Source organism: Crotalus tigris, unplaced genomic scaffold, assembly GCF_016545835.1.
Source record: "Crotalus tigris isolate CLP2741 ecotype Arizona unplaced genomic scaffold, ASM1654583v1 scf7180000017666.27876245, whole genome shotgun sequence".
Classification (NCBI taxonomy): Eukaryota; Metazoa; Chordata; class Lepidosauria; order Squamata; family Viperidae; genus Crotalus; species Crotalus tigris.
In genome coordinates, this window is record NW_024096551.1 from 4,059,820 (window position 1) to 4,197,436 (window position 137,617).

General features: G+C 41.3%; 1 protein-coding gene across 1 annotated transcript; it reads left to right on the top strand.

The window, feature by feature from the left end:
- Positions 1-25,605: 25,605 nt before the first annotated feature.
- On the top strand, positions 25,606-96,831 carry ZNRF2 (zinc and ring finger 2). The gene is made up of 5 exons (XM_039336257.1): positions 25,606-27,603; positions 76,716-76,811; positions 86,876-86,981; positions 88,509-88,590; positions 92,009-96,831. Exons 1-4 carry the CDS (start codon positions 27,135-27,137, stop codon positions 88,564-88,566), a joined length of 729 nt encoding a protein of 242 aa, XP_039192191.1. The 5' UTR covers positions 25,606-27,134; the 3' UTR covers positions 88,567-88,590; positions 92,009-96,831.
- The last annotated feature ends 40,786 nt before the right edge of the window (positions 96,832-137,617 follow it).

Consider the following 137,617-nt stretch of genomic DNA (forward strand, 5'->3'; position numbering starts at 1 on the left):
TCATTGTGGTGGTGGTGCTGCACTGCAAATCTCACAGCCATTAGGGCATGGTCTGACTATGACAGGGGATGACAGATTCCCTCAGCCACTGCTCTGACAAGAAAATCATATCGGGAGTATGACCATTATTCTGAGTCAAGCCTTGGATGATCTGGGATAGGCCCATGACGGCCACTGTGATCATTAACTCCTATGCTGCCTCTGAGGCTAAGTCCAGGGAAGGTAGCTTGAAGTCTCCCAGGACCATAAGCTTTGAAATGGCCTCTAGCAGCTCAGGCAGGAAGGTTGCTACACAGTAGGGAGGCTGGTACAGTGGCAACACTCCCAACTGAACCTACAAGCTCAGGTTTAGGAACAGGTTTCACATCCGGAAACTTATGGAGCAAGGCCCCTGAAGGCCAAAAGAGATTTCTGGATGACAATTGCTATGCCCCCTCCCCTATCCTGAGGCCTTGGCTGGTGCCAGACCTTAAATCTGGCTGGACACATTTCTGAGAGGGGAACTTCCCTCTGGTGTCAGCCTGCTCTTGGTGATGCATCTCAAGTCACCTTGTTCCTTCCCAATAAGATCACAAATAAGGGAATCCTATTGTTGACTGACCTAACATTCATCAGTAGCAGCCAAAGGCTTGGGTCTCCAAGGGTCCACTGTCCAAAGTTTGGGCTCAGAAGGCCGGAACACACTCTTTTCCTGTAATGGCCTGCCTTTTGGCTCCCATCTCCCATTAATCTTCCTTTACTTGTAATTATGAATTGCAGGCAAGTTTTGGATAGATTTTTGGATTCAGTCTCCATAATACTTACTATGGAGTCCAAAGAACTTGATTAATATCCAATAAGAATTGAGCATATGCCTTAAATATATGTTTAAATTCTTTGAAGTGGAGTGGATACATAGGAATCCTCTGGCAAGCAATGAGTGGCAAGCAACAGGCTTGTCTGGTGTTTGGAAATTTGGCTTAGTGCACCCTGTGAGCAATTATGGCTTTTGTAATAAACCATGGTTAAGCAAACTATACTTTATTGCAAGGTACCTAAAGGAAGAACATATGCAATGTAAAAATGACATTTAGAGGAATGCTTTGGAAATATTTCCACATACCAGTAATCTTGTCCCTTGAAAAGGCAACTAGCAGGACATCAGATTTTCAAAGAATGCTGCTTGTAAAGTACAAAACAATTACTCTCTCTGCAGTGTGTATTGGACATAATTGGCATACAAAACAATATAATTCTATGAAACAAAAGTTATTTAGTGGAACAAATACATTAAAGCAAAGTTATGAGGCTGTCTGCATGTCATGCTAAACATGTGGCAGGATTTTTGAATTACTATACTTCTAGATCTCAAATATCTTCAGATAAAGGCCTTTCTCTGTTAGTGCAGGAATTAGTTCTATAGAATGGTAATTGTGGCCTAATTGATGCAATCATTAAATGAAACATGTGTCCACATCAGACCTGTGGCATCACTCCCACCACAATCATTAATCAAATTACCCATGCTTCATTAAGTGAAGCATCACCTGACTGCAATTTGGGTGATATTACTGCCAGATTCTGTTGACTTCACTTATTGGAAGCCAGCTATGAAGTGGCCAGATAATAAGGTGACCAACTTTTTTACAACAAAAAGGAGGACACGAATAAATTGAAGAAAAAAATATCGTAAATAAAAGAAACATTGTATTTATTGCAACAATAATACAGAATACACTATAATATGATAAATGCATAATAAAAACCATTTGTAACAATAACATTTTATATTGTAATTATGCTTACATGCCTATTAATTATTTAAATGAGTACTTTTCCATTGAATGAATATTTTTTGTCAATGTATCATCTTCTAACAATATATTGGAAATATCTGAACAAGAAATATCCTTCATATTGAATTTTACGGCGAGTGCTGCAGCTAGAGTATCAACATTCAATCTCGATTTCTCACTTGTCCAAAAATCTACACGGCTGGATTGCGCGGGGGTGGGCGGCGGAGGCAGGTGTTGTGAGCCAGGTGCTCCAGGACAGCCATGTAGGTGCGCAGGGTGAGGTGGTGGCAGCGCAGGTCAGCACTGTGTAGACCAGCAGCTGGCGCAGCCCATGGAAGGTCAACTGCCCACCACGCCCCCGCCCATAGCCGCCCCGCCAGAACCGCTGCCCTGCCGTGGAGAGCCGGCCCCACGGCTCGCAAAGCACCAGCCGAGCCAGCTCTGGCCCTGCAGCTGCCCCCAGCACCACCGCCCACCCTGCGCATCCCCGTAGAGCCGGCCACGCAGCTTGCAAAGGCAAAGCACCAGCCGTGCCGGCTTCGGCCCTGCAGCCACCCCTCAAGCTGTTCCCCAGCACCACCGCTCACCCTGCGCATCTCCATAGAGCTGGCCCCGCGGCTTGCAAAGGCAAAGCACCAGCCCTGCTGGCTCCGGCCCTGCAGCTGCTCCCCAGCACCACCGCCTGCCCTACGCATCCCCGTAGAGCCGGCCCCACGGCTTGCAAAGGCAAAGCACCAGCCGCACCGGCTCCGGCCCTGCAGCCGCCCACTCCAGCTGTCCCCCAGCACTACCACCCACCCTGCACATCCCCGTACAACCGGCCCCGCAGCTCGCAAAGGCAAAGCACCAGCTGCCCCGGCTCTGGCCCTGCAGCTGCCCTCCCAGCCGCCCCCTAGTACCACTGCCCACCCTGCGCATCCCCGTAGAGCCGGCCCTGCAGCTCGCAAAGCACCAGCCGTGCTGGCTCCGGCCCTGCAGTCACTCCCCAGCCGCCCCCCAGCACCACTGCCTACCCTGTGCATCCCTGTGTAGAACCGAACAGGAAAGATCAAGAGAAACTTACCGCTCCATTCTCCTCCAGCTATATGCAGAACTAAGTAGGAGATGGTGTAGTTGGGTAGCAGTGAGGGGTGCAAAGTTCCTGCAACTTGCACGTGCAAAGTTTGCCGCCTGGATGTTTGGCGCACTCAGCAGCAATTCCTATTGGCTTTTGAAAGCCAATGGGGGAGTAGCACAGCTCAGGCAAAAGTTGAAAAAAAAAATCAAAAAATGGTTCCAGAACGCCTTCTGAGCATTCTATGAGGAAAAGAAAGCCCTGTAGATAAGTCTTCAAATATAGAAAAAGAGGACATTTAGGAGGACATTTTTGAGGGAGGACAGAACTCACAAAAGGAGGACTGTCCTCCCAAAAGGAGGACGGTATATAGAAAAGGAGGACATTTAGAAGGACACTTTTTGAGGGAGGACAGAACTCAAAAAAGGAGGACTGTCCTCCCAAAAGGAGGACGGTTGGTCACCTTACAAATAACAATCATGTTACCATGGGACCCCATGATGGCCATGAACATTGCAAAGCTCCTGAATTACAATAGCATGACTCCAAGTATGCCTTGATGGTTGTAAGTGTAAGGGCTCGTTGTAAAGTTACATTTTCAGTGCCATCACAACTTTGAACAGTTGCTAAACAAGATGCTAGGCAGTACATTTCTTACCAGTTCAGTATTATTCTAGCTTTCATTCTTTCTGCTTTGGATGCTATAGGATAGCCTCGTTTTTTTATCTTTATATATGTTTAGCTGGATGAGGTTTGTATGGTTTTGACTTGGTGTGTAATATAAAGCATCTTATGCCAAAACAGCAAACCCTAAATCTTCTTAGCTTTAGGAAAGCTGTTAAGATCTAGCTATTCCTTCAGGCATTTGGGACTGGTCAAGTCGTCTTATTATGGGCGTGGTCAACATTTTACATTTTGTATTTATCTCCTGTATTATCTGTTTATAATATATTCTTTTTGTTTTTTCTTCTTTTTTAGTTTGATTATACTGTATACTACCCAGAGTCACACTGTTTAGTTGGGTACTCGATAAATCTTAAAAATGAATGAATGAATGAATGAATGAACGAACGAATGAATGAACAAACGAATGAACAAATATCTATACACAATTACAATGTGTGATCCCATGTCATTAGAGATTTCTAGAGACAAAATGGATGGAAGCTAAAAATAGTATGTGGCCTCTATCTGCATCTCAAAAATTTAAGTCCCATTGACTTCAGAGACTTTAATTGTGACTAAATCTGGTTCCAACTTGTTCAAAATAAGCAATCTGTTCAAACGATACCCTTAACATGGTGCCAGTTCACTAAATACCAGCAATCATTTTTTAAACAGTTTTTCAGACAGTGACATGTATAAGCCTGCTTGGATTTCAAAGACCTATTTTTATGGGGAAATTATGTTGTATTGTCATAGAAACAGCTATGAAATGATCCAAGAATGTGTAATAAATGTTATACAAAGAAGGCCTGGATGTTAATGTATTCATAGTAAAATTCTGTTCATTTGTGTCCTGCCTAACAGTTGCCTCCAGATTTCTCGTGCTATTTGGCTCCTTAACAGCTGGAATCTGTTCAATACACAGGATTTGAGATTTTAAACAATCGGCTTAAAGGACACTCTGCAGCATCACTTGATGGGTCTTGACATCTGTAACAACTGGTGGATGCACAGGCTGCATTGCTACTAAACTGAGCAACAGTTATAAGCAACACAACCAAGGGGACTCTGCGCTGCATGAAAGATTTAATTTCAAAATGACCTTGTGCAAATTCAAAGACATTAAACCCAGACTGTAGTTCTTTTGTTAGCAATGATGAATTAAGCATTTTGTTTTATGAGCATTGTTACAAGCAGCTTGGATACTAGTGGTATTGTTAATGCTGAAAATCAAGCTATGAGAGTAAAACCATAAAACCAGATGGTTATATTATTATTATTACTACTACAATTAATAGTAATAGTGGTAGTTATAGGTAAATAGAAATATTTTTGCATGCAGATGTTTTCAAATATTTCACAATGTACAATCTGGAAGGAGGCCCTTCATCTTATGGAACTGTAGGGGCCATACTTTTTTGTGTAGAGGTATAAAGGCCAGTATCCTACCCAGAATTATCAACATAGTAACAAAAATAAGGCATAAACAAGTAGCATATTGTTTAGAAATGAAATATATAAGGGCTAAGCTAGTTTTTCAGTCTTGGCAAATACGTATGGACGTCAGCTCCCAGAATTCCTCAGCCAGCATGAGTTGGAATCCCCACATCTTCAAATTGCCAAGATTGAAGAATGCTGGGTTAAACAAAATTTTGTTAAGCAACTTTAATGTCCATCTTTCTATGACGTTGCTCTCCCCCCACCCTGTCAGGATGGCTAATGAGAGCTTATTAATACTCTTAGTGCAGTGGAACAATATCTATGCCCCCTTCCCCTCAATAGCAACTCCAGCATCTTCTGGAATAATCAGGATCAACATTTCTAGATTTTTTTTATTTTAAATGATAAAATGTGTACATTAAATCTTGAAAGATGGAAGGTATCTGTCCTCTCCCCACAATTATATTTGGGGGAACTGTAGGGGCAACCCATAAACTCTCTTCAAATCTATCTCAACCCATCCTGAAAATGTTGGCTCTGTCCATTCTGGTAACATCACCAGCCATATTTTTATAATTCTCAGGAGCCAAATATTAAGAAAGAACAAAGCAGCTCCATGCAGCAAAGAAGAGTTGCACAATAGACAGGTAGACAATTTTTTCAAAGACAGTATGATTGGTTGAATGTCTGATTTTGAACTTTCACTGGTTTTCATGTATTCTATTGCATGATCAAATTCTCTACAATATTCAGATTGAAGCTATCCAGTGCAAGAGCCAATTGGTATCATGGTTCTGGTGCTGTCCTAGAAACTGAGAGACTGAGTTTGAATCCTTTAGCCATGATTGATTTTGGGTCTCTCTCTCTCTTGGATATCAATATTTATTGGATAACAATCCAATAAAAATAAAATATTGTTGAAAAATTAAACGCACAAGGGGCAAAGAACAATATGGATCCTACATTTGATCTTGTCTTGATCTTTTTGCAAGACAATTGATGCATTATATTTCTACTTATGGTTTCATAAAATATTGGAAAAAGAGAAAGTTGGTATGTAATATGTTACATATATTGTGGATATAAATTTAATTTGTTTTTGCTTCTCTACTAGTGACAGTGAATCGCTCATTAAATAAGATTCTCTGGGTCACTAGCCTCAGGATAAATTAGGTCAAAAGTAAGATTTCAAAATAAAGCCCATGTTTCTTTTATAAATCAGTGTTATTTATGAAGTCAGATAGATCTCTGCCCCTGGAATGGCAGAGTGCTTGTTAACTGACTAATCTACCCCAATCTTGGACTATATCTTTTGGCTCTTTGAAGATAGCAATTTTTCTACATGTTCCCAGGTCTGTATCTTTCCTTCCTTCCTTCCTTCCTTCCTTCCTTCCTTCCTTCCTTCCTTCCTTCCTTCCTTCCTTCCTTCCTTCCTTTTCTTTCTTTCTCTTTTTTCCTTCCTTTTCTTTTTTCTTTCACTAACGTTGGGAGATAGTCAGAACAGAGCCATTTTCCCATACATTTGGATGTCTTTCCTCCTGACTGATGTGTATGACATAGTACTACAGCTATCTGCTAATGCTCTAGTTCTACGCATTTGGGGGTAACTTTGCTTTCTGGGCAGATTGAGTATGAATATAACATAAAGATGATGTCTCTTAAAAAAATCTATAATACTGGACCTCTAATTAGGTTTATAATGGCATCTATAGATATGCATACATTCAGTGCAAATTGGTGTCTTCTTTTTCAGCAATGCATAAATATCATACTCCAAATAGTAATTCCTTAATGACAAAAAATTTGCTTGGGTGATGGATTGATGCAGATGGTTTAGTAATATACCTCATGCAAATTTCCAGAGTTCTTATTGCAAATGGTGAGTGATTGCATTCAGGCTACATTAGAAGAATGTTGGAATAGTCCTTTAATTCTATGTAAATTAATGTGGAAGGATATAAGAAAGTTTTTAAAATCTTTTTTCATATATTTTCCAAATGATTCTTTACTAGTTTGCTTTTCATTTCAGTGCTGAAGAGTTCAACTATAGCTGCGCTTCCTTGTCTGCTTGTGTATTATGCTACCCAATAATAGCATAGTTTTTGCATGCACATTAACAATTAGATCTTCAAAAACCTGACAAAGAGTTCATATTTCAAAAAACTAATAAAGATGTACCCCTGGGTTTTATACAGACCTTTAGAAATGGTCTGCAAATTTATTTATCCTTTTGGAGGATTGCCAGCTGCACCATCAGGGGGAGACAAAACCAATGATATACATCTACTGCAAAAGACAAACTAGAAACAAAAATTAAAAAAAGCAAGAAAATGGTAAGATAACACCTATATAACCTTGACGAATATAAATCACCAGGACCCAACAGATTACATCAGAGTTCTGAAGGAGCTGGCAGATGTTTTCTTAGAACCACTGCACCATATCTTTAAAAAATCCTGGAGCATGGGGGAAGTACCTGAGGATTGGAAAAGGGCTGATGCAGTTCCCATCTTCAAGAAAGGAAAAAAAAAAAAAAACAGACCCAGGAAACTACAGACCAATCAGTCTAACACAGTGATGGCGAACCTTTTAGAGACTTAATGTCCAAATTGCAAACCCAAATCCCCTTATGTATTGTCCAGTGCTGGGTGGGCATGGCCCATTGAGTGGGTGTGGCCAATTGTGTGGGCATGGCTGAAGTGGCCACGGCAGACTGAGTGGGTGTGGCTGGGGTGCGCATAGCCACCTTGATGTTGCTCATGGGGAGGGATGCCTGTGGGAGTCAGGCAAGGTTGAGGGAGATCCAGGGGGTCTCTGGCGGTGGGATGGGCAGGAGGCTCGTCCTGCAAGGCGAGGCAAGGGGCAGGGCAAGGTGTCATTACCACAGAGCAAGGCAATGCAAGGCAGGGGCCGGCTGTCTGACACCATCGGCCCCTGCACACTGCAAGCATATGGGGGCCAACTGTGTCCATCAGCTGCCACAGCCTGCCAGCCCCTCAGTTTTGGCGCGACGTGGCTATTTGCTGCCTCGCACATCACACCCAATGCGGCTGCCATGAGGCTGCGGAACAAGCTAGGCAGAGTAAGTAACCGGTATACCAGTTTCTTACTGCCGCCCAGCTTGTTCTATGGCCTCATGGCAGCGGTACCTCATGGGCAGGAGGCAGAAAACAGCTAATTTCAGTGCGATGTGACTATTTGCCTCTGGCTGCGGCCACTTGCCGCCTCTTGCATCGCACCCACCCCCATCGGAAATCTTCCAGAAACTCACTACAAAGGACACCCGGCAGGAAGGATGCCAGCACAACTCCCAGGAGCCAGAGGGGCACTTCATGGCAGTGGTACTGGGCAGGAGGCGGCAAACGGCTGGTTTTGGCGCAACATGTCTGTTTACCTCTGGACGTGGCCATTTGCCGCCTTGTGTGTCACACCCAATGCTGCTGCCATGAGGCCATGGAACAAGCCGGGCAGAGGTAAGGAACCGGTATACCAGTTTCTTACCATCGCCCGACTTGTTGCGTGGCCTCATGGCAGCAGCACTGGGCAGGAGGTGGCAAACGGCTGGTTTCAGCATGACGTGGCTGTTTGCCACCTCGCATATTGCACCCAATGCTGCTGCAGTGTGGCTCGGGTGAAAGTGGCTGTGGAACAAGTGGGGCAGGTTTCCTCCTCACTTGCCCATTCAACTACAGCTTTGGTGGCTCTGTAGGCAGAGCTGCGAAGTTCTCTTACCTCTGCTTGGCTTGTTCCACAGCATTGCAGCGGCATTGGGTGCGATGCGCGAGACGGCAAATGGCTGCGGCCGGAGGCAAACAACCACGTCACACCAAAACTAGCCGTTTGCCGCCTCCTGCCCAGTGCCGCTGCCATGAGGCCGCGGAACAAGCCAGGCGGCAGTAAAAAACCGGTATACTGGTTCCTTACCTCCGCCCGGCTTGTTCTGCGGCCTCACAACAGCCGCGTTGGGTGCAATGCGCGAGGTGGCAAACAGCCACATCGCGCTGAAACCGAGGGGCTGGCAGGCTGTGGCTGCTGATGAACATAGTTAGCCCCCATGCGCTTGCTGTATGCGGAGGCCAATGATGTCAGGCAATGGCTGTCCTCGCCCCTGCCTTGCCTTGCCTTGCGGCAATGGCACCCCTGCCCTGCCCCTTCCCTCACCTCACCTCACCCTGCAGGACAAGCCTGCCCACTTTCCCACTTGCCAGAGACCCCCTAGATCTCCCCCAACCCTGCCTGGCCCCCACAGGCATCCCTCCCCATGAGCAACATCGAGGTGGCCATGCCCACCTTGGCCACACTCACCCAGTCTGCCGTGATCACCACAGCCATACCCATCCAATGGCCCACGCCCACTCAATGGCCCACGCCCACCCAATGGCCCACGCCCACCGGCATCCGCCGATACATAAATGGGTTTTAGGTTGTAGTTTGGGCACTCGGTCTCTAAAAGTTTTGCCATCATTGACCTAGGTACACTGCAAAATCCAAGTGATAAATCCTAAAATGGAAACATCAGCATTGATAGAGATTGCCTTTTGTTCATTCTGATTTTCCAAACAAATTGTGTGGACATCTCCCATATCATATAGAGATGAAATCTAATGACATTTGATAATTAAGTCATTATAAACCTTTCTCTATGAGAAGGAGATTTCCCCTCCAATCGTCTATCTCAAAAAATATGCTACAATGAAAAAAGAGTAACAGCTGCACTGTTTGCATGATACGTGATAGGTGCTTCCAATTGGGCTTCCAGATCTTAAAAGATATGCTAGCTTTCTTGCAAATATTTCCTTATGTCTGCTATCCACAATAAAAAAATATCCACTATCCATTTTTTGCCTTTCATCACACAAGCTTTATTTGGAAACAAGACTACAAAACATCCCAATTATACCTAACTTTGCCCCCATTGTGGCTATCTTTATTAAGCTAACTTCACAACAAAACTATTTTTTCTAAAATGTGTAAGCTGAAAATGCATATGTTGTTTAACGCATATGAAAGTTTAAAGAGGTAACTTTTTTGAATAAAAATACTAAAATATGAGTCGCTGCATCAGTGAGATGAGCAGCACAGAAATTTAATAAATAAGTAAAATAGAAGAAAAAAGGAACAATTGTAAATCTATCCCATTGTTTTTTTACAATTAATAACAAAGCATAATTGACAAATCTTAGTTTATTATTATCTCAGAATACCAAACTATGTCATTAAGAGCAGTGAACTTTGGCTTTTTGATCATAACAGTTTATGTAGTTTAAATATATGCCTATGTCTTATAAAATGCCATGATAGCTAATAGAAATAAAACAGGACAGAATCTATATTCAACTCAACAATACTAACTTTTAATTTAATACAAACCACTATCAACAGCCTGTTCTTTAAAAAAGAACAATAACATGCATTTCATAGAATCTTAGCTTTTATTGTGACAATTTCTAGTTCTTGTTGCAGGATGACTTGATAAAACTATGTTATTTGCAAAATATAAAGATATTTTTAGTGAATGCGGAGATAAAAATAGATAACTAAGATTAGCAAACAAAGCATATCTAACTGTTCTGAAATTGACTCATTTGTTTTAGGAGAACTGGGTGAGATAATTGAAATAATCAAAACAATCTTTCTGATTGGTCAAGAACTTGAACTTGGTTTTCTACTTTCAAATCTTTTAAGACAAACAGCAAAATGAAAGAGTGGTTCCAAACATAGCTATATTCATAGAACATGCTGATTCATGGTTTGATTATTTTGATTTACAATACAAGTCCATTATACATCAGTGTTATATGTGAAACCAGATTATTACTGCTTGTTTAAAAATCACTGTTTAAAAATCCTGGCTTAGCAATGTATGTGACTATTGCCAGGCTTGAGTAGAAATGAAATAATGAACTGAGATTTGTTTTTAGCGGATGACATCTGTTGATGGCAAAGAAACACAGAAATAGCATCTAAGATAGCTCATGCATACAATAGTAGAATCTCACCAAAAATTTGAGGCAAAAGTTTCTAAAAGTAGAATCTTATATTGGAAGTTTATATTATCTTAACAATTATTTATTTATCTCAACATTTATCACAACAATTTTGACAAATATATAGGCTAAGGCTGTAAAAACTATGGACATTTAATAAAATTAGTCCATTCTGCAACTGCCTCTGTTCCTCTCTCCTTCCTGCCCATCCATATGCACTATTTTTTCCTAGGAATATGGAAACCTCTGGAAATAATGTATATTTTGAAAGGATACTTCTCTGTAAGAAATAAGTCACTTTTTTTCTCCTCAAAATATTTGCATCCCATCTTTCCACTCACATATAAGCTACTTACTTATTTTAACCTAGAATCCTTTTCCATTTATAAGGAATAAGTGAATAGAGGAATAATTTAGGATTCAAGTTTATTGTTATTCCTTTTTATTTATATTAATTATGTTTTTGCCAACAGCTTTTGTTGGAAGCTGACCATCTGAGAGAGAAAATTTTGTAATAATTTTGACAATTAACCTCTACATATCACTTTTAGGAGAGAAAAGTTTTTTGAGAAAATAAACCAATTTTACGCGGGAGAAAACCCGAACAACCAAAGACCTACATACAAACACCCGCGAAAACCTCAGAAAACATACATACACACACACACACACATCCACACATACATGCATACACACACACACATACATTTTTTTAAAATAAATGGGTGAAAATATTGAGTACGTGGGAACTATATGTAAAACTGTAAAAGAAATAGTAAGAATGTCTATTTGCATATGTGTTTCTAATTTAATTATCATATACTTCGCATTTTAAATACTGACAATTTAATAGTTTTTGAAATTCATTTGAATTCATATTCAAAAATATATTTTTGCTTCATATCATTTCTAAATAACTGTTTGGTTCTTCAACTAGGCTGGTGTACTGTTTAAAGCATCAGGCTAGAGATCAAGAAACTCTTGAGTTCTAGTCCTGCCTTAAGGCATGAAAGCCAACTGGGTGATTTAAGGCCAGTCACTTTCTCTCAGGTCAACTTACCTTGCAGAGTTATTGTTGTAGGGAAAACAGGAGAAGGAAGATATATTAGGTATGTTCATCAGCTTGGGTTATTGATAAAAATAATACAAACAAAATTAAAACAATTTTTAAAAAGAACTGCTGTTTGAAGAGTTTATTTTGCAAAAGTCTGCCCTTGAGGGCAGTCTCATCAGTTTCCTGAAATCTGCTAAATAAATAAAAATACATTATTGTAATAAAGCTGGTAAGAACTTATATAATCTCAAAGTAATATGTTGTTTCATACTGCAGCTATAAATTTTGCTGCCTTTTATACAGATTGGTACATTCTTGACTAGTTTGAACAATGCTGAGCTTTAGTTACACATGGCAGTTCTGTCTTCTCCAATCTCGCTGTATGATGTTGGTCAGAAGGGAGAAACTGTTTTGTATTTAGTTAATTACTGTTTTTTTCATCCAGATCAGGAGCTACATTTATTTTTAACAGAACCAGAAATCATAATTTGTTCTTGACTTTTTGGAAAAGATATATTGAAAGTACTTTCCAATAGAAGAAACTATTTGTAGTTTGGGGTTGGATTATGGAATCCTTGATGCTTTTTGAACTTACCAATAAGGGAGAACATTTGTAGCTCAGGGTTGAAATGAGGGGTCCTTGGTGCTCTCTGAGCTTGTTTTCTTGCATACCTTTCATTACCCTAAATAGGTCAGTGATAGTCTGACTGTTACCTAGTTAGGGTAATGAAACATGCAAGAAAACAAGCAAGCTGAGAAAGCACCATGGACTGGCTCTTTGAGCTTGGCTGTTTTCTTGCAGATATTTTATTACCAAACTAGATAACATTATCAATGCTATAAGGGTTAATCTTGATGTTAATCTCTCCTTATCTAGATGTTGTTTGATGTGGGAAGTATTTTGGTCTTTTTGATTGTCTCTTTTGAATAGTATGTAGATCTTGTTAATCTCTATGAGCCTGTTGATTGCTCATTTGAGTACCAATCCTCCAGGAATTCAGGAACTTTAAGAGAGACAATCAAAAAATCAAAAAAGAAACAAAAAGACCAAAAACCTCTTCACCAATAATCAATACCAAGACCAACAATTAAGAAGCAAACAATACCCCAATCAAGGAACTACCAACTCTGACAAACAAGCTAATAGTATACAGTCTGTTCAAGGAACCACCAAGAATAATCCCACCAACAATGACAGGGCAAGCTACTGGTATATACATAGACAGCAAACTCCACTCCATTCTAGCACTGATGGTGTTACATAGATTGATAATGAAATGTCTGCAGGGAAAAAAACAAGCTCAGCGCACCAAGGACCCTGCAGTTAAAGTATTTTAGTTTATTCCAATAGTTTATCCCAATAAACATCTCAATTTCATTACAGACATGCCAGAATAAGGAAAAGAGAAGACAAGGATGAATGCATGAGCCCAAGGCTTATTCACATAATTATTAACTATAAGGCACTCTTTCATGCAAAAAGGCCAAATGTAGTAAGAAGTGTGTGTGCACGTGCAGATGCATACCTGTAAGTAGATGCCATCTATGCATATATACAAAGATTTTGCCTACTGGGATGGAAAAGAATAGAGTCGCATTCCCTCACAAGATTCTTGTACTTGGAAGCATCAATCGCTGTGGTATTCAAATACAACATTGTAAAGGTAACCATTGTTAACAGCCATGGAGCAGTAGATTTGGTGACAGACAATATTGCTCCATCCTTCCCATTGATTCTCACACAGCTGAGATTGCTGGTGGAAAAGTTGATACTAAGGCCTGGCATTGGGGGCACAGTTCTCAGTGTCCAGGGCAGACAGAAAGACTAGGAGGGATGTAGAGAATTATGGTCTAAATTGCTGCCATTTGTGCTAAAAGATGTCTCAGCATTAGATTTAAAACACTTCTCTAAGTGCATGCAACTTGAAAATCTCCATACATCAAATAGTAATATGAACTAATGTATGATTACATAAGTCTAATGTTGAATATTTCTAAGAATGCTGAAGTCTGCATGTTTAAGACTTAATTTTATGGGCATCTGTTTTCAAAAGCAGAGTGTCCCTTGCCCTTTTTAAAAAATTTCAACATATTTATAGAACAGAAGGCTGATAATATGTATAGGCCTTTAATTACTGAAAGATTCCAAGATTTGAGATTGGTATAATTTAGCAACGTGATACATCTGAAAAAGACCTTTAATCTGTAGAATACTGGAAAATATGTAGTTGTTTTCTTTTGTAGAAAGTTCTCTAGAAAACATTTGTAGAGCACAATTTGTGCATGAAATGGTAATTAGAATTATGAGAAAGTTGCATATTGTAATACTTAAAAAAAAAACAAGAGAAGATTTGTCTTTCCTAACTTCTACTCCTTATTATGGTACAGTAATTTCACCATTTCCTTAACCCTGAAAATGTGATGCTGTTTCAGTAATAATGTACATAATTCTATCCCACTTTACGTAAAATTGCATATTCTTGTTAAACAGGAAAGAGTAATTAAAACTTTTCTCATTTAATAAGGAAAATAGATATCCTGATGAATAGCAAGTACACTCAGGCATAATGCTTAGAAAAGGATTTTTTATTTATTTGTTCATTAGGTTTACTTCCTGATTATTATTTTTTATAAATGCAGTGCAACAAACAATGCCAGCTGGATTTCTCAGCCAACACTCATCATATCAGTTTTAGATAAGTGAAAAATCTCACTTCCCTGCAAAATAACTCCAGGTGCATCTTGTTTTATCTAGATGCAGGACATCTTTCCTAAGCCTTTGTTCTTACACACTTTTGACCACAATTGTGTCCATAATTTCTGTTGCTAAGCGAAACAGTGATTAAGTGAGTTTTGCTTGATTTTACTACCTTTCTTTTTATAGATGTTAAGTGAATCATTGCAGTTGTTATAGTAAGTTATACAACTGTTAAATGAATTTGGCTTCCCATTGCCTTTCTTTTCAGAAGGTCACAAAAGGTAATGATGTGACCCCGGGACACTGCATAAATATGAGTCAGTTGCCAAGTATCTGCATTTTGTTCACGTGACCATGAGGATGCTGCAATAGTCATAAGTGTGAAAATCAGTCATAAATAAGTCATAAATATTTTTGGTGCCTTTGTAACTTCAAATGGTCCCTAACAAACTGTTGTAAATCAAGGACTACCTGTAATAACTAGTAAGTTGATTTTGGTAGAACTCGGTTGAGATTCTTGTTGTGTCCTGAGCCTGCAAAAGCAGGTTCAGGACATTGCTATGGTCCCGGGGTTTCTGCAAGCTGCCCAGGACCAGACTGAGAGGCGCCAGCCTTGCGCGCATGCATAAGGCGCGAAAGCACGCCATTAATGTTGCTGTTTTGCCCGGGGATCCGATTACTAAAAAGGAGGTCTGCGAGCCTCGCTGTTGTTGTTGGAGTGAGCAGAAGGAGAAATAAAGAGCTATTGATTCTACCACTGGCGACGAGGATGGAATGGTTACAAGCTTAAAAGAAGAACAGCTGTCAGACTTACCCGAGGAGTCCTGAAGAAGGGAAGACGGCGTTAAACTCAGCATTCTAGCCTGCCAGTACAGCATGGCTGGAGATAAGCTCGGCTGATAGACCCCTTCCCAAAGAAGCTAGGATGGCGAAGATAGGCTGCTTATCTGAATTTCACGTTTCACACCCAGAGAGATGGGAGTCCTATGTTGCAAGGGTAGAGAACTACTTCAGGTAAATCAGGTCAGAGAAGACGGCTTGAAGGCTGCAACCCTATTGTGTGTCTGTGGTCAGGACGCGTTTGAAATTGTGGAAATTCTGGCAGCCCCTGCCCCTCTGGAGTCTGTAACGTATACAGACTTAAAGAAGCTATTGAAAGAACATTTCCAGCCCAGGTTGTCTGTTATTGTGTGGAGACACACATTTGAACAAAGGGACCAGAGGGCAGGCGAATCAGCTAAGGAGTTTATTGCGGTCTTGAGGCGAGCAGCCAGACCGTGTGAGTTCAAAGATCTGGAAGAAAGGCTGAGAGATTGTTTTGTATGCGGTTTAAGGAACAGAGACTTGCAGCAAAAGATCTTTGCAAAAGAAGATATTTCATTCCAAGATGCTCTGAGAGAGGTGACGGCTGAGGAAGCACAGGCGGGGCAGTCAAGAATTTGCGGCCCCTCAGAAGCAATCCAGAGGCAGCCACTGTTCACCATGAGGGCATCCAAGAAGGATTGGAAGAAGATCCTGAAGAAGAGGTGGATCGGCTTTACCAGCAGCAGAAAGAAGGCAGAAGGAAGAGAAAGAAAAGGCCCCAGCAGCGCCCAAATGCTTCGGGTGTGGAGGACGCCATAAGAGAGCCGACTGCAGGTTCTGTTCCGCCATCTGCAGAGCGTGTGGCAGGCAAGGCCACATAGTATCCATCTATTTGGGTCTCCAGAAGGTACAACTCTGAGAAGAATTGCGTCTGAAAGGTACCAGGGTCCCCAGCCAAAATAGAGTGGGTTTCTGCACATTGCGTAGGAGTATTTGCAGAACAGGCACACACAAACCCCTAAAAAAAAACCTGTCACTTAAGGTTAGATTGCAAGGGGTTCCTTTATCTATGGAGTTGGACACAGGGTCCACTCTTTCCATTATTTCCCTTAATACATTTAGAAAGATTTGCGACAGCAGTGGCTTTCAAGCCAAACTTAGGCCATCCAACATAATATTAACAGATTTTCAAAATTCCAAGGTGTGTGTTAAGGGGGAGGCCACCTTACGGTGCAACATAAGGAGTTTGAAGGTCCATTAGATGTGTTGGTTGTTGGGGGTGAACGCACGAGTCTTATAAGACTCGATTGGTTTGAGGCCTTGGGAATCCAGGTTACTGGGCTGCACCATTTGCAAACATTGGGCCTAGCAGAAGTCTGCGAGGAGTTTGCAGATGTGTTTAGTCCAAAGCTTGGGTCCTACAGGGGGCCTCCAGTTTCATTAAGATTAGACCCAACCATCACACCCATCAGAGTTAAGGCTAGGAGGGTACCCTTCGCCCTCAAGGGCAAGATTGATGCTGAGCTGGATAAATTGCTCCAGCAAGGCATTTTAGAAACTGTAGATTCAAGTCCATGGGAAACCCCCATAGCAACACCTCTAAAGGCTAATGGGGACATATGTATTTGTGCAGATTACAAGTGCACACTAAATAAGGTGCTGCAATAGCACGCTTATCCAGTACCAATAGTCAGTCACATCTTAGCTTCCTTCAAAGGGGGGGCGAGTTTTTGCAAAGCTTGACCTGGGGCAGGCATATCAACAATTACCTGTTGATGAAGCTGCTGCTGAGGCACAGACCATTGTAACATATAGGGGTGCATTCAAGGTCAAGAGACTGCAATTTGGGGTAAATGTAGCCCCTGGCATATTCCAAAGTATTATAGAGAGCACACTTAGGGTATACCTGGAGTTTGCCCCTGTTTTGATGATGTCCTTATTGCTGGGGAATCATCTCAAAACTTAGCAGAGAGGTTGAGAGCTGCTTTGTTCCGTTTTCGAAGAGCAGGCCTTAAGTTGAAGAAGGATAAGTGTAAGATAGGAGTCACTTCTACTGACTTCTTAGGATTCAGGATAGATGCTCAAGGTATTCACCCTGCTGAATCTAAGCTGCAAGCTATACAGCAGGCCCCAAGCCCCAAGTTTAAAAGTGAGCTGCAGGCCTTTCTGGGCCTCTTGAACTTTTACAATGCATTTCTCCCACATAAAGCTGCAGTAGCAGAGCCATTATATAGGCTTTTAGACAAGCAGGCCTCTTGGCAGTGGACAAAGGTCCACGAAAAGAGTTTCAACGAGGTTAAAGCATTACTCACGTCTAATGCTGTGTTAGCACATTTCAATGAGCAATTGCCTGTTTGCATTGCCTGCGATGCATCTCCTTATGGGATGGGAGCTGTACTTAGCCACTTGAGGACTGATGGGACACAGGTTCCTGTGGCATATTACTCTAGGACTCTGTCTTCTGCTGAGTGTAATTACGCCCAAATTGACAGAGAAGCACTGGCCATAGTGGCTGGCATTAAGAAATTTCATGATTTCTTATATGGCCGCCATTTCACAGTCTACACGGGCCATAAGCCTCTGCTGGGTTTGTTTACAACAAACAAAAAAACCCTCATATAATATCCCCTAGAATGCTGAGGTGGTCCATTTTCCTGTCAGCTTATGATTACACTTTAGTTCACAAACCGGGAAAAGAAATGGGACACACAGATGGCCTAAGCAGATTACCTCTAAAACTAGTAGAAGCAGACCCTGCTCCTGCCATCAATATTCTCTCCATCCAGGAGTTGCCGGAATCGACCCTCAATACTGAGGACATGGCTGCAGAAACTGCCACCAATCACACACTTACATGTGTGCTCTCATGGGTATTGTCAGGTGGGCCTGACAAGAATCCAGTACTGAGTTCCAAAGTTTCTGGCTCAAGAAGCACGAGTTGTCCGCCTTTAAGGGGTTGCCTGTAGCCCCTTAAAGGTAGCAGGGTAGTTATCCCTGCCTCATTGAGGCCTAGAATCTTGGTCTCTCTGCATGAGGGACATCCTGGAATTGTCAGGATGAAAGCGCTTGCGCGCAGCCATCTTTGGTGGCCTGGGCTCGATAAAGCTATCGAGGCTCAGGTGCACAGGTGTCAGTTGTGCCAACAGTCACAGCCAGAAATGCCTCAAGCCCCAGTTCATAGGTGGGAAGAAATTCAAACACCATGGTCCAGGGTGCATATTGATTACGGTGGGCCCTTTCAGGGGCAATTCTTCTTGGTTGTTGTTGATAGCCATTCCAAGTGGCTAGAGGTTGTTCCTGTTTTCTCCACTACTACTGCCAGGACAATCCAGGTGTTGAGAGGAATTTTTGCTGCACACGGCCTTCCAGTTGTTCTGGTTTCAGATAATGGTCCTCAATTCATTTCTTCTGAGTTCCAGGCTTTTCTTCAGGCTAACCTGATCCGCCATGCGATTTCGGCTCCTTTCCACCCCTCCACCAATGGGATGGCTGAACGGATGGTCCGCATCACCAAGGATGCCCTCAAGAAACTGACTTACGATAACTGGCATCACAGATTAACAGACTTTCTTCTTGCACATCGCACCACACCTTGCACATCCACTGGGAAGAGCCCTGCTGAACTGCATTGGGGCGGCCAGCTCATAACTAAGCTAGACAGATTGCACTCTAATAGAGTGGCGTCTCAGGTCTCGCAGCCAGGGCACCAAGGAGCTTGCAAGTGGGTGCTCCGGTCTGGACTCGGAACTACGGGCCCGGTCATCTTTGGATTCCAGCTGTGATATGCAAGATGTCGGGACCTTTGTCCTACGAGATGTCCTTGGATGACGTCCACATTCTCTGGCGGCTCATAGATCAGCTGCGTACGAGAGTGGACTCTTCCTCTTCCGCTCCTGGCTCTGTTCTGGGGGGGAGGAGTTATATTGTGCATTTTGGGGATCACTATCAGCAGTCACTGGCCGCTGAGGAAGCCGGGGAAGGCCCATCTCTAGTTTCCGCAAGTGCTCCCAACAGGAATTCATTGGGAAGGGAGACATTCCCCACACCAACACTTACTCCAGCCAGGGAGTCACACAGGGGGTATCCACATTACTCACATACATCAAACAGCACTCCAGATAGGGAGAGTGACCGGGGTATCCAAACAAATCAAGACATACAAGAGAACTGGCATCACCACAAGGGAACTGGCCCAATTCTGCAACTTCTCCCAGAAGGAAGCCATCTGGAAGGGGGGTAAGCAGAGAGGCAACTCCTGATTCTGGCACCTCTGGCACAGCTTGGGGGGTCACAAGGCACTGGGGCATGGCAACTACCCCGGACCATCCATTTGCCGGGTTTGGGGTTGAGGGGCTGTGTTTCCAAGGAAGGTCCATTGTGGACTTGAAAAATAACACCCTCCAAAAGACACTGGTTTGGACTTAGAGGGTCTACCCAGCCAACAGATGAGCAGATCAACTGGGTATGGGAGTGAGCAAAGTCCTGGCCTGCCGAGACTGGTGGGCGAGCAAGCAAGCCAGGCAACAGAACCAGGTCACCTGGGAACATGGGGCAGCAACGAGTGGGCACACCTAGCTTGGTAGGTGAGCAGGGGAGCCAAGGGAGTTCCCCGTGTCCGAGGAGGTCGCAATGGGTTAAATATCCACCCAAACATCTTAGGAAGTTTGTGAGGTTGCTGTCAAATTCCAGGGAAACACGGCAGAAATGCCATTAATGAATGGTGGAGTTGTTGTGGTACTTTTTGGAATTCAGATACATTTATTCCCAAAATGATAGAATGGAAAAAAGGTGTGGCTTAAGGGTAACATCCATGTCCACACTCCATGCATTTGATTAATGGAATTATATATCACGTCTCCTATGGAGATTGCACATGTGTGCAGAAAAGAAGTTTCATCTAGGGGGAAGGGGTAAGTTGATTTTGGTAGAACTCGGTTGAGGTTCTTGTTGTGTCCTGAGCCTGCAAAAGCAGGCTCAGGACATTGCTATGGTCCCAGGGTTTCTGCAAGCTGCCCGGGACCAGACTGAGAGGTGCCAGCCTTGCGCGCATGCGTGAGGCGTGAAAGCGCGCCATTAATGTTGCTGTTTTGCCCAGGGATCCGGTCACTAAAAAGGAGGCCTGCGAGCCTCGCTGTTGTTGTTGGAGTGAGCAGAAGGAGAAATAAAGAGCTATTGATTCTACCATGTGTGATCTTCATTCGCCATGGAACGAAGGACTTAACAGTTCTGGTCCCAGCAGGTCTGGCTGATGACTCCAATGATACTACAGGTGGGCCTCAACTTACGACCACAGTTGAGACTGGAATTTCTGTTGCTGAACAAGGTAATTGTTGACTGAGTGATGCCTGATTTTATGTCAAGCACCTGTTTCAAATTGTATCTCTAATTTGTAAATAAATTGTGCAAAGAAAGTATCACCCACAACTATTAAGCTCATAAAAATACCGAAGGCAAGATTTATAAATTGTGGACAAATGCAGAAAATCTAAAATCAAATTTCATTGTTATTCTTAGCAATTATTTTCTGTAAGCTCAGTTTACAGCAGAAATTATATTATAGATTTTTAGTCAAAAATGAAAATAAAAGAAAAATTCTAATTAGGTAAATTAGGTAAGTTAAAAGCAATCAAGAGCATGAGATCACTTGTATATTATATCCTTATGAGAGTGGCTGTGTCAGTTATTCTGCAGTATCAAAGTTATAAATATGGTTTATATAGATCTCTGCCTAAAAGAGGCCCCACTGGATTGCTATTTCAATCTACAACTGTTCAACAGATGCCAATAACATGACTTGTTATGCACTAGCGTATGTTATATAGTAGTTGTAAACTGTATAGTATTTTAATGTATGAACCACATGATTCACTCCATTATGCTGAAAGACCTGAGAAACAGAATCAGGTGGAGAATTCCTGATCTTGTCTGGCTAAAATTAAAAACAACAGAATAAAATGCAGAAATATACCCTCTTCCACTTCTATCACGATTCAAAGTCATGGTGTATCATATAGGAATATTGCCAAAATTAACCCTTCTATATTGCCATATTTTGCAATGTTTCATGTTAGATATAAAAGAAAACTAAATAGTAAGCTTCTCACTCATATATTATTTCCTTTACATGAAGTATAGTAATATTCAGTTTTATATAAGCTTGGTCCCTATGATATCAATGACTGAATTTAAACTACAATTTGTAAATAGGTCAAATCTTGTTTCAACTTGCTTGTGCTCATTAATAACAAAAAATACCCCAAAGTCAGTGTGGTATTATATTGCTACACATACGGATGCAAAATGTATGAATGTGGCTCCTTTATACCTCACGTGTATAATTAATTGCTTGAACAAACTCTATTTTGCTGAGAGAAATAAGGAAGCTAAGAAAAAAGGAGCAAACAAGGGAAACTCTAAAACCACACAGCCTCAGTTTAGTTCCTCTTTCTTGATTTGTTAGACTTCCCTGACAAAGATCTCATAGGAGATTTTTATGCAGCCATTTCCATTACTTCCTCTTTCTCCAAAGTCTTTAGCCAAAAATCCTTGTTTCAAGAAATTAGTGTCACACTGTAAAACAGTGATTCTCAACCTTTTTAATGCCGCGACCCCCAACCGGTCGTAAGTCAAGGACTACTCAACCGGTCGTAAGTTGAGGACTACTCAACTGGTGCAGCACCATTTGCAGAATGGGATATTTTGGCGGGCTCAGCAGGGCAGAGACAGCCTGGACAATTCCTATTGGCTTTTGAAAGCCAATAGAATTAGACTCTATTCAAGAGAGTCTATTCTATTGGCTTTCAAAAGCCAATAGAATAAAAGGGAGTAGCACAGCTAAGGAAAAGGGGGAAAAAATGGCGGACTGCGTTGTTTGGCGACCCCCGTGAAATGGTCGTTCGACCCCAAATGGGGTCCCGACCCACAGGTTGAGAACCACTGCTGTAAAAGCTATCCTTAAGTATTCTCAGAAATGTGCACAAAATAAAGAGAATACAACTCACTTTTATTGAAACTATAGTTCATATTTTCTGTCCAAAGCCATAGTTGCATTAACAGTTCTATACACTTCATATACTAAACACAAACTTCAATCATGCAAGACAATCAGCTATACGCATATGGGGCCTAATCCTCAGAGGAGAGAACATAGATCACTCTGAGTCAACCCCCTCTCCATATCAAGGCAATCTTTATTTTCCCTTGGGGATATATTTTTTCCTTGGCTGAAGTTTCAAGGAATGTATAGAGTAAAAACTATTGGGCAAGTGCAATGAGAGTACTTATGATGAACGCCCATGCCCTGCAGTATTCTTTAGTGATGGAATCCCGGATCATTGCATACCATGGAGAAATATCTCTAGGATATTCAAGAATAAGCAAGAGCTCTATGGCCATCAAAATTTCTATTAGGCCTTAGAGGCTACTTTCTACTATCAATTTCTCTTTTAAACCTATATTAAAGTGCCCCAAAATTAAAAATTGGTACCCCCAACATCAGATAAAGTAGAGAAGGGGACTACAGACTTTGCTTTTCTTTAACAGCAGCTATTTATTTACACATAACAGAAAGCTACATATTTATTTATAAAATTTATTGGCTGCTCATCTTATCATAGAGTAAATCTGGGCGACTTAGTTACATATAAATTAAAACATAAAAAGTTAAAATCAAATATTAAAACCAGGGACACGTGGTAAGGGCGGGGTGGGGAGAGATGTGATCTGTTATTAATTAACCATCTCTATTGCGCTGTTCACCCACTGGGGCCCCAAGACAACTGTCAAAGCCACATCTTTCAGCCCTTATGAAAAGATAGGAGGTTGGGACCAACTTCACATTGGGGGCAAGATGTTCTAGAAGGCAAGAGCAACAGCAGGGAAGGCCTTCCTCCTGTACCCCACCAGCCAGAATAATCAGGCTGATCAGGCCTGCAGCATGCCTCCTCTGCCAAGCTGTTCCACTGGTTAATTGTCCTCACTGTTAGGATGTTTCTTAATTTATTTATTTATGAGACTTATATACCGCTTTAAGTGCAAGCACTCTCTAAGCGGTGTACACCAGTAAGCAATGTATATATATATTTACTTTGCCCCCAACAATCTGGGTCCTCATTTTACCTACCCCGGAAGGATGGAAGGCTGAGTCAACCTTGAGCTGGTGAGATTTAAACCGCTGACCTGCTGAACACAGTCAGCTAAAGTGGCCTGCAGTACTGCACTCTAATTCCAGGTTGCTTCTCTCTTTGGTCAGTTTCCAACCATTGTTTCTTGTCATAATCCTAACCATCTGGTGCTTTGGAGAGTAGTTTGTGGTGCCCCTCAAATACTGCTATCGTGTCACCTCTGTTTCTTCTTTTCTTTAGACTAGCCAAACCCAAGTCCTGTAACCATTCTTCATATATTTTAGTCTCCAGGCCTTTGATCATTTTAGTTGCTCTTCTCTGAACTTTTTCCAAAGTTTCAACATTTTTTTGTAGTATGGTGACCAAAATTGGTTGCAGTATTCCAGGTCTGGTCTTTAAACTAGAGTTTTATAAAGTGGTACTAATACTTTGTGTGATCTTGATTCTATGCCTCTGTTTATACAATCCAGGATTGTATTAGCTTTTTTGGCGGCGGCTGCATACTGCTGGCTCATATTCAAATGATCATCCACTAGGACTCCAAGGTCCCTCTCACAGTTACTCTTTTTGAGCCAGGTCTCATCTAATCTGTAGTTATACCTTTGATTTTTCCTGACTAAATGTAAACCTTTGTTTTTCTCCACATTAAAATTTATTCTGTTGGATAGGGTCCATTGTTCAAGTCTGTTATGATCTTTTTGGATCCTGAGCTTGTCTTCTGGGGTGTTGGCTATTCCTACCAGTTTAGTGTTATCTGCAAATTGGATGAGTTTCCCTTCTATTTCCTCTGATGGTATTGTTATCTATCCCACCATTTTTCTAGCTTACTAAGCAGCAGATTGTGGTCTACTTTGTCAAATGCTTTACTGAAATCTAAGTATACTATGTCTACAGTGTTTTGCTGGTCTACTAATTTAGCCAATTTTTCAAGAATGAAATAAGATTAGTTTGGCATGATCTGTTTTTAACAAACCCGTGCTGGCTACTAGTTATAATTTGTTTGCTTCTAGTTGTTCACAGATGTTTTTTATCTTTTCCAGGATCTTCCCAGGTATAGATGTTAGACCAGTGGTGGCGAACCTATGGCACATTGCCAGAGGTGGCACTCAAAGCCCTCTCTGTGGGCACGCACGCCGTTGCCCCAGCAAAGTTTGCCAGAGTAGTGAGCACGTGGCATTTGGAAGCAACAGGGCAGGAAGTGAGCAAGCAAGCGGCATTGGCCCCTTGGGGATGCCATGCTCACCCAATCTGCCATGACCACTGCAGCCATGCCCATCCAGTGGGCCATGCCCCCCCGAGGGCACCACAGTGCTGATACAGCCCTGGCATTTTGCGATAAATAAGTGGGTTTTGGGTTGCAATTTGGGCACTTGGTCTCTAAAAGATTCGCCATCACTGGCTTATATATAAGGACATATTTTAGATATTTAAATGTGATTGATTTTAAGAAAATTACAATGGATTGAAAAAAAATATTTTGAATAAGAGTTAAAAGACCAGATGACTACATTTATTAAATGGAATATTTAAAGATTAAATATATTCTTAATTATGGTAAAAAGAATGGAAAAAAATTAGAAATAAATATGTATTAGCTTAGGGGAAACATGGACTTTCGGTAATATTCTATCTTTTTATCCCTCTTTACTCTTGTTCTTTTTCTTTTTTTAGTCTTATTTACTCCTTAAGTAAGGTAAAAGTTATGGGATGGCTTACATGAGAAAAAGTAGAATCAAATATTTAAATGTAATTAACTTTGAGAAAATCTTAACCAGTAAGAATGTCTTGAATATTGTGGGAAAAACAAATGTAAATAAGAATTGTAAATGGAATGTATGATGGGGCAACCAAAATGACTAGATAGAAAATAAATATTATATTGATGTGATTATTATTTGTGGAAATATTAGAAAAAATTATATTTAATTGTTATCTATCAAAACAATAAGAATTGTTTTAACTTAAGGTTGGTAAAAAAGAACATTATGGGAAGAAGAGGAAATCAAGCAAAGCTATTATGTGGATTATAGATCATAGAAACCAATTGTTACAATGTTTTTTAAATGTAATCCCAAACAACACACCGTTTACCGAATATTAAGGTGACCGTGTTAAAAAAATAATAAACTATATTATAAAAAAAGAACTGTAAAACAACAACGATCTCCTCCACCCAAGGAAATCACAGTGAGAGTGATATCACTACCGCACACATTATTGCCCTCGCTGTTTCCAATAAATAAATAAATAATAAAAATAAAAAGAGAAGCTTCCAACTGGCAGAATATTTCCCAACAGCTTTTTTCACTCTGGGATCCTCCAGAAATATTCTAATCCTAACTTCCAACATTCCCAGGCACATGCTAATATGCCTTAGAATTCTGGGAATTGTAGGCCGATCATTTTGGAAAAACACCGGGCAAGGTAGAGCCCGGTAAAGAAAGTAAACGTCCCCTAAACTTGTATACCCTACATTTCACTCCTGTTCCTTACGATACCAGTTGGAACTAAACGGGACCGAAACACCCGCTTTATTTTCCAACTTAGAACCGTGGGTATTTTTTTTCCCGGGACAGAAGTTACGTGCTGTACCCTTTGCCCTCCAACCCAGGCACCCAAAATTAATCCGTTTGAACGAGTCTGAGCGGATACGATTAACACCTCAAGGCTCGCAGGTGAACAGGTGATTGACTGACAGGTTCCTTCCTTTTTCTAACACGCTTCCAATACAACACAGTAGAGATTTGGGTTTCTTTTTGCCCCGCCAATAACGACCATTGCCAGCCAGAAACTGAACTACCCCTATTCAGCACCGAGAAAAGCTTAGCCTGTTGATCGGCCGGCAACGGCTTAAAAGCGTAAGGCCGGCAAGGGAGGGAAGGAGGAGGCAAAGAGAAAGAGAAGCGGAAAACGCCTGAGTCGGATGGGCCGAAGCGCATGTTAACCTGCTTTCCTACTCCACCCGTCGGAAAGGGCCGGGTGCGTTATCTCCGGGACTGGCAGAGGGCGGAGCAGAAGGAGGCCAGAGTTTCCCCGCCTTCCACCTCCCTCCCGCCATTACGGAGACAAGGCAGTACAAAAAGAGCGAGCGAACGACTGCGCAGCGGTGCCGCCCCCTTGCCTAGCACTTGAGTGAGCGCGGGGGAAACCGGGCCGTGAGGCAGGGAAGCGGCCTCACGGGCGAGCGGCCGGTTGCGGCCGCTTTGCTCGCTCTCCTTTCTGCGGGGAAGGATGGCGGAAACTGCGGGGCTGAGCTCTCAAGCCGCAGCTGTAGCGGCGCCGTCATTCCGCGCCGCGGTTATAACTGCTGAAGCCTTCTCCGTCGCTGCTTCTAGGGTCCCGCAGAGGTGGAAACACATTCGCAGCCCTGGGGCCGCTAGCTGAATCACCGTTTCCTGGTACTTCTTTGGCGCTCGGGTTAGAAGGACGAGCGGTGGACGTTTCGTTCTCTACTCAGTTTCGCCGGCGGGTCCCACTGAAAGGAGAGGCGGGAGAAGAACGAAGAGAAAAAAGGTGGTAGCGAAGGAAGCACCATGGGCGCTAAGCAGAGCGGCCCGGCAGCCACCAACGGCCGAACGCGGGCTTATTCCGGGGGAGACTTGCCGTCCGGCAGTAGCAGCGGCGGCATTAATGGGACGGGCGGGCGGCCGATAGGCGGAGCGATGAGATACACACACCTGGCGCCTGGAGCGCACCATGCGGCCTCCGGCTCCTCGACTAGCAGCGGAGCGACGACGGCGGCTCCCCCTTTAGCCGCTCCCAGGAGTAGGTCTCTGGGCGGACCAACTATCTCCGGGGCTAGAGCGGCGCATTCTGCCTTCCACATCCCCAACAGCAGCGGCCTCTATGGCTCCCAAGACTCGGTCAGCAGCACTCCCGAGGAAGGGGGCCGGGAACGAGCCACGGCGAGTGGCGGTGCAGAAGGACCCGGAGAGATAAGCGGAGGACCCCGGCTGGTTATCGGCTCGCTTCCCGCGCACCTTTCGCCTCATCTTTTTGGAGGTAAGGATTCCTGCCCGGCCATAGTGAACAGGGCCTGTGAGAGTGGGGAGTGGGGAACTATACCGTTTGGTAGGGAACAGTGGTGCCCGGCATCACTAAAAAAATGTAGGGAGAAGGAAAGAAGAAAATTTTCATTGTTTAATCTCCAAAATGGGTAAAATATTTATAGCGGATGAACAGATTTAGGGCGGGACCGGACTCTTCAAAAGTTTGATCTTGGGACTCCTAATCTTCCCCCAAGTGGAAGAGCGATATTCCCCGTGAGAGATAACAGTTTTCCTTTGGAGCTGCTATTACTATTGATTAAGCCGCGCTGTTAATAAAGTTAAGCTACACTGTGTTCAGGAGGTTAAGTCTCCTATTTATAGCTACATAGGTTTATACACTTGACTATTCAAATCTGTTCAAAGTAAGAGTGTCAAGTGGGAGTTACTCCCAAACAAGTACATCTGAATACAACAGAGACTTGGAGTTACATTATTAAAGCTGGTAGCCTTTATACATGCAATTTACAGCTGGCTGTTGTCTTGCTCTCATAGATTACCATTGCATATGCTACAGTACACTACTTCCTAAGTGGTTCACTATAATACCTGACCAAAACTAATGACACCACTGGGATGTAAATGATCAACAAGTGGTTTTGTGCTGAAGAGTCCTACTTATTTCTAAACATTTTTTTTTCATATAGTGGCAAAGCCTGGATTTTAATTGCTAATATATAAGGAATGAACATTGGGGAATGGGTAGGACATTAACCTCTGTATCAAAATCACCCAGGACACCATATTAACATATTTACCAGTACTTTTTATTTTGTTCTTCTGGAAAGAATTACTAAGAATGTTCCAGACTGAGAGGATTTGAATTAGTTTTTTTAACTTTTATCTTAAAAGAGTAATTCAAGGAAGAAATCAAATCTGTAATATCCCAGTTAATACAAGTGTCTGCCCTAATTGCTTTTGATTTATAAAGTCTCTTGCCTGAGTCAATAATATTTTTTGTCTGTGCATGTATTTTAAGTTTGACAAAGGACTTTTAAAAACATGAAAAATTTGTTCCTAGTTCAGGTTAATGAATTTTCATTCTGATTCTTTAACTTAAGTGTTACATTAATTTTATTAATATGAAATAAAAACAATAAGCAAATACATTCAGATTCCTGTTTTATAAAGTCTGGTTTACCCCATTACTATACTCAAGCTTTCCTATACAAATGATAATACTTCATTAATTCTTTGTGGGGAGGCGATGACTAGAAGTATTTCAGGTTATCCTTTTTACTCCTGAGATAGACAAAAAGGATGACAAGGGGATGAATGCCAGTTTTTCTCTTTAAAACTCTTATGGTTCTCCACAAAAAAAATCTGATTAAAATTAACACTAGTGGCAGTAGCGGGGCATTTTGCTTCTTCCAGATGGGGATATAGATCAGGTGTAAAGCGTTGTTAAAGAAAATGCACTTCTTTTATGATGCTGTGGCACATAAGAATCCATGTGATCTAGAATAGTGTGTGTATGGTATTTTCATCATTTATTATTTTCTAGAATTTTACATGTTATAGTATTTAAATAGTCAAAACTGTTTCTATACTCAGCCATGAAGTCTATTGGGTGACTGGTCTTTTTAGCCACTTAGCCCACCTGGCAATTGGGACCATTTTTATGATGAAATGGAGAAAATTAAATATGCTGTCTTCATAGAACGAAGAACAGCCATACAATTGTAAATAAAAAATAGAATGTTGTTTTGAGCCTTTTCATTTTTGTTTGTATTAAAATTTCTTTTGATTCTATACATATTAGAGATGAAACAATTCCCAAATTACTCTGGCCAGGACGACTATTCTGATTAGCATCCAAATAACTTTGGTGTTGCATGAATATTAAAGATAAGTTAGGTACCAATTGTACTTTAGTTGCTAAGGCAGCAATACTATAATCATAAGCAGATACCTGATTTTTTTTCTCCCACCTCTCTTCTCCCTGTCAAAAAAAATTAGAAAGAACCAAAATAGCTTATTTGAAAATTAAAATAATATATAAAAATTAAAATAGAGTTATCAGTTATCATGTAGTTAGTAATGTAAAGTGAACTTATAAACAGTTTTCTTTTTTATCCTTTCTGTAATATACAGAGTTTATTTACAAAGTTCAATAAATTGGAGCTATTTCATAGGAAACAAAATGCATTATGAATATGTATTACTGTAACATCCTTTAATAAGATGTAAAAGTGATTATAATATATTAAAAGAAGCACTTTATTCTGCACCATCTAATAACCGAAATTTTAAAAGTAGAATTTAAAATTACACAATATAAACAAAGGCATATTCATTCTAAAACCAGTGACATCAATCAGTATCATTCTCATCAATTAAACAACAAAACAAAAGATAAAACTAATATTTTATTATATTAATTCCATTAATAAGGAATTAATCTCCACAGAAAGCTGAAATAGGAATCTGTTGGATTTTCTGATACAGTTCTATGAATAACTACAATACAACTATTTTTCCCTTTTTTATATGTTCGGAAAAAGTACACAATAGCTATTGATTTCTTTAGAGAAAAGTTCGAGTGCCAGTATGGTCTCATAATGGCTTTAGACAAGAAACACATAGTTGAAAATGAGAATATATGGAAATTATGTTAAAGTTTCTTTCAGATACTTTTGAAATCAAAATTGACCCCAGTGACTCTGCAAAAGTATGTGTACTTTAAGTCACTATGATCAACCATCACAATCTGTTACTTTTCTGCTGACTAAATAAAGAGGTCTAGAGAAATACGGTCTCTCCAATATCAATTGTTGATGCTGTCCATTCAAACATGTCATATTCTAGGTGATTCTATGGAACACTGTTCTCCACATTTCTGATCTTGTATGACTTTCAATTGTTTTATGCTCTAGATGGTGTTGCTTTGATTGTGTGTAGCCACTATGTTTTTTGGCATTCTTGTTTCCTTTTATTGCTAACAATTTCAGGCATAACTGTCTTTTCCAATGATTTTGATCACATGACATGATTAAAATAAGTAAGACAGAATTTTCCAGCACTATGTCCAGTTTTATACACTCCAATACTTGATTGTCATCTTTACTATCCAAAGAATGTTTTTTGGATACCTTCGTGTTGCCTTCTCCAACAAGACAACTTGAATGAGTTAATTTTCCTCATGTCTAATTTTTTTCATGGTTTAACTTTTGCAAGTGTAAGTAACTATTGGAAAGCACAATACTGCAAACTAATCTGCATTTAATTGCTTTGCTGATGTCCTTTTCCATACTCAATTCATATTCATAATTGCTATGGGACTCAGTGTGATTCGACTTCTTTTTTCTGGGCAGTGTTCACTGCTTTGATCATTTGGTAATCTTAGGAAAGTAAATTTTAGCACACATTCACTCTTTTCACTGTTAATTGTTATTTTGGAATATTTTTATTCCATTCCTAACAGTGGTCATGAAATTTGGTCTTCTTGAAGTTCAGAAAGAGGTCACATTTATCTTTCTCCTTTTGATTAGATTTTTTCAGATCTTTTTTGGTTTCTAAGAGGAGAGTTTTGTTCCCAATAGATTGAAGAGTTGCATTAGTGGGATAGGTGGCATAGAAGTCTAAAAACAAATTAAAATAAGTTTTTTTATGTTCCTTTTCTCCAATCTTTACTCCAATTTTTGACTCTTTGAATTCATCTTTCTTGGGATTTCTTCAGTATATAGGTTGAATAAGGAAAGTGAAAGAATACAACCTTTTGCTCCTTTTTTCTGTCTTGAACCAATCAGTGTCTCCATGAGGTGTTTGCATAGCAGTTTCTTAATTTGTGTGCATGACTGCACCAACTTGAGCAGATATCTTCATACACCAGGCCTTCTAGGGCTTTCCAAAGCCTGTCATGATTCACACAATCTAAGTGTCAATAGATACTATTTTGATATTCTTGATTTTTCCATTATCCAATTCTTGTTGCAGTTAATATGTGTAGTATTAGATATCTGCAATCTTTCTCATAATTAGCTCCTATTATTTCTAATAAAAATAATTCTGGTTTAAAGTCTATTTGTTTTTTAGTCATTTTCTCCAACCATAAATGTATTTTAACCCAAAATCTTTTTGCTTTGGTGCATGTCCACCAGATATGATAATAGGTACCTGATCTCTGTTTGCATTTCCAACAGTGAAGAATAGCAACAGTGAAAATGAATATCTTTCCAAAAATACTCTTTTTATTTCAAACGATCCCTGTAAGGCTGGGAAAAAGCCTTTTTTGATGAACTGAATACAATAATATTGAAATTTATCTGGCAAGGAAAAAAAGCTAGAATCAAAGTGAAAATGGTACAAGAAACAAAAGACAGTGGAGGATTTGGACTGCTGGACTGGAAGTTATATTACCAAGCAACCATTTTAACATGGCTTAAAGAATGGATAATGCTTAGAGATAAAAGACTGTTGTACCTAGAGGGGCATGACCTGCAAATCGGCTGGCATGTCTTTCTGTGATATGGAAAGGATAAAATACATAGATACTTTCAAAATCATTTTATAAGGAATGGGAAAGAATAAAAGAAAAAAAAATATATTAAGATACCTATAATAATAATAATAATAATAATAATAATAATAATAATAATAATAATAATAATAATAATAATAGTAAAGTTGGAAGGGACCTTGGAGGTCATCTAGTCCAACCCCCTGCTCGGGCAGGAAACCCTACACCATTGCGGACAAATGGCTGTCCAGTCTCTTCTTAAAAACTTCCAGTGTTGGAGCATTTACTGCTTCTGGAGGCAAGCTGTTCCACTGATTAATTGTTCTCACTGTCAGGAAGTTTCTCCTTAGTTCTAGGTTGCTTCTCTCCTTGATTAGTTTCCACCCGTTGCTTCGTGTCCTGCCTTCAGGTGCTTTGGAAAATAGCTTAATTCCCTCTTCTTTATGGCAGCCCCTGAGATATTGGAATACTGCTATCATGTCCCCCCTTGTCCTTCTCTTCGTTAAACTAGACATACCAATTCTAGCAACCGTTCCTTATATGTTTTAGCCTCCAGTCCCCTAATCATCTTTGTTGCTCTTCTCTGTACTCTTTCTAGAGTCTCAACATCTTTTTTACATCGTGGTGACCAAAACTGGATGCAGTATTCCAAGTGTGGCCTTACCAAGGCATTAAAGAGTGGTATTAATACTTCACATGATCTTGATTCTATCCCTCTGTTAATGCAGCCTAGCACTGAATGGCTTTCAACAATGGAAGCTTTTGCTTACCCAAATTTAATTAAGTACGATAAAGTTGTGACTTATAAAGATATTTTGGACAATGAAGGAAAATTGAAAGACAGACAAGAGTTACAAAAACAAGTTATTGATTTAGCATGGTGGCCATATCTACAAATTCAAATAAGATACAAAAAAGATGTTAAAACAATGGGATTTTATAAAGAACAGACAGACTTTGATCAGATACTGCTAAAACAAATGAAAAGTTAATTAAGAAACTCTATAGATTTCTGTTAAACTTAAAGATGGAGGAAGAACAGGTAAAAGAAACAATGATAATATGGGCAAAGAATTTTGGGTATAATATAGAATTAGAAGATTTTTGCCAATCTTCCCATAACTTTTGTTATGGGAAAGAAATATTAAATTAACTAAAGCAGCGTCTATAAAGAAAACTTACATAAAATGTTTTACAGATGGCATATGACATCAGTGAGATATGTAACATTTCTTATGTCCTGGCTCAGATATACTTAAGTATATTTATTGTTGAGGAAACAAGTTTGGATGACACAAGAACCCATATTAGGGTTTATCAGTGAAAACTTCAGTTTAAGCTTACTGGTTCACTCCAGTTGGCTAGGTAGAAAACATTTGTGTTTTAATTTTATGATGCTGTGTACTTCTGGGCACTATTAATTTTCAACCTCAGGTGGATTCTCTGATAAACTATACTTCTGGATTATTGGATTCTCATGGGATTGATGTCTTTAAATAGCTTTTGAGCACAAAATGAAAACAAAGTTATTATGAACAGTAGGATATGAAGAAAGTATGAAAGTCTCCCCAGATTTTTGTGGGACAAATGTGATTGAGTTTCAGTCTTGTTAATGTATGCACAAACAATGTAAATTGAAATATGTGTGTACATAGCATTTATGCTATTAGTAGACACATCAACAGTGACAACAATTAATCAGTGGAAAAGCTTCTCTGTGGGTGCTCCATCACTGGAGCTTTCAAGAAGTGACTGGATGGCCCCTTGTCTAGAATGGCACATTTCCAGGGTTTCCTGCTTGAGCAGAGGACTAGACTAGAAGACCTACAAGGTCCATTTCAATCATATTTTTCTATGTTCAATATTCTAATGGGACCTATACTTTTCATATGTCTAGGTAGTAGAGACTTGGATACTATACTATGGTGGGTGCTTCAAGGAGAAAACTGACTCATTTGTCCAAAGCTGAGATGATTGCACAAAATCATAGTTGCTTCAAATAAGAGGAGGAAATTGAAATTAAATTTATTGTTTTAGATAAATGAACAAGGAACATAATTAAAGTGGCCAGCTTCCTAGCAATGAAAGAGAAAGCATTTTAACTAGTGTGCAGTTATTTATTTTATTAATTGGCATTTTTATTTTTATTTTATAATATATAAGGCTGCATATTTTTTGTAAAGAATATATAACATTCCTTGGTGTAATTTACAGTATAAATTGTGAATAAAAAATACCAGGGAAGTGATGTTGTAGGATGAATTAATTGATCTTTTATAATATCTGGAATTAATATACTCTGACACTATTTTTGTTTAGGTTCTCCCATACTTGGAGATCAGCTATTGACTCCTTCATGTGGGATTAAAAATAAAAAATAAAAACTAATGTCCCCAGATGCTTTTCCAAAAGGCACTTGGACTTCCTTTGGTTCCCCCCTCCCCTAAAAATATTTCACTTCTCATCCAAGAAGCTTCTCTTGAATTAGAAGTAAATTAGAAGTTTTTAAAGGGGGGAGGGGAAACAAGAAAGTCCAGTCACCTTTTGGAAAATTACCTTTGAGACAACAATGACCTGGATAATTGAGAATCTCCATAGACAATAAAAACTAATGTAGTTCTAGGAAAGTGGTTTGGGGAAATCATTAACCTAATTCATTCCCAAAATATTCTATACTTTGTCTTGCCATTTGGCATAAGAGATGAACTTGGAAAGTCAGGAACCCATAAGTCCTAGCTGAGGCAAAATTGTCAACTCAACATTAAACAGCTGCTTCCCTTCAGAAAGCTATGAAAAGAACAATCAAGTTTCCCTTATCTCATAAAGTCAGGAAGGAAAGATTTGATATGTACACATAATACATACATGTGTGTAAGTATTAATGTGTACATATCAAATCTTTCCTTCCTGACTTTATGAGACAAGGGAAACTTGATTATTCTTTTCCTGGCTTTCTGATGGGAAGCAGCTGTTTAATGTTGAGTTAACAATTCTGTCTCAGCTAGAACTTTTGGGTTCCTGACTTTCCAAGTTCATGTGTGTATGTATTAATACTAGGATTGCCATTTGGAAGGGAATAACAATTTTTGGATGCTGTATACCTGGCCTGAAGTATAAATGCTCATTCTGGTAAAGCAAGAAAAAATGCTGTATTTCAAACAGTAAGTCTCCTATCTTTTTCTCATTTTTCCTTCTTTTTCTTTTCATTACTGTTGCCAGTGTTTATACTTCAAGTAAAGCATATGCAACCAGCCTGCTTGCCCCTTGATCTTTACTAAGAAAAGACAGCACTGAAAAGATTGGAGAGTGGCAGATTTGGCTGTTAGTTATAGTCTAAAATGAGGACATTGCAGTAACTGAATGATGGAAAATAGAGAAATCTGTGGTGACCACATATACCATGCTTGGAAGCAAGAACTTCAGTGCTGGTGACATGAAGGTCAGCATTGGAAATGATGAAGATATAACTGCTCATCCAATCAATCTTCCAAGTGTCACATCTTCTTTACTTCTATAATACCCATTGTTGATGTCCTCCATTTCAAACGTGGAATATCCAACTGGCCTACCTTTCCAATCTTCCATAAATGGAGATAAGGAAAGAAAAATGCTAAGAAGATTTGGGGGAGCACATTGATTGGATGTGTCATGCTTAAGATTAAGAACATTGGTGTATCCCACTAATTTTCCCAATGCCTCTCTTTTCTCCATGCTACTTCTATCAATATTATTAGCTTCAAATAGGATATATCCAATAGCCTATCTTTGATTTTTCCATATGTGCTTGAATGATAGGTGAATACGCATATGTCAGGTGGATATGTATGATACACTTGAAGTCAAGGGCATTGGGATGACAGAAAGAAAAGATGATGCTGAGAAGATTGAAGTGCAGACGCATGTCCAGACTTATAGGGGTATAAGGAAAAGAGGGACAAATCACAGCAACTTTGATCTACTTGGCCTTAAATTTTGTCTCAGAGAAACCCAGAATAATAAAGCTTGTTTAGTTTCAATTCTGCCAAATCGTAGTCCATCTAGAATGCTTTGATAGGACTTCCAAATTTCTTTTGGATTGAAAACATTTTGTCACATGCATATCACATGGTGATGATACCAATTGACCAGTACTCATAGAGCATCCCTCATTAAAAAAAGGCCAAAAATAAAGTAGTATTTACTACATCTAGAAATACTTTTTGTTCTCTTCATTCTAATCTGTAATAATCTAACTGAATCGTATTTGTGAGCATTCTGTCAAGCCAATTCATGTGTGTGTGTGTGGGGGGGTCTAGGACAACTTGGCACAGGCAGCTCACCACTGCCAGCTGGCCACTGCCAAATTGCCACAGGATAACTCCATATAGCCAATTTGCCATAGGCAGAACTGATTGCAGATGGCTGGAGAGCTTGGCAGGCAAGTGAACGGGCGGACAGAGGATTGACGGCTGGAGGCTTCCCATTTTCATACACACACCTCCACCACCACCGTCCCCATCCTCTTCAGTCCAGAGCCTGGAGCAGTGGCAGTAGCTTGTGTATAAAATGGTATGCCCTCCCTGCCACCTGCCCTACCAATAGCTGCTGCCATTGTTGTTCCTAGCCTCTTCAGCCGCGAGCTTGACGGTGGCAGCAGGGTTGTGTGAAAATGGGATGCCCTCAGCTGCTGCCCTCACCCTGCCTACCACTGCTCTGTGATTGGCTTTTTTGGCCTGGAGTTCAGCAGTAGCAGCAGCACCTGTGTAGTGTATGAAAATTGGATGCTGCTGCCACCATTCTACGCTCTGTCCACTTGCTCATTCACCTTCTTGTGGTGCATTCATAGCAATCTGTAACTGAACATGCTTAAAACTGTAGATATGAAAGTGGATTTTAGGAGGAGCCCTTTTATTCTGCTTCCTCTTATTACATACAACAGCACAATAACAGCAGTAGAAGCCTTCAGGTTTTGGAGTTCTATAATTTCCCAGGACTTGAAATGGACACTTAACATTAGAACCATCATTAAAAAGGCACAATAAAGAATGTTCTTCCTGCATCAATTCAGAAATTCAGACTGCCCCAGGAACTATTGATACAGTTTTACAGAGGAATTATTGAATCTTGTCATATTTACTTCTATAACTGTCTGGTTTGGTACAACAACTAAACAGAACAGGTACAGACTCCAATGGAGTCTGCATACTCCTGGTATCTAGTGTTTTTGCTCTTTCATGGGATTATCAAAGTATAAGAACTTGGTTTCAGTATAATCAATTGTTGGTTAGGTGGAAATTAGATCAAAAGGTTGGTATTACTTTAATGGATGAGAATTTGGTAAACAGATTAAAGATCAAAATCGAGTGCATATAAAGAGAATTTATAATGTTTTAATAGAAATGGATTCAGAAACGGAATTAGTTAAAGATTGTATGGTAAAGTGGGCTCAAAATATTCAAGAATCGATTCTATTGGATACATGGGAGGTAATTTGGGTTAGAAATGTAAAATTTACTCAGGCACAAAATTTAAGAGAAAATTTTTACAAAATGTTTTATAGATGGCATCTGGATCCTAAAAAGTTGTCTTGTATATATCCTAATTTACAGCCCAAATGTTGGAGATGTGGTAATTAGGAAGCCACTTATTTTCATATATGGTGGACTTGTAGAAATATAAAAGCCTTTTGGATTAAGATCTGGTGGAACATTCAACAGATTCTTAAGAGAAAGATAAAGTTTACCCCACAATTATTTCTATTGGGTGTTATTACAGATTGTGATGCTAAAGAAATTAATTTGATGTTGAATTTGATAACAGCTGCAAGGTTATTAGTAGGGTAATATTGGAAGAAGGATTGCTTGCCTACTATAGAAGAATGGACGATTAAAGTGTCAAATTTAGCAGAAATGGCTAAGATTTCTGCTTATTTGAAAGATCATTCACAAGAAAGATACATTTCGGTCTGGAGAAGATGGATAAATTATATTCAGAACAAATATGGGACTAAAAAGTTTCATTTAGCCTATGAGTGAATTTTAGAGTATTATTATGATGTTATTATTTTTAGTATTAGTATTATTTAACTATGGGGACTGTATTGTTTAATAATTAGGATATTAATTTGTTTATGTTCTCATTATTATTATGTTCATTTTTAATTTGCTTATATTTATGTTAAAGGGGAGTTAAAGTGCATTATGGATTTGGTTATTTATATAGTTGGTAATGTTAGTTAGATTATGATTATCATATTGTAACCCTGTACTCAGCTCTGGGAAGTGGGGGAGGGAGGGGTTTTTTTGGGTGGGTTAATATTATAATTTTTATAAAACTTTTTAATAAAAAAAAAGAACTAGGAAATTCTTCCATAATCTCACCCAGTTTTCAGAATATGATCAGTTGCTCTGTGAGAGATATCCAAATGCATAGAAGCTTAAGAAAGTAGTTCTAGTTCTGCAGAACATGTAGAAATCAAATTATTGTCTTAAAGCAGGTAATTTAATAGGAACTTAATAGGGGAGGAAAGTAATCATACAGAGTACACAAGCATATTGGAATGGAATTTTTGAAACATTTATCTTGTAGAATCATCCTTCAGGTTTTCCAATAACTTCAGTAGGTTATAACAGAGCTGTATAGAATTAACTATTGTATTATAATATACTAGTGGAAATTGTCATACAAAATCAGGAGGAGGAATGTTATCCTGAAAGTAGTATCTAATTGGCAATTTTACCTGTTTGCATAGACATTACTGTCTATTATGATTCAGGTTTTTCTGATTATCTGAGCTTATGCTTTCTAAGTTACAATTTTGACTGAGGCTGCAAAATGTTTTGAGAGTGAACATGAATACTGCCAGTTTTGTTTGTTTGTTGTTTGATTTGTTTATAGTGATGGGGTGAGAGGATTGGTTCCTTTCATTTTTTGCTAATGGGAAACGAATGTCAATTGCCAACAGTCTTAATAGAATATCTTTGTTGCTATAACTGCCCAGCCTTTTTATAAATTTGTGTGTACTACTTGCAAGCGTGACATCTTAACGAGTCCTACTTGTGATTGCTTTGAGTATAACCTGGAATTTCCACTTTTATGATTTTGAAAGGATAATCTGAATTTTAAACAATAATAATCTCTATTGTGATACATATAAATGTTCTCTGCTTAAAATATTTTTATAAGGTTTGTTCAAAATAAAATAGAAAATAGAAAAGTTATTTGGGTTTGGCTAAACAAAGCTAAGAAAAAATTCTATATGTTCTCCAGCACTGGAGATGGATAATCCACGCAGTGGGTTGAGACTGTATTCCTGGCCAATCAGATCAGTCAGCCAAAGTTGCCACGCCCCGTCTTGGACCATGATCCTTAGTCTTGACTGATCTGGCCATACAGAGACACCTACAACTTTTGGCTCCTGGGCAGGTATAGTTCCTTTCCATTAGGGGGGATTTTTTCTAGTAGCTGAAATTGCTTAGTTTAAAAGTTAATTAGAGATAATTTAATTAAATTTAATTGATCACTCAAAAATTTCCTTGCTAAATTGTAAGACTCAGGAAGTCAGATTCCTACAGGGGAAACCACCCCCACTTAAAAGGGGGAAATCCCTAACTCCCCTCCCTAACCCAAAAACCCCAGCCACCTTCCAGCAGCCGGCAGCCGCCTTAAACAAACGGGGAGGCTCGGGCAACCCCTCGCGTTTAAAACAAACAAAACAAAAAAGACAGAAAGGCAAGCAGTTAGCGAGGGAAGCGGAGGACAAAGGGGACGCATGCTGGGAGGGAGATTGATTAAGGGAAACAGCTGGCGTGCGAAGGAGCAGTCTTTTCACTCCAGGCTGCTCAGGATTTTTTAAACGAGGCGCCATTGTCTGCACAGCTGGAAGCACGCGCAGCTCTTTGTTACAACCGCACGTGGCATAGGCAGCCTTGTTAACACATGCGCAGTAGCCTCCTGGCAGCGGCGGCCATATTTTTTGTCCAAACAGGGGAGTTAAAGCTCACTGAGAAAGCTAGGTTCAGCCGCTGGAGTGAATTAATAGGCAAGCAGTACTGGGGTACTAAAGCATCTATTATTCATTCAGAGACATTCAAATCAGACACATAGCTACTGGTTCCAGGACTTGGTGTCTTCTACCTAAAGTAAATAAGAACCTTTCATAACTAACTGTGTTTAGTTGCCTTTGGCTCCTTCCAGACTTCGGGTCCCCCATTAGTGGCCTGTACGCCTCTGGATTTAGTGGTGGGTTCCAGGCATCCCCAGTCGCGTGCCTGTCCTTACCCACCATAGTCAAGCCGCGTTCCAGGCATTCCCATTAGCGTGCCTGTTCTTATCCGTGCACAGTGACTAACTCTGACAATTTTGCAGAGTCTGCTCCTGAGTTCCAGACGCCCCCAGTAGTGCGCCTGTCCTTACTCAAAGTTGGAGCTCTCCTACTACCTGGGTCCCCCCTATTGCGGCCCAGCGTTAGTGGAGAATGGAGGAAGCAATCATTCCCTCCACTGGAGCCCCGCCTTCATTCGGAATCCTCTGCAGCCCCTAGAAAGGCTGCAAGGAAGTCATCAAAGAAGGCTGACAAACAGGCAATCAGAAGACACCAAGCCCTAGAAAAAGAGTTCGACAGAGCCCAGAAAAGGGCCAGAATTGAAAATAGGCAGAATGGGGGAATAGGTCCTGATCTACCGCTGGGTCTCCCTTCATCCCCACGGGCCATTTGGTCATTAGGGAGCTCATCACAGTCCCAAACAGAGGGTGGGATAGGCGAATTCTCATCGCTCTCCCGATCCCCCTCCCCACGGAGGTTACAGGAAACCCCGAGGACCATGCTAACCACAGCACCTGCAGGGTCGCAGGCAATGGTCACTCCTCCTGCATTGACGGGGGATCTGCTAGCTACCCTAATAGCACAGGCAGTGGACCGTGCATTTGAGGCCAGGGCTCAAACTTCAAAAGCCAAGTCTCTAGGACTTAGAACGAGGCATCGGGAGGAAACGGAGGACCATCAGGACCTCTCCTCCGTCTCAGACTCGTCGGTCTCTGAGGAAGCTTACCTGGACCAGCCAGGTACGTCACAAGGGATTCAAATGTCTGAGGAGGAGGAGGACACCTCACCTCAAGGGCCGTCCTTCAGCGGCCTGTTTAACCCTTCTCTTTTTGTTACTATTCTGCGCAAGGCTGAGGCCACAGCCCATCTGGGGCATGGGACACCAGCGGAGCCTGTCACAGTTGACACGGAGGCTGAGCCGACGTTCGCCGAAAAGGTAACCACTCAACACCGCATACCATGCCCGACCATGTTCCTAAACACAATAAGGAAACAGTGGGCAGCGCCAACCTCCCTACCGCTTCCTAGCAATGCGGAGAGGAAGCTATTTAACGTAGCAAGGGAGCTAGAGGGAACATTGGAGGTGCCGGTGGTGGACGAACCCATAGGTCCCCTGATATCGGACACGGCCATATCAGGAGATTTTGCTGAGGCTCTTAAAGCCGAGGACCGAAAGAGTGAGTCCAACTACAGGAGAACGCACCAGGCAATAGCTTGGGCTACCAGGGCGTCTACCTCCGCGTCCTTTTTCACCAGAGCCACACTTTGTTGGCTCCGTGAGTTACAGGGCCGGGTTCCCATGGAAGATATACGCACTCACCAGGAACTCAGCAAAATGGTAGCGGCCACGGAATATGCGTCGGACGCAACACTTTTAGCGACCAAGTTTTCAGCCAAGGCAATGGCGGCAAACAACACGAGCAGGCGCATCCTCTGGCTAAAGAACTGGCAGGCGGATACCAAATCCAAGTGGAAATTGGCTTCGGCTCCGTACCAAGGGGCAAAGCTGTTTGGTGAGGCACTAACGCCATACCTGACAGAGAACAAGGACAAGCGCAAGGTCCTTAAACACATGCTTAAAAGGCAGGACAAGAGACCCGGCTCCTGGGGAAGGAAACAATCCTTTCGTACGGAAGCCAGGGTCAACTACTTTCAAAATTCCCAACCCTTCCAAGCTAGACAGGATAGGGAAAGACAGGGGGACAGTCAGAACACAAGACATAGGCAAACACAGGGAAGACGGCCCTTTCGGGGGAACAACCGCCCCTTCCGCCGTACCAGATGACTCCCGCCCAGACCTTCCCATAGGGGGCAGACTAGCAGGGTTTGCTCCCCAGTGGGAAGAGACCACCACGGACGTATGGGTCAGGAACACCATACGTCATGGTCTATCTCTAGAATTTCTCTCAAAGCCCCCGAACCGCTTCCGCCCGTGCCCCTGTCCCACAAACCCAACAAAGAGAAGGCTCATGAACGAGGCCGTTCAGCACCTTCTAAACATACGGGCCGTAGAGCCGGTGCCTATGAACCAGAGAGACCAGGGGTTTTATTCTATCCTCTTCGTGGTCCCAAAACCCTCGGGGGGTTGGAGAGCCGTTTTGGATTTGAAAAGGCTAAATTTCTACATAAAATACCGCAAATTCAAAATGCAGACACTACGCTCCATACTTGGAAGCGTAAGGAAAGGGGATTTTCTGGCATCGATCGACCTCACGGAGGCATACTTGCACATCCCTATCTCTCTGGCTCACCGCCGCTTTCTACGGTTTGCCTACAGGGGGCACCATTTTCAATACAGGGCACTTCCATTCGGCCTGTCATCAGCGCCCAGGGTGTTCACCAAGAGTCTGGCGGTTCTGGCAGCACACCTAAGAAACGTACCAGTCAGAGTCCAGTGCTACCTGGACGATATTCTAATCCAGTCATTGTCCGCCCAGCAGTCTCGGGCGGACCTAAAGTTAGTGATAAAAATGCTGCAGGACCACGGCTTCTCGGTGAACTTTCCAAAGAGCCATCTAACCCCAACTACGAGAATACTCCATCTGGGAACGGTCATAGACACAAAGGAATGCAAGGTGTACCTATCACAGGAACGCCTCAGCAGCATAAAGAAAGCCGTAAAACAGGTAAGCCGCGGTCAGTCAGTGACGCTGGTCTGCCTCTCCCAGCTGCTAGGGAAGATGATATCGACCATAGCAATAGTTCCTTGGGCAAGGCTGCACTCAAGAGAACTGCAGTGGTTCATGCTCCCGTTTCAGAGACAACAAATCAGTGCATCCCGGAAGAGGGTAGGCATACCTCTGAGAGTACGACACTCCCTCAGGTGGTGGCTATCTCCAGCTCTCCTCAGGGGGTCCCCCTTCCGGGAACCAGACAGAGTAGTAGTCACAACAGATGCGAGCTTATTCGGCTGGGGAGGCCACTTGGGGACCAAGTGGACACAGGGCCGCTGGTCAGCGGTGGATCTCCGACACAACATAAACTGGCTCGAGCTGCGGGCTATTCACCTAGCGTTAAGGCATTTTAACAGCAGCATAAAAGGCAGGCACGTACTGGTCCTGACGGACAACGTGACAGCCAAGGCCCACATAAACCGTCAGGGGGGCACACACTCTCGCTCGCTCTTGGCCGAGGCCCTCCTACTGGGGGCCTGGGCGGAACAAAATCTGGCCTCCATAAAGGCCGACCACATATCGGGGGAGGCAAACATCCAAGCAGATCTGTTGAGCAGATCAACAATAGAGCACTCGGAGTGGCAACTACACCCGAGGATCTTCAGGGAGGTCTGTCACCGCTTCGGGCTTCCCCAGGTGGACCTTTTTGCCTCTCCTTCCAATGCCCACCTAACTCGCTTCTTCTCCCGATTCCCATCCAAGGGAGCAGAGCAGACGGAGGCGTTACGGAGCCCATGGCCAAGGGGGCTCCTGTACGCGTTTCCACCCTTACCTCTCCTTCCGGCGGTAGTACGCAAGATTCTGCGGGAAAGGGCCGAGGTAATCCTTGTGGCCCCTTATTGGCCAAGGAGACCTTGGTTCGCAGACTTGAGGAGTCTCTCCCGCACGAATCCATGGCGGATTCCTCCGGAGAGGATCTCCCTCAAGCAGGGGGAGATCTCCCACCCAGAGCCACAATGGCTACAACTAGCCGTCTGGCTCTTGAACGGTCAATTTTAGCCAAGGGGGCTTGCTCACAGGGTGTAATTAGGGTCATACAGGCATCAAGGCGCCCCTCCACGAACCGTATCTACGAGGCCACGTGGAGAAGCTTCCAATCATGGTGCTCTAAACAGGAATTGTTACTCGAAGGGATCACAATTCCCAAGATCCTAGAATTTTTACTAGATGGCCTAGAGAGGGACCTCTCGCCAAACACACTGCGCAGGCAAATCGCCGCCCTCTCAACTATACTTTCTGCCAGCCCCGGTGAATCCTTGGGCAAGCATCCCTTAATACGATCCTTCCTCAAGGGGGCTGCGAACATCAGACCGCCAACCATGCACAGGTATCCATCGTGGGAACTACCACGAGTACTACAAGCTCTTACCAGAGCGCCCTTCGAACCACTCAAAACATGTGACATTCGCTATCTGACCCATAAGGTAGCATTCTTGGTAGCCATCACGTCAGCTCGGCGGATATCCGAGTTAGCTTCTCTCTCAATGAGGAAGGACCTGTGCCATTTTCACAGGGACAAGGTAGTCCTAAGAATAGACCCTTCATTCATTCCAAAGTTCAACTCCCTTTTTCACAGATCACAGGAAATAGTCCTACCAGACTTCTGTCCAAACCCAGCTCATCCCCTGGAGCAACAATGGCACACCTTGGACGTACGCAGGGCACTAAGACATTACTTTTCACGCACAGCGGAATTCCGACGCTCGGAAGCGCTTTTCATATCCTTCCACCCCGCTACTAGGGGCCGGAAGGTCTCGTCCTCTACCATCGGTAGGTGGATTAGGGCATGCATCACTGGGGCATACCAGGCGGAGTCCTTGCAAGTCCCCAAGCATATCACGGCCCATTCCACAAGGAGTGCTGCCACCTCAGCAGCATGGGCCATGCAGGCTTCTATTGAAGAGGTATGCAGGGCAGCCACTTGGGCCTCGCCCTCTCCATTCATTCGTCATTACAAAATCGACAGGTACTCCTCTGCAGAGGCCTCCTTCGGTAGGAGGGTTCTTCAGCAGGTGCTAGACCAAAGTTGCACACGGGACCAGTCTATTCCCCAACCCAAGGGACAATAGGCTTTGGTATGTCCCACTGCGTGGATTATCCATCTCCAGTGCTGGAGAAGGGGCGTTGACTTACCTGAACGCCTTTTCTCAGCACGGAGATGGATAATCCACACCCACCCTTATAGACTAGAATAATAGGGTATATTTAGTGGAGCCAAAACGTCTTACTGTCAGTCAATGGCTGCGCTCGAGTCAAGACTAAGGATCATGGTCCAAGACGGGGCGTGGCAACTTTGGCTGACTGATCTGATTGGCCAGGAATACAGTCTCAACCCACTGCGTGGATTATCCATCTCCGTGCTGAGAAAAGGCGTTCAGGTAAGTCAACGACCCGTCTCTATAACATGTATTTATATTCTCTACCAGGGCTTGAAAATAAGAGTTTGTACTAAGTATTTGAAAATATAGCTTGTCACCACAACATTCTGTTATCTTTGTGAAAGTAGCTAGGTGCTCCGGGCTCTATCCTGCAAATATAATGTGGATCAGAATTGCATCTGTAATTCATATATATTTTCCTTTCATATAGATATTTGTTTTAATGTTTATTGCATATAAAAGATTATATCTGAAAAAAGTCAGGAATAGCCACATTCCTTGTGAGTTAATCTGCCTTTAGGGCAGAAAAGACCTAAGTTAATTCAAAATCTTCAGGGCTCTTCAAAGTAGTGTGAAGTCAGTTTGATCTGTGAAGCTATTACTTGGCAGTAGCAATGGTAAAAGGGATTCTAAGAGAATTTAGCAGTAATTTAGTTTAGCCCTTAGGTTTATACACTTCATTCTAGTATACACTTTTTACTGGAAGCCTTTGTATAATTGAATATTACTATTCAAAAGGAGGTAACATGTGAACCTTATAATACCCCAATAGGTTGATGTTTTGTAATTATAGGCTATAGAAATTTAGAATATCTGTAACCATTTAGAAAATATTTCCTCTGTTTTAGAATATACGGTATACTATTCTTTATTTGTTTTTACAGTATTATGAACTATTTTCACATATAATTCTATCAAATTTGGGGAAAATGTGATTTACAGGTTATTGAAATGTAGGTAGATAATATTTATATAAATCAGTTACCAGCTTATTGAAATGTAAATATTTTAAAAAGTTTAAAAAGTTTATGTACAAAGTGAATTTAAAATTATGTTATTAATAATGGAATTAAATTTGAATTTTAAAGAAATATATAATCAGTTATGTATCTAAATAAATAACTTTCAGATTAATTCTAATTGAGAAATTGCACTACTGTTTCAATCTCCAGAATAGTAATTTTTATATTAGTAATAGTTTATCATCAATAGTTCATCAAGTATATTTAATTATGAACCATTATGGATTATAATCCTTCAGATGGATTTATACTGTAATACTGTAATTATTTACCTCTAAAACTTCATGGAAAAAATCCTTCCTAATTATTATTTTCTGAGTCTCATTATTATTGAGTCAAATTCTTTGTCATACTGCTTTGTATTATTAAAAACTGCACTATTACAGGTAGTCCTTGACTTACAACAGTTCATTTAGTGACCATTTTTCACACTTATGACAATTGCAGCATTCCCATGGTCAAACGATCAAAATTCAGACACTTGGTTGACTCATATTGATCATGCTTACAATGTCTTGGGGTCATGTTTTGCAAACTTATGACAAGCAAAGTCAATGGGGAGGCCAGATTCACTTAACAACTGTGTTACTAACTTAAGAATTGTGGTGATTCACTTAACAAATCTAGCAATAAAGCTCATAAAATGGGGCAAAATTCATTTAATAACTGTCTCACTTAGCAATAGAAATTTTGGACTCAGTTGTGATCGTAATTTGGGACTACCTGTATTTATTTGATTGACTTATATAGCAGTCCAATTTGCAAAAGTGATTCCGGATATCCTATAATTGACTAGAAACATGTAAACAAAGCTACTTGACATAAGATATAACAAACTCCCAGAACAGAAAAATAGAATAATCAAGGCTGACATTTCAAGGCATTTTAGGTAGCTCATTCTCCAGCATAGGAGATGGAGAATCCACCAATGGGTTTAGACTGTGTTCCTGCCCAATCAGATCAAGTCAGCCAAACCTGCTATGCCTGTCCTGGACTAGGGTGTCCCAGTCTCAACTTGATCTTGCCCAGGACAGACGTGCAAGTTTGGCTCATAGGCAAGTAGATCTCTATTGGTGGATTTTCCATTACCTCAGTCTCCTGAGCAGCACTGGAATCAGCGCTATTTCAGCTGACTGCTCAATTCCCCAAAACTCCCTTTTGTTTTCTCTGCTTGAACGGAGGCTACCATTTCTCCCTCCTTCCAGGTTGCAACCCCTAAAAGCCCTTTGCCTCTCTTCAGAAGGGAGGCTTTCCATTCTCCTTCACCCGCAAGCAGCACTGGGCTCAGTGCTGTAGCTCCCTACCTTTTATTCCTCAGGGATCATTCTCTTGCTTATCCGTCCATCGGAGCCTGTGGCTGCAGCTCCGACAGCCAAACGTGTGCGCCAGCTGGAAACGGCTGTTTGAAGCTAACGCGTGCTCGGACTGCGATCGAACTCCTTTCATCCCCCGGACTCAGCAGCCGCCCTCTGGGTGGTTGTAAACTCTTTTATTTCGCCGGAGGTTTCCCTGGAAGGGAGCACGAGTGGGCTTGCTCCTCGCCACCCCATCCGTTCGAGAAACACTTTCCACGCGGTCCGCCATTTTGTGAACCGTGTGGCTCTCTGACATCCCGGCCCAGGGACGCGTTGAAGGAGGGGGCTCCTCCGCCCTCCTTACCCTCTAATTGATTGGTTCCTCATTCAGGGGTGAGCAAGATCTGCCGTTTTCATTGTTGCTGCCATTTATATTTCAATTACAGGGGATCTCTATTGGATCGCAGCCGCCATTTTGGGAGGCCTTCAAGGCTGTGTCTCTTCTGGCCTACAGGCTTCAATACTTTCAGTCCTCTATAGGCTGCAAGGAAGAAGTTCTGCTACAAGCCTCAGAGACCCCTCAAGGTGCAGCATCACTTTCCCCACATGTTCTCCTTTTTTCTACAATAATATAATATTAATAAAATATATATATTTCCCCTGTTGGGCCCACTTCAGGACTTAAGCCAGTGTCTCCATAACCTGGTCACCTCATAGCGGGCTGTGCCATACTGTACTCAGCACGTAGGGAATTTTGCTGTCCCACAGACCACCCGCCATGTAAGCCGTGTTGCCTTTCTTTTCATGTAGCTGGCCTGGCAATATTGCGTATCTTTATGAGCAGGCTGGCTGTCATCCCTTCGGAGACTTTGCCATGGCCGTAGACGCGACCGGTCACTGAAGCAGTACTGGTTTGGTGACCAGGGGGGCAGGGCGATCAGTATCATCCCCTGCCCTTTTTTCCAATTTTCTTCCCGCCTACACCTTACCAAGGAAACCTACACCTTACCCTCTTGTGCACCTGTGTTTATTTCACCAGGATGGAGGATAGCACGGCCTCCCTGAACAAGGATGCCTTAACTTCTTCCTCCAGCTGGAAACAGCACAGGTCCTCCAACCAGGAGACCACAGGCAGGATCTCAGCCAAGGGCTAGGCTATATCTGCGGGAAAGACTTCCAAGATGGCAGAGAAGCATGCCAGCAGGAGACACCAGGCTCTGGAGAAGGAATTCTTCAAAGCACAGAAGCAGGCCAGGGTTGAGGCTAAACAAGCTGAGGCCCCTCTTTTTGATTTTCCCCTGGGTCTTTCCACCTCTGCCCAGGGGGTCTGGTGACCAGGAGAACTCCTCACCTCTCCCGCTCCACCTGGTCCAATCTGCTATACCTCCATCACTCAACCTCCAATTGTGTCACGAACCCAGCGCCCGGTTCCAGAAGCTACGTTCACTCCCACGGCTGCTGGACTCAGGACAGCCGAGTTGGTCACCCTTCCCCCTGAGGACTGCCTTCAGGCGCTTATCGCTCAGGCGATAGATCGGGCTCTTGAGGCCAGGTCACAGATGCCCAGACCGAGTCGGTTATTTCTCTCCCGATTCTCCAATCAGCTCATGTGGCATATCACGTGCCTTCCTCTCCGTCCCAGTCTTCCTATAGCAGGGCTTCATCCCCTCAGGAGTATGATCAGGAGTTAGATGCCCCATGATCAGACAAAGACGCTCCTCCCCTAAAACCGCCGTCCTTTGGTGGCCTTTTTAATCCTTCTCTTTTTCTACCCCTGCTTCGCAAGCTTAGCTCCACAGTTCACATCGATCCCAATCGTTCTGCATCAGCAGCAACACCTGCACCCGATTCAGAGGCGGACCCTGTTTTCACTGAACCGGTAACAACACAGCACTATATGCCTTGTCTGCCCCTCTTCATCAATGCAGTCCGAAAACAATGGGTCTCCCCAGGCACCTTCCCCCTTCCCAGTGGGAATGATAAAAAATTGTTCAGCATTACTCAAGACTTAGCAGATGCGCTGGAGGTGCCTACAGTGGACGAACCCTTAGCCCCTCTTGTATCCCTCACCATGATCTCAGGAGGTATGTCTGAGGCATTGAAGGCGGAGGATCGGAGATGGGAACATACATTCCGCAGGACCTATCAGGCGGCGGCATGGGCTATTAGGGCAACCACTTCAGCATCATTCTTTACCAGGTCCTCTCTCCTCTGGCTCCGACAGCTCCAGGCCAGGATTCCCTCGGAGGATGTTCGCACACATCAGGACCTGAGCAAGCTGGTAGCGGCAGCGGAATACGCTTCCGATGCAACTCTACACGCTGCCAGATTTTCTTCCAGGGCAATGGCATCTAACGTGACAGCACGTTGCATGCTCTGGTTAAAACACTGGCATGCTGATGCCAAGTCCAAATGGTGCCTTGCAGCAGCTCCATACCAGGGAGATAAATTATTCGGGGATGCCTTAGCATCATACCTGACTGAAAACAAGGACAAGCGTAAGGTACTTAATCATCTTACCAGATGCGCCGACAGATGGGCCAACCCTTACGCCCGAAGGCAGTCCTTTCGGTCAGGAGCTAGGCCCAGCTACACTCAACCCAACCGCTCCTTCACTGCCAGGCAGGATGGCTGATAGGACAGCTCCCAGACTCAGGCAACAATTTCAGGGCAAACAGCCCTTTTATGGGAGCGGACGCCCATTCCGATAGTCTAAGTGACTCACGGGCAGTCCCTCCCATAGGTGGCAGGTTGTCCCTCTTTGTCCACCAGTTGGAGGCCACAACCACGGACGCCTGGGTCCTAAACACCATTCATAACGGCCTATCCCTAGAATTCATTTCCAGCCCTCTGGGGCGTTTTTCATATCTCGCCCTCAGTCAAGAAATCCCACAAAGAGGGGTCTCATGCAAGAGGCCATTTGTCCCCTCTTCAACATAAGGGCCATAGAGCCGGTACCCGAAAGTCAGGTCAGGGATTCTGCTCCATCCTTTTTGTGGTTCCCAAGGCCTCGGGGGTATGGAGAGCTATCCTAGACCTAAAGGGCTTGAATTATCATCTTGCATACAAAAAATTCAAGATGCAAATGCTCCAGTCCATCTTGGGCAGCGTACGAAAGGGAGACTTCCTGATGTCCATTGACCTCATGGAAGCATATCTCCACATCCCCATCTCTCTCGATCATCGACATTTTATATGGTTCAATTATATGGGTCACCATTTTCAATACAGGGCATTCCCATTCATCCTGTCTTCAGCTCCGAGAGTGTTTACCAAGATTCTGGCGGTTCTGGCCGCTCACCTGAGACTAGTGCTGGTCTGTGTCCAATGTTATCTGGACGACATCCTAATCCAGTCATCGTCAGTTCAGACCGCCCAATCAGACCTCAGGCTGGTGATACAGGTACTCCAGAACCATGGGTTCTCGGTAAACTTCCTGAAGAGCCACACTGTTCCCACGACCAGAATATTGCAGCTAGGGGGTCTACCTCTCCCAGGAACGCCGGGACAGTATCAGGGAGTTGGTCCTCAACATATGCAGAGATTGAACTGCGACGTTGGCCATCCTCTCCCAATTACTAGGGAAAATGATATCAGCCATAGCCATAGTTCCATGGGCCAGGCTACATTTCAGGAACCTCCACTGGTTCCTACTCCCCTTCCAAAGGCTGGGCACCAGCTCCTCCAATCGAAGAGTAAGAGTCCCTCATCACACTTTATGATAGTAGACCTGTTTGCCTCCCCGGCGAACGCTCATCTACTGAGGTTCTCTCGTTTCCCGTCCATAGGAATGGAATGTGCGGATGCTCTCCGTAGCCCGTAACTGGAGGGACTGCTGTACGCCTTTCCTCCTCTCCCTCTCATTCTGGTGGTCGTCCGCAAGCTCCTTCAGGAGAGGGCGGAGGTTCTTCTAGTGACCCCGTACTGGCCATGGAGACCATGGTTGCCGATCTCGTGAACCTCTTCATAGTGCACCCATGGAGGATTCCTCCGGATCGCATTTCGCTCAGCCAGGGAACTCTACATCATCCGGATCCTCAATGGCTTCAATTAGCCACCTGGCACTTGAGCGCAGGATCTTATCCCAGGATTCCTGCTCACCAGGCGTCATTTCCATGATCCAGGCCTCTTGACAGCCTGCTACCAACCATATTTATGAGGCCGCATGGAAGAATTTCTGTTTGTGGTGCGCAAAGCATCACTTGTCTACATCGGACTTGACGATTCCAAGGATCTTGGACTACCTTCTAGAGGGTCTAGAGAGGGGCTTAGCTCCAAATATGAAACACAGACAAGTCTCAGCTCTTTCCACCCTACTTACCTGTGACACTACGGCATCCTTAGGTCAACATCCATTGATTTGCTCATTCATCAAGGGTGCCACAAACACGAAGCCCCCTGTGGCGCATAGGTATCCCTCTTGGGAACTGCCACAGGTTCTCCAGGCACTCACCAGGCCGCCCTTCGAGCCTCTCAGGTCGTGTGATCTGCGATCCTTATCTCACAAGGCCGCCTTCCTGGTGGCAATCACTTCCGCACAACGGATTTCTGAGCTAGCGGCACTTTCCACCAGAGATGACTTATGCATCTTTCACTGGGACCGGGTGGTTCTTCGTTTGGACCCTACCTTTATTCCTAAGGTCAACACTCTAGTCCACAGGGCTCAGGAAATCGTGCTTCCAGATTTCTGCCCCAACCCATCTCATGATCTGGAATGGCAATGGCATCTTCTGGATGTTCGTAGGGTGCTCCATTGTTACATCAAACCGATGGCTGCCTTCCGCAGTTCTGAGGCCATCTTCATTTCCTTTCACCCTTCTTCCAGGGGTTGGAAAGTGTCTGCCTCCATGACTGGTAGGTGGATCAGGGCGTGCATTGCGGGGGCATACCAGTCTGATTCCTTGCCAGTTCCATGTCGTGTCATGGCCCACTCAACGTGCAGTGCAGCCACCTCTGTGGCATGGGCCACTTAGGTGTCCATTGAGGATATTTGTAGGGCAGCCGTGTGGTCTTCGCTCTTGCCCTTCATACGTCACTATAAACTGGACAGGTTCGCATCGGTGGAGGCCTCCTTTGGTGGAAGGTCCTCCAACAGGTGGTACCTCGGGGCGTCTCACTGGACCTGTCTCCTTCCCTCCCTCAGGGACAGTAGGCTTTGGTATGTCCCATTGGTGGATTCTCCATCTCCTATGCTGGAGAAGGGGCGTTGTCTTACCTAAACACCTTTTCTCAGCACAGAGATGGAGAATCCACTCCCACCCTCTCGGTTCCTTTAGGTCTAGGGTTAGGTTCTATGAGCCAACACGCCATACTGTCAGTCAATGGCTTTGCCTATGTCGAGACTGGGATACCCTAGTCCAGGACAGGCGTAGCAGGTTTGGCTGACTTGATCTGATTGGGCAGGAACACAGTCTAAACCCATTAGTAGATTCTCCATCTCTGTGGTAAGAAAAGGCATTCAGGTAAGACAACGCCCCTTCTGTAGTATAACCCAATGCCCAGGGAAGAATCAGGTTTTCAGGGCCTTACATAAGACCAACAGATTGGGGCAGGGAGCATCTGAATTTCATTCTGTAAGGCAGGCATTGTGATAGAGAAGACATGCCTCCTGGGTCCCACTAGTTATTTTGTAGACAAGATTGAAAGTATGCCCATTCTGCCAGATGCCATGGGCCAATGTAATTGGAAATAGGTAATGTTAGATATCATGTCCCTGGTGCATGATGGCTGCGCAAGTGATAAATTTAATTTCACTTGGAAGCTTTATAGATAGAGTGTAGCTTGCAATAGGGAGCCACTGCAGCCTGCAAAATGACAGTATTACATAGCCATATTGAAGTACCCATAGTTTTCTTAACTACTGTATACTGGATGAATTGCCTCTTCTGAGCCACTTTCAAAGGTAGCTTCAGGTAGAGCATGTTGCAGTATTCTATTCTGAGCTGAAGGATTTTGAGCAAAGCTGCCTGTCCTGGGAAAAAGTGCAGGTGATATACAAGATAGATTTGTGTCTTAGCCACAGTTGCCATTTTTTCCAGGAGATGAGAGTCCAAGAGTATACCCAAACTTTACTAGTTCTGCCTGGAAGAGTGCAACCCCATCCAGTTGTAAAGATGGAGAATTAGGAGACCCCAAAACTCACAACTACTCGGTGTTATTTGGGTGAGCCATAGCTTCTTCCCCAGCTGGGCCCCCATATATTTGAGACATTAGAAGAGAGGTTTGACAATGGTTGGCCTAGTATAGAGTTTAATAGTATAATATCAACAACCTAAGATATGCAGATGATACCACGCTAATGGCAGAAAGTGAAGAGGAGCTAAAGAACCTCTTGATGCGGGTGAAGAAGGAGAGTGCAAAAGTTGGCTTGAAACTGAACATTAAGAAAACCAAAATCATGGCATCCGGCCCTCTCAATTCCTGGCAAATAGATGGGGAAGAAATGGAGGTAGTGACAGATTTTATTTGTCTGGGCTCCAAGATCACCTCAGATGGAGACTGCAGCCAAGAAATTAAAAGACGCTTGCTCCTGGGGAGGAAAGCTATGGCAAATCTAGACAGCATTCTAAAAAGCAGAGACATCACCCTGCCAACAAAAGTACGTACAGTCCAGGCCATGGTTTTCCCAGTTGCAATGTATGGCTGTGAAAGTTGGACCATAAGAAAAGCTGAGCGCAAAAGAATTGAGGCCTTTGAACTATGGTGCTGGAGAAGACTCCTGCAAGTCCCTTGGACTGCAAGGCGTTCAAACCGGTCAGTCCTAGAAGAGATCAACCCCGACTGCTCTTTAGAAGGCCAGATCCTGAAGTTGAAACTCAAGTACTTTGGCCACCTAATGAGAAGGAAGGATTCACTGGAGAAGAGGCTAATGCTGGGAAAGATTGAGGGCAATAGAAGAAGGGGACGACAGAGAATGAGATGGCTGGATGGAGTCACTGAAGCAGTAGGTGTGAACTTAAATGGACTCCAGAAGATGGTAGAGGACAGGAAGACCTGGAGGAATGTTGTCCATGGGGTCGCGATGGGTCGGACACGACTTCGCAATTAACAACAACAATAGTAATGAAATACCTCATCTTTCATTTTCATGTGGATGTTAACAGTGAAGGAAGAACTTTGAGGCCCCTATAAAGAAAGGGATTCAGAATAGATCATTCTGTTCACCACCCTATGTACCAACTGGAATGTGGAGAAAAGAGGGCGTTTTTTCAGTGCCTTTTGTACAGAACTCTACAAGCATTAACAAAGGGCATCAGTAATGTTCTTTTAGCAGTTTATTTTTATAGGCATTATATAGCAGTCCTTCTCTTCTAAATATTGCTGTTTTTTTAAAAAATGTTTTTAATTATTGAAACTTAAAAATAGAATGCATGGGATGTGTTAATTTTTAACAGTTTTTAAAAATGTCATCTTCAGAAAAAGCATAAGGTAGACATTTTTTCTTGCTTACTTTCCTAATGTTTTTCCCCTTTCCATTTTTTCTAATACTTAAGACAAAAGCATTGCCCATCATTTCTAGGATTTTGATACATTGATAAGGATCACTTTGATATGTCATGGTATTTTCTCCAGCATGAGGATGGATAATCCATGGATGGATTTCCTGTTGTCCTTTTCACCTAATAGACTAAGTCTGAGAGTTTGCCACGCCTCCTGCTGGGCTAGGTTGACCCAGTTCCGACTTAGTCTGGTACCCAGCAGGACGCGTTGGTTCCTTCTCAGATCGCAACAGGCCATATTATCCGTGAATTATCCTTCCTTATCCCTTGAGAATATTTAGTTTTCAAATTTTTGCCTGACTTCTCCTCAGGAATTTAAACTAACCTCCTTCCTCTCTCCCCTTATCTTTCTGAGTTACCGAACCTCAAAACAGCAGCATAGGACAGCGCAGCCAAGCCGTGGCTCCGCCGATTGACTCAGCTGATCGGCGGACCTCTGTGGCACTGCTAAATTACCCACTAATCACCTGGGCTTCGGCCCGAAGATTATTGGACTCCCCGGCCCGCCGCGCGAACAGCAGCCACTATTTTAGGTGCTGCAAACGGCAGTTTGTACTGATAGAACTCTTCCTAAAGTTTTTCCTTCTAGTATCCGTTTGCAGCGGAGAGGGAGAGAGTCAGCTGGAAAAAATGCCTGATCGATCATAGGTGGTTTAACAAGCTGCAAATTGCCAATTTTAATGTGCCTTAAGGTAACCTTGCTATCCCCTCAGACATTGATGGCCGCCATTTTGAGCAGTGTTTTTGGGCGCCTTTTTCTTCCAGTCTCAGCATTTCCTTCCAGGACATTCGGGGCTCAACTGCTTATATTGCCATACATATTCAGGGCTATAAATAGACCTGACAACTACACTTGACATTGCCTCTGGCAATTTTCTGCCTCTTGGAAGCTCAAACCCTTCCTCCAATTGTAATCCTTGCTTTGCATCTCAGGCCTTCAATTACATCTGGTTTGACCAGCTCAATATATTGTTGATCCAACGGACATTTTGGCTCACATAATACGCTGTGATTCACAGTAGACTCATCAGGAGCTCATACTGGTTTTACCAGTGTTCAACAGTTAACAGACCAGGCCTCAGTTCCTATTTCTATTGAGATCCATCCTCAGTCCTGTACTGAAGGATCTCCAATGAAATGACAGAAGACGGACAACCCCAGATTGCCCTGTCTACTACCAGCGCTCCAAGTAAAAAGAGGGGCATATCCTCCAAATTGGAGGTGGCAGGGAAGCTGAAAGCAAAGGCCAAAGTGTTGTCTAGCAAGGCGCCATCCAAAGCAGCGGAAAAGGAGGCCACCAGGAGACATCTAGCCTTAGAGAGGTAAATTTCAAAGCCCAAAAGGAGACTCCAAGGGAGATTCCTCTACCTTCCGCTGCTGCATCCGAGGGCTCCCTCTTTGGCCCTCAACTAGCAATGTCATTGCAGGTCCAAAGACCATTGTCTCCAGATGTGGAGACCGGGCAGAGACCCATCATTCCTATAGTTCCAGATCCAAATATCAATTGGGTAGCTACCCAGTATTCATCCAGGGCCTTCAGCCACATTCACACCCACTGCTGCTGATCTCCGTCCTGATATCCCTCACGCAGCATGGCCAGAACAGCTTCAAACCCTGCTCACTCAGGCTTTGGCACAGAGTATTGCTTCACTGCAAGGACTCAGACCTGCATCTTCCGCTCATTTCTACTCCGAATCCCTGGAATACGCCTACTCTATTGCCTCTGATCATTCATCTCAAGACGGGTCATATTCAGATGCTGAGGAGACACGGAACCCACAACTGTCAGAAGACGAGGAAACGCCTCAGGACCCCTCTCCCTTCATGGGATTGTTTGACCCCACGTTATTCAGATCCCTTCTATCTAAGGCAACCACAGCAGCCAAGATTGCACCCGAAAAAGAACTGCAACCCACCCCTTCCACCAGTCAAACTCCAGACCCTCTGTTCTCTGAACCGACCGTGACCCAAAAACACATTCCATGTCCCCCCTTCTTCTTTAATACCGTAAAGAAACAATGGGATAGTCTTAACTCTCCCCCTGCTCCAGGGGTCACTGATAAAAAACTTTTTAATGTGGCCCCATCACTAATGGAGCTACTAGAGGTCCCGACGGTAGATACATCTTTAACTCCTATCTTTTCCTCCTCCACCATGCCAGGTGATATGGCAGAAGCTGTGAGACTGGAGGAAAGAAAATGAGAATTTTCTTTGTGTAGGTCACATCAGGCGTCCGGGTGGGCAGTGAAGGCTTCCACTTCAGCATCCTTCTTTTCCAGGATGTCCATCATTTGGCTTTGAGAGCTTCAGGCCATGATTCCCCAGGAACAGGTACGGGCCCACCAAACTCTGGGTAAGTTACTCGCGATGGTCAAATACACGGCAGATGCCACATTTCATGCAGCCAGATTTTTGGCCAGGCAATTGCCGCTAATGTATAAATCCGATGGCTACTTTGGCTGAAACAATGGCATGCGGATTTAAAGTCCAAGTGGCGTCTGGCCACCGCACCTTACACTGGCGGTCATCTGTTTGGAGAAGCTCTTGACCCCTACTTGGTGGAGAACCGGGGCAAAAAGAAGGTGTTAATCCACCAGACCAGAAGGGCGGACAGAGAAGGACTAGCCCATATTATTGTAAGCAGTCATTTCGCACCAATTCAGGGTTGGAGTGGTTCCAACCACCTTGCTCCTTCCCTTCCAGGACCGATTGCCAACCGGACTGATCTGGAGCCAAGCCCAGACAGCAATTCCACTCAAAACAGCCCTTTTGAGGCGTGGGGGGCCCATCCCTTTAGGAGGAATAAATGACTCCAGGGAGGGACCCCCCCATTGGTGGAAGGCTTTCCCTCTTTATTCACATCTGGGAAGCTGCCACCACAGACATTTGGGTTCTTTCCACCATCAGGAACAGTCTGTCGATGCAATTCCTATCCAGACCACCGAATCGGTTCATCCTGTGCCTAACCCCACTAAACCCAACCAAGAGGAACCTCATGAACAAGGCCATAAGTCACCTCTTGGAGATAAGGGCTGTAGAACTAGTACCAGCTGAACAGATAGGGAAAGGCTTCTACTCCATCCTCTTTATGGTGCCGAAGGCCTCTGGAAGATGGAGAGCCATTCCCGATCTAAAAAGGCTAAATGCCTATGTAACATACAAACAATTCAAGATGCAGACTCTCCAATCTATTCTGGCCAGCATCAGAAGGAACGATTTCCTGACGTCTATCGACCTCACGGAAGCGTATCTACATATCCCAATCCTTCCCGAACATCGCAGATTTCTCAGATTCTGTTACAAGTCGCGTCACTATCAATAAGAGCCCTGCCTTTTGGCCTGTCATCCGCTCCAAGGGTGTTTACAAAGATCTTGACGCTTCTAGCCGCCCACCTGAGACTGGTTCCAATATGGATCCAGTGCTATCTGGACGACATTCTCATACAGTCCAAGTTCATTCAGATGGCAAGATCGGACGTGGCTCTCATCATCGAGGTCCTTCAGAACCACGGGTTCTCTGTAAACTTCATAAAGAGCCAGTTAGTTCCCTCCACTCGTCTTCTTCATTTGGGGGCAGTCATAGATATGGAACAGTGCATGGTCTGCTTGTCACCGGATCGCCAGATCAGTATTCGGGCCCTGGTACATCAGGTCCATCAGGACCATGTTGTTTCTCTAGCCACCCTCTCCCAACTCTTAAAGAAGATGATCTCGTGCATCTCTATAGTACCATGGGCCAGATTGCACTCCAGAGACTTGCAGTGGTTCCACTCCCCTTTCAAAGGCGGAGAATCAGTTCTTCCAACAGGAAAGTAAGGGTCCCACCTCAGACATTGAAGTCGCTTAGATGGTGGACCTACCAAGTGTTAGCCATAGGTTCCATCTTCAAGGAACCGACACGGCTCACCCTCACTACCGATGCCAGTCTCTTCGGCTGGGAGGGGCTCATCTCCAATCTCAGTTGGCTCAGGGATGGTGGACCCGACTGAACCTGAAGCACAACAAAAACTGATTGGAACTCAGAGCCATACACCTAGCCTTACAGCACTTCAGACACAAGGTGAGGGGACAGCACATTCTGGTCCTCACAGACAAAGGCAAAGCCCATGTAAACCGATGGGGGCACCCGGTCCGGGCCACTCATGATCGAGGCCCAGCTGATGTACTCCTGGGCAGAGGCTAATCTCTCCTCCCTCAAAGCGGAACACATTTTGGGAGAAACAAACAAGCAGGCAGATGCCTTGAGCAGGGCAATGATGGACCACTCTGAGTGGCGCCTCCAGAACTATTCACGGAGATAGCGGAAAGGTTTGGTCACCCAATACTGGATCTGTTCACGTCTCCGGCGAATTCCCAGCTCCCGAGATTTTTCTCCCATTTTCCGTCTGCGGGGGTGGAGAGAGTGGATGCCCTATGCAGTCCATGGCCCAGGGACCTTCTATATGCATTCCCCCCTCTTCCTCTAATGCCAGCGGTCATACGCAAGTGATTACAGGAAAGGGCAGAGATCGTACTACTTGCTCCACACTGGCCGAGACGTCCATGGTTTGCCGACCTCATGAGCTTTTCCATCTCTTCCCCGTGGAGGATCCCTCTAGATCTCATTGCCCTCAGTCAGCCCTTCAACATCCAGATCCACAGTGACTCCAGTTAACCGCCTGGCACTTGAGCGGCAATGTCTGACTCAGGAATCCTATCCAACGAGGGTGATCAACATGATCTAGGCATCCAGACATCCGTCTAACCGAATATATGACTCCACTTGGAAGAACCTCTCTACCTGGTGTACCAGGAATCAGATTGATGTTTCATCCATCACTATCCCTAGAATCTAGTATTTGCTGGAGGGACTCAACAAAGGCTTATCGCCAAATACCATCAAATGACAGATGGCAGCCCTGGCTACAGTGCTGTCATGTGACGATTCATCTTTAGCCCATCATCCGATGGTTCGCTCCTTCATTAAGGGAGCAACCAACTCAAAACCACCTCCAGTCCATAGATATCCCTCATGGGATCTGTCACGTGTATTGCAGGCTCTTACCACGCCACCGTTTGAGCCCCTTAAGACTTGTGATTTGAGACTCTTGTCAATGAAAGTAGCCTTTCTAGTGGCAATGATATTAGCCAGGTGCATATCCAAACTAGCAACGCTCTCTGTCAGGGAGGACCTCTGCGTTTTTGTACAAATGATGGATCCTTAAACTGGATCCATCATTTGTTCCAAAGGTAAACACTTTATTCCACAGATCACAAGAGCTCATACTACCAAGCTTTTGTTTTCACCCGTCTCATGAATTGGAGTGCAAGTGGCATACTCTGGATGTGCGCAGGGCATTAAAGCATTACATCAAGCGGACTGCTGTCTTCCGCAAAGCAGAAGCGCTTTTCATTTCCTTCCAGCCATCCTCCATGGGGCAGAAGGTCTCGTCGTCGACCATAGACAGGTGGATCAAGGCTTACATTGCAAGGGCATACCAATCCCAATCCTTATCCATACCTAGCCATATCAGTGCTCATTCCACCCGCAGTGCTGCAACTTCAGCGACTTGGTCGACTCTGGCGCCCATTGATGAGAATTGTTGGGTGGCGACTTGGTCATTACCCTCCCCATTTATAATACACTACAAAATTGATAAATTTGCCTCCACAGACGCCTCCTTTGGCCGGAGAGTGTTACAGTAAGTGGTGTCATCCAGTGGGATACATGCCCTGACTGTTTCCCCCCATAGGGACAGGGCTAGCTTTGGTATATCCCATCTGTGGATTATCCATCCTCATATTGGAGAAGGGGTGTTGTCTTACCTGAACGTCTTTTCTCAGCATGATGATGGATAATCCACTCCCACCCCTTTACTGTCCGTCAGGTCCTGTGTCAGGGGTAGGGGAATCAACACATTGGATTTTGTCTGCTTTTGTCTGTTTCCTGTTCTCCTTTACACCCAATAGACTAAGTCTGAGAGTTTGCCACACCTCCTACTGGGCTAGGTTGACCCAGCCTTTGTCGGAACTGGGACAACCTAGCCCAGTAGGAGGCATGGCAAACTCTCAGACTTAGTCTATTGGGTGTAAAGGAGAACAAGAAACCCATCCATGGACTATCCATCATCATGCTGAGAAAAAGCTTTCAGGTAAGACAACGCCCCTTCTCTTTATACTAATGACTGCACCTCAAGGGAACCCTTTGTTAAAATTATGAAAGCTGCAGACAATACAACATTGGCCTAATTCAAGATGGTGATAAATCTGCATATAGACATGAGGTTGACCAAATGGCCCTATGGTGCAGCCATAACAATCTGGAGTGAATAAGTTTAAAACTATAGAGATGAGAATGGATTTTAGGAGGAGCCCATTTATTTTACCACCTTGTACTATATTTGACAGCACATTATCAGCAAATGTTTGGTTTCTATACTCTTCCAGGACTTGAAATGGACACTTAACATTAGAACCATCACTAAAAAGGAACAACAAACAATGTTCTTTCTGCATCAACTCAGGAAGTTCAGGCTGCCCCAGTTTTACAGAGGAAACTGGTTTGGTTTGGTACAACAACCAAATAGGATAGGTACAAACTCCAATGGATAGCTAAGACTGCAGAAGGAATATCTGCAGATCCCCTCATTTCCTGGACATAAACTGTTTCAAGTCCTCCCCTCAGGACGGTGCTACAGGGCATTGCAGGCCAAAACAAGTAGACATAAGGACAATATCTTCTTGGGCCATCACTCTGCTGAACATCTAATTCTCACAGTGCTGTCTTGTGTCTATTTGTATTTATGCAATTAGTATGGCTGTTCCAATATTTTTTTATCTTTATTCTTCTTACTCCCCCCTACTTATTGGAATTATTATAATGATGATGATTATCATTATTATGTTGCTTTGCATGTACACCGAGAGCTTCTGCACCAGGGACAAATTCTTTGTGTCTAATCATACTTGACCAATTAATAAATTTATTCCGTTCCATTCCATTTATTGCTCATATGTGGGACATAGCAAAGTTAGAAAGCAGTAAGAGCTAATTTTATAAGTATAATTTCTTGTTCCCAAAGGCCCAGATTTAGGACTAGTGTTATAACTTTTCTATTGCTAGGTTTATTTAGCTGATAGAATGAAGAAATTACACATGCAATATTTAGGCATACTATGGTTTAGGGAAATTGCTGTATTACCAACTTCTTTTCTTTTTGCAATCAGGAGTTCAATTTCTTACCTATTGGTATTTCTTTTAATTTGTCATTTTGTGCACTCCTTTATATACATGTCAGTAACGAACAGAACAACAGAATCAAAGCAATGCTTGCACACAATTTTTCTTAAACAGGAATTCTGCTGGGCAATTTCAAAAAAGTAAAATGAACTCTGACACTGTGAAAAAAAAAATTAAGTGCTGACTTTTTCTACTTCTTTCAACTGAATTTGCTATATCCAAAGTCCAGTGGAGTTTACTTATAAGTAAAGAATAGTCAGAAGTTGGAAAGCTGGTCAGATAATATATTTAGACTTTAGGTTCATTTCTCCTTCAAGTTTTTTGCACTGATGCTTTATAGCACAGGTGTCAAACTTGCCATGTCATGTGACATGTTGCGATGTATCGTGCCTTTTTTTGCATTGCCGGAGCTGGGTTGGGCGTGGCAGCTTGACACCCCTGCTTCATAGTAAATGATACATTATATCTTTTGTTGCTTCTTTTTCAAAAGCATGCTGTTGTTTATATTTTACTTTTTATTAATAGAAATTACTACGGGATAATAAGTCGCATAATGTGATATCATTGGGTTGACCATGTATATCATTCTTGGTTGTCAATTAACCACAGTTTGGAATTCACCCTATGGACTATCCATTGTTAGCAGTACTTCCTCAAAGGATAGCTCCTCCTACATATTTTGCTTTTTTCCCCCTTTGATATTTTACTTAATCGTTTTCTGAAGTGTGAACATTTTGGAAACATACAAACATTTAAATTTGATTTAAGTAAGCTGTGAACAGAAAGCTTAAAAAACGGACCAGATATGCTCTTAAGCTTTATTTTTTACTTAAATCTGATTAATGATTATAAAAAGACTGAAGACTTAATGATTATTAAAAAAAAAAGACTTGTGGCTTAACAAATGGTTGCAAAATTGAATGTTAAAATTTAGTAACTGTTCATGTTAAGCATCTAAATTTTGATAAATGATTGTTACACTAAGCATTTTGGTCTAAAGGGAAGTGGGGGGGAGGAATTTCTTTCTAATGTATTCCAACATCTCTCATAGTGCTTTGCAGAGTCTTTGTCAATCTCCCCTTGAAATGGTTAGATGGAGAAGTGCTGAAGAAAATGCAAAACAACAGGATAATTTTGTCCCAGAAGATGAAGTTTGGAGTCCTCTCATCTTCTGCAAAATTTCTTCTCTTTTAAAATATCATCCTGGCCTATTCCTTTCTTTGACCTTTTACTACTTCTCTACAAGAGGAAAGTGTATGTAATGATCTTATCCTCTTTCTCCTACTTATCCATTTGTAGTAGCTTCTTGTTTTAGCTTGTGTGAATGTTACTATCTCCAGTGTTTCATATCAGATGCAGAATTCAAATGAGAATGGAAATGGATCAAAGGGAGGCATTCTATGAGGCAAATAAAGATTTATATTTTTGACACAATACATTGGGCAAGTAGAATTTCTTGGCATAACAATAGTAATTGCATAGATTTTGCTTTGGTGATTTCCTTCAGGTTGTTCTGTTCCACAATCTTTCATAATCTAGATCTGTATCTTGTATTCTGTAAATCTGTTGATGCAAAATATCAGACTAATTGCCTTATGTAGGGAAAGATTGGGGAAGAATTGGAAAACTTGTTAAATTACTTTTTCGCTTGCTAAAGTGAAGGTAGGAACTGGGGTAAAACAATAGTTCTTGCAAACAAGGAAATGTATTGCTCAAAAAATCCTGCATTGTTTCAAAGATTAGTTTTACTGTGATTTCAGATATATCACATATGATCAAAAATAAGACGTTTCACCTCAGTGTTATGGTATAAAAATATTGAGCTAATTTCACAGTGGTGCAGAATCCTTATGTAGTATTGTGGAACAACCTGCCTCCAGGTTGGAAGTTTTTAAGAAGAGACTGGACAGCCATTTGTCCAAAATGGTATAGGGTTTCCTGCCTGAGCAGGGGGTTGGACTAGATGACCTCCAAGGTCCCTTCCAACGTTGTTGTTGTTGTTGTAGTAGTTGTTGTTGTTATTCTGTCTATAAAAATAATTTCTCAAAAAACTTAAAACCTTAGGAGATGTAAATTGTGTGAATATATTGACATCTGGTACTGCATATTAAATTACCTGGCTATTTGTTAAGCTTATTTAATCATATGATTGGCTTTGTCGCATGTTGGATTTTTAGGATCTCAAAGAGTAATATCATTTATCTTTGCTAAATAAAATGCAGATACCATGTTTAACGATGATGACTTCATCATTGATATAGTCCCACAATATTCTACTCTTCAGTTCAAGATATTTTCTTCAGTAAGAAACATCCCTTCTCCAATTAATCAATTAAAACATTCTTTACTTAGGTAGAAAGTATGGCATGTTACCATTTAATATGCATGTGTTGTCACTTCATGATATCAAATTTGATTATTGTCAGTGACAATATTAATGAGATTCAGAATATATTTATTGTAAATGGCCCTTCAGCATAGATCAGGCCCTGGATGTTTTCACTTGAGAGTTTGGTGATTGTATTCATTATATGTAATTTATGTTCATGAATTTCTTAATTTATCTTAGTTATTCTATTTTAAATTTTCTGATACAAAATTTGCAGCTTTTAAATGAAAATAATAATTAAAATATCCTCTCAGATGGTAAATTGAAATGCCATATATACTTACGTAGCAGGCTATCCACGGATAACTCAACATTCACATTTTTAACGAAAATACTCTGAAAAATGCATCACTTATGTATAATTCAATCCTTGATTTATCTATGGGTGGCAACATAGGTGGCATGTGATCATATATTCTTAATCTATCCTGTAGCTGAAAGATACTGGTGTTGTGATTGTATTCACATCAAGGGGTTTAAACCATAAAACAAACATTTTAAATTGGATTGTCAAACTTAGTTTTAATTATGAAAAGGAATATGATTTTTATTTAAAACAAATATATCTTCTTAAAACCTGATGTTATTGAATAAAACCTCAGCTTTTAAGTATTGAAAATTACAAATTTACAATTTCTGTAAATTTATCTGGTTATGCATCTCCCTAAAGACAGATGAATTTGTTTAGAAGTTATGTAGAGACTCAGTATGTAATATTGAGTGAAGAGCTAGCTTGCTATAGGGTATGTTTTTTTCTAAATGATTTTTTTTTAATTTCCATACTCTTTGGATAAAACATTTTATCCAAAGATGGAAACAAAGTTTAAATTGCTGTAGTAACGTACATGTATAAGATCCATGTTGACCATGCATGTGTTTTTATTGAAAGTTTTTAAATTTCACAAAACAAATCCCTTCCCCAAACCCCCCCACCCTCCCATACCCTCCCCAAACCTCCCATACCCTCCCCCAACCTTCCCAGAGCTGAGTACAGTCTTAATTAAAATTTTCCAAGAAAAAAACTTAAAACACATATAAATCCTAAACAAATCTAAATACATTAAATTAAACAGGTTATCTTCTCTAAAAAATAATAAATACAATTATTAAACACGTTATAATATGGTCTAAACATTTTCTAATATCATACTTATATTATTATCCATCATTTTTTATAAACTCCCTCCAAAACACAAATTTAAACATCACTTTCTTTAAATATCTATACCTACAATATAAAATCTAATCTCTCCCTCTTTCTTTATCCTAAAACACAAAAATAAACATATAAACATTCATTATACCATTAAAACTAAATACTCTTTTAAAAAGTTAAACTAAATACTTAAACTTAAACTTCTTATCTAAGATTTTCATTCAATCTCCATAATCTTCTCTCCTATCAAAAAAAACCTTAAAAGACATATAAATCATAAACAAATCTAAGTACATTTAATTAAACAAGTTATCTTCTCTTAATAATAATAATAATAAATAAAACAAACCCAATCATTAAAGACATTATAATATACTCTGAACCTTTTCATATCATACTTATATTATTATCCATCATTCTTTATAAACTCCCTCCAAAACACAAATTTAAACGTTACTTAAAACATTAAAATTCCCTTATACATATTTAAATCTTTACCAATAACAAATTCCATCCACAATAAACACATTCCTTATCAGTCTCTCTTATCCATAAATCTCAAAAGAAATGCTTTAAAATCTGGCCTTAAAGGTAGCTCCAAAAAGTTTGTAAATCTTGCTTCTCCCGCAGACTCAGTACTCTTTTGAATACTTAAACTAAGTACTTAAACTTAAACTTCTTATCTAGAATTTTCATTCGGTCTCCATAATCTTCTTTCCAATAACCAATTCCATCCACAGTAAGCATATTCCTTATCAGTCTCTCTTATCCATAAACCTCGAAAGAAGTGCTTTGAGATCTGCCCTTAAAGGTAGCTCCAAAAAGTTTGTAAATCCTGCTTCTCCCACAGACTCAGGAACCAATACTTGTGAGGCTTCCTTAACCTCCTTCTTCTGTTGCTCTTTTTCTTTACATTTATGTGTTACACAAGTTATCCTCTGCTCCTTCATCTCAACTTGTTGAGGCCCCTCGAACTGAGATTTCCCATCCTTCATTAATATAGGCTCTTCAGACTGCAATTCTATCCTTAAAGGTTGCTTCAAAAAGTTTATAAATCCTACTTCTCCCGCAGATTCAGAAACCAATGCTTGTGAGACTGCCTTGACCTTCTTCTGTTGCTCCTTTTCTTTACAGTTATATGTTGCACAGGTTATCCTCTGTTCCTCCATCTCAACTTGTTGAGGCCCCTCAAACTGAGATTTCCCAATTTTCATAAGTATAGGCTCTTCAGACTGCAATTCTACCTTCTTTCCTTCCAAAGCTTTAAACGTAATAGATGGCGATGAACATACCCCCAGGACCGAAGTATAAAAGTCTTTTGCTTTAGAAACAGTATTAAGTTTATAACGTATCCCCAGGTAACTCACCACCATTCCAGTCAGAACATCCCATCTGAACAAGATTCGTCTCTTTTTAAGTTCATCTGCTAAAAAAGCAAACTCCTTTCTTCTTCTTAAAATTTTAGATGGGATCTCCTTTAAAATTATAACATCTTGTGAAGCAATTTGAAACCTCTTCTTATAAAAAGCTTGTATAATTTCGTTGCGCAGGGATCTTTTCCCAAAGTAAATTACCACATTTCTTGGCAAATTCTTTTGCTCTGCCACCACAGAGTTATTAACTCTAAATGTATTTTCAATTTCACTAAGTATTTCCTCTTTTTCTCTATTCAAAATCACAGCAAAGTCCTTTGCAACCATCTCTCTCAGATTTCCTTGCACAGACTCCCTCAAGCCTCTGATTCTTAAAGCATATTCCATTTGTCTATATTGAAGCATAAGAATCTCATCTTGAAAATTTTCCATCTCTTTTTCCATGCTTTCAAATTTTCCCTCCATCAGTTCCACTTTTTCTGCTACCTCTTCTACGCGAGAGTTCAGCTTTTCAAGAACAGAGGCAACTCCTTTTAAAGCCAAAACTATCTCTTGCCTCAAAATCTTATTATTTTCCTCTAAAATCTCTTTCTCCCCTAATTTGAGATATAACATTTCCCATCATATCTTGCAAATCCTTCACCCTTATTGAGGGTGAAGCTGTTGATTTAGGTTGCTGCGCTGATGATAACACTGAAGAAGAAACCACCTTAGGAGCTGTAGGAATTACTGGACGCTTTGGAGCCATCTTAAAAAAATCTTTACTCCTTCTTGAGAATTACAAAAATTAAGCAAAAGAAAAAGAGAGATTAACTCCAAAAAATCAAAAAATCCTTCAAAAGGAGATCATTATAATAAAAAGAGAGGAGTTAAAAAAAAGAAAAGGGAAGAAGGAAAAAATAATTAAATAGAAAAAAATCCATTCCATTTTTTAAAAGTACAAAAAACAAAACAAAAAAGTTAAACAAAAATAATAATGCTTCTAAAATCCAAACCCAACATCCAAAAATCATTATAAATAATCAAGTCCACATTCCATTCCAATCATTTAAAAAAAGGGGGGGGGAAGGGAAAAAAAACACCAAAAAGCTTGCCGATCGCCATTCTACCTTCCCGAGGGGGGGAAAAAAACACCGAAAAGCCTGCCGATCGCCATTTTACTTTCCCTTTCAACAAAGGAAAAAAAAATAAAAAGAGGGAATATAAAAGTAAAAATAAATCTTTAAACTTAAAATCCAAATAAAATCAAAGAAAGCAAAAGCTAAATCCTCTACTCAGCTCTGTCCGCTTGTAAAAAAAAACTCACCAGATCACTTTAATCGCAGAGGTGGTTGCAGCGGCTTGTTTTGTCCCTAGGGACAAAAGCAGCTGGGAAGCAGAGACAGTCTGAACTTCGTGGGAGCACTCTTTTCACCCCCCAAAAAAAGTCTTGGGGGTGCATAAGAGGCTCTACCACTATTCAGACAACCCTCTTTCCCCCCCCTTTGCCCGGGAGGGGGATTTTGAACCGCTGAACAGCTGATGTCCGCTGTTCATAGCGATTCAAACACTTACCCAGGAGGACGGCTACAAAGTAGCCGCCATCGCGCGCGCAGATCCACCGGAAGTTACCATGCATGTGTTTTTAAAACAATATGTCAGGTCTCATATGCCACCAGTTTCACCAAAGGTAATTCTAGGTTGCTAACAATAAAAACACCAATATAAAAAATGAAAACAGTAGAGACATTTGAATTAAAATTGACCATAGATAGGGAGGAAGGGAAGAGACAGAGTCTTGTCTGATCCATTAGCTACTTCCTGAATGACAGGCCCGCGTTGGGACTCCAGGCCAGTTAGCAAAGCCGTGTCTTCAGGCCCTTTCAGAGGGCCAGAAGGGTGGATGTGGATCTCACCTTGGAAGGCACAATGTTCCTAAGGTGAGAGCTCTGGCAGAAAAGACTTTTCCTGGACCTTGCCAGAATTCCTTAGAATTCTTTGACCAATGGGGTCTGCTGCAAGGTCCTTTTGCCAGCATGGCCAGGGCGGGCTAGTCCCATCAGGGTGAGATAGTTCTTCAGATAACACGGACCCTGCCATGAAGGGCTTTAAATGTGATAACCAGCACCTTGAATTGAAGTTCAAAGCAAAGTGATTTTATTAAATGTTGATTATAATATATTTACACTATATTGGTTGAATGTATAAGGAAGTGCATTCCCAAATTGATTCACACAGATCAGACAGGCTATTTTTAAAAGAGGCAGATGATGGACAATAGTGTTGTAGAAGTATCTTAAATGCATTAGAATATATCAATACTAAGAAAAAGAAGGCATGAAAAAGTTTTTTGAAAATTTGAAATGTTTATTTTTACTGGAGGTTTTAAACAAAATGAAATCTGGAGAAGTTAACAGCAAGCAGCAAAGATTGTATTGAATGGAATATTTTCTGCAAGTTTCTCAATATGCAAAAATAAAAGGCATGGATGTCTGCTTTCTCCCTTACTCTTTGTAATCCCTTTGACAGTTCTAGCAAACAAGTTGTGAAAAGACAAATAAATATATCAAAATTCAAGGAGAAGAATATAAAATAAAGTATTATGCAAATGATATTATGTTAACAATTAGGCAACTATAAAATTCTGTATGGCAGCTGATGCAAACAATTAAAAACTTTGGTTGCTTTTTTGAATACAAAATAAAAACTTAGATAATAGCAAAATACTTAAGCTTTTATGAAGTATTTTTTTTCTGAAAAGGCAGACCATTGTAAGATAATAGACTCAGTGGAATACTTTCCATCTAATAGGAAGCAATAAAGATATAGTTCAAAACAATCATAACAAACTAGACAATCTCTGATCATTTGGATTCTCTTTTCAGAAATATTTCCTTACCAGATTCCTCAATGCCTTTAACAATGAGAGACCTACTATAAATTTATATTGCCTTTGTTAGACACAAAAATAGTCATAAATTGAAATCCACTCTGAGTTACAAATAGAAAAGAAGTTTATTAGACTTCACAACAAAGTCTAAGAAAATGACGGTTTGCAAAGCATGGTGGATTCAGGAAGGCAATGCAATGTAGCCAAGCACAGAACCACACCCCAAATTCCATATATCCTATTGCGACGCCCCATTGCCCATGGCCCCATTGGCTTAGGCTTTGGAGGTTACAATCTATCAGAAGCGGCTAAACAGAATACATTATACTAATAAGATCCCTCCCCTACTATCCTATATCAGTTCTAGAAGAGAGATGTCTCACATCTTCTACACCTGTTAGATCAAGTAGAGGTACCAGGCACCAGAAGGTACTTAAAAACAATTCCTAGATGGTGACTCACACTGGGCCCCATGGTAACTTCTGTTCTCCCCCTGAGGCTTGTATTTTTCCCATATACCTGAAGCATCTACTGAGGCAATTGATTATACAATGATAATTATAAAATATAAAATATGATTATATCAGTGGTTCTCAATCTTTCTAATGCCGCGACCCCATAATACAGTTTCCCATGTTGTGGTGACCCCCAACCACTTTTACATCACCAGGTGCCAGGGGCGCAGCCAAAGAAAAGGGGGAAAAAATGGCGGACAGCCTTGTTTGGCGACCCCCGTGAAATGGTCGTTCGACCCCAAATGGGGTCCCGACCCACAGGTTGAGAACCACTGGATTATATGATAATACTAAAAGCATATATATTTTTATTTTTAAATTTCCCCCACACCTTCACTGGAAAAATTGGAACACATTCAGAGATGAATCTGCCTCGAAAATAGCCTACATATAGGACAGTTAAACATCAGCGCAGGAAATGTTTTATGACATTTTGTATGATAAAAATATAATTTTTGTAAAATATTTCATAAAATTTGCCAAATTTTAATTCCACTGGAGTCTTGGGTCTCAGATTTTGTACGCAATTCTCTAAGTTAGCTCATTTGAGGTACCTGGGTTTAAAAATTGTTGCCTTATGATCATCATTTTGCCCAGCTAAAATGTTACAGTAAAGAACATTTTACTAGTATATAGATTATGAAAAGAAATAAAATGAGATGTTGAAGAGTGGGAGAAGTCAGAAAAGGATTTATTGCAACAATAGAAATGAATTTTATGCAAAATGAACTTCATATTTCAAATGATGCTGATTTGAATTTCGGACAAAAATCTGCCAGATTCACAAAACAGTTAACAGATTTATATGAATTGGGGGAAAAATAAGATTTTAAAAAATAAGGTTTTAAAATTCTACAGGATTTAAAATAAAGAGGTAAATTAACATTCTCCAAGTTAAGACTGTAAAGAGAGTAAGCTTCCTGTTACAGATAACAGAATAGATAAAATCTTTGAACAGTAGAATATTAATGATAAAAGGAGGCCCGGTGCTCTTCAATATCTTCATCAATGATTTGAACGAGGGGAGAGATGGGGAACTCATCAAATTTGCGGATAACACCAAGCTGGCAGGAATAGCCAACACTCCAGAAGACAGGCTTAAGATACAGGAGGACCTGGACAGATTTGAACACTGGGCGCTATCTAACAAAATGAAATTCAATGGTGAAAAAAGTAAGGTTCTACATTTAGGCAAGAAAAACCAAATGTACAGGTATAGTATAGGGGGTACCTTGCTCAATAGTAGTACCTGCGAGAGGGATCTTGGAGTCCTAGTGGACAGTCACTTAAATATGAGCCAGCAGTGTGCTGCAGCTGCCAAAAAAGCCAACAGAATGCCCGGCTGCATTAACGGAGGGATAGAATCAAGATCACGTGAAGTATTAATATCACTTTACAATGCCTTGGTAAGGCCACACTTGGAATACTGCATCCAGTTTTGGTCACCATGATGTAAAAAAGATGCTGAGACTCTAGAAAGAGTACAGAGAAGAGCAACAAAGATGATTAGGGAATTGGAGGCTAAAACATATAAGGAACGGTTGCTGGAATTGGGTATATCTAGTTTAATGAAGAGAAGGACAAGGGGGGACATGATAGCAGTGTTCCAATATCTCAGGGGCTGCCAGAAAGAAGAGGGAATCAAGCTATTCTCCAAAGCACCTGAAGGCAGGACAAGAAGCAACGGGTGGAAACTAATCAAGGAGAGAAGGAACCTAGAACTAAGGAGAAACTTCCTGACAGAACCAATTAACCAACCAACCTGCCTTCAGAAGTGGTGAATGCTCCAATACTGGAAGTTTTTAAGAAGAGACTGGACAGCCATTTGTCCGAAATGGTGTAGGGTTTCCTGCCTGAGCAGGGGTTGGACTCAATGACTCCAAGGTCCCTTCCAACTTTATTATTACTATTATTATTATTATGGATCATCGCACAGTCAGCCAGATGTTCAGACTGGATTTGGCATTTTGTCTACCTATCGAGTCTTACCCAGGACCTGGGATAGGCAGATGTGGATGTTTGATGGTATTACAGGTATCGTCGCAGGATGGAAGCAGTTCCTAGTAAGGCCGCCTTTTGCAATTGACTAATAGCGAATTTGTCAATGCCAATGGTGTTCAAGTGATGCTCCAGTTGTTTTGGGATTGCACCCAAGGAGCTTATTACTATTGCTCTTGCCACAGTCTTTCTATTTCTATTTGTAGGTCTTTGTATTTTGTTATCTTCTCCAGTTCTTTCTCATCTATTCTGCTGTCTCCAGGCACTGCCACGTCCACTATCCAGACTTTTTTGTCTTTCTTATCGACAGTTGTTAAGTCTGGGGTGTTATGGTGCAGGTGCTTGTCTGTTTGAATTCTGAAGTCCCAGAGCAGTTTAATTTTATCATTTTCTATGACTTTCTCTATTTTACGATCCCACCAGTTTTTGCTTACAGGCAAATGATATTTTTTGCAGATCTTCCAATGCACCATTGTTGCTACTTTGTCATGCCGCTGCTTGTAATCAGTTTGTGCAATCTTCTTGCAACAGCTTACCAAGTGGTCCACTGTTTCTTCAGCTTCTTTGCATAGGCGGCACTTACTGTCTGTTGCTGTCTTCTCAATTTTGACTTTGTATGCATTTGTCCTTAAGGCTTGGTCTTGTGCAGCCAGAATTAGTCCCTCGGTCTCTTTCTTCAATTTTCCTGCTCTTAGCCATTGCCAGGTCTTGTTATTATCTGCTTTCCCAGCTATTTTTTTTAATGTATTGGCCATGTAGTTCTTTGTCTTCCCATGCCTCTATTCTGTTCTTCATTTGGTCTTTCTTGTAGGCCAGTTTGGTCTCTCCAGTAGTTAGTAAGCCTTCCTGATATACTAATTTCAGTACATCTTCATCATTGTTCTTCAGATATTCTTCCAAAGCCATTTTTTCTTCTTCAACCATCTGATGTACTTGTAGCATTCCACGCCCACCTATTTGCCTTGGTAGATAAAGTCTGTCAATGTCACTGCGTGGATGAAGGGCATGATTCATTGTCATTATTTTTCTGGTCTTCCTATACATTGCTTTTAGTTCTGCTTGAGTCCAGTCCACTATTCCAGCTGTGTACCTAATGACTGGAATTGCCCAAGTGTTGATTGCCTTTATGGTATTTCTTCCATTGAGTTTGGACTTTAAGATCTTCTTCACTCTCTTGATGTATTAACCTCTAATCTTTCAAAAGAGTCAGACAGTTCCCTCAACCGCCTTCTATATCTAGGCACGGTAATAGACACACACTCTTGTTATGTTTACCTGTCAAGGGACCATCAGGACAGCATCCGAGGCCTGGTCCTCAGGGTCCGCAGGGAGCATGTAGTGGCACTAGCTTTGCTCTCCCAGCTGCTGGGAAAATTAATATCATGCATAGCAATATGCCTTGGGCCAGACTACATTCCAGGACTCTTCAATGGTTCTTGCTCCCTTTTCAAAGACTGGGCACCAGCTCCTCCAGCAACGTGTAAGGGTTCCACCTCAGGTCCTCCAATCCCTCAATTGGTGGACCTCCCCAGCCATAAACAAAGGGTCACTGTTCAAAGACACCCCCCAAATCATCCTGACCATAGATGCCAGTCTGTTCGGCTGGGGAGCGCACCTCCAATCTCCGTTGGCTCAGGGCCAATGGTCACGGTTAGATCTGAAGCACAACATCAGTTGGTTGGAGCTCAGGGCGATCCATCTGGCTCTCCATCACTTCCACAACAAGATTGTGAGGCAACATGCTGGTCCTCATGGACAATGTGGCGGCGAAGGCTCACGTGAACCGGCAAGAGGGCACCCGCTCCAGGTCCCTCATGACGGAGGCTCGGTTGCTGGGTTCTTGGTCAGAGGGCAACCTTCTTTCCATCAGAGCTGAACACATTTCGGGAGAAGCGAATCAGCAGGCGGACTTCCTCAGCAGATCAACAGTGGACCATTCGGAGTGGTGACTGCACCTGGATCTCTTCACAGAGATCGCAGAGAGGTTTGGCCATCCACTTCTGGACCTGTTCGCTTCTCCAGAGAACACTCAACTTCCCAGGTTTTTTTCCCGGTTTCCCTTTCTGGGGGCGGAGGGAACGGATGCCCTCCACAGTCCATGGACAAGGGGTCTTCTGTACATCTTTCCTCCTCTCCCTTTGATTCTGGCAGTTATCAGGAGAATACTGCAGGAGCAGGTGGAAGTAATACAACCGTAGTTTGCAGACCTTGTGAGTCTCTCCATGGCTCCCCTGTGGAGGATTCCCCCAGGTCGCATAGTTCTAACTCAGGGGGCATTGCACCATCCAGAGCCCCAGTTGCGCCAACTAGCCGTCTGGCGATTGAGTGCCGCGCCTTGACACAAGAGTCATATTCATCAGGCGTGATTGACATGATTCAGGCCTCAAGGAGGCCAGCGACTAATCGCATTTATGATCACACTTGGCGGAATTTCTGTCACTGGTGTGACAAGACTCACTTGACTCTCTCAGAAGTGACTCTCTCAGAAGTGATCCCTAAGGTCCTGGACTATTTATTAGAAGGCATCAATGGGCTTAGCGCCCAATACTATCCGCAGACAGGTGGTGGCTCAATCCATGGTGCTCTCCTGGGACAAATCGGGGTCATTGTCTCAACACCCCATGGTCTGCTCCTTAAGGGAGTCACTAACAGCAGGCTGCCCGTGGTTCACAGGTATCCCTCCTGGGGGTTGTTGTGGGTCCTACAGGCCCTGATTAAGTCCCCATTCAAACCCATTAGAATCTGTACTCTGCGGTCCTTGTTGCTCAAGGTCGTCTTCTTGATAGCCATCACCAAAGCTAGATGCATCTCGGAGCTAGCAGCTCTATCAGAGAGGACCTATGCATCATTCGCGAAGACAGGGGGATTCTCAGGTTGGATCCCTCCTTTTTCCCTAAGATCAACACTGTGTTTCACAGAGCACAGGTCATTCTCCCAGACTTTTGCCCTCGTCTGACACATGACCTGGAACAGCAATGGCAGAGCCTTGCGCTATTATATCAAGTGGATGGCGGCCTTTTGTAGGTCACAAGCCCCCTTCGTCTCATTCCAACCTTCTTCTATGGGGAGAAGGTGTCTGCCTCTACCATAAGCAGGTGGATCAGGACTTGCATAGCAAGGGTATACCTTGCATAGCAAGGTCGCTCTCCCTGTCAGTTCCACTGACGGCACAGTCCACTCGCAGCGCTGCCACCTCTGCTGCATGGGCAATGCAGGCATCTATAGAGGACATTTGTAGGGTGGTGACATGGTCCTTGCCTTTTCTCTTTGTGCAGCATTAGCAGCTAGACAAATTTGCCTCTGCAGATGCCTCCTTTGATCGCAGAGTGCTGCAACAGGTAGTGCCAAGACCCGGGACACAGGCCCCAACTGACTCCCTCCCATGGGGCTTTGGTATGTCCCATTGGTGGATTCTCCATCCATCATGCTGGAGAAGGAGCGTTGGCTTACCTGAATGCCTCTTCTTAGCATGATGATGGAGAATCCACACCCACCCCTTTAGAGTTCAGTTAGGTCCCGTGTCAAGAGGTGGTTCTTTTCCTTCTCTTGAGAGTCAATACGTTGGACTGTCGTCAATGGCTCTACCGTTGTTGAGACTGGGTGGTCCCAGACCAGGACAGGCGTGGCAACTTTGACTGACTTAGTCTGATTGGGCAGGAAGACAGAGTCAACCCATTGGTGAATTTTCTATCATTATGCTGAGAAGAGGCATTCAGGTAACCCAATGCTCCTTCTCAGAAATAACTTTCAAGCAGCAATCAGTATCCTTAACCCATTTGGCAGGAAAATATGTGAGACAGTCAAAATAAGCAGACAAAACTGATTGATAAATGAAACTTACTTGCAAGCAAAAACTTTTTTACAAGCAAAAAAAAAAAGCCAACATGTTTTTCTAAGCATACTTATTTTTTCCCAATACTAAGATAATTAGAATTGAATTCCTATGGATGTTAAGTTTTTCTTTTTGTACTTGTACTTCAATTTGTATTTGCCAATGGTATAAGCACTCAATTCCATATGTAAACAATACTGTATAATCTATCTTAGATACATGGCCTATTATAGCATAAAAATACAAAGAAAGAGATATAGTTAATAAAGCAAAATGGGATTATTTATGTATTTTCTTTCTTTTCAGGATTCAAAGGCCCAGTTTGTTCCAAGTTTGTTTCTTCAGAAGAAATGGATTTACATCTTGTGATGTGTTTGACAAAACCAAGGATAACTTACAATGGTAAGAAATAAAAGTTCATTATTGAGTCTAATAATTAAATTAATATAAACTTTTGCAATTTTAATGTATTTCAGGTTAGATTCTGAATGTAAATATCTGGTTCCAATAATTAACATTAATACAGAACACATCTAAGCTTTATGTTCAATTACCTGACATTTTGTTTATTTCAGCTAATTTTCTCTTTAATGCTTCTAGGTTATGTTTTTATTTTCAAGAATCATGATTAGTCTTTGAAAATTACTTACTGAAGTAACTAAGAAATGATTAGAACATACAGCATTTGATACTGTGAATTTAAGCCAATGGCTTATCTAGTTTGTTAATAGCATTAAAAAAATTGAAGTCAGTGATTTTTTTCACTTTGATATTTATGTCTTGGCTATTCTTGCAATGAATTGAAGAATCAAAAGTGAAGATTGTAAAATATTCTATTAAGTAATGCATCTTTAATTTTTAATCTTTAATTCAAATGTACAGAATAATCAATTTCATGGGGCATGAGATGAAAATTGATGTGGTTCAAGTTTTAATATTATGTTGACAGCAATATTAAGTTCTTGGTTATTGTGTACACAATTTGATATGTATTTCTTTACATCTACTTTTTATCAGAGTACTCAAAATATTGTAGCAGAAACATACACACACACACAAACACACTACTAAACTGATTATTTCCAAGATGGATGTTATAATTTGTTTTAAAATAATGATGATGATAATAAAGTTGGAAGGGACCTTGGAGATCATCAAATCCAACCCCCTACTCAGGCAGGTAACTGTATACTGTTTCGGACAAATGGCTGTCCACTTTCTTCTTAAAAACTTCCAGTGTTGGAGCGTTCACCTCTTCTGGAGGCAGGTTGTTTCACTGGTTAATTGTTCTAACTGTCAGGAAATTTCTCCTTAGTTCTAGGTTGCTTCTCTCCTTGATTAGTTTCCAGGAGTTTTAAATGGATAAACCTTAATTTTAGGTTAGATTTGTTGGCATATTCGTCCATCAAACTGAAAGTAGGTAGGAGGTAGAAGTTGAGGGAGTCCATGATTCTTCTGTTGTAAAATCTGAAACTTTATTAATGTTCCTTCACAGTGTTTTGGGATTGAATAATTTATGTATTAAATGCTTCTTGGACTGTTTAAATAGAATTTCAATAGAACTTTATCTGCTTTTTTTTAGGTACAATAACATTAATTTTAAGCTAAATATTTTTTTATAAAATGGAAAAAAGCTAGAGTAGCTTTATTGCCCACTTTTTCCAAAGCATATAAACGTGCATCACAAGAAACTATTATTATATCAAAACATTCAAAAACTAAAATACATATTATTTGTATTTGTATCACTGGTCAAATAATAAAACCATTTTTATTTTTTAAAAAAATAGGAAAAACCAAATAGAGAGAGAAATCTTTTATTCTATTATAGTAGCATATTTATTATACATATCAACAATCACTAATCTACTGATAAATGCACTATAATATAATTGATATTATTACAAAATATTATTGCAAAATATCACAAAATATCTGTTATAGGAACACATTGTGCTACTTCTGTTTGATTGGTGGAAAATATTATCTCTTCTAAAACAGATCGCTGACAAACATTTTTTAACATCTGGAATAACAATTTCTCACATTTTGCAGTATAATTTTTTTAATCACCCCCTTGTTCAATATAACCATAATTTCTGTTAAACAAGCTTTGATGTATAATTCAATATCACATTTAACATTTAAAACATTTAAATATTTTCCCAGAAATCTACTTAAATACCTTAATTCCAAAAAGTTATCAAATGATCATGACTATATTATATGGGTTAGCGAACCCTCAAATTTTTTACACTGCTAGCATAAAAAATCTTTAGTTTTTTAGAGGACATAAAATCTAACACAAACTAATACAGGGAGGGAGGGAGGGAGGAAGGAAGGAAGATTGGTTCTGATTTCCATTGCAGCAATTATAACTACAATTACAGAATTATTGCTTATTCCTAATATTTTTATGTTGAAAACATTGTAAGAAAATGATAAAGAACTTTATATACCATTCAGCGTAAGGCATAAATAATAATACAATTCTATTAAACAAAATTAAGTTTATTTAAAACAGTAGAAAATGTTTTGATTCAGAATTTTAAAGGATACTTGTCATTTTTTACAGTCTCGATTGATTGGATTCAAGAAAATCAAAAGTGTGAAAAGTAGGATAGAAACCAGATTAGAATGGTTTAAAATCATGGTCATAATTCTGATTTGCAAAGCTGAGATGTCACCAACCATTTCAACATTGTCTCTGTTCTAGTTGAAAATGAGCTGTTCCAAGCTTACCAGAACAGTATTGTCATAAGTCCTATAGCAATATTGACTCTTATCAATTTTTAAAGAAGCATCGATGACATAAGATTCCCTCCACTTAATACAAACATCTTGCACTACAAATTTATATTGCTTCTATCTTCATAATCTCTATTGAGATCACTGCTAGTCTTCCACAATATATTGAAAGTAATTCCTTATTTAATCTGGTTCTAGAACGTTGCCTAAAACTGAACATGAGAAATCAGTTTTAGAGTTTGATAGATACACAAAATATTTTAAAAGATAAGTAGAAATATTTGAAAAAATTTAATGGATCAATACTGATCTGTGGTTAGTGTCAACAGTAATTTTTAATTGACTTCTTTCTTCTGATAAAAATAAATGATGCTGTTAGCTCCTCTTGAAGGAACAAATTCATTAGTTCAACTTCTTTAATAGTTTTTTTCCATATAAAATAATCCTTCCATTGAAAAATAGATTTTTTTTTCATATTTGGCAAATTACAAAATTGATATAATATGAGGAGCCTCTGGATAGTGGATCAGTTGAATGATTTATTTATTTATTTCATTAGGTTTTGGGTTTCTAGGTTAAATTATATGTGCAAACTATATTATAACAAATATACAGAGATGGGATCAAATCTTTCTTCTCTTTGGATCCACCACATATAATTACATAGTATATGTATTTATATGTATTAAAGTCAGTGATCATAAGCAAGCAACATTTGATTGAAAGGTGGAACCTGAATTTTCCCCTTTGAAGGTCTATTTCATGTGGCAAAATTTGAGAATAGGATGTATGTTACTGTATTTATTTTGAAAAAATGGAAAATATTGTTTTTATGAACATGCAAAGATTTTAATGCATGCCCCATCATTAAAACAGGCAGTTAAAATCAAATTGTATATATCTCTGTCTTTCTGTGAGTACAAACATGTAAATAAGTCTTTTTGTGACAGTGTGAATGTTGTGCTTTGTGTTTATAAAATTTTAAAGATGAGGTTGGTCATTATAAAATTACATTTGTTCAAGATAATTGTTATTTGGAGCAAAAATATTTAATATATACACTAGCTACAGTTTCAAAATTACAAAAAAGAGATTTTATAAAGATTTAGTCCTTTTTTTAGAATAACAGTTATTCTTTAATGATCAAAATAGAAAGAGGCTTTGTTGCTTGTTCTAATCTAGGCCAAAAAATGCAAATTATATGAAATGAAAAGCACTCCAAAACTTATATTTAGGGGATTTTTAAAGTTAGTTCAGTTTTTACTGAAAAAAGTGCAGTTCTCAGAGTTTTAGAAATCCTACTATTATACTAGATTTGTGTCAGAAGCACCTACCAAGGTGGTTGAAAGGATTAGCCAGTGACATCATTGTTGCCGAGGGGATGCCTGAGGGGGCTCCTTTCATGTCCCTGGTATTTTCCCATTGAAGTGGTACCTATTTATCCACTTGCATTTACATGCTTTTGAACTGCTAGCTTGGAAAGAGCTGTGCAAATTGATGGGAACTCATTTAGTCATGTGGCTTGCGCTCTCGGGTTTACAACTGCCGAGCTATCGACCTCTCAATGGTTTTCTGACTCAGTGTCCTAACCACATCGGCCACCACAGCCCCACGCCCAACACCTCTATAGTTACATGATCATGATCTGGGTGCTTGACAACCCATTCACATTTATGACTAGTTATTTAAAAGCCCCACAATCACATGGTCATCATTTGCAACTTCCATGCTGGCTTCCCCAGAAAGTCAAACGGGAAGCTAGGAGGGAAGATCAAAAGTCATTGGGATAAATTTCTACCACCCCTCTACCCTTCTTCAATTCCTTTGTGCTCATCCTTGTCTGGCCACTCTTGCACCCTTCCCAACCCATGTGGCACTTCTTGCATATATCCTTGTGCACTCTCAATCTACACAGTACCTAAATATCCTGTCATACTTCCTTCCTGACATGCACGGCATGTCATGCACTTCATTGTACTCATGAATCCTCCCCACATTACATGACACCTTTTATCACCCTTGTTCGTCTTCCCCGCGCCACTCACATACATCCACACCACCTTCCTCATGCAATATCTGTTGTGCATTCTTTCCAACTTGCATGGCACCTCTTGGCATCTGTTTCTTGTAGCACCTCTCATACACTTTCCCAACCCTCGCCCATATCCTCTTCCACCCTATTGCTGCTACCCCATCTGTACCTGCTTGCAGACCTGGGACTACAACTTCCTGCTACCTTCCATACTGACTTGGTTAAGGGAAGTTGACAGGAAGTTGCCTTGCCTAGCAACCATGGGATTCAGTTATTGGCAGCCACTGAGACTACAGGGATTGCTAAACAGTGTGATTGTGCTTTAAGACTGTATCACTTAGTGATGGAAATTACAATCCTTACTGCCATTTTAAGTAGAGAACTACCTGTTTATAGTTGTAAAGCATTTTCCAATCAGATATTTTCTGTGGTGTTGTTGAAATAAGTCAGTTCATTCTTGATATTCTAGATGGGGCGGGGGAGAGATCTGATTTGAATGCTTTCATTAAATGTTTTTTTGGAGACAGATTTTGTTTCGATTGTCTTTGCTACTTGCTTTTTATGCTGTCTTGATATAAATTTAACATTATAGACATTTCAGCAGAAAACCTTGGACTTATTTTGCACAAGGTGGATGAAACAGACATTACAAGGTTTGATAAAATGATCTACAGAAACTCCTAATACACTTTCAGAATGTAATGGTAAACAGAATTTAACTACTTGGCTAATAAGTAACACATCTTAAGTTATATCACAACAAGCAGCTGACATTTGAAGTTGAGCTAAGCAGGACCAGGTCAAAAATTAAGAGCTTGGATAGCTGTGGTAGTTAACAAATGCTACTATTTTCTTTTCCTCCTTGAGAATAGGTAGTGACCTTATGGCTGCTATAATAACTTCAGTTTGCTTCGATATTTTTGCATCAGCTTTTTTCTTTCTTTTTTTTTTATTGAAAAATTTTAAAATTTTTACAAGAAGAAAAACAACCCTCCCCAACCCACCCCAACCCTCCCATTCCCTCCCTCAGCCTTCCCAGAGCTGAATATAGGCTTAATTAAAGTTTCTTGAATTCTTAAAAAAAAGGTATAAACCATAGATAAATCTAAATACATTACTTAAACAACTAATAAAATAATTAACAATAATATATATATATATATAAAACATAAATATTAAAGAAAGGAAAAAAAATACTTAAAAAGAAAAAAAATAAAGAGAAAGAAAGAAGAAAGGAAATATAAGAAAGTAAAATAATAATAAAAAATATAAAAAGAAAGAAAAAATATTACAATCTATACAATATTAAAATTTATATATAAGTTATTAAAAAACTAAATAATATTTTTTATATCCAACTTATGTTGTATAAAATCTATCCATTTTTCCCATACCACAAAGAACTTCTCTTGTGATTGATCCTTTAAAAAAGCCGAAATCTTTGCCATTTCCGCCAAATAAGAAACTTTAAAAAACCATTCTTGCAAGGTAGGCAAAGATTCCTTCTTCCAGTATTGCCCTACTAACAACCTTGCGGCTGTAATTAAATTTAACATCAATACAACCTCCTTAGTATCACAATCAGTAACAATACCTAGCAAAAACAATTGTGGGGTAAATTTTACCCTCCTTCTAAAAATTCTTTGAATATTCCACCAGCCTCAGCTTTTTTCTGTGCTTGTTTTTCCTAGGCTTTTTAAAATAATTATATGAAGAACAGTAGAGAGGGTTGTGATTGAAATTCTGATTAGTAGTCAATCTGACAAATGATTGTTAAACAATAAATATGTATCAAATTATTCAGAATACAAACCTAACCTTCGTTTATCAGTAGTTATGTTTGTTTTTGCATTACACATAAGAAATATTAACAAAGTATTTGTTAATATATTCTTTTGTTATACAAGATAAACCTACTAATGATAGTTAAAGAGTACTTGTTCTATTGAGGTCACCTAATACAAAATTCACTAACTAGTATTCACTTGTATTTTTCTGTTCCTTGACTCAGTTTCCAAAAATCAAAATATCTGGAAGTTAGCAGTATTGTAAGGGAATTTGTACTAATGTTACTGCATAGCATGTTCTTTATGAACATTAATGTGAATTTTACATGATTATTTTAAATAAATTTATACAGTAATAAAATTTACTATACAGCAAACCATTTCTGAATCAATGAAACTGGATCAGTCTGTCTGCTGAATAGAGTTACAGGTAGTCCTCAATTTATGATCACAATAGAGCTCAGAATTGTAGTTGTAAGTTGTGGTTGTTAAGTAAGATGCCCACATAATTGCTTCATTCAACAACCGCAATCCTTGAGGTTGTTAAGCTGTCATAGAGGTTGTTAAGAGAGTGTGGATTGTAGGCCCAGGTCTGCACTCTATTTCAAGCCCAGGCTTGCACTAAAGCATTCCCTCGGTTTATGTGTGTGGCATATGCTTGGTTTCCTAGAGTCTCGCCCACCCTCTGAGGCACACTTACCTATTTCCCACCCCCACTGAATCCTATAGGGCATGGGCCTACTTCCTGCTCTGCCAAATAGGTCTCCTCCCCATCTCATCACTGCTTGCACCACTCACCTCTTGCAAAGATCACCTTACTGAAGAAGTCCCCAGCCAATACAGTGCATAGACTTCCTACAGATACCTTCTTAAACCATTCTGGAAATGAGTGCTATTCTTTCAATCTCTGAAGGGCCTAATTTTCCAAATTTATGATTTGAAAAATCATGCCCTCCTGAGAGATTGTGAGAATGGTGCCTACTTCCAGATGTCCTTTGTTTCCAGGAAAACATGAGCTGATCTTTATAGAAAAGATGATCTTTGGAAGAGGTCATTGGAAAAGATATGACAGAGCAGGGAGGAGAGTCAAATTCTATGGTACCTGGCGGGACATAGAACAGGGGGAAATGATAGTGTAGGTGGATGGAGGCAGATCCAGCATCCCTGCAGTTGGTCATAAGAGGAAGTAGATTGTCTGGTGCCCAAAATTTCATCCAGAGGCTGCAGTAACTTCAATACAGGTCAACTATCCCTTTATTCAGCACTGTCAAAGTTTTGAACAAATGGTTGAAGGTTGAGGACTATCTAGATAACTGCATAAATTGTAGTTTTATTTATGTCTTCTATGTATTAGATTCAACATCTGTTACATACAAAAGAGAGTGGGAGAAATAGGTTAATGTGCATATGTTCCATATGCTCTTTCCATATTTCAGTAAAGCAGGCATAGTAAAGTGTGAATGTATCTTTATAAAGAAGTAAATTAGAATCATATGTAATGAGATGTAAATGTTTATAGTGTTTTGTCAACTGAAGATTCATAGGTGATCTGGATTTCTCATATTGTGTTTACTACTGTTGGACATAGCTTTTTCACTTCTTTTCTTCACATGTTATGATAATTTCATTAGCTGGTGATTACAATACAGTAAAAATATTAAAGTATTTTTGACAGAATTAATTCACCAAGGAACCAACAAGTTGGAGTGATGTTTATTAGTCCAAATTAGCAGATTACAGTAAATAATTGTTCTTATTTCCAGACAGGACAAAAGCAAAAATTGTTATGCTATATTGATATGTCTAGCTTAATGAAAAGAAGGACTAGGGGTGACATGATAGCTGTGTTCCAATAGCTCAGGGGCTGCCACAAAGGAGAGGGAGTCAAGCTATTTTCCAAAGCTGTTGTAACTTTGAATGTTCTCTAAATGAATTATAAGTCAAGGTTACCTATATTGTTATAATTCATATGTAAAAGGACCTTTAGGAGATGTTTTCTCATCCTCTCTATTGTTCCATGTCTAGATCAGCTATGATGAGAAGAAACTATATTAACATAGGACAAACCAATAGATAAAATACAAAACAGTAACATGACTTCTAGGGAATAATAATAAAAAGAGTTGTATCTGCTGAACAGAGTTTATACATATACAAGTTGTTACTTCAATTATATCTTCTCTATATAATAAATTCAATTTTTTGATCAACTGGAAAAGATAATCAAACAACGAATCAGTGAACATCTAGAGACAAACAAAGTCAATACTAAAAGCCAACATGGGTTTGTCAAAAACAGATCATGTCAGACAAATCTTATTGCATTCTTTGACCAGGTGACAAAATCAGTGGACTAGAGGAATGCTGTGGATATAATTTACTTGGACTTCAATAAGGCATACTACTTGATAAGATAGAAAAATGTGGGTTAGACAGCATCACCACCAGATGGATCCGTAACTGGCTGACCGGCCGTACTCAGCATGTGGTACTCAATGGAACCACATCTACATGGAGGGAAGTGTGTAGTGGGGTGTCCCAGGGCTCTGTTCTGGGCCCAGTGCTCTTCAACATCTTCATCAATGATTTGGATGAGGGGATAGATGGGGAAATCATCAAATTTGCGGATGACACCAAGCTGGCAGGAATAGCCAACACTCCAGAAGATAGGCTTAGGATACAGGAGGATCTGGACAGATTTGAACACTGGGCGCTATCTAACAAAATGAAATTCAATGGTGAAAAAAGTAAGGCAAGAAAAACCAAATGTACAGGTATAGTATAGGGATTACCTTGCTCAGTAGTAGTAACTGTAAGAGGGACCTCGGAGTCCTAGTAGACAATCACTTAAATATGAGCTAGCAGTGTGCTGCAGCTGCCGAAAAGGCCAACACAGTGCTGGGCTGCATTAACAGAGGGATAGAATCAAGATCACGTGAAGTATTAATACTACTTTACAATGCCTTGGTACGGCCACACTTGGAATACTGCATCCAGTTTTGCTCACCACGGTGTAAAAAACATGTTGAGACTCTAGAAAAAGTACAGAGAAGAGCAACAAAGATGATGAGGGGACTGAAGGCTACAGCATATAAGGAAAGGCTGCTGGAATTGGGTATGTCAAGTTTAATGAAGAGAAGGATGAGGGGGGACATGATAGCAGTATTCCAATATCTCAGGGGCTGCCACAAAGAGGGAGTCAAGCTATTTTCCAAGGTGCCTGAAGGCAGGACAAGAAGCAACAGATGGAAACTAATCAAGGAGAGAAGGAACCTAGAACTAAGGAGAAACTTCCTGACAGAGCAATTAACCAGTGGAACAACCTGCCTCCAGAAGAGGTGAATGTTCCAACACTGGAAGTTTTTAAGAAGAGACTGGACAGCCATTTGTCTGAAATGGTATAGGGTTTCCTGCCTGAGTAGGGGGTTGGACTAGATGACCTCCAAGGTCCCTTCCAACTTTATTATTATTATTATTACTATTACTATTACTATTATTATTACTTCTTTTTGTGGAACATGTGTAGTCAAAGTAATCATTCCCACAAAGAAAATGAGAGGAAACCCTTAATAGGGGCAATATCTCCATGAAATTGAACTTAATCATGACAATGGAATACAGTTTTTTGCTGCTGAAATAGAATGAAATGTCCTGGAAGAAGATATGGTGGATTAACTGAACAAGAGTGTTCCATTCATAAAATCATCTTGCAGATGTCTGTGTTATTCTTTTAACAGCCATAAGAATGTGAAGCATTATGTTTATTGTAAACCAAATTGCAATATAACTTTTTGAATAACATGATTAGGTTTTAAACATGAAGCATTTCATTTTTAAAAAACAAAGTATCATTAAAAAATATAACTATTGTGTCTATGTTAATTTAACTGTTTCTATAGAAGATGTCCTGAGTAAAGATGCTGGAGAATGTGCAATATGCTTGGAGGAACTGCAGCAAGGGGATACAATAGCACGATTGCCTTGTTTATGTATATATCATAAAGGGTGAGTGCATACAAAATATAATTCAAGAACTAACTTTTGGACTATATTTAAAGGCATGTAGGCAGCATCCATCATATCTACCATGTCTTTCCTGCTTCCATATTATCCCTCCTTTATGGAGCAACTCCAAATTCTTCAGACAGATAAGAGTAGAGGGAGGTTTAAAAGTTCTGTTGGTTTGTGCCTGTATATTATTTTTTTTTCTAACTATGTCTGCATTAAATGAACTGTCAAATCCTTCAATTATGAACATGTTTCATTGGTTTATTTAATGTTTCAGTTCAAACATAAATATGTCATTTTTGATACCTGATAATATAATGCAGTAAGATACTGTAAGATAAAAGCTGTAAAGGTTTACCTATGTAAATATTGACGCATTTATTTTTAAAAAATTGTCCTGTTTTCTGTGTTCTCTTGGAGACCATATATATTTGAAACAATTTAGAGTATTTATCCAGGGATTTGGTGTCTATTCTCTCCCGCTCTCCCTCCGTCTCTGTCTCCCTATCCTTCTCGCACAGACTTTTTAAAATACTTAATACAGGTCTTAAGGGAGAAGACACTTGCTTTCTCATTACATTATATTAGTAGCTTTAAAATATTGGTTGCTGCATATACAACACATATGTCGGAAGGATGGACAGCATTTCAATGGATGAAGTATTTAGTTGAGTGCTTAGGCCAAGGACCACAGTGAACAGAACATTGATGCGATCACTTCACCAAGTGAAAGTGGATTCTGGGTGGTGGATGAATTGCAGGGCTCACCTTGCCCTCCTTTGCACTTAGTTCTCAACTTTTAAGATTAGTTATGACAGACTCAAAAAAACTTCCTCAAATTTCTGATTGCCATACCATTCCCACAATCATGTGTTAATATTTTGGTGGTTGGCAATGGGCTTGCAGTTGTAGTGACCGTGTAGTCACATGATTACTTTTTGTGACTTTTTATCATTTAATTTGAAAAATACTGCTATTCATTGGATAAGCTGGATTCAGATTTACGACCACTTGAAAATAGGAGGAGGAAGGTGTATTGGATATGTTTGCTGCCTTGAATTATTTTAAAAATAATGAAGATGGGATATAAATAAATATGTAAATAACCAGGTGATTTGCTTAAAGATTATCATAAAACTATTCATAATATTCTTTAGTCACATGGTGACTCAACCTTATTACAGTGATTTAGAACACATTTCCATTCTCAGTTGTGGTTGTAAATCAAGGACTACTTCAATTTGATTAGGCGTTAAGGCCCACAAAGCTTGTTCAGTGAAACATAGCTATTTATGAATGCATGAGATGCAACATATTGTTTTATTTATTTCTTTAAAACCAATTAACTTTTTAAAAGTCATTTATTTATATAGTTTTCCTAATGATACCTAACAGTAGCAAAAATATTTATTTGAAAATCAATAATTGGCACTTTTAATTGTCAATTTTAACAAAATTTAAAATATATTATAAATAAGTTCTCATATTTAAGCCTGAATTTTTCTCCCTTTTGTCGCTCCGTAGATGCATAGATGAATGGTTTGAAGTAAATAGATCTTGTCCTGAGCATCCTTCAGATTAATCACCAAGTTTGCTGCTTTTAAAGGTAAGAGTTGTTAGTTTCTTACTCTTTTTAATGTAATGTCGACTAATAATTGAGTTACTATTAGCTCTCTTTTGATTTACAGGTAGTCCTCAATTTACAACCACAATTGAGCCCAAAATTTCTGTTGCTAAGTGAAACATTTGTTAAGTGAGTTTTGCCCCATTTTATAACCTTTTGTCACAGTTGTTAAGTTAGTAACATGGTTGTTAAGTGAATCTGGCTTCCCCATTGACTCTGCTTGTCAGAATTTGCAAAAGGTGAACACATGATTTTGGAACACTGCAACTGTCATAAATATGAATCAGTTTGCAAGCATCTATATTTTGTTCATCTGCCTATGGGAATGCTGCAATGGTTGTAAGTGTGAAAAATGGTAATAAGTCACTTTTTTCGGTACTGTTGCAACTTCGAACAGTCATTAAATGAACTGTTGTTAAGCTGAGGCCTACCTGTATATTGTTCTGTTTGTAATGGTACACAAAGTGTATATAACAATAGGATGTACTGCATTTTATTGTCATGAATTCCATATGCCAGTTCCTTTTTAAAGAAGGGATGCTACCTGAGCAATGTCAGTTAGTCTATTCAGAACTAATTTGTAATCTCTAAGATCTTTGCCATGATTTAATGAATTTTTCTTGCTGGGATCACTGTGATATTGTAAGCAAACTTCTCTTTTTTTTAATCCAAAAACTTACACTCTGAAGGAAAAAAGCAGTATGTTTGAAATGAGAAATTCAAATTTTGAATGCCTGCTGCTGTTTCTGGTATAATATTTATGTAAAAAAAGTTTTAATTCAGGTATAATACAAGTTATCAGGTATTGTATCAGAAATTCAGGTACAATACAAGCATCTCTTTTAACTGTAGACTCTTTAATTATATTGTATATCTCCTAGATCAGACATGTCAAACACAAGGCCCGGGGGCCGGATGCAGCCCGCGAAGTGGTTTCATGTGTTCCGCAAAGCCATCCTGGAAACAGTGAGGGAACGGCCTCTGCTGCCTTGGCCCTGGCCCAGGCCAGCCGGGAGCCAATATACAATTTTGTGGTGGCCATCTTGGCACTTGCCCCGGTGGACCATGCCTTGGCACTTGCCCCGGTCCCACCCCCTTCTTCCAGAGACCCTCAGATCTGTCCCACTCCTGCCCAGGCCCCCTTGACGCGAATGATGTAGAACTGGCCACGCCCACCCAGTAGGCCACACCCATTCCATCCACGCCCACCCAGTAGGCTGCACCCACTCTGGCCAAACCCACCCAGCCCCCCAAGGGCAATCACAATGCTAATGCGGCCCTCGGTGAAATTGAGTTTGACACCCCTGTCCTAGATAGTAGATATAAAAGAAGCCACATATGTATCACATGGATGTTTTGATTGCCATGGTTTAAACTTTAGAATCAGAATAGGGCTGGAAGGGATCTCGGAGGTCTTTAGTCCAACCGTCTGCTCAAGCAGGAGACCCTATACCATTTCAGACAGGTGGCTGTCCAGTCTTTTCTTAAAAACGTCCGGTGATGAAGCACCCTCAACTTCTGAAGACAAACTGGTTAATTGTCTTCACTGATAGGAAGTTACTCCTTAATTCCAGGTTGCTTCTCTCCTTCATTAATTTCCATCCATTGTTTCTTGTCTTGCCTTCTGGTACTTTGGAAAATAAGTTGATCCCCTCTTCTTCATGGCAGCCCCTCAAATACTGGAATACTGTTATCTTGCCACTCCTATTCTTTCTTTTCTCTAGTCTGGCCATACCCAATTCTTGCAACTGTTCTTCATTTGTTTTTGTCTCCAGGCCTTTGATCATCTTAATTGCTCTTCTTTGCACTTTTTCCCAGAAGAGAAAGGGAAAAAACCTCTTGCTTCACTGATATACTGTTATAGCTTTCGTATCCAATTGGAACAAAAAGCATAGAGTTAGAGATGTAAACTATTGATGCTGCCGCAAAAAAGAGCTGATTTGGTCTACTGGTTAAGGCGCCAGCTAGAAACCAGGAGCCTTAAGCACAAAAGCCATCTGAAGGTGACTTTGAGCCAGTCACTCTCTCAGCCCAACTCATTTCACAGGGTTGTTATAGGTAAAACAGGAGAAGGGAATATTAGGTATGTATACCACCTTACCTTGACTAATTTATAAAAACAAAAAAGGCAGGAAATAAAGAGATAGGTAGATAAGATTGTCATTTTTATACTGTGGGCATGATGGCACACATCAAAAATGAAATTTAGTTGTCCGCTCTCAAAGTGAAACACATACATGACATACACCTAAACATATTATGAACAACATATGTATAGACCCACATCCCTACATATACGTAGCAAATAAATATTAAATATTGTCCATCTTGAATATATAACGGAAGGAGGAAGCTTGAGAGTTCCCAAGGTTAATGCTGTATGGAATGAAACTCTGGCTGAATCTGGATGTTCTGCTTCGGATACCATGAAGCCTCCTCCCAGAAGGTAACAAGGAAAACAGGTCATGAAGAGGATGTGTAGTGTCCCAGATAATCTTACGGACCCTGCTCAAGCAATGCTTCAAGCAAGCAAGCTTGAAGGAATTTTCTACTATTGATATTTTCATGAAGTATTGTATTGCTGCTGCATTGTAATATTGTATTAGCAGTATATTTTTTAAAAATATGGTGGCAGTCCTAACTAATGTACCGCAGATTACCTGTAACCAATGCCTAGTTATGGTAGAATTATCTACCCTTAAATATAGATATGATTGATATTGAATAAAGAGATATATTCGGTCAGTCAGTTTCTCTTACTCAGTCAAACGTTGTGATTCCAATTAAGATAGCCATAAGTTTGACTAAATAAACAAATTTACTTCACAGAGTTGTAACAACCAAATTACTAGAATTTTCTATACAATCTTGAAATGTATAGATATCCCCAAGGGTTCCAGTACTTATAGTCCAAAAAGCCACAGTTGATTCAGAAGTAGAAGGTTTCTATCTTAACCTTCATGCTTAGGAATTTCTTCTTAATGGAGACCAGATCTGTTCTTTTCTTCCTGGTTTCAGAAGTGCAGTTAAGATCTAGTTATTTCATTTAACATAGGAGTAGAAGATGTTTGAGCAAAGGTGGGTTCATGATTTTGTTTATTTTCTTTATATTACATGTGGAGCTATCTTATACTGATCTTGATTGTTGTCTGTCCAGACCAGAGCCTTTGGGAATAGACCACATACAAATAAAGAAGTCATGTTCAAAGATATTAGCCATATGCTGAAGTGAAAATAATTATTTCTCAAAACTATTAATATTAAAGAATAAGTTCAAGAGAATTAATTATAATTATTTTTAAATACCTGAATATCAGATGTCCCGATAGATACTACTGTGATTTAGAAAATGTATTTTACTCTCAAGAAATATAATTGTGTGTTTGTTAATCTTTTGTAGTCTCTTACACTGCTTACCAGAAGTAATAGATGTGAAGTTCCATCATTAGAAGTCAATCTAAAAGTGAACTTGTGTTCATTTTGGAGTGAGAAAGAAGAAGATGGAACAAGCATGGGACAAATGATGCAAAGCTGGATCCTCAGTGTACCAAATGCTCATCTAAAGGCATCACAGGGATTTTGAAAATGCTGCACATCCTGGAAAAATTCTCTCTCACAAACTTCATAGATATTTTATATTTATAGGCCAAAGTTACTTTCATTTTTTTAAAAGCAGAATGCTCTGACATAATTCCTTGAACAGAAGCTGTATGTTCTACATCAGTCTGGAACATTTTACAAGGAAGATGCCATTTTTTATTTAGAATCACCTATTCTTTTTTCTCACAGTAAAGGAGAAGACAAACTATGAGATACAGAAATTCTTCATCCAATATGCTGTTCACATTTTTATGGAAAATAATGCAATGTTCTTTCTTTGAATCTTTGAAAATTTTGTAAGTAAAACTTTGTCACAATGCAGCCCAAAGAACAAAATGCAATCAAGGCTAATTCTGAATTAATATTCTTGATCCAATTAGAGTTATTGAAATCCATAATCTCTTCTCATTTCTGTATAATAAAATACATTGTAAATATTAATGCAGTAATTTTTTTGAAAATGCATAATCTAACAGCTATGCAATATTTTTTTAAAAAACTGATAGGGACATGGCAAATAACATCTTTCAGAATGCTGCCAGTCAAGCTAATTTAACGGGTATTATATTTTTAATGTTTCAGGTAGTTATTTTCTTATACTATCACAGTTACCAGGCCACCTTTCCTTAAGTTCAGTAGTCACAAAGATAGGGAAGATGAAATGTTTCATTGGGATAATGTCTGGCCTTTTTTTAACTTTTGTATTGGAGATTACTATATCTCAATGGCTGGTCATAGCAGATTATAATAATTTGCATCAATGTCATTGCTAATATTAACTGTAATCCTATACCCAGTCATATGCGCTTCTTGTTGATATAAACAGGCTTACATATTTTCTGGGTATATTGCCTGTATTCTTGAATCTATAATACTTTACTACACAATTGTGTCTTATCATAAATTGTAAAATGGGCTTTCTCTGATAGGATAGAGAAGAAGCTCATCAAATAAAATTATGAGCCATTAATATATTTGAGGATGTTTTTTAGAAGCAATTAAAATATCTTATAAAGTTTGTGACAACATGAAAAAGTATTTAATAAAGGTGATGGAAACTTAACATGAAACTTAAAATGAGAAAAATAAGTTGTGTAATCAGATTATTTCATTATATTTATGTATTCTGTTCCCCTAAGATCATTTAAAAACAAATTTCTGTTGACTATTATTGTTATTAATTACTGCTGTTATATTGCACATAATTCATGTGCATATAGAAATATTTCATACATTTGCTGTACATTCACAATTCTTAAAATTTTAAACCAAATATTAAATTCATGAAGAATGTCTTTTGCAGTGTACATATGTATTAAATGCTATAGCCAGCAAACTTTACTTTCTTCAGAAAGAAAAAAATATTCTTTTTTCCTTCTCTGGTTCAATATTACATAGTGGTCAGAAATTGATGTCCAGCAAGCATGAAATTCCCAAACCACATTTGCTTGCAATGTGCAAAAAACGAACAACAACCCAAGAAGGGTTATTTACAGGAAAGAAGTCATGAGGGACAAGTGGCAAGAACCTGAGTCTTTTCCTATTCATTGGTTTTTCTCTAAAAGGTTTGTTTCATTTTTCAGCACTAAATTCGCAAAACAAAACCAAAAATATGAAAGATTTTTCTTTTATTCAGAACATCTAAGACAACTTTAATTAAAACATAATATTGGTGTAGTGTAGTGTGGGGATGAGAGAACTTTGCAATTTTGAGATTTAATTTGTTTTTTAACTGGATCGACTGTTTAAGAACCAGGTGCAAAATACTGAGATCAGCCAGAGCCAAGTAAAAAGGACATGTAACTAGAAATAAAACAAACTTTTGGATACAAAATACTTTTGAGAATCAGATATTTATTTGAATTTTCCTAATTATCTCATCCCTTCATTTTATTTGTTTGAAATAATTTATTTTTTCTTTGTGCAACTCTCAAATTGATCCTGATCCCCAAACCAATGCCTTATAAGGGAAGAGAGTTTCTTTCCCTATTATTTTAACTGCCACTACTTATGTAATAGGGATAGTCTTCCTCAGATATTCTGGATTTTTTGAACAAATCCTACAAAGAAATGTGAAAGTTAAAGAGTTTGTATTAAATATACTGCTCTGCTTACTAGACAGAAAAATCAAAAAGCATTGTTCTAAATTAATTCACTAATAAAATGAATTTGAGATTTACAGGCCTAGGGTAAAACCATGTAAGTTAGAAGATCAGGCCTACTGCAAACCATAGTTCACTGGGTGAACTGTAGTAACTGTAATGATAACCACTTAGCAATCAAAAGGTACATTCTTTCATGAGAAAGTTGCCAGAGGCCACATCTGGCTGAGTTGATGCCAAATTCTAAATGGTAGATACTACTTTTATTATTTCCTTCTTCCTTTCATTATCACTTCTTCACACACTACCCATCTATTCATTGAAACAAACATGCACACACATATAGTCCTGGTAGGATGTGAGGACCAGAACACAGCTCCTTTTCCTGCAGCAATGCATTGAGAGTCCCAAAGATGCTTTTTCCAAAAGGGACTGTCTTGGTTTTTTCCTTTGAAAACATTTCACTTCTCATCCAAGAAGCCTCTTTAGAAGCGAAACGTTTTCAAAGGAAAAAAGTCCAGTTGCCTTTTGGAAAAAGCATCTTTGGGACATCCATTGCCTAGATGATTGGGAATCTCCATAGGGTATAGTATAAAGGTCCAGAAGGTGTTAGAAGCAAAACCATAAGAGGGCAGCACCAGCAACATTATTTCAAAAATTGGTTATGTTATTCTCAGTCATTGTTCTCTCTGGTTGAGATATATAAATGAGTTAGCCTGCTTTTCTCTGCATGAGGATGGGAATACATAGGAGACTGAAATCTACATGTAGACTAGTTAATGCCTTTATGTTGAAAGTTAAACTATTTCAACCTGATATAATACTAGCACATCTGAAGAGCAACACTCTTAAATTCTAAATAACTATCTCAACCTAGTGTTAAGTTGTTCCAGCACACTTGGAGCCATAAAGTTGGAAAAGGTTGCTATGAACAAATGGAAAACAACAGTATTTATTTAGGCTGCTGGTTTGTATATTTGATAAATTGACACAACAAGATGTCCAGCAGAGGTTATTCCATGAAATAACATTAATACCATGCAATAATTATCTGTACAAGTTATCAGCCCAGGTGTATTTTTAAGCTATCAAGTCTTGCTTCAGGTCTTGAAAAAAGATTAAAAAATTAAAATAGTTCTAATTAGTTGTGAACTATTTATTAAATTGTAGATTACCATGGATTGCCTTTAATATCCTAAATGCAATTATATTGAGGTGTTAACAAGGCAGAAATTAAGAATATTTTAATTGATTTCATAGATTAATTTATCTAAAGGGGCCAATCAATTGTTGATTGTTCTGTTTACAAGATCTATAAAGAGCATCCTGACTCAACACTTTCCCATGTTTTGACACCCCGACTTTTAAATACTGGCAACAATTTCAACAGATTGTTTACACAAACTGCAATGATGGTTTTGGAAAAATATAATCTGTGGTTTCCAAATCTGATTTTCAGATAATCTTTTTTCATGTTGATCTTGTTTATTTATTGCTTACCAATGAGCCACTGGGTTGCAGAGAATTTGGAAATATCTCCTTAATTCATGTGAACTATTGGCCACCTCACTGTACACATTGGTATAGCTGAAAGTGGTATACATTCTATTAAGCATGATTTCTTTGGTTTGGGATTTGCATGCTGTGTCAATTCAAATGTTGTGATTTGCACACTATGACAAGAATTATTGTAGTGTTTAAGACCAGCCAAATATGATTTATTTAAAAACATGGTTAAACAAATCACAATGTAGCACAATGTGTAATATAGCCAGAACTTAAATGGTAATATATATTGTGGGCAAGGATTTGTAACAGTAAACAAATTTAGGAAAGCTATCTTTTTTTATCTTCTTATTGTGAAACTCCTAAAAAGCTTCCAATGTTTTCTTGAAACTGTGGGAACTGTGAATGCCTTATATAGGCACTCATTAAAGTGGGATTGAAATGTGATTTTGGTTTAACAAGAACTCTAATGTCACCTCCCTACTAGTCTTAAATACACATAATAATTTGAAAAATAATACAAAGATATTAGAGTATACATTTGAAGAAACTAAATTGCCAAACCAACTTTTAAATGTGAGAGGATGATTAAGGAATAACTAGACTGGTGAAGAGTATGAACTTTTTAACCTTCCCTGAAGTTATTTGGATGGTTGAAAGAACCTACTGAAAATCAGCAGTTCAAATTAACTATTTCCACAAAATGGGAAATGAGACTTTGAGAATGAATAATTTAATGAGAAACATTATAATATTTGGTGATGACAATAAGCAAGAAATCTTCCTTCATTCTGTTGATAAAAGAATGTAATTAGTAATATTGAATGTAAAATATATTTGATTTTTTTTAAAATGAGTTATATGATTGGGGAAAATTACTTGAATTTTTTTTTAAGGTACATCTACTTAGTCTGGAAGTATACAATTATTTTTATTTTACTGATCAAGGCTATACATTTTAAGTAACATTCCATTTGTTTAAAATATGTACATGTCAATAAAATTTTGAAGCATACTTTATGATTGGGCATCTTTTTAAGCTTTATTTAAACATATACTGACCTCAGTAATTATAATAACTTCAAAATACATTTTGCTTCTGATGGATTTTTATTTAGTTTGTCATTTTTGTTATGAAGAAAATGAATGCAGTATGTTTTAAATGTGTGATGCTTCATTCTTATTTCTATTCAGCTGCTGGCATAGAAGAGTGAACTGCATGGATTATCCACAATATGCAATATTAATCTAGATAGAATATTCTGTCTTCTACATGCCAAGAGTTAGCAAGGACCCAATACATTTGTGATTCAGAAGAAGACCATCTTTCTTCAATACAGTCTCATCATTCATCATCATTTTAGCCATTGTCTATCCATTGTAGGATGAAGGCCTCTCCCGCATGCTTTCCAACCAATATGGTCCGGGGCTTTCTTTTGCTAATTGGGCCCGCAATACTTGCTGATGTCATCGCTTCTTGTTTTAGGTCTCTTTTGTGGAGATGCTTTTTATCAAATGGGATCCATTCTATGACTGCCTTGGTCCACCTGCCGCAGTTCTTCTTGCTATGTGACTAGCCCATTTCTATTTCCATTCTTTTACTCTCTTGATGATATCTTATACTTTGTTTGTTCTCTAATCCATGTGCAGATCTTTCTACCTTGTCCTATAATGCCGAGCCTGTATGTTTTCATGGCTCTTTGCATCACTCCTAGCTTTTGTTTTGATTGTGAGGTTACTGTCCATGTTTCACTGGCATATGTTAGAGCAGGTAGAACACACCGATTGAAAACTTTTCTCCTCAGGCATGGGGGCAGGTTTTTGAAAATTATGCATAGCTTACCGAATGCCTGCCAACCACATTTAACACACCGTTCAATTTCCTTTATTGTATCACCTTCCATTGAGATCCGTTGGCCAAAGTATATGCTCTGTAGTAAATGTATTTAGGATAGCCGCTTTTTCCTGCATTAAAACATAGTCTGTTTATGACCTTAAATAATATTCTGAGACACAATTTGCACTGTTGCCAGTTTTGAATAGACCAGTAGTAGACAACCTGGTATCTTTAGGATTATTTAGATTACAACTTTATAAAACCCAGCCAATAATATAATCCAATGAAATCTTTTGCTTCCATTAGACATCATATAGATGTCTTCTATTTTCTAGATATTATGATTGATTTTATGATTGCGGCCAGATGAGAACCTTCAAAACTTTTATAAATTTCAAGAGGCACTTTTTGACTTTGCAGTACAATAATAAATTGAATGAAAATTACCCCAGTCTAGTTAAGTGCAGAAGTTCATGTGTAGAATTTAAATGAACACCTGTTAACTCTATTTGCAGCTGATTTAGGTTTCACTGCAGTGTACTCTAGAATTGCCTTCCATTATCAGAGTTGTGCCTCATTGCCTTAAATTAGTGTATGTATCAGATTTGCACTAATATTCCAACTAATTAATGGAATTCAGTCATTTCTAGCAGTGTCAGAATTTTTACAAGACACTTGCAAAGTGTTCATTTTGTACTAAAATGTAGTGCAGTAAGATCCTTAGCCTTTGCTCTTTGTGCTAATTATCTGGGAGAACAATTAGCCTCTATTTGTTCTTCTAGTTTTCTTTGGATTTGACAGAAACCTTTTTTGCTAAGTAGACATACATAGATTGGACAAAACTCATTCATTCAAAGGTTTGCCATAATTTTTTTGTATGTTACTACTGGAGAGTTAGAAGACCCTGAAAAGTAAAGAAGTCCTGTATTAAATAATTTCTAATGTGTAATTTTTTAATTTCATACTGAATAATATGCATCAAGACACTAAATATAGCCAAAAGGTTTGGCTCCAGAACTGCCTTTTGATTTTGTGCCAAGGCAGCAGAGGGAGAATATGGTAGCCATTGCTGAGCTGTGATCTCAAAAGGCATGGTTTTAGTGCCTGCTCAAAAGGGTAAACCAAGCTGCAAAAACTGCTGGCTTGGAATATGTCTTGGAGAGACATGAATGCAGAGTATATTTTTTTATTTTCTTCATTTCCTTTTCTCTAGAGCAGTGTTTCTCAATCTCAACAGTTTCAGGATGTGCAGACTTCAACTCCTAACATGCTGCCTAGGGATTCTGGGAGTTGAAATCTGTTCATGTTAAAGCTGTTAAGGTTGAGAAACACTGGTCAGAGCAAAGCTCCTTTTGTTCTTCTAATAACAAAGGAGTGTTGGATACATGTTTCTCCAGCACTGGAGATGGATAATCCACCAATGGGTTGAGACTGTATTCCTGCCCAATCAGATCGGTCAGCCAAAGTTGCCACGCCTGTCCTGGACCACGAGATCCCACTCTTGACTGATCTTGCCCAGGATTCAGACGTTTCAACTTTGGCTCCTAGGCAGGTATAGTTTTCTCCCATTGGTGGATTATTTTCCAGTAGCTGAGAGTTAGGTTAACTTAAATTAATTGGATTTAATTGACTAAATTACTTAAAATTCTTACCAATTACTAACTGAAATCCAGAATTCCCAGAGGGATATCCTCCACTAGAAAGGGGGGGATTCCCTCAGACTCCCACCCTAACCCAAGCCCCAACTATTTCCATGCCAATAGTTCAAAAAAAAAAAAACCGATCGGCTGAGTTGAGGCTTTTAAACTTAAAACTTAAAGTCTAAAACTCGCGGAGGTAGCGGAGGACTAGTGGGGGGGGGCGCAAGTGAGGGAGGAGGCAGCCGTGGAGCCCTTTTCAAGCGGCGCGATCCTGCTGGAAAGTGGAGCGCCGTCCCTTTAATTGCCAGGCATTCTCTGAGGAACTTTAAACCAGCCGCCATTACCAGGGAAGCTCAGCGCACGCGTGATCTCTTTGTTCCGACACACGTGGAATCTGGTAATAGAGAAGGCTTTCTGCGCAGGCGCGGCAGCCATTTTGAGCGCATGCGCAGTAACCCTGGGCCTGCGGCGGCCATTTTTTTGGAATAAAGGACACCACTGAGCATGCACGGCAAGCAAATACACATGCGTGGTCAGGAATTTTCTCCGCAATCTTTATCGGCCACTAGAAAAAGGACAGGAGTCATAAGACCCTTTACGGACCTCCCTGGCCATTTGAGCATTTAAGCAGCAAGCTGGTTAAGCCTAAGCAGAGCTAGATAAGTGCCTTTCACAACTTCTCATTACAGAGCTTGGTGCCTCTCTGCCTAAAACAAGCTAAGTGCCTGTGTTTGCACATCCAGTTTAATTAAGTTGCCTTGGCTCCCCACTAGTGGCCCGTAAGTTTCGGGATTTTAGTGGTGGGTTCCAGGCATTCCCAGTTGCATGCCTGTCCTCACCCACTGCAGCCTAAGCCGGATTCCAGGCATCCCCATTAGTGTGCCTGTTCTTATCCGTGCACGGCAATTGACTCAGACCAATCACAGAGTCTGTTCCTGAGTTCCAGGCGCCCCCTGCAGTGCGCTTGTCCTTACTCAGAGTAGATGCTCTCCTACTACCGGGGTTCCCCTGTCATGACCCTGCACTAGAGGAGAATGGAGGAAGCTATCATTCCCTCCACGGGAGCCTTGCCTTCAACCTCTTGAACACCCATTTCAGAGGGGTCTGAAGCTTCTGCAGCCTCCAGAATCAAGGCTGCAAAGAAGTCATCCAGGAAGGCAGACAAACAGGCAATCAGAAGGCACCAAGCCCTGGAAAAAGAATTCAACAGGGCCCAGAAAAGGGCCAGAATTGAAAAGAGCCAGAATGGGGGAATAGTTTCCGAACTACCACTGGGGGTCTCTTCATTTCCACTGGGCGTTTGGTCTACTGGGGATTCATCTCAGTCTCCAGCAAGAGGCGGGATAGGTGAATTCTCATCGCTTTCCCGATCCCCTTCACCACGTAGGACACAAGAGCCTCCGGTGACCACGCTAAATATGGCACCAGCAGGGACACAGGTAATGACTAACCCTCCTGCTCTGACGGGGGACCTACTAGCTACCTTGATAGCACAGGCGGTAGACTGCTCGTTTGAGTCCAGGGCTCAGGCCTCCAAGCCCAAGCCGCAAAGGCATAGATCGAGACATCGGGAGGAAACAGAGGACCAACAGGACCCCTCTTCCCTCTCAGACTCGTCGATCTCCGAGGATTCTTACCTTGACCAACCAGGTACGTCACAGGAGATCCAAATGTCCGAGGAGGAGGACAACTCACCTCAGGTGCCTTTATTTAATGGCCTTTTTAACCCGTCTCTTTTTGTCACCATTCTGCGCAAGGCTGAGGCCACAGCTCATCTTGGTCAGGGGACAGCAGTGGAACCCATCACAGTCAACACGGTGGCTGATCCAAGGTTCGCCGAAAAGGTAACCACTCAACACCACATACCATGTCCGATCCTATTCCTAAACACAATAAGGAAACAGTGATCAGCACCAGCCTCCCTACCTCTTCCCAGCAACACGGAGAAGAGGCTATTTAATGTAGCCAGGAAGCTGGAGGGAACCTTGGAGATACCTGCGGTGGACGAGCCCATAGGACCCCTGATATTGGACACAGCCATATCAGGAGACTTTGCAGAAGCTCTTAAGGCCGAGGACCAAAAGGTTGAGTCCGCCTATAGAAGAACACACCAAGCAATAGCATGGGCTACCAGGGCAGCTACCTCCACCTCCTTTTTCACCAGAGCCACACTTTGTTGGCTCTGGGAATTACAGGGCCGAGTTCCTGCGGAGGACATCCGTACCCACCAGGAACTCAGCAAGATGGTAGCAGCCACGGAATATGCGTCGGACGCGACACTCTTAGTGACCAAATTTTCAGCCAAGGCAATAGCATCAAACATCACGAGCAGACACCTTCTCTGGCTAAAAAATTGGCAGGCCGATGCCAAATCCAAGTGGAAATTGGCTTCGGCTTCCTACCAAGGGGCCAAACTGTTTGGAGAGGCGCTAACGCCCTACCTAAAGAGAACAAGGACAAGCGCAAGGTCCTCAAACACATTCGTAAGAAACAGGACAGGAGACCCAGTTTCTTCGGAGGGAAACAATCCTTTCGCGCAGAAACCAGGTTCAATTACTTCCAAACTTCCCAAACTTTCCAACCTAGGCAGGATAGGTAGGAAAGACAGATGGATAGACAGAAACAAGACATAGGCAAGTGCAAGGAAGACGGCCCTTTCGGGGGAGCAACCGTCCCTTCCACCGTACCAGATGACTCCCTCCCAGACCTTCCCATAGGGGGCAGGCTAGCACAGTTTGCCACTCCACCGCCATGGATGTATGGATCAGAGACACCATACGTCACGGTCTCTCCCTAGAATTCCTCTCCAATCCCCCAAACCGCTTCCGCCCCTGCCCCTGTCCCACAAAGAGAAAACTCATGAACGAAGCCGTTCAACACCTTCTAAACATACAAGCCGTAGAACCGGTGCCTACGGACCAGAGAGGCCAGGGATTTTATTCTATCCTCTTCATGGTTCCGAAGCCCTCAGGGGGTTGGAGAGCCATTCTGGATCTAAAAAAGTCTAAATTTCTATCTAACATACCGCAAATGCAGACACTACGCTCCATCCTAGGAAGCGTAAGAAAAGGGGATTTTCTGACATCTATCGACCTCACGGAGGCATACTTGCACATCCCCATCTCTCTGGCTCACCACCAGTTTCTACAGTTCGCCTACAGGGGGCAGCACTTCCAATACAGAGCGCTCCCATTCGGCCTTTCATCAGCGCCCAGGGTGTTCACCAAGATACTGGCGGTTCTGGCAGCACACCTAAGGACCATTCCGGTCAGAGTCCAGTGTTACCTGGATGATATCCTAATCCAATCAACGTCCGCCCGCCATGCTCAGGCGGATCTAAAATTAGTAGTAGGGCTGCTGCAGGATCATGGCTTCTCAGTGAATTTCCTCAAGAGCCACTTAACTCCAACAACGAGGATACTACATCTTGGAGCTGTTATAGACACAATGGAGTGCAAGGTGTATCTATCCCAGGAACGCCTCAGCAACATAAGGAAAACAGTAAGACAGGTAAACCGCGGTCAGTCAGTGACGCTGGTCTGCCTTTCCCAACTGTTAGGGAAGATGATCTCGACCATAGCAATCGTCCCATGGGCAAGACTGCACTCAAGGGAGCTACAGTGGTTCATGCTTCCATTTCAGAGACAGAAGCTCAGCGCCTCCTGAAGAAGGGTAAGCCTACCGCTGGGGGTACGGCACTCTCTCAGGTGGTGGCTATCTCCGTCCCTTCTCAGAGGCTCACTCTTCAGGGAACCAGACAGAATAGTAGTCACAACCAATGCAAGCCTATTCGGCTGGGGAGCTCACCTGGCGACCAGGTGGACACAGGGCCACTGGTCAACAGCGGACCTCCAGCACAACATAAACTGGCTCGAACTCCGAGCCATCCACCTAGCGTTAAGACATTTCCAAGATAGCCTAACACGCGACCACGTATTAGTCCTAACGGACAATGTGACAGCCAAGGCTCACATAAACTGTCAGGGAGGCACGCACCCCCGCTCCCTATCGTCCGAGGCTCTTCTACTGGGAGCCTGGGCGGAACAAAATCTGGCCTCAATAAAGGCCGACCACATATCGGGGGAAACAAACATCCAGGCAGATCTGTTGAGCAGAGCAACAATAGATCACTCGGAGTGGCAACTACACCCGAGGATCTTCAGGGAGATCTGCCACTGCTTCGGCCTTCCCCAGGTAGACCTATTTGCCTCTCCTTCCAATGCCCAACTGATCCGCTTCTTCTCCCGATTCCCATCCAAGGGAGCAGAACAGATGGATGTGTTACGGAGCCCCTGGCCAAGAGAGCTCCTATATGCATTCCCACCCTTACCTCTCCTTCCGGCGGTAGTGCACAAGATTCTGTGGGAATGAGCCGAGGTAATTCTTGTGGCCCCATATTGGCCAAGGAGGCCTTGGTTCGCAGACCTGAGGAGTCTATCTCGCACAGACCCATGGCGGATCCCTCCGGAGAGGATCTCACTCAGGCAGGGGGCGATCTCCCATCCAGAGCCACAATGGCTATAACTAGCCGTCTGGCACTTGAGCGGTCAATTTTAACTAGGGGATCTTGCTCACAAGGCGTAATTAGCGTTATACAAGCTTCAAGGCGCCCTTCCACGAACCGTATCTATGAGGCCACGTGGAGAAGTTTCCAATCAGGGTGCTCTGAACAGGGATCGCCACTCCAAAAGATTACAATCCCCAGGATCCTAGAGTTCCTACTAGACGGTCTAGAGAGGGGCCTAGCGCCAAACACGCTGCGTAGGCAGATCGCCGCCCTCTCAACAATACTTTCGGCCAGCCCTGGGGAACCTTTGGGTAAGCATCCCTTAATCCGATCCTTCCTAAAAGGGGCTGTGAACATTAGACCACCAACAGTGCACAGATACCCATCGTGGGAACTACCACGAGTATTGCAGGCGCTTACCAGAGCACCATTCGAACCACTCAAAACATGTGACATCGGCTACCTGACACACAAGGTAGCATTCTTAGTAGCTATCACGTCAGCTCGACGCATATCCGAGTTAGCTTTCCTCTCAACGAGGAAGGACCTGTGTCACTTTCACAAGGACAGGGTAGTCTTGCAAATAGATCCTTTCTTCATCCCAAAGGTCAACTCCCTTTTTCATAGATCGCAGGAAATAGTCCTACCAGACTTTTTGCCCAAACTCAAATCATGCCCTAGAGCAGCAATGGCACACATTGGACGTACGCAGGGCGCTAAGGTATTACATTTCGCGTACAGCGGAATTCCGTCACTCAGAAGCGCTCTTCATATCCTTCCACCTCTCCTCTACGGGCCGGAAGGTCTCATCCTCTACCATTGGTAGGTGGATTAAGGCATGCATCACTGAGGCATACAAGGCGGAGGCCTTGCCGGCCCCCAGGCATGTCACGGCTCACTCCACAAGGAGTGCTGCCACCTCGGCAGCATGGGCCATGCAAGCTTCAATTGAGGAGGTTTGCAGGGCGGCCACTTGGGTTTCGCCCTCTCCATTTATTCGCCACTACAAAATCGACAAATACTCTTCTGTGGAGGCCTCCTTCGGTAGGAGGGTTCTCCAGCAGGTGCTAGACCAAAGTTACACACAGGACCAGTCTATTCCCCAACCCGAGGGACAATAGGCTTTGGTATGTCCCATTGGTGGATTATCCATCTCCAGTGCTGGAGAAGGGGCGTTGACTTACCTGAACGCCTTTTCTCAGCACGGAGATGGATAATCCACACCCACCCTTCCAAACATAGATAGTAAGGAATATTTAGTTTGAGCCAAAACGTCTTACTGTCAGTCAATGGCTGCGCTCGTGTCAAGACTGGGATCTCGTGGTCCAAGACAGGCGTGGCAACTTTGGCTGACTGATCTGATTGGGCAGGAATACAGTCTCAACCCATTGGTGTATTATCCATCTCCGTGCTGAGAAAAGGCGTTCAGGTAAGTCAACGCCCCATCTCAGCAGGTTATTTCTTCCCTTTGTGCAAATCAGGGTACTTTTTTTATCAAACTGCTCTGTCTCACTGTTGTTCTGGTGCTTTTGACTCCTCCCTCCCCTTATTCAACACACTCACCACCTCCTGTCAGCTGTCCAGCTGTTTTCTTTTTTTAAAACAAATTTTATTGGGTTTTTTTTGTTCTTAGAACAAAGTGCTTAAGACACACTGTGGTGCTGGGGTAATCAAACATCCAGAAATAAAAACATATATGAATAACTCAAATTAATACATTAAATATTCCCTCTCTATTTCCCTCAATTAACCTAATACATTTAAAATAATCCATTTCTAATTTAAATTTCTAACAATCCTAAACCTGTTTTAGAGCTTTTTGAATTTACAATTAACATAATCAAATTTGACTTTAAAGAAACAAATTATCAGTTCAGGTATCCCTTCCAGATGTATTCTAAATCTCAATCTCTTAAATCCTTAATTTTATCACAAATCTCATTTATTTCTTCTTCCACTACACAATATATCTCCTAATTAAAATAAAATATTAGTCTATCCTATACATATATAATCCATCCATCAATCAATCTCTTTAAGATAACAAAATAACAAAGTAATATCAAACCTTAAATCATTTCAGCCCTTTGAACCAAATTCAAATTTCATCCAGTTAATTATCATACCTAATAACGTCCATATTGTCAGGCAAGAACATCATCTTACTAATTTAACATACTCAATTAGTTATTAAATCAATCCAGATCTAAAATATTTCTTCAGTTTTCTTCATTCCATTACATAATTGTCAGACCCAGAGCACAACTTACCGACCACGCTGCTAAGCGCTCCCGGTAATACCGCGAGTCAGCTAGTCGGCGCCGGTTCCAACGCGCTGCTGACGCTCAGCTGATGACGATCTGCCGGCGACGCGCGCTTAGGGAGTATACCGGTCGGCACTACTTCCCACGGACTGCCGACGCTCATTTGATGATTGCCTAGCGCGCGTCTACGATTCGGATTGGCCGGCGCTACTACCAGCGGACTGCCGACACCCAGCTGATGGTGTTTTGCGGAGATACGCGTATGGAGATTGTTCTGGACTGCTTTACTGTTTTCGGGAAACCAAGATACTGGGTCTGACAGACATGAGGGCGTGGTGTGGGCGGAGTGGTGATTGATAATTAGGGTGTGGACTATGGGTGTGGTGGTGGGGTTTATTTAGAGCGCGGGAATGAAATGTTCTTCAGAGCTGACTTTCTTTTCAACTTAGTAACGAAATAAATCGTACTGCTTCGTTGAATCCTGCATCGTTCCTGGATATGGGTTTTGTGCCTGTAGTTAGGACGTGCTTACATTAAGTCAGCTCTCACTCCTACTTACTAATAACGCTCAAGAGCTTGTCAGGGACAGGGCATCATGGCAGAAGGAACGCAGGGAGAGGACCCTGTCGTAGGTGAGGACTCGCAAGAGTCTGGTGAGCAGTTGGAGGGCCTGGCAACGGGCGGTATAGCGGAGGAGGCGCCGGTGGTTCGGCAGAAAGAAAAAGTATGTGTGCCTGTGGTCGAGCATTCACGAAGCCGACAGCAACGCCCAGTAGATACGGGGGCCGAATGGTGGTTTAGCCTGACGGTGGGACTCCCTGAAGATGGGCGTGGGCGACGGTTGGCGCCAAGTTTTACTGGTTGGAGGGAGCGCCGGGTAACTGGGGACCATGAGGAGGATTGGAGCTGTTCCACAGTCCCGGGGCAGTACACGTTGGATGTTCTCAGAGACCAGTTTGGGGAACGCATATACCCCACTACTATTCACAGCCCTGCCAAAGACAGCCGGCCTTACGCTTCCCAGTTTCAGCGATCCAGTATAGACCTTAATCTGCATCCCGACGACCATTTTGCGCTACGGGATCCTACTGCAAGGCAGGTGGGGACAGAGCGTACGCCTTATAGGTTAGGGGTGCGGGGACTGGGGAACAGGCCAGCAGACCCTGAGGAAGTGAGCGTTGGACCTACAGGGGGAGGAGCAGGGATCCGCCCTCGGCCATCCCCGGACGCCGATCGGTACGGAGGACAGATGCCAGCCCCCTGGCCTCAGAACATGGTGTGGAACCCTCCCCCGATAACACTTACGTTTGACGGGGACCCAGATCGCTTGGCAGTTTATCTTAGCCATGTACTGAACCACCTAGATTGCTATTCCACTCTATATTCATCCAATTGGTCGATGGTGGTTGCAGTCACCTCGAGTTTACAGGGAGAGGCCGCTGCTTGGGCAGCTGATCTGTATAGCGACCAGGCCCGAGAACTAGGTGATGTGGGGCTCTTCCTAGATGCGTTACGCACTAGATTCGAAGATCCAACCCGTTTACAATGGGCGGAGGCCCAGTTCGTGGGGCTGCGACAAAGAGGGAGACCAGCAAAAGATTACATCCGGGAGTTCCAGAAATTAGCGGGGAGACTGCGATCGTGGCCAGATCGTTTACTGGTTCACCACTTTCGGAATGGACTGGATAACGAAATACGACGAGCATGTATAGTGAGAGGGATAGGGGGATGCCTGACGGATTGGTTTAAGGCTGCCATGGAATTGGACATTGGGTTGCGGGAGCAGTCTAGTGGGCGAGAGAATAGATCATCACCCCGCCGGGGCCAAGACCAGCCCACGGGACGGACGGCTCAGGCCACCCCAGAGACAGCGCGCCCGAAGGTCGGTTTCAGGTGTTTCCGATGCAACCGACCAGGACATTGAGCGGCAGAGTGCGGGCTACCGGCAATACTAGGTACACCAACGGCGATCGGCAAACCAGGGTCTACACAGCAGAAAACGGCAGAGAAGTCACGAGTAGCCCACCAAACGGTGCAGACACCGATACAGTCAACTTCTGGTGATCATCCTCCCATGTTGCAGGAATACGACGAGGACGGTCCTGTAGAAGATCCAATGGTGAGTGAACCTATCATCCCATTCACCATTCCGGTAACTCTTACAGGACCGATTACTGGAGAAGCGAGGGCTTTTCAAGCATTGTTAGATACCGGTTGCACCCGGTGTTTAATTAACAAGGGAGTAGTACAGCAGATGGGGATTAGGGTGACTAGACTGAAAACCCCAATTCGCTTTGAGCAGGTGGATGGCTCATTACTAGGAGGGGCTCCCACCACGTTGGTAACAGAGCCAGTCAGAATGGATGTAGGTGGTCATTGGGAGGTTATCAGATTCATTGTGGTACCTTCTATGTCTGAACCCCTTATTCTTGGGCTGGCCTGGATGGATAAGTGGACACCAACCATCTGGTGGGAGGATGGGTCTCGACGAATGCGATTGCCAGTGGGTCCTCAGCCAATATCTAAGCCTGATCATATTGAAGACAAAGGGCTGGGCGCTGTAGAACCCATGTTGGAAGGAGACAGATTCGGGCATCCGTCAGTGTACAACGATCTGGCGGCAGTATTTAGTGAAGATGAGTGTGATACTCTGCCACCCCATAGGGCAACGGATTGTGCTATCGAGCTTATTCCTGGGGCAAAGTTGCCTAAGCCCAGAATGTATCCCATGACCTTTGCAGAATTAAAGGAAATGAGGGAGTATATTGATAAAAACCTGGCGAGGGGCTTCATAGAGCCGGCACGCTCCAAAATAGCAGCACCTGTAATATTTCAGGGGAAAAAGGATGGAGGTTTACGGTTATGCGTTGATTTCAGAGGACTTAACGCGGTATGCGTAGAACCCATATATCCGCTACCTCTGATGAAAGATCTCCTTGCCCACTTAGCCACTGGCAAGATTTTCACAAAATTAGATCTTCGCGAGGCGTATTATAGGGTCCGGATCAAAGAAGGAGACGAGTGGAAAACCACCTTTAATTGTCCGTTAGGGAGTTATCAGTTCAAAGTGATGCCTTTCGGTCTACAGGGGGCTCCGGCTGTGTTCATGCAGCTAATTAACGAAGTGCTGCATGATCATCTTTATAGGGGTGTACTTGTATACTTAGATGATATACTTATATACTCGAATACACTGGAGGACCATATACGATTAGTGCGCACGGTGTTGAGAAAATTACTGGATGCCAAACTGTACTGTAAAGTATCAAAATGTGAAGTCCACAAAGACCGTATTGATTATTTGGGATTCCGGGTTTCCGCGATGGGGATAGAGATGGATCCTAATAAGATACGCAGTGTATTAGAATGGCAGGCCCCAAGAACTCGTTGTCAGCTACAACGGTTTTTGGGGTTCGCTAATTTTTACCGTCAGTTCATACCATTCTTTGCTGACGTGGCTCTACCATTGACTCAGTTATTACGTACCAAGCCAAACACGGGAAAACCAACACCAAAACCTCGTCCAAAGCAACCGTTGGAATGGACTATGGAATGCCAACAGGCCTTCGAAAAGTTAAAAAGCTTGTTTGCACAGGAGCCGGTGTTGGCACATCCTGACCCGGATAAGCCCTTCATAGTGCAGGCTGACGCTAGCGATGTGGCCGTCGGTGCTATCTTGTTGCAGCGTAATGAGAACAACATGCTACAGCCGTGTGCTTACACTTCAAAAAAATTTACCGACACAGAACGACGGTGGGCAGTGTGGGAAAAAGAGGCCTTTGCAGTGAAATGGGCATTATCCACCTGGCGCCATCTGTTGGAGGGGGCTCAGCATCCTTTCGAAGTTTGGACAGATCATCAGAATCTAACAGTGCTTCAAACACCAAGAAAACTAGCACCGAAACATGTCCGATGGGCACAGTATTTCCAACGTTTCAAATTTCGTTTAAAGGTTGTTCCGGGTGGAAAGAACTTTTTAGCAGACGCACTCTCCCGAATGCCCCAATATGATAGCAAGAGAGAACAGGTGATTCAAGCTGTCATACCCCATTGTGGTAGGGAATCCGAAAAGACAGAAGTCTGCACAAAACTAGTAACTTTTGAGGAGGAAATAAAAACAGCTTTAGCAACTGATCCCTGGATATCAGCAAATCCCGGTATATTGACCCACCGTAATGGTTTGGCCTGGTATGGGGATAAGTTATATATCCCTCAGGAACTGCGGAGTCGGGTATATCAGCAATGTCATGACTCCAAGGTAGCAGGTCACTTTGGTTTCGTAAAAACATTGCATCTAGCGAGACGGCGCTTCTGGTGGCCAAGCTTAAGAAAAGATATCGAAACATACGTAAAAGAATGTAGAGTTTGTGCACAGGCGAAGGTAATACCTAAAAAGCCAATGGGGATGTTACAATCTGTGTCTGATCCGGTAAGGCCATGGCAAGACATTGGCATGGATTTCCTTGTGGAGTTACCAAACATAAAAGGTTACACAGTTATATGGACAGTAATAGATTTATTTTCTAAACAGGCCCATTTTATACCCTGCAAAGGGCTACCGTCGGCAACACAACTAGCGAAACTATTTATACAACACATTTATCGATTACATGGAGCTCCCCGACGAATTATCTCAGATCGTGGAGTACAATTCACGGCTCGATTCTGGCGTCGCTTTCTAGCCTGTCTTGGAACCACACAAGGGTTGAGCTCCGCATACCATCCATGTACCAATGGGGCGGCGGAACGAGCTAATGCAGCCGTTACACGATATCTCCGTTGCTATGTTTCTCACCAACAGGCGGATTGGATGGAGTATATACCTTTTGCCGAACTAGCCTACAACAACGCAGTGCATAAGAGTACCGGGTTTACTCCCTTCCAAGTAGTATATGGTTACGATCTGAATCCCTTATCAAGTTGGGAGTCATTGACGTCCCTGGTCCAGAAACCAGGAGATTAGATGTCCCGTGCCAGCCAAGTGTGGCATACAGTAAAGAAAGCGCTGACACAGGCGGGACAGATAGCAAAGGAACAAGCTGACAAGGGTCGCAGAAGATCTACCCAATTCCGAATAGGTGACCAGGTGTATCTCTCGACCAAATACCTTAAGTTACAAGTACCCTGCAAGAAGCTGGCGCCGAAATACGTTGGACCGTTGCGCATAATACGCATCATTAATCCTGTTACGGTACAACTACAACTGCCGGCCTTCCTTGGCAAAATACATCCAGTCTTCCACGTGAGTTTGTTAAAGCCGGTAGGAAGAGGCAATCATACGGATCCTCCTGGGCCTGTAGCGCCGGGACAGTATGAAATACAGGATATAGTAGATTCACGATGGCGGGGGGGTGAGCTATACTACCTGATATTATGGAAGGGATATCCCTTGTCCGATGCTTCATGGGTGCAGAGTGAACAGGTCTTCGCCCCGAGGCTGCTCCGGAGATACCATAAAAGATGGCCACATAAGCCGAGGCCTAGTGGGGGAGGTGAATAATGTACGGATACCAATATCCCAATGATACTTTAACCTGTGATGTTTTATTCCAGGGGGTCCTGTGGTGAGGGGAGGCCGAATGTCAGACCCAGAGCACAACTTACCGACCACGCTGCTAAGCGCTCCCGGTAATACCGCGAGTCAGCTGGTCGGCGCCGGTTCCAACGCGCTGCCGACGCTCAGCTGATGACGATCTGCCGGCGACGCGCGCTTAGGGAGTATACCGGTCGGCACTACTTCCCACGGACTGCCGACGCTCATTTGATGATTGCCTAGCGCGCGTCTACGATTCAGATTGGCCGGCGCTACTACCAGTGGACTGCCGACACCCAGCTGATGGTGTTTTGCGGAGATACGCGTATGGAGATTGTTCTGGACTGCTTTACTGTTTTCGGGAAACCAAGAGACTGGGTCTGACAGACATGAGGGCGTGGTGTGGGCGGAGTGGTGATTGATAATTAGGGTGTGGACTATGGGTGTGGTGGTGGGGTTTATTTAGAGCGCGGGAATGAAATGTTCTTCAGAGCTGACTTTCTTTTCAACTTAGTAACGAAATAAATCGTACTGCTTCGTTGAATCCTGCATCGTTCCTGGATATGGGTTTTGTGCCTGTAGTTAGGACGTGCTTACAATAATAGGTTTTATACAAATAAACCTATTATTCCAAATAATACATTCTTAATCTATTTAAAATATATATTCTAATAATCACCCATTTTTCTCTTACTTCTAACTCCAAATCTTAATCCTTAAATCAATCCATAATTATACAGTGCCTTTGATCCATCACATATAATTTTGAATTTAACTTTTCAATCTTATTCTGGCCTTTTTTTGTGCTAGGCAGGTTTCCATAACAAAGCTTCCCTTTCAGCCAATAAGTCTCTCTTTGTTGCTTGTAGCATCATTTGAGACAGTAAGAAGCATCCCGTCCTCTGCATTGGGCGTCTATTTCTCTTATCCTTAAAGCTTCATTGCTTTAAAGGCTCAAATCTCAGTCTTTGATTTTTCTGATCCTTAAAGGTATAGATGAAATGCTTGTAGGGTAAAATAAATTCCTCTTTAGTCTCAATTAAATCCTCTTCTAGTATGTTTTGGTTTGTAGAATAGTCAGATGTTGTCTGAAAGTCATTTTGAAGGTTTGGAATATGGCTCCTGACTCTTAATTCTGTAGACATCTCTTTGATTGTGGCACATATTTCTTCGGTAGCTTCGTAGATCTTTTCCAATATAAGTTTATAGTTCAATTGTGAATAAGGTTTCTCCATTATAATAATAATTGAAGAGAGTGCCTTTTTTTCTTTTAGTGGAGGCTGTATTTAATAAAAGTAAGGCAGTGTTCACCCTCACAGTTCCCACAGCTGCATCCACTTATCTTTTCTCTTCAAAAGTCCATCACATCTCCAAACAGTAACCAGCAGTTGCAATATTAACTTCTCGCCACTAGATGTCCTCAATAGAATTAAACATCTTTTCCAGACACCATTCCCCCCTTTTCTATTTTTTAGAGAAAAAGGTGGAAAAAGAAACAATCTTCCAGTATAATATGATAGTAGAGCTCTTTAAAAAAGTTTTTTTCTGTACCCCAAAGTAGATAAGAATAAAGTGTAGTCTTTAAACTTTTTTATTTTAACCTTTTTGTTCTTTGCCTTTTTTCCCACACATACCAAAGCTGCTTTTTCAAGATGGGGAAATGATTCCAACAGAGCTTTTACGGGCAAAAAAAGAACAAAGTAGGGTGAAGAGAGGAGGAGAAGGTCCCACCCAGATCATCCACGGTGGGTCTATTGATGCTTAGATGTTGCTGTGATTTTCGGCTGGTGCAGCAGAGTAATCGGCCATCTTACAGGATGATCTTTTGCTCCGTCAGCCCTCAGGAAATAGCTGGAGCCACGAGAGAAGCTGCCACCCTCTCACAGTCTCCAGCAAGCCTCCTCCTCAGTGATCGCCCCTCCAGGGCAACTTTTGACCCACAAGGGGTCTACTGGTGAAGAAAAACCCAGCCGGTGCGGAGACAAGTCTCCAGACACAACTGAAGTCTTTGCGAACCGGAACCGGAAGTCAGCTGCCCAGCTGTTTCCAATGAAATCTGTATGTGTCCTGAAGAAATAGGCACATAATTCTAGTCTAAGCTATACTGACAGAATTTCTTGAATATGCTTTTTCACAAGTACTGTAACCCTCCCTGCTTTCAGAGGTATTGTTCTTGACACTATTGCTCTGTTTATATACAGACCCAGTCACTTTCAAGCACAACAGATGTTCCCTCTTCAGTCCCAGCAAATATGCAACTGTTAATTATATGTAGGCCTTGACAATTTCCTACAAAGCCATATTTCCTGTCTGGGTAAAATTCTTGTATGCTTTTGCTTCCTAGCACTTAATGGCTCTGCAACAAGCAGTAACTCCGATGTCAGTTCAATAATATTCTTAATTTGCCAGCAAATGTGAAAGTCTGACTTAGAAACTACAATATTATCTTGAAAGGGCTGTCCCTCACATCAGAAATAAAGGATTTCAAAATGTATGGAGAAATAAATGTATTACTTGGCTGCAACTATTTATTTATTTATTTGCTTGATTGTTTGTATCTCCCCTTTATTATTTTTACAAACTACTCAAGGTGGTGAACATATCCAACACACCTTCCTCCTATTTTCCCCATAACAGCAACACTGTGAAGTGAGGTGGGGTCAGAGAGAATAACTGGCCCAAGAAAATCTTCTGGTTTTCATGGCTAAAGTGCGACTAAATTCATGATCTCTTGCTTTCCAGCCTAGTGCCTTTAAAGCAGTTACATCTTTTCCTAATAACGTGCAAATAAGAGCTACATTTGCAAACATGCAATGCTCTCATGTACCATTTTGAAATCAAATCCAGTGTCTTGCATAGCTCCATTAGCTTGCTTAATTGGGTCTAGGACGACTCAGCGCAGCCACTCATCATGACCAACTCACCATAGAACAACTCACAACCAGGACTCTTCCAGGAGCTGGTTGCCTGGTCAAACTGAGCAATTGGGGGAGAAGGGCCTTAGTAAGAGAGGTGAGCAAGAACCCGATGGTCACTCTGACTGAGCTCCAGAGATCCTGTGTGGAGATGGGACAGAGTTCCAGGAGGACAACCATCACTGCAGCTCTGCACCAATCTGGGTTTTATGGCAGAGGGGCTATACAAAAGCCTCTCCTCAGTCCAAAACACATGAAAGCCCACTTGGACTTTGAAAAAAAAAAAAAGCAATTGAAGGACTCTCAGATTGTGAGGAACAAGATTCTCTGGTCTAATAAAACCAAGAACGAACTGTTTGGCCTCAATTCTAAATGTTATGTCTGGAGGAAATGAGGCACTGCTCATCACTTGCCTCATATCATCCCAACAGTGAAGTATGGTGGTGGCAGCATCATGCAGGGACAGGGAGACTGGTCAGGATTGAGGGAAAGCTGAACAGAGCAAAATACAGGGATATTCTCAATAAAACCTGTACCACAGCTCTCAGGACCTCAGACTGGGCTGAAGGTTCACTTTCCAACATGACAATGATCCTAAGCACACAGCCCAAACAACACAGGAGTGGCTCAGGGACAACCCTATGACTGTCCTAGAGTGGCCCAACCAGAGCTCTGATGTGATATCTCTGGACGGACCTGAAAATGGCTGTCCACTGGCCATCGCCATCCAACCTGACTGAGCTTGAGATTTGCAAGGAAGAATGGCAGAAAATCCCCCAATCCAGGTGTGCAAAGTTTGTTGCGTCATACGCAAAAAGATGAGGCTGTAATTTCTGCAAAAGGTGCTTCAACAAAGTACTAAGTGAAAGATTTGAATACTTATGCCAATGTGATATTTCAGTTTTTTCTTTTTAATAAATTTACAGACATTTCTAAAATTCTGTTTTCATTTTGTCATTATGGGTTACTGAGTGTAGATGAATTTCAACCACTATAGAATCAGGCTGCAGCATAACAAAATTGACAAAAGTGAAGGGGGTCTGAATACTTTCTGAATGCACTGTATAACACCTAATTGAGAGATTTAGAGAAGGAAGAATATAAGTCATGAAATAATGAGAATATCAAGACAATTTTTCCTCCAAGGGGTACATGCAACATACTTGTCATATACGATTTGTTCCCACTATATTACTTGACATATATCTATGCACATAGAAGCTGGTTTTCATAGAAATATAAGACAGGGAAAAGATGACTAACCCTATGTTAGAAACATGGATGAATGGGAAATCTCAGCTCTAATCCTAATCCTCTTTCTTCATTGCTCCATGCACTGATTTTGGCTTTACACAGGGACTCGTGGGAAACAGTCATTTCATACAATTCAGTTTTTCTCTTTTTAATCTTTACAAAAGACTAAGAAAAAGTTAAAATCAAGCAATTGGTAATTTTAAGCATATTTAGAGATCAAGCATATAATCAGATGCATTATAGAAAATAAAATTAATTCATAACTTGGCAGATGCCAATAAACATGATAGTCTGCCCCATTATTATGCTGTTAAAAAGCACCCAAAAAATCCAGCCTGGGTACCTTTCCAAAGGATAGATCAGTTGATATATCTCTCTCTATATATCTATATCTATATCTATATATATCAGCAATAAATTAAATTCTTGCAGTTTGCAATACCTGATTGTAGCAGCAATTTGCATTTTAATGTTATTTTGGACAAATATCTGATGAAGAAATTGTATCAAGAGAAAACTGGCAAGAGAAAATTGCATCCTTCAGTTATATTGTCAATATTAATTTTCCCAAGCTCTGTTTCTGAACTGTAAAATATTGTACTCAAGACATCTGTATCAATTATTAAATCTGATGGCATTATATCTAATGGCATTGAATTTGTTTGGAAAAATGAGTGCTGTAGGCCAATAAAGAGTATCAAGGTAAGAAGTCTGTAAGAACAAATCTTCCTGATATAAACTGCTGATCTCTCATTTCATTCTGCAATACAGATTCTCCCCAAATTAAGAATAAGTTCTGTCCTGTCTTTCTTGAATTGTCAGCATTGATACTTACCATGGTGGATAGCATTCTTCCTTGGGTCAATGAACCACTGAAGCCATTAATTCCTTCAGGAACCATTGAAAACAAGTTGCATGTTAAAAATATGTGATTTCAGTGGTCTTGAAAGCATTCTGCAATGCCACTGATTCATTGGTTCAAGGAAAGGAAGTTTGAAAGCTGAGACATCTTTTAATCCAAGATTAAGCAGTCTGTATTTTATCAACTAGGGCAGAGGAGCCAAGGTCTGAAATGTATGCTTAATCCAGACACTGAAATGGTATTTCAGTTAGAGGGGGAAGACTCTAAAAGTGTGATACTTAACTATGATAATCAACTACTAAAAAGATAACAAAAATATGCTATTTGGGACAAATCATATTCAGTCAAGTTTTATATTAAGTCTTGTATTAAGTCACATTAATTGCTTGCAGAAATCATAAAATGAAGAGTGTTGGTCTGATCCATCATGATTGTTAATAACACTTTTATGCAAAGAAAAAGTATGTTGCTTTGTACAATGTCCCAATTTAGGGTTCCCAAACAAGTTAGGATTAAAAGCCAACTTTAAATGTACATTTACAAATGATTTATCAAACTGTATAGATGCAATAGGTAACTTATCCCTTGAATGCTGGTTTAATCTTTGCATAATTGGAGGCAATCTGCTGCATCCTTCATCCCATTGCTAATATTTTTTGCAGTTTACTAAAGCAGAATTTATAGTTTAATATGATATCTGAATACACCTTTAAGTTCTCAGAATTTTAAATTTGAAAACTATTTTAAAAAAGTATTTCAGATTTAGCATTAAAATACCATTTCAGTGTCTGGATTAAGCATACATTTCAGACCTTGGCTCCTCTGCCCTAGTTGATAAAATACAGACTGCTTAATCTTGGATTAAAAGATGTCTCATTTTGTTTTTTTTAAAGCCTTGCTTGGCTCAGTATCAATGCTTGGCTCAAGGTAAAAGTTTGAAAGAACTAAAATGCCCCATGGCATAATCTTTACTCAGCAAATTAAGAAAACCACACTCTTTAGGAAACCCAAACAATGAAGAGGACCTTGATGGAGGGATCGCACCAGAAGAGAAAATCTCTTTTTTTCCCCTTTAACTTTGCCCTTCTCTTAACTTAATAATAATAGCAGTAAAGTTGGAAGAGACCTTGGAGGTCATCTAGTCCAACCCCCTGCTCGGGCAGGAAACCCTACACCATTTCGGACAAGTGGCTGTCCAGTCTCTTCTTAAAAACTTCCAGTGTTGGAGCATTTACTGCTTCTGGAGGCAATACAATACATACATAATTGCTTTGGAGCTTTTGGGACTTTTGATTTCTTTCATCTATTTTTATCCATTTCAGATAGTAATGAAATCTCAACATTTAATGCAATCCTGCATTCTCAATTTTGATGAACTGATGTAGCCATGATTTTACCCTTTCACACCACAGAGTTCATTTGAGAGCAAAATATAAGAATTATTTGTTTCTTTCTCTTGATGCCATGTCCCCTCTAATAAAGTTAATGTAGCTGAAATGGCTCTTCTTTTACTCCCCACAAACCGCCTGAGATTCAAACCTCAAAATCAAACTGGAAAGAAAATATCTTGTTAAATCAATGTGTTTACACTTTTCCTATTTGGATGTTTTTTTAAAAAAAAATTCTGGCCCCAGTGATGAAAGAATGTATTGACCTCATTTGTGAGCTCCTTCCTGCCTGTGATGTAGTTCAACTTAATGGTCTTTATTGGTAGCTATGCATGGAAGTGGTTTTAAATTCATTCAGAACTAAGCTTTTTAAATGAGTGTCAGGATAACACCTGGTATGTCAGTTGATTGAGTTCACCTTCTGCAATGCACACTAATTAAGTTGTCACCTAATCAGCAGAAAAGCTGTAATTGATACTAAGGCTATATTTACTTTCAAAGGCTCTTTGCTAGCAGGATTTTTATTACTAGATAGTTTGAGTCTAGCATTTCATTCATATAATTATTTCCAAAATGGATGAGACTTTATTAGAGCATCAAATCCTAATACCCTAAAACCTGATGGGAATGTGATTAGGACAGTGTAAGTGATTAGAATTTGACTCACTTTTCTCAATATGGAACATGTGAATGCTGATTTGAATGTTTTGAATCTAATTTAGATTCAAAGAAGCGAGCTCTTCCACAAGTTAACGGGAATCTTTGATTAATGGTTCTGTTGCTGATGTTTCAGTTAACTAACAATTGAATTAGAATATCCCAAAGCAGGTTCCCTTTTGTTCAAGTTATCTACATAATATCTATGTCCAACCTAATGTTCTCCAGATATTCTGGGTTATAAGTTACACAATGATAAGTTAGCTAGCTGGAGTAATGTCTCATTCATCTGAACACACCCAGTTTAGGGAAAACTCATGCATATAGTAGACATATGTAATTTTATGATTTGCCTAACTAGTTTGGACTTTAGATCATTCTATTTGTGTTCAGTATTAGATTTGCAAACATACTTGTTCAAGGGACTTTCCTGACTGCTTTGGAGAACTTGTGCCACACTACCATGAAAGTCTTGAATTTGTGATTTAGCCTGCAATTCTAGTGCCTGCTTTGAAATGGAAAAAGGAAAATGGTAAAACAACAACAACAAAACACTATCCCAGATACTGTCTCGATCAAGATGGTTGATTGGATGCACTTTGTAATCAGTCTTCCAAACATTTCATAATTGTCTCCTAAATGAGAGACAGAAGTTACTTGGTGTTATGTTCCAAGCCTTGCAAACGGCTCGGGGCGTTTGCAGGCGGTCCCGGGCAGGTGCAAAGCTGCCCGGGACCGGACAGGCTGTCGCCAGCGCCGTGCGCATGCGCGGGTGCTGGCGCGGGAAAAGTATCGCATTGACCCGGGAAATGTCTATATAAGAAGCTGAGAGGTTTTGGGAGCTGCAGAAGCCATCTACTTGTAAGCTGAACGCAGAATAAAGAAAACTGAGAACTACAACTGCTTCTCGTGTCTTACATTTCCGCAAAGGACTCAACACTGGCGAGGAGGATGGGATGCCTTACATCGCCTGGAAAGGAAGAAGTGTAAGCTTACCCAAGTGAATCCTGAGCGGCGGAACGGTGTCGACTTGGCAGCTACTCGCCAATCCAGTGCGCATTCGGGGGTAGGCTGGCTGATAGACCCGTCTCCTGAAGATGGCAAAGGTTGGAAGGCTTTCGGAGTTCGACGTCTCACATCCAGAGCGGTGGGAGTCCTACGTAGCCAGGGTGGAGAACTACTTCAAGGCAAACAAAGTGAGGGAAGAGAGCTTGAAGGCTGCCACCCTGCTTTGTGTTTGCGGTCAAGACGCCTTCGACATCGCAGAAAACCTTGCAGCACCTGTTCCAGTAGAGTCTGTCAGCTACGCAGATCTGAAGAAGCTACTGAAGGAGCACTTCCAGCCCAAGATGTCCGTCATCGTATGGCGCCACACCTTCGAGCAGAGGGATCAACGATCCGGTGAGTCGGCCAAAGAATACATCGCCGCATTAAGGAAAGCCGCCAAGCACTGCGAGTTCAAGGACCTCGAAGAACGACTGAGGGACCGATTCGTGTGTGGGTTAAGGCATCGAGATCTACAACAGAGACTTTTCGCTAAAGAAGAATTGTCCTTCCAAGATGCCTTAAGAGAAGTCACCGCAGAAGAAGCAGCAGGCGGCGCCGTCAAGAACATGCGGCCGATCAGAAACAGTCCAGAGGTTGCATCCAGACAGACTGCCTTCATCTACATCACATCCTAGGGCACCTAGACAACTACTTGTGGGTGCCCCGGTTTGGGCTCGCAATTACGGGCCTGGTCATACATGGGTCCCCGCTTCTATTTCCAAGGTCACAGGTCCTCTCTCCTACGAGGTAGCCCTGCACAACGGTCGTGTCCTGCGTCGGCACATCGACCAACTTCGCCCTAGGCGAGACCTTTCAGATGAGACTCCTGGGTCTTTTCCAGGGGGGGAGGGGGACCCTTTGGAGCAAAGGGAAGGGCACGAGTTGCTGCCCATCTCCACTGATGGAGCCACTGACGGCCCATTTCAAGCTTCCGCAAGTGCTCCGAAAAGGAATTCATGGAGCTTACCCACACAATAGGCACTCACGCCTACTCCAGCCAGGGAGTCACCCCGGGGGCATACTCACTTTCCACACACATCACACAACACTCCAGTCACGGAGGATACCCGGGAGCATCCCAACAAATCATTCCCCGAAAGAGAGCTGGCACACAATCCCCAGAGTTGGTCTGACCTTACCCCTAATCCTACAGGGGGTCAAACTTACAGGGAGGTGGTCGAGGAACCAAGTCCCAACCGCAACACCTCTAGCCCAAATCAGGGAGTAACTGAGTTTTGGGAAGGTACAGAGACCCACACGAGCCCGGACACAGAACGGGGCTTAGGGATTGGACAGCCTCCTGATAGGTCTCGGACGGACCTAGGAGGTTCTATAGAGACGCCCAGCAGTGGCTATCACTTCAAGGGGCCCGAGGGCCTACAGCTAGGCAGGTCAACCAGGTCACAAGGTGACAGAAGCCCTGGCCTGACGAGCCCGGTGGGCGAGCAAGCAGGCCAGGCATTGGGGCAAAGTCCTTGGAAGGCACCAAGGCATGATAAGGGGAACAGGCTCTTGTCACCCTCAGTCAGGGAACACCTGTCAGAAACCCAGAGCTGAGAAGGTCACAGAGAGCAAGGAAGTCTCCTAAATACTTAGAGGATTACATAACATTGCTGGCTAAACAAAAGCCAGGTAACGATAGGAGCACTGAGAAGCAGAACACTGTATAAAATAATGATTATATGTTGGTGGTAGTTTTAGCCCGGGGGAAAGGGGTGTTATGTCCCGAGCCTTGCAAACGGCTCGGGGCGTTTGCAGGCGGTCCCGGGCAGGTGCAAAGCTGCCCGGGACCAGACAGGCTGTCGCCAGCGCTGTGCGCATGCGCGGGTGCTGGCGCGGGAAAAGTATCGCATTGACCCGGGAAATGTCTATATAAGAAGCTGAGAGGTTTTGGGAGCTGCAGAAGCCATCTACTTGTAAGCTGAACGCAGAATAAAGAAAACTGAGAACTACAACTGCTTCTCGTGTCTTACATTTCCACGAAGGACTCAACACTTGGGTTTTGTTATTATTTTCTTACTGAGAAACTAAACTCCTGGTATCCTTCAAGAATATGACATACTGAATGTTTTTAAGATTGTAAGTGTGCTAGGTTGTTACGTCTTGACATCAGTTATCTGGTGAAAAACCAGATCACATTATGTGGTATCCTTGACTAATGTTTTTCAGGTTCAGATTGTTATTTAGCAGACAAAACAAACAGAACAGCTTTCCTTTGAATTTTCAAAGGCCCACTTGCCTAAAGGTATTGCTTGTTGCCATAGGCAACAAAGCAAGTACTTATTTGCATATTTCAAATAATAATAGAGTGTTAGGCTAAATTACTTTGAGTAATATGAATCTGAAAAATTAAGGAAGCAGTTTCCCTGTCAGTCTTGCAATCCGTTCTTCCCTCCCTGGTTTACCTGCCTGCTGGTAAGGTGCAAAGGCAAAAAGGCACAAGCAAGATTTCTGATCCTCCCAGATTCCTATAAGGAAACTCAGTGGGAGAGCCAGCAGAAATATGGAAGTCTTGCTTACTTCCACTGATTTTTTGCTTACCTTGGTCATTTTGTTTTTCTATTTAGGCATCTCTGAAATGATGACCCAATGGGGCATTGTTTGTCTGGTAAGTATTATCTCTCAGCCAGCATGGTTAGTATTTCAGCATGTCTGGAGGATAGGGAGATTTTTTTTTTTTAAAAAAGGAATAAGTTATTATTTTTAATCCTATTTCCAGATTACATATTTTATCTTGTATTCAACATGCAGAATGGAACCTCACAAAGCCTAATTTTGTTTTAATATGCCCTGGCACAGAAAACCCTATGAGCTTGTACCCACTTGGATTTCTGAGGTCTAAACAGACACACTGCTTTATTTCCTGAACTTCTACTCTGAACTCCACTCTTCCAAAGAAGATTCTTCATGTGATCCTGTTTCCATAGAGGGAGGGAGGGAGGGAGGGAGGGAGAGAGAGAGAGAGAGAGAGAGAGAGAGAGAGAGAGAGAGAGAGAGAGAGCGCATCTCAGCCATTAGACTTTGGAAGCAGTCTGGCCCTTGGTGTGATTATCCATCATGGAAAATGATTCTTAATTGAACTCTGTTCAGTTGTTTTATGTACGTTTTGGGGATTATAAATATGTAAAGACAGTGTTCTGAAATGCTTTGTAGAGAATTCTGTCTTCTCTATAATCACTTTTAAAAATGGAACTGTTGAAGGAAAAGTCTTCATCATGGTTTAGTCCAAGCCAGGGATAAACAACATGGTGAAGAGGAGAGCCAGACAGAAAGATGGTTCTGGCAGGAAAGAGAGCGAACACATGTAGGGAGCCTTTTGTTTGTGGAGTTGTTCCTGTTCCTGTGGCATGAACTTTGACCTGAGTCTGAGTGTGCTTTTCTGGTATTCTGATGGTGATAGGTTAATCCTATTATGTCCCAAAGGTCATATCCTGCTTCCCTGGGGCTGGGGCTAATGACTCTTAGAGTTTGGGTGAGGTATGCAGATTTTAGATGTCTTTGTCTTCTTGATCTCCTATCTGGGGCCTTTCTGATGGTTTACATCTGCATTTGTACAGAGGGAGGGAGACCTGCTTGAGGGAGGGAGACCTGGGTCTATCAAGGAAAATTGGGCATGCTTTTTTGTTTCTTTAAGATCCTTTGAGGAAATAGATTTTCCTGTCCTTTTAATATTTCCTTCTCTGGGGGGCTGACTTCCCACAGAACATTTATTATATGTGAAAAAAGAGGAAAATTGCAGAAGCATATATTACTTCTATACTAGCTAGCCTTGTACACATATCTATATATTCCATGTCAAACACTTACATTACAGGTTATCCCTGAGTTACGAGGGTTCACTTAGTGCCCGTTCGAAGTTACGTGATAAGCACCTCCTAGTGCTTATGAGCAAGTCCCCAAATCATGAATCTTGCAGCACCATGGCAGTTGTTCACCCTTACAAACTACTGCAGAGGTTCTGCAACATTCATCCTATTTCCCCCCTCCCCACAACTGCTTCCTCCTCTCTTCCTGCTGCACCAGACTCATTTACCTTGCAAAAATCCTCTCTGCCATGGTTTCTTTCCCTTTGAGGGAGAGGAGAGTCGGCTTGGAAATGATTTTCGTGCCAAGAATAGAAGTTTCCAGAATCTGTGATTTCACGCAAGTGTTTGAAGTTATGCCAAATCAGACATCAAAAACTTTCATTCTCTATGTAAAAGGAGTTTGCGGTGCCTGTTTCCTGCTCCTGCCCCCAACTCCTTTCTGCCTGAGGGCAGGCCCAAAGCCTTCAACTGAGAGAGAAGGCCAGGCCCCTAGCACCTGCATCTGGCCCAACGGAGCTCACCAGACTGAGGGAGGAAGTGACCCGGTTGTCCCTGGAGCCTCAGAGGCCTCCTCCAAGCTGCCTGGAAGGGAGGCTTATGTGTGCCTCTACAAGTCTGTTCCGGGTGCCAGAGCTTGGAGTAGGCCTCTAAGTCCTGGACCTCCAGAGCCATGCAGAAGCTTCTGTTGCAGGCAGCAAGAGCTTGGAGCAGGTCTCTGAGGCCAGGATACAACTTCTAGAGGCATGCAGAAGTCTCCCCGACCTCTGTTTCGGATGGCAGCAGCTTGGAGCAGGTCTCGGAGGCTTGGATCCAACCTCCAGAGGCACACAGAAACCTCCCCCGGCCTCTGTTCTGGGGGCGGCAGCCGTGTGGCTCTGAAGTTGGAGGGAAGCAGGAGGCAAGCACCGCAAACAGCGTGAGAGTTCAGGCACCCATTCTCTGCAAAAGAGGATCGATGCCTGAATTCACGCGATATTATGGCACCCAGGAGCTTCCATCCCCTGTCCCTCAAAAGCAGGAATTGCAGCAGACAGGAGACAGATCTTTTCAAGGTAAGTGAGTCCGATATGGCAGGAAGGGAGGGTGAAGCATGAGGTATCTTAGTGGGTCGGGGAGGCTTTGGGGACCTATCCCATCACTAGCCCCCGCCATAGCCTTCCTTACCCTGAGATACCTCATGTGCACTTAATGAACCATGTGCATCTTAACAAGCAGGGAGCGTTCTTGTTCTTGTTCAGGGAAGAATTTGGGCTAAAAGCTTTCTCTTTCTCTCTTTTGATGTTTTTAGGTGACACTCCCACACTCTGCAGCTTTCAATAACAGTCAAAAAACTGTGTGGCTCTTGTGGCAATTCTAACTCAAGATAATTGATAGTTGGATTTGGGAATACAGTATCTCTTTGGGTGTGTTCTAGGGCCTGCAGGGCTCCCCTTCCTCGGGTGGCATCTCCCGGATGTGTTATCATTTGTTCACACTTGCTAGATCATTGAACATTAGTCTAAATCATTTGGAACTTGGAGAACTTGGTGAATTGTGTTGTTCTAGAGTTTCAAGTTAAGACTATACTTTTTAAAATTTACCCAGGCATTCAGTTTTATTCTGGTTTAATGATGGTCACAATGCAACTGTTAGCATTTTATACTGGACTGTTTCAGTGTTTTTTTTAATTTTAATTCTAATTTAAATATTTTATTGTTGTTTTGATGTCATCTTGCTGGATGATATTGGTAGATCTTGAAAATTGAATGCTTTGAGACGAAGCAACGCAAGCCTCCATTTCATTATAGAACAGTGGTTCTCAACCTTTTTAATGCAGCGACCCCCAACCGGTCATAAGTCGAGGACTACTCAACTGGTGCAGCACCGTTTGCAGAATGGGACTTTTGGCAGGCTCAGCAGGGCAGAGACAGCCTGGACAATTCCTATTGGCTTTTGAAAGCCACTAGAATTAGACTCTATTCAAGAGAGTCTATTCTATTGGCTTTCAAAAGCCAATAGAATAAAAGGGAGTAGCACAGCTAAGGAAAAGGGGAAAAAATGGCGGACTGCGTTGTTTGGCGACCCCTGTGAAATGGTCGTTTGACCCCAAATGGGGTCCTGACCCACAGGTTGAGAACCACTGTTATAGAAAATGTCCATTTGCACATTATGGCTGAACAGAAAATAAGCAAGCTTTTTAAATGTACTTTGTAATATGCTACTTTGCAAATTCATAATTTCAAAACAATATATCTAAGGCCATTTTTTATTTCCAACAAGACTATGCTGCCCTCAGTAAGGGCTAAATTACTTTTCCCACAGTCTTAGCTTGGCCAGTGAGGAGCGTACTGGGAATTGTAGTTCCTTATCTGTCTATCAATAGAGTCTCTTTGTCTGACAGATGAACTTGCTATTAATCATTAGATCATCTTACATCACTCATCATGTCTGTTGGCTTTGCACTATTTTTTAATCTCTGACTCAATAACACATGTTGGTGAGCCAATTGATGAAAATAACCCTTAGCAGCTCTTTGTTAACATGTTGGAAAAGTTCAGCTCTGACTGAACAAAATGCATCAGAGGGCAGAACACACAAGTATTTTTATGTTTGCAGAGAATATCACATATAAATTGCAGCAGATCCCAAGAAAGCCCCTTTGCCCTTTGAAAATGCTTCTGATTTGCAACAGTGGAAAGAAAAGACCGATTCATTTATAATACAGAGCTCAGTACAGGTCTTAGTTCAAGTCATGTGGGTGGCTGTAAGTGGAGCTTTCTCCTTAAATTTTGATTCCAACACCCAGCTTCCACTTGGATTTCAGAACATTGTTTGAAGTCACCATGCTTGCAGCAGGATCCACATGTATATCAAAAAAGTTAAAATGGCAGCTTCAATCCTTTTACTTATTAAATTTCTATGATGCCCATCTTCCTTATAAGATGGCTCTGGATGGCTTACAAATTAAAAAACCAAGCATTTGCATGGTTACAGCTGGGGTCTTGACTTTTTTTTGACGCCAGCCCCCTCAAGAGCACCCCTGTGTATTTGATATGCCAACTGAGTGGTAAAGTTTCAGGAAGAAAATATCTGATAGTAAGAACATTAAATCTTTTTTCACCAATTTGATTTTAGTACAAATTACCATGTCCAAATGACAGTTAGCAAATAGGAAAGGATCCTTACATAAATAGTTTGTGCCTGCGTCATCTGCAATTTGTTGAGTCACTTTTTCTTTCCTGGTAAGCCAAGGAGTTTTGGAGTGGTGTTTTTCACCTCTCATGGCAGATTGTCATTTTGGATGTGTAATTATTTAAGGGGATGTATCTTTCCCCAAAAGCACTGAAGCACTGTAATGCATTTCTGCTTTCTTCTACTCCTCCCCATTAGCATATTGGCACTGTATCTTTTTTGAGCATGGCAATTCCTGGTGATTTAATAGGTAACAGTTATCCTGGCAACAGTGCAGAACTTGTTTGTTTTTGCTTTCTTCCAGAATATATTTCAAGTTTCCAGCCTGCATCTTGGAATTCTTTTGTTACTCTAACCCAGAGGTAGGCAACCTTGGACTTCAACTCCCGGAATTCCTGAGCCAGCATGGCTCAGCTTGGAAACCTCTCCTTTCTCCCTCAGCACGGCTGGCTCAGGAATTCTGGGAGTTGAAGTCCACGAGTCATAAAAGAGCCAAGGTTGCCTATCCCTGCTCTAACCTAATGTTTTCCAAACTTTCAATTTTAAGATTTATGGAATTCCCCAGAAAGCTTGAAGTCCACACTTGTTAAAGTAAACAAGGGTGAGAAACCCTGCCCTAACCAAATACTAATCAAGATTGATCTAGTTTAGCATAGATAAGGAACTGGTTTCTCCTATCCCTTTCCAAAGCCATTTACAGCTGTTGATGTTAAGCTTACTAAACAAACTGATTAGCTTCTCCCTACAGTTCTTAAAAGACAAACTTATTACAATAATGGAAAAGGCTCCAAATAAAAACCATTTGCCTCCATGGGAACTATATTAAGCATAAAGCTTCTGTAAGGTTTTGGTCTCTTAACTTGTAATATAAGTCTATTTTTATTTTCAGGGACCTTAGTTCTGCTGAACACCACTTCATTATGAGCTGCCAACTCATTGGAAAGAGCCCATTTGCCAATGTACCTGGCAGTTGAAAATGTGTTTTCTAAGAAACTTAATAAAACAGAGTGGATTTCTTATTTATTCATTCTGCAGCTGCATTTGGCCATCAAAATGACCCTTTTGACTTAGTGATTCCAAGAACAAGGAGCTGTTTTACAGTTTATTGGATTTTATTTATTTATTTTTGCTGAAATGGCAGTGAAGGGGAGAGAATGGCTGAACTTAGATACCTCTCTTGATGTGATTTACTTTAAAGCGCTGTATGAAATTAGCCATTCAATAAGCCATGTTCTATGATGGGTGCCAAAACTGCGGTCCTACATCTGCAAGGGATGCCCCAGATCATCCCTAAACATTCTTAGTGAATTTGTCACAGAAGGAGAAAATTTTAAGTGTGCAGATAGTATTTGTATTGCTTACATGTAATTAAAGTTCATTAAATGCTTAAAGTTAATTTTATTTTGACCTGACCCTGCTGTCTGGAGTGGGGCATCAGCATGCCATTGGAAGATCAACTGGAAACCAGACCAGACTGTATTGGAGCAAGCCTGTTAGCCTGCTAGCAAAATGTGGAGCAAATTGGTCACAGTTTCCAAATGGAAGATCCTTAAGCTGTCCTTATCCTAATAGGTATTGTCCATCTGAAAAAGAGCTACTAGACAACCACCAGCTGATGCAATAACAGAGGAGAAATAATTTAAGCTTCACCTCTCTGATTGTAATAGATTATGCATCCCTGCTTGGTCTGTTTTCATTATCCTCCAGCTGCACTCCAGTTTTTCCTTTGGCAGCTGTATCTTTACAAGATCCTTGAAGAACCAATGAGCCAACTGGAATTGGCTAATTGAGAGAGGCCTTGTGAGAAAAACTTCATTAAGACTTCCCACCAGTTCCTCAAGCAACTTACTCCCAAGCACCTGTTAGAAATCAGGTGGATCCATAAAGTGTCTGATTGTTCCCAGCTGACCAGGAAATTGGTGTCAATTCCATATGGATTAGGAAATAATCTATTCACAACAAAGCAGATTTAATATTCCCCACATCAAAATTATACAGTACTTGGAAGCAAAACCTTTCTAATATGTAACTGTCCACATGACTCAGATAACTAGGGATAAACCCATGGTTGTCAGGGAGTTCATGAAGTATACTTTGACTCATACCTACCTGAGAATTAAAATACCAACAGATGGGAAGCCTCCATCACTAAGTTGGCAACCAGATCCAGATCTATATGTGGTTCTATGTGCCACTGCAGCCATTATCATGCCTGTAGATAGCTGTTGTGAATTTCTCTCAGAATGGGATTGTCCTGCTTTGTTGAATAGATACTTCACCCCAAGCCAGGAGATACAAAAATGTGAAATGGTAGCTTATAATAACCCTAGCCCATTGTAGGATCATTTGTCAGTCCAAAAGAGAAAGATAGCAGAAAGAACAGTCAGGTATGACTTTTTTATACCTCAACATTTTTGCCCCTTAACAGTTAAGCTCCTTAAACTACAATTAAGTTGTAATTATTTAAGTAACTGCATATGTTTAACTCAAACTTGTTACAGAATATGCACAACTGTGGAGATTTTAGGTATAATTAAGAAAGCTATTTTTAGTGATGACCCCTATTTATAAAATTCCTGCTGATACAGTAAGATCACCTACTTTTAATATGTTTTTAAGAAGATTTATCAACGTTGTATTTATCAATCTTTTTTAGAATACCATAAATGCCGGCGTACAAGACAACCTGGAATATAAGATGACCCTCGTCTTTATCGCCAAGCTGCATTCCTAGAACGTCATCTTATAGGCCAGAAACTACCAGTATTTCCGGCGTATAAGACAACTCGGCATATAAGATGACCCCCGTCTTTGGCGCCAATATTAGCGCTCGCAGAAGTCGCCTTATACGCCGGCATATACGGTACATTATGCTGGTATGAGTGTATTAGCGGCTGTTTTTAGCTCAGGCTGAAAAAATGGAATTGAATATTCTAATTATGTTGTTTTTCTGGTCATCGTTCATATTATTTTAGTATTATTTAAACCTTTTCCCCCCTCCTTCTAGCAACCCTCAAATAATAATAATAATAATAATAATAATAATAATAATAATAATAATAATAATAATAATAATATGGTTGAAGAAGAAAAAATGGCTTTGGAAGAATATCTGAAGAACAATGATGAAGATGCACTGAAATTAGTATATCAGGAAGGCTTATTGACTACTGGAAAGACCAAACTGGCCTACAAGAAAGACCAAATGAAGAACAGAATAGAGGCATGGGAAGACAAAGCACTACATGGCCAATACGTGAAAAAAAATAGCTGGGAAAGCAGATAATAATAAAACCTGGCAATGGCTAAGAGCAGGAAAATTGAAGAAAGAGACCGAGGGACTAATTCTGGCTGCACAAGACCAAGCCTTAAGGACAAATGCATACAAAGTCAAAATGGAGAAGACAGCAACAGACAGTAAGTGCCGCCTATGCAAAGAAGCTGAAGAAACAGTGGACCACTTGGTAAGCTGTTGCAAGAAGATTGCACAAACTGATTACAAGCAGCGGCATGACAAAGTAGCAACAATGGTGCATTGGAAGATCTGCAAAAAATATCATTTGCTGTAAGCAAAAACTGGTGGGATCATAAAATAGAGAAAGTCATAGAAAATGATAAAATTAAACTGCTCTGGGACTTCAGAATTCAAACAGACAAGCACCTGCAATATAACACCCCAGACTTAACAATTGTCGATAAGAAAGACAAAAAAGTCTGGAAATGGACGTGGCAGTGCCTGGAGATAGCAGAATAGAAGAGAAAGAACTGGAGAAGATAACAAAATACAAAGACCTACAAATAGAAAGACTGTGGCAAAAGCAAGCAAGGGTAGTACCAATAGTAATAGGTGCCTTGGGTGCAATCCCAAAACAACTGGAGCACCACTTGAATATCATTGGCATTGACAAATTCGCTATTAGTCAATTGCAAAAGGCGGCCTTACTAGGAACTGCTTCCATCCTGCGACGATATCTGTAATACCATCAAACATCCAGAAAAATAATGACAATGAATCATGCCCTTCATCCACACAGTGACATTGACATACTTTATCTACCGAGGCAGTGGGCATGGAATGCTGCAAGTACATCAGATGGTTGAAGAAGAAAAAATGGCTTTGGAAGAATATCTGAAGAACAGTGATGAAGATGCACTGAAATTAGTATATCAGGAAGGTTTACTGACTACTGGAGAGACCAAACTGGCCTACAAGAAAGACCAAATGAAGAACAGAATAGAGCAGTGGTTCTCAACCTTTCTAATGCCGCGACCCCATAATACAGTTCCCCATGTTGTGGTGACCCCGAATCACTTATACATCACCGGGTGCCAGGGGCGTGGCCAAAGAAAAGGGGGAAAAATGGCAGACAGCCTTGTTTAGCGACCCCCGTGAAATGGTCGTTCGACCCCAAATGGGGTCCCGACCCACAGGTTGAGAACCACTGGAATAGAGGCATGGGAAGACAAAACACTACATGGCCAATATATTAAAAAAAATAACTGGGAAAGCAGATAATAACAGGACCTGGCAATGGCTAAGAGCAGGAAAATTGAAAAAAGAGACCGAGAGACTAATTCTGGCTGCACAAGACCAAGCCTTAAAGACAAATGCATATAAAGTCAAAATTGAGAAGACAGTAAAAGACAGTAAGTGCCGCCTATGCAAAGAAGCTGAAGAAACAGTGGACCACCTGGTAAGCTGCTGCAAGAAGATTGCACAGACTGACTACAAGCAGCGGCATGACAAAGTAGCAACAATGGTGCATTGGAAGATCTGCAAAAAATATCATTTGCCTGTAAGCAAAAACTGGTGGGATCATAAAATAGAGAAAGTCATAGAAAATGATAAAATTAAACTGCTCTGGGACTTCAGAATTCAAACAGACAAGCACCTGCAACATAACACCCCAGACTTAACAATTGTCGATAAGAAAGACAAAAAAGTCTGGATAGTGGACGTGGCAGTGCCTGGAGACAGCAGAATAGACGAGAAAGAACTGGAGAAGATAACAAAATACAAAGACCTACAAATAGAAATAGAAAGACTGTGGCAAAAGCAAGCAAGGGTAGTACCAATAGTAATAGGCTCCTTGGGTGCAATCCCAAAACAACTGGAGCACCACTTGAACACCATTGGCATTGACAAATTCGCTATTAGTCAATTGCAAAAGGCGGCCTTACTAGGAACTGCTTCCATCCTGCGACGATATCTGTAATACCATCAAACATCCACATCTGCCTATCCCAGGTCCTGGGTAAGGACTCGATAGGTAGACAAAATGCCAAATCCAGTCTGAACATCTGGCTGACTGTGCAATGATCATAATAATAATAATAATAATAATAACAACAACAACAACACAGTGACATTGATAGACTTTATCTACCAAGGCAAATAGGTGGGCGTGGAATGCTACAAGTACATCAGATGGTTGAAGAAGAAAAAATGGCTTTGAAAGAATATCTGAAGAACAATGATGAAGATGCACTGAAATTAGTATATCAGGAAGGCTTACTAACTACTGGAGAGACCAAACTAGCCTACAAGAAAGACCAAATGAAGAACAGAATAGAGGCATGGGAAGACAAAGCACTACATGGCCAATACATGAAAAAAATAGCTGGGAAAGCAGATAATAATAAAACCTGGCAATGGCTAAGAGCAGGAAAATTGAAGAAAGAGACCGAGGGACTAATTCTGGCTGCACAAGACCAAGCCTTAAGGACAAATGCATACAAAGTCAAAATTGAGAAGACAGCAACAGACAGTAAGTGCCGCCTATGCAAAGAAGCTGAAGAAACAGTGGACCACTTGGTAAGCTGTTGCAAGAAGATTGCACAGACTGACTACAAGCAGCGGCATGACAAAGTAGCAACAATGGTGCATTGGAAGATCTGCAAAAAATATCATTTGCCTGTAAGCAAAAACTGGTGGGATCATAAAATAGAGAAAGTCATAGAGAAATGATAAAATTAAACTGCTCTGGGACTTCAGAATTCAAACAGACAAGCACTTGCAACATAACACCCCAGACTTAACAATTGTCGATAAGAAAGACAAAAAAGTCTGGATAGTGGACGTGGCAGTGCCTGGAGATAGCAGAATAGACGAGAAAGAACTGGAGAAGATAACAAAATACAAAGACCTACAAATAGAAATAGAAAGACTGTGGCAAAAGCAAGCAAGGGTAGTACCAATAGTAATAGGCTCCTTAGGTGCAATCCCAAAACAACTGGAGCACCACTTGAACACCATTGGCATTGACAAATTTGCTATTAATCAATTGTAAAAGGCGGCCTTATTAGGAACTGCTTCCGTCCTGTGACGATATCTGTAATACCATCAAACATCCACATCTGCCTATCCCAGGTCCTGGGTAAGGACTCGATAGGTAGACAAAATGCCAAATCCAGTCTGAACATCTGGCTGACTGTGCGATGATCGATATAATAATAATAATAAAGATCCTGAAGTTGAAACTCAAATACTTTGGCCACCTAATGAGAAGGAAGGACTCACTGGAGAAGGGCCTAATGCTGGGAAAGATTGAGGGCAATAGAAGAAGGGGACGACAGAGAATGAGATGGCTGGATGGAGTCATTGAAGCAGTAGGTGTGAACTTAAATGGACTCCAGAAGATGGTAGAGGACAGGAAGACCTGGAGGAACATTGTCCATGGGGTCGCGATGGGTCAGACACAACTTCTCAATTAACAACAACAACAATAATAATAATAATTTGGAAGGGACCTTGGAGGTTATCTAGTCCAACCCCTGCTCAGGCAGGAAACCCTATACCATTTCAGACAAATGGCTGTCCATTCTCTTCTTAAAAACTTCCAGTGTTGGAGCTTTCGCAGCTTCTGGAGGAAGGTTGTTCGAACTGTCAGGAAATTTCTCCTTAGTTCTAGGTTGCTTCTCTCTTTGGTTAATTTCCATCAGTTGCTTCTTATCCTGCCTTGAGGTGCTTTGGTGAATAGCTTGATTCCCTCTTCTATGTGGCAGCCCCTGAGATATTGGAACACTGCTATCATGTTATCCCTCTCCTTCTCTTCATTAAACTAGACATACCCAATTCCAGCAACCGTTCCTTATGTTTTAGCCTCCAGACCCCTAATCATCTTTGTTGCTCTTTGTATTCTTTCTAGAGTCTCAACATCTTTTTTACATCGTGTTGACCAAAACTGGATGCAGTATTCCAAGTGTGGCCTTACCGAGGCATTCTAAAATGGCATTAACACTTCACATGATCTTGATTCTATCTCTCTGTTAATGCAGCTTAGCACTGTATTGGTTTTTTTGGCAGCTGCAGCAAACTGCTGGCTCATAGTTAAGTGATTGTCCACTAGGATTCCGAGATTCCTCTCACAGTTGCTACTATTGAACAATGTACCACCTATACTATACCCGTGCATTTGGTTTTTCTTGCCTAAATGTAGAACCTTACTTTTTTACCATTGAATTTCATTTTGTTAAATAGCGCCCAATGTTCAAGTCTGTCAAGATCCTTCTGTATCTTAAGCTTATCTTCTGGAGTGTTGGCTATTCCTGCCAGCCCGGTGTTGTTTACAAATTTGATGAGTTTCCCATCTATCCTCTCATCCAAATCATTGATGAATATATTGAAGAGCCCTGGGGCACCCCACTACACACTTCCCTCCATGTAGACCATTGAGGACCACATGCTGAGTATGGCCGGTCAGCCAGCTACGAATCCATCTGGTGGTGATGCTATCTAACCCACATTTTTCTATCTTATCAAGAAGTAAGTTGTAATCTATTTTATCAAATGCCTTACTGAAGTCCAAGTAAATTATATCCACAGCATTCCTCTGGTCCACTGATTTTGTCACCTGGTCAAAGAATGCAATAAGATTTGTCTGGCATGATCTGCTTTTTTTTTTTTTAATTGAAAATTTTTATAAATTTTAACAAAAAAACAGAAGAATAACAATACAACAACAACATAGACAAGAAACAAAACAAAACAAAACAACCCTTTCTCTACCCCCCCCAAAACACCCACTCCCTCCCCTCCCCGGAGCTTCCCAGAGCAGAATATAGGCTTAATTAAAAATAAAATAAAAAAGTTATATGAAAAAAGAGAGTATAACTAAGATATATGTATGTATATAAAAATAAAAGTTATAAAAAAGCTAAATAATATTTTTTTATATCCAATTTAAATTGTATAAACTTTATCCATTTATCCCAAACAGCAAAAAATTTCTCTTGCGATTGTTCTTTTAAAAAAGCCGAAATCTTTGCCATTTCCGCCAAATAAGACACTTTAAAAACCATTCCTGCAGAGTAGGCAAAGATTCCTTCTTCCAATATTGTCCTACTAACAGCCTTGCGGCTGTAATCAAGTTTAACATCAATATAACCTCCTTTGTGTCACAATCAGTAACTATACCTAACAAAAATAATTGTGGAGTAAATTTTACCCTCCTTCTAATTCTCTGAATATTCCACCATATCTTAATCCAAAAGGCTTTTATATTTCTACACGACCACCAGATGTGATAGTAGGTGGCATCCAAACAACTACATATCCAACATTTAGGCTGTAGGTCAGGGTACATAAAAGACATTTTTTGTGGGTCAAGGTGCCATCTATAAAACATTTTATAAAAATTCTCCCTTAAATTCTGTGCTTGTGTAAATTTAACATTTCTCACCCAAATGGTTTCCCAGGTATCCAGTAGGACTGGTTCACCAAAATTTTGCGCCCATCTGATCATACAATCTTTAATTAATTCTGTTTCTGAATCCAATTCCACTAGAACCCCATAAATTCTCTTAATATGAATTAGTCTTTGGTCCTTCACTTGCTTAATAAGATTTTCATCTTCTCTGAGAAAACCCACCTTACGATCCATCTTCCATCTATCTACTAATTGCCTATATTGAAACCAAGAATAAATAATGTTTTCATGTACTAACTCTTCCAGTAGTTTTAACTGCCAATTTTGTCCATCCCATCTAAGTAACTGTGTATAAGACACCATGTCCATTTTAACACCCCTGGCATGATCTGCTTTTGACAAACCCATGTTGGGTTCTGGTTATGACTTTGTTTGCCTCTAGGTGTTCTCTGATTTGTTGCTTGATTATCTTTTCCAGAATCTTCCCAAGTATTGAGGTCAGGCTGATAGGTCTGTAGTTTCCTGAATACATTTTTTTCCCTTTTTTGAAGATGGAAACTACACCAAGTCTTTTCCAGTCCTCTGGTAATTCCCCAGTGCTCCAGAATCTTTGAAAAATATAGTTCAGTAGTTCTGAGATCACATCTGCCAGTTCCTTGAGAACCTTGGGGTGTAGTCCATCTGGTCCTGGTGATTTGAACTCATCTAGGGTGGACAGATGCTCACTTACCATTTTCTTGCCTATCTTAACTTGTGTTTCTAATCTGTTTTTTACAGCACTGTTTTTGATAGGTTGGACTGTTTTTTCCTTTTGTGTAAATACAGATGAAAAAAATGAGTAGTTCTGTTTCTCCCTGTTGCTTGTTGCCTCCTTGACACTTTCTCCCGCTAGTGGACCAATCATTTCCTTAACTTTTTTCTTGCTTTTTACAGGTTGAAAGAAACTTTTTTTGTTATTTTTGATTTTTGTTGCAAGCCTTAGTTCATTTTGAGCCTTAGTTTTCTTCACTTCTTCTTTGCAGGCTCGGGCTATTTGCTGATATTCTGCCTTAGTTATGTGCCCTTTTTTCCACTTTTTATACTTCTCCTTTTTGTCCTTCAATTATCAGAGTTCTTTATGCAGCCATGCGGGTTTCTTTTGAGAGCTATTATTTTTGTTTGTATTGTGCTAGACTGGGCTTTTATAATCTCACCTTTCAAAATTTCCCAAGCTTCTTGAATTGTTTTCCCCTTGAGGATTCTCATCCATGGAATCTTCCCCAAGCTCTAAGTTTGTTGAAATTAACTCTCTTAAAGTCCAAGACTCTAGTTTGACTGTGTTCTATTGCTTGTGTCTTGCATAATGTTGAATTCCAATATTGCATGATCACTCCCCCCAAGGTTCCTGCAATTTCAATACCTTCTATCATTTCCTCTCTGTTAGTGAGAAGTCCAATATGGCTGATCCCCTAGTTCCCTTCTCTACTTTTTGGGAGACAAAGTTGTCTGCTAGGTTTGTCAGGAATCTGTTTGATCTTCCATTTGGTAGAGTTTGTCTCCCAGTTGATGTCAGGGTAATTAAAGTCCCCCAATACTATTGTGATGTGCTTCCTACATACTTTAGTTAAATGACTAGCAAAAAGTTCATCTATTATCTCTATTTGGTTAGGTAGCCTATAGTATACACCTATGGCAATGTCATTTTTTCCCCTTTTATATTGACCCAAATGCATTCAAGACAGTTTTCATCATTGTTGTGCTCTATTTCTGTAGAGATGTAGTTATTTCTTATATAGAGAGCAACTCCACCTCCTCTTTTATTTGGTCTGTTTCTTTTAAATAATTTAAATCCCTCTAGCTGTGTGTTCCATTTGTGGGTTTTATCCCACCATATTTCCATAATGGCAACAATATCATATCTGCCCTTATTAACCTGAATTTCTAGTTCACCCTGTTTACTGTTCATATTCTGTGCATTGGTGTATAGACATTTGAGTCCTTTAAGACTGATCCTGTGTTTACTTTCTACATAAACTGTGTGGTGCCTGAGTTCCCCTATTTTCTTATCACCTGCTTGATTAGTGTACTTTGTGTGTCACTCGCTATTAAAAGCTTGATTTTGCTTGACAGCAAGGTTGATATTCTTGTCCACATACACATCTCTGTTACATGCACTGATAACCCTATAATTTTTAGACTGCCGGGGACAGGGATGTTCTGTATCAATTAATTCACTGTCCCCATTGTTTAGTTTAAATATTTCTCCAGAAAATCTATGAATTTATTGCCAAGT

Coding starts and splice junctions, on each gene's coding strand:
- ZNRF2 (XM_039336257.1), top strand. CDS start 27,135: ATGGGCGCTAAGCAGAGCGGCCCGGCAGCCACCAACGGCCGAACGCGG. Junction 27,604..76,715: donor TTCGCCTCATCTTTTTGGAG/GTAAGGATTCCT, acceptor CTTTCTTTTCAG/GATTCAAAGGCCCAGTTTGT. Junction 76,812..86,875: donor ACCAAGGATAACTTACAATG/GTAAGAAATAAA, acceptor CTGTTTCTATAG/AAGATGTCCTGAGTAAAGAT.